This window comes from Marmota flaviventris, chromosome 9 (assembly GCF_047511675.1).
Source record: "Marmota flaviventris isolate mMarFla1 chromosome 9, mMarFla1.hap1, whole genome shotgun sequence".
Taxonomy (NCBI): Eukaryota; Metazoa; Chordata; class Mammalia; order Rodentia; family Sciuridae; genus Marmota; species Marmota flaviventris.
Genome location: NC_092506.1, coordinates 53,757,250 through 53,885,397, shown reverse-complemented (window position 1 = coordinate 53,885,397; position 128,148 = coordinate 53,757,250). Strand labels below are relative to the sequence as shown.

Here is a 128,148-nt window from a genome sequence, read left to right as displayed (position 1 = left end):
CCTGCCAGGTTTCTAACAGCCTTTGTTAGCTCCCCTGGTGGGTGTGGCCTCCGCTTCTGGCTGACCGCCTTGGTCCAGCCTGCATTTAGGAAGTGGGTCACAGCGGCAGGGCTGGGCTGGGCAGCAGCATCCTCCTCCCAGGATTCCAAGGAGGTGGGGAATCCGGGCGCTGCGCACCGGTGAGGACTTGTCTATCCTTGGCGTCTGACCGTTAAGTCCGAGATGGGATAGTGCTGACCCAGTTCCTCAGGGCACTTCATCCTCAGCAGATATTTTAGAAGCACCCTAGAGGTGGCACAGTGTCTCCCATTAAAATATTTTTCAGGGGACTGGAATTGTGGCTCAGCGGTAGAGCAATCGTTTAGCACGTGCGAGGCCCTGGGTTCAATCCTTAGCACCACATAAAAATAAAACAAAGGTATTGTGTCCAACTACTTCTAAAAAATAAATAATTAAAAATATTTTTCAGTTAATGGAGACTGACGAGGTAGTGGAAGGAATGAAGGATTCATCACAACCTTTATAAATCACTTCCCTTTTCTGGGTCTTTGGTTTTTTGCTCATCCTAAGGGAATTGAACTATGAATTTCAAAATCTGCTCCTGTGATACCCCGTGTTTTTTTTTTTCTCTCTAAATAGATTTTAAAAGTGGTCCTTTCATTAGAGAATATCATGCTAAGTGAAATAAGCCAATCCCCCCCAAAAAACAAAGGCTGAATATTTTCTCTGGTAAGTGGATGATGTTCCATGGGATGGGTAGGGAAGAATGAAGCAACTTTGGATTGTGCAGAGGGGAGTGAGAGGAGGGTTGGGGCTATGGGGATGGAAAGGACGGTAGAAAGAGACAGACATTATTACCGTATATATACATATGATTACCCTACTGGTGTGATTCTGCACCATGTATAGCCAGAGGAATGAGAAGTTGTGCTCCATTTATGTACAATGTGTTAAAATACATTCTGTCATGTATAACTAATTAGAACAAATTTTTTTTAAAAGTGGTCCTTTCTAGTTTGTGAAAATGTTTCTTTTTTTTTTTGTAGTCCACGGGCCTTTAATTCTTTTTTTTTTTTTTTTTTACATTTATTATGTCATGAATTCATAGGGAATAGGTTCCAGCAGTCCAGGCTCCTTTCCATTTGTTCTCACAAAATGTGCTTCTCTGGGTGGGGAAGGCTGGCGCTTCAGCTGAACCCAGGTACCTTTCTCTTTGGCTTCCTTCTTTTTCTGATGATTTTCCTTCACACGTTTCAGGAAGCTGTCTCGGCTCTTAGAGTGCTTAATATGCTCAATACGCACATTAATCCTCTTGGCAAGAATCTTGCCCTTAACTTGCTTATTCACAACAATGCCAACAGCATGCTGGGTAACATTGTAGACTCTCCCAGTTTTGCCATGATAACGTTTGTGGGGCATTCCTTTTTGAACAGTACCCATTCCCTTGATGTCTACAGTATCACCCTTCTTGTAGATTCACATGTATGTGGCCAAAGGAACAACTCCATGTTTTCTAAAAGGCCTGGAGAACATATATCAGGTTCCTCTACTCTTTCCCTTTGTGTTCGTCATTTTGGCGAATTACTGAAAGATGGCGGTTCCGGCCGAAAAGAAAAGTGTGAAATGTTTCAACAGGTAAAATTTTCTGAATATTTTTCCTCCCATGTGATTCTTATTGCTTCTAGGCCAGACTCCAACACAAGCTTTCTGTTACTGCACCACATGTATTTAGCCATTTTGGGTCCCAAATGGCAAATGACACCAAACCCCAATCACAGCCAGATCAGCTGGGCTAGTTGCTTTCTTACCAGTTTCCTGTGAAGATACTGTCACACTGGTGAACTCTCAAGTCTTTGCAGTGGGTGTTTTGCTGGCCAGAGAAAATCTGGAGACAGCCTGGGTTAGAGGTAATGGTGAGGCACTGTGGATCTGATTGCTAAAAGCTGATTCAGCTGCAAATTTGGCATCAGTTTAGGGTTGTCTAGGACTGGTATCTAAATAATGGAGTGCTCACTCTTTGCTGAAACCTCATAAGACTTCTTCCTTAAAAATTGTTTTCAAGGCCTTGATAGGGGTACAGAGGCTTACAGGAAATATACCTTACTGCCTCCATCTGAGGGGCTTCATCTGTTGTGTGTGTCTGTTTGAGATGGGGGTTTCTTGTGTTGCCCAGGCTTCTCTCCACCATGCCCATCTGGCTTCCATCTTTTTAGTGGAGAAACATCAAATACTCTCAATCTGGACAGCTGCCCTGACCAAGACAGCATTTAGAGTTGCACTGAGCATTTGAAATGTGGCAAGTCTGAATTGAGCTATACTAAAAATGTCAAACATACACTGGTTTCAAAGATATAGCATGCAAAAAATGTAAAATATCTAAATTTAAAATATTGACTAAAGTTGCTGGGCACAACTGTAATCCCAGTGGCTCTGGAGGCTGAGGCAGAAGGATTGCAAGTTCAAAGCCAGCCTCAGCAATGGTGAGGCACTAAGCAACTCAGACCCTGTCTCTAAATAAAATACAAAATAGGGCTGGGGATGTGGCTCAATGGTCGAGTGCCCCCGAGTTCAATCTCCAGTACCAAAGGAAAAAAAAGTAAAGTTTAAATGTTTTGGATATAGTGGATTAAATAAAATATACTATTAATTTCACTTTTTTACTTCTTAAATGTGGCTACTAAAAATTTTAATTTTTTTAGGCAGCACTGTTCTAGAATATATAGTGTGGCTGCCATTAGTGGAGTATGACTATAAGATTGCTGCCTGATTACAGGCTGACTGAAGATTCAGGCTGATGTAAGTAGAAGAGTATCAGGGAGGGAAAGGTAGAGCTGAGGGTCTGAGAGAAGTACATGTTTGGCAAAAAATGAATGTAATTTCAAGTGACTCATCAGAAGTGGAAGGGTTGGTTCCTCTTTCTGCCCTGTTTATAATTCAATAACTCTTTCCTTTAGGTCAGGGGTCTTCTAGGGCAGAAAGCTTTCCTTGACAAATGTACTCTCTTCTGTGTTGATATAAATATCTTTCCTGATTTACCCCATTATGATAAAATTATGCTTTCCTATCTCCCTTTATAACCCTCACCTCGTCCAAAATATTGTGAACTCTTGGAGCAAACAGCAATAAATGTGTGAACCAGGGAAAGGAGAAAAGGGAATGAAATAAGCTCTTCTAGTTGGCTTCAAAGAAAAATACCAGGCACCTACTCGAATCCTTGCTTGATTTGTTTCTGACTGTAAGAGGCTGAGGTGTGGCATCTGGATCATGGGCACCGTAGTAGGCAGTGGAGAAGAAAGATTTCTGACCTATGGTCTTCCTAGACCCTGAATCACTTTGGAGTTGTTCTTTCTAAAAGTGAGGCTGGCCTAACCACTCTTCTCCCTGCTCTTTTCTTTGCTTTCCTGTAACTAGATTCCCTACTGTATTCCTCTTGAGTGATGCAGTCTAGGTGTACCCTTCCACCTAGTCTGGGTCCTCTTCTCCGTGAGGCCTGAAAAATCCCCTGGTGGGGGATGGTTAGATACGGAAGAGGAACCTTTTCTAAATTTAAGTGAGGGAGTCAGAAGGTTAGGAAGAAGTGACAATATATGTATCTGGGACAAATGTATCTAGGACCAAGGCTATGCCAGTTATCTGCAGGTCCCTATCTATTCCCCTTCAGTGATTAATTGGAGCTCTCTGCATGACCCCTTCTTTCTTATTCCTCCACCCCATCGTCTCTGATTTATTCAGCACTTGACCAGGCCACAGCAGTCCAGGAGAACAAATAGAATCTTACACAGCATCAATGATGATGATTTCCTTTGTGCTTCCAGTAGATACAGAAGGTTGTGCACACACGCACAAAAGTCCTTCCAGCTATTTCTTAGCATACCCTGGGAATGTCCTAGATGAGCCTTCTTATGTCAGGATGTTTTCTCCTTCTCAGCCCCCTTTACTGAGGTTTTCTGCCTTTGGTTGTCTGTAAAGCCATTTTAGTATGCAACACTATGTGATCACTTGCTCATGCCCACTATAATAACAATGAATGGGACCATAATATTATCTCTGTTTCTAGAACTCTTGGTGCTACCACTGCCAACAAGTTAGTTGGGCCCTTGAAATAACAAAGCAACACAGTTTGTATGGTCAGTACCAGAGTAGCAAGATATTTTTTTTTAATTCACGTAATCACCATATTAATATTTATTTATTTTCATGTAGTGTTGAGAATCAAACTCAGTGCCTCACACATGCTAGGCAGGCACTCAGGCCACAAGATATTTTTTAGTTTAAGAGGGGAACTAAATCAGTATTGGTTTTCCAGTGTCTTACAATACTTATGAGAACTGTCCCTCATTCTTTATTATTAATATTTTCAAATAAATACTACATTAATCATATTCATTTTTATCCACATATAACATTTAAAAGAATCAAATAGGATCACTGGTCTTACAAGAAAAAACACCAGGTCCTGTCAGCCTTCTACACTCTTAATTTCTACACCCTAGAGATAATATATTTTTAATCTTTTGGTCATCTGTCAGGGATTTATTTTCATATTTCTAAATAGATGCTTATACTGGTTATTTTTATATAACTATTTCATTTTTTTCTTTTTTTAAAGAGAATTTTTTAATATTTATTTTTTAGTTTTCGGAGGATACAACATCTTTATTTAATTTTTTTTATGTGGTGCTGAGGATCAAATCTAGCACCCCGCGCATGCCAGGCGAGCACGCTACCGCTTGAGCCATATCCCCAGCCCACTAGTTATTAATTTTTCAATTTAGGCCATCATTTTATTTCTTGCTATAGGCAATGAGTTTATACTCTAACCTTTTTAAAAAAAATTTTTTTTTGTAGTTGTAGATGGACAGAATGCCTTTATTTTGTTTATTTTTATGTGGTGCTGAGAATCGAACCCAGTACCTCATACATGCTAGGCAAGTGCTCTACCACTGAGCTACAGCCCCAGCCCCTTTATAACCTTCTTCTTTTTTCTCTTTTTAAAATATTTACTTTTTAGTTGTAGTTGGACACAATACCTTTATTTATTTATTTTTATGTGGTGCTGAGGATTGAACCCAGGCCTTTACATTCAAGGCTTCATATTGAACCCAGGGCTTCACTCTCTTCACAGTCGAGCACTAGGCGAGTGCTCTATTGCTGAGCCACGATCCCAGCCCCCTCTATAACCTTCTTATAAACACATATTGTTTCTGCATCCTCTACACCCTCAATGTATCTATATTACCCTACTTAGGCAAATAACCATTATTTTATTACAAAAATGTACACATTATTTATAGTTAATCGATTATGAGCAAAGGTATATGATTATATTTCCTTTCTTTGACGTTAGCCATTGCCTACTACTACATTCAAACTTTCTTAGGTACCTGACATTCAAGTATCTATAATCAATCTATCCCAAAGTCTCTGAAAACATTCAAACACATCAAATAGTCTGTTCATTTATTTATTTTGAGGTGCTGGACATTGAACTCAAGGCCTTGAGCATGCTAGGCAAGTGCTCAACTTTTGAACTACACATTCAACCCTTATCCATTCATTTCTTAAATTGGAGTCAACCTTCCTGGAGTCTGTAATCCTCCATTCCAGACTGGTTATTCTCTACACCTACTGCACAGCTTTTGTTCTAGGAAACTTTTACTCTGTCTTCCCCATTTCCACCTCTTTTGGGTTTTTTTCTGAAAAAATTTTACCTTCCAACTCTTCTTTTTAATTTTTAAATTTCTATTATATTTTAAATATACTAAAGTACTTTGTCTAATTTCCTTTTAATTTTTAAACATTTTATTACAAATCAACAAATTTTCTGTATTTATGGGGTACAAAATGATGTCACAATCTGTGTATACAATGTAGAATTATTTACCAAGATTACCATATCCAACATCTCAGATGCACAAAAAATACATTTTTTTGTGTGGTGAGAAAATTTGAAATTGGCAGTTTCAGAATATACAATATTATTAGCTGTAGTTGCCATGTTGTATACTATATCTCAAAAAGCTTATTCCTTCTGTTAACTGATACTGTACCCTTGACCAACATCTCCCTATTTCCTTTAACCTCCAGCCTCTGGTAGCCACCTTTCTATTCTCATTCTATGAATTTGATTGTTTTATATTCTATACGTAAGTGGGTCATATAGTATTTGTCTTTCTGTGCCTGGCTTATTTCACTTAGCATAATATCTTCCAGGGCAGCACTTTCTTGTCCACTTCTCTGCAACTTTTGGGATGGGTAGGGGGTGTTTAGCAGGGATTGAACTCAGGGGCATTGAGCCACATCCCCAGCCTTATTTTGTATTTTATTTAGAGGCAGGATCTCACTGAGTTGCTTAGTGCCTCGCCGTTGCTGAGGCTGGCTTTGAACTCACGATCCTCCTGACTCACCCTTTGAAGACACTAGGATTACAGGCATTCTGTGCCATGCCTATCTGTCCCTGTGACTTTAAATAGCATTCTGTTCCACTTGGGGATGTAATATCTTATTTCTCTGAGAATATTTTTAATATTTTCTTTTGCTTCTTTAATTGTTTATGTGAGTTTTTCAGTCTTTGTTTCTGTCTTTTGAGTTGGGAGCTTTTCTTAAATGTCGAGATCACTGGCTGTCTATTCTTATGTAAGAATAAGGCATTAGAAAGCTGATGCAAAGCTCTGTGTACACAATAAGGGCTTGCAGTTAGAAGGAGGTACTGCAGTATTTTTCATTTTCCTCCCTGTATTGGGGATTGAATCAGGGATGTTCTACCACTGAGCTACATCCCCAGTCCTTTTCATTTTTTGAGAGAATCTCAATAAATTGCCCAGATTGGCCTTAAACTTGCCATCCTCTTGCCTCAGCCTCCTGCATAAGCCATGGCAGTATTTTTCAAAAACACATTGGTAGTTTTTGAAATCAATCTAATCAGTTACAACCAAATGACAGAATAGAATAGAAATTTGAAAAGTTCCACTTAGGGTGATCAAGAGATCCAACTTACTCTTGGAAAGGGAGGTAAGTAACTGGAGAAAAACTACTTAAACCTCTGACTTGGTCTGGTAGCCAGTGTTAACTCAAATATTTGATAAGCAGTTTTGTGCTAAACACTATTTTTGATACTGGGTGAACATGAGTGAACAAAACAGACAAAGGCTGTCTGTGTGGGAGCAGACAATAAGTTATACAGATCTAGTATTATACTATGGTAACAGTAACAAAAGTAAAAGCTAATATATGCATACAGATGCTGGGAAGAGAATAGATGTGGTGAAGTGGTGAGTGTTCTGATTACTTCATGAGTGAAGTAGAAAGCAAAGTCTTCATCTCAAAGTGAGAATGGGGAAGAAGGTATTGGAATTTGAGAAGAAAAAGAAGGTATGAAATAATTTAGACATAGCACAGCAAATCATAACCTATAGCCAAATTTTGTTTTCATACAGTTTGCAAACTAAGGATAATTTTTATACTTTGAAGTGGCTAAGAAAAATCTAAAGATGACATTATATTGTAATATGTAACAATTATATAAAATTCAAATTTTATTCATTTGAATATGCCTATGGTTGCTTTCATGTCATAGTGATAGCACTGAGTAGTTGCAAAGGACTGACCCATAGAGCCAAATATATTTATCTGGACTTTTACAGAAAAAGTTGGCTAGCTCCTGATTTAGGAGAATGGACTAAGGAAATATGATTGTCTACTCTTCACCTCATGACTTACCTGCTGATATTGAACTATTCCTTATGGGTCATTCACAGCTGGATCCTCCATTTGGTCAGGCCTTAGAATAGGTCCCTTTCATAGACCCTTGTGCTCAAATTTGCCATAATGAAACCTCTTTATTATGGTATATTTTCTATTTCCCAGTTATTCCTTATACAACAGAGAAATTAGTATAAGCTTAGATATGGGGGACCGTTTCTATAGGACTTTAACATGGTAATTGGTTCCTCACAAGGTCAACCCTAGCATCAATCAGTTCTCATACCTTTATGTATCTCCAGAGTAAGTAAGATAAGAATCAGTATAGCACTTCTCAGTATAAAATCCGCAGCCCCAGGTAAAGATCATCCAGTGTAATAAGGAGTCCAGCATTTCATAACAGAGTCCCCAGATCAGATCAAAGTAGAGTTAGATTCCTATTATTCATGCTTATAGTACAGAAGGTTATATGTACCCACTCCCTCTACCCTCCAAGTCTCTCCCCTGTCAAATACAAGTATCTCTACTAAATCAAACTTCCTCTTATTCAAGGCAACTGGCAGGTTTTGAGTATGTCAACACTGGAGCATCTGGTTTCATAGTTAAATCATGTTACTAATTGACTATTTAACCACTCTATTTATAAAGATTAAAGATATTAACACTTAAGAGTTAAGTTTCCATAATATATAAAATGCATTTATTTGGAATACCATTTGACATTGACTTTGACAATATATTAAGATTCATTCAGTCATTTTCCTTCCCTAACCTCTCCTGTTTGAATTAATATTTTTTTCTAGAAGTATTCTCTCCTTCACTGCTGATTGATCCACCATAAAAGATTACTCTCATATATAAAGTTTTGCATGACCACTTTATATGGATTATCTCATATAACACTATGAGTAAGTACTATTATTATGTATATTTTATAGACTACAAAACCAAGCTCAGTGAGATTCACCAATTTGCCTAAAGACATATAGCCAGTAAGAGGGAGCTGAAGGACTAGTAGCAATGGAGGAACCCACAAAGACTTGTGTTCAGAAGGCCCTAAGAGAGAAACACTGATGTAATCAGGCTGTGCCTGGGCTCCCTCACCTTCCTGGTTAGGGCTCTAACACAGAGACTGTCAGACAAGCACAAAGAGGGAAGATTTCACTTTATTGTTTCAACAGTCTCACAAATAAACCCAACACAGCCAGAAACACTGAGCAGATAAAGTGCCAATGCAGAGAGGCCTGGCATCAGGAGGGAGGAATCCAGTTCATCTCCGTGTGCCCAGCCTAGAAAGATTTCTATTATACGAGAGTGAGGGCAGCCAACATACCAGGTAATCCACTCTGAGCTAAGGAGTAAAAAATCATACCAGGTGGGATCTGTGCAGGACAAAGCAATAGAAAAGTCAGAAAATATTCATTCCTTAAAAGAGTCAAGCATAGAAATATCAAATGACAAAAATATTCTTAAACATCCTATATTTGTGGTGGTCATCTAATAAGGAATGAGATGGTACTTCTTGCTCCTGCCTATCCTCAGAACTATGATGTAGGTAGACATTCCTCTCCCACTCCCTCAGAGGCACCTGAATTTTCTAAGACTCTGGGAAGAACTGACCTCACCTTCTTATCTTGATAGCCCCCTCCAAAGTAGACAGTGCTCCCTTATGAACCTCACGGGGATAAAAGCTATCAGAGTAATCCACTTGGAGCATTTAAAGAAAGTTAATGAATTTTAAGACTTACCCTAATTGCCTTTAGGCATTTTTAGGTGTCTCCATCAAGAAAATTGCTTACTGATTTTCAGAGACCAGAGGATCATTAAACCCATGTAATTATCCCCCTAATGCTATATGGTCCTAAACTAAAACCAGAATCACTTGCATCTTTGCAGAATCTGAGAATTCCTGGCTTACTTGGTCTAAAGGGAATTCAATAATGATAAACCAGAAAGAGCCTGAAATATGCCTCACATGTGGCCACAAGTCAAGGCTTGGAGTTAAACTTTAATGTAGGAAAACAAGGAATTAAATATTTCAGCTCTATCCTAGGATAAGACACAGGACAAAGCATCACATGATAGGTAGGAGAGGAGTGTGGGAAGGAGCAAATATCTCCTAGGTAAGGGAATGGGTGTAGCTGAAGGACAGACTGAAGTTGGCAATCCTTGGTTCACATACTGAACTTCAGATGTAGCCTAGTCTGCTCCACTATGGCTATGCAGAGATGTCCATCCAGCTTCCTTTGTAGAGGCTGATAGGAAAGAGGCCTAGGGAATGACCCAGTGACAATGACCAATGACTGCCTAATTGTTCAAATGGGGGTCACCAAGTTCCTAATCTTTAGGGAGCTTCTGTGAGGGCAAAAATATTCAGGTTCCAAAAAATTGTTTGATAGTGGCAGGAACTAAACACTAGACAAAATAGTTGGTGGTAGTTGGCAAGGTTCAAAGTGGGATCCATTAAACACCACGTGAACTACTGCTGTGAACCAAGGGTAGACTTGGGAATATCTTAAAGTGATACTTACAGCTGGCTATTTTTCCTACTTGTCCAAACACCACTTATATGACTGAACTGAAGGGGGGATTCCATTGTAGGTATGTTTATGCCTAAGCTGACACCCTAACAAAAAAGTTCTAACCCCTACCCTCATGATATCCCCAACTCTTTGATAGGGGTCAGGGAATACTGAGCAGTTATAAAAGGGTTGTTCTTAACACCACCCAGTGCTCTGCTTCTTTGTTTGTAAGAAGACAGAGCTGGGGACTTCCCCAAGCTTCGATTCCCTGCCTGTCAGTTTTACTCCTTACCACCATCCTAGAAAGGTTTCCCCCAGTAGGCCTCCCTACCAATTGATTCTACTTAGTCTGCTCCCTTCTATTCTGGCCCTGCTCAGAATTTTTTTAATTTCCTTTCCTTACCCCTATTTCCAACTACTTTGTCAAGCTAGGCAAAAATATTGACTGGATCTTGGGGACACTCAATGTCTTAGTGATGCCCCTATTATTCACTGAAGCCTTCAATTATATCTCAGAGAGGGATTAATATTCCTCCATCTGTGGTTTCTTCCCCTTCCTCCTGTTCAAGAAGTTTTCAGTGAAAGACTATTTCATTTTGTACCTTCAGTCTTTAGGCACTGAGATAAGGGCCTACATGTAACAATTTAGGGGAGGGAACTAAAAGTGGGCTTGGCACCTAGCAATGAAGGTGACCCAGTTCCTCCTGGAATACATCTCCAAGCACAAATCTCCCTACCCTGCCTTTTTGGTTTTTTACACATACCTCTTTGCTTTCCGTTAAGGCTTGAAAACAAATGAGTCAGCACAGGAGCTTTAGCTTAGAAATCAGGTTTGAATTTTAGGTCCCTTCTGTCACTGACTTTAAATATAAGTTTAGATAATTCACTGGCCTCTCTGAACCTTTAAATAAAGGTTTGGACGAGATTACTTATCTGGGCTCTTTACGATCAATTCATACTTGATAAATCAATTAATTAGAAGGGATTCTAATTCCAATACATAGGTTTCCTATATCTCTGAAAGGAGATAAAAGTCAGGTTCCTGTTTGTTACACATTTAGCTATAGGAAAAGCAAGTGTATCTATGAAGAAATACAACCTGGCAGCCCCTACACTTAACTAATTAATTTCTTGGAAGAAGCAGAGAAATAGGCCACAAGGGAGACCTGGCAGTGTCAAAAAGGGTCTATAAATTAAGTGATCAAAGAAGTAGAAAACAATGGCTGTAACCAGACAAGATTTCTAAGCACAGACAGTAGTCTATAAAGGTGTGAGTGGGAAGGAGTCCCTGGAGCATCTATTGGAGGGAAGGACTTGGTCCACAGCAAGTTGCTACAGCATTTGGTTCAAACCCAGTTTTCTCAATCTGTCAACCTGGTGTGTGTGCACGCGTGCAGATATGCTATAGACTGTAGTTATGCTTCTGAAGTGCTGAAATGAGAAAGAAACATCAGAAAAATGACACCAAATTAAAAAAAGACCAAAGGCAAAACAAACTTTGGTTTAAAAGTTCCCCATTTCCCCCACTTTGTATGATTTTATCACTGCTCATTCTGAAGTATGGGCTACAGAGTTTTGTGGGATGGTGAAACTATGGGGGTGGGAAGGGGTGGGCTTGGGGTATGATTGAAAGCTAAAGGCAGGATGTAACCCACATACTGTCTGAGAATCCCCTTATCTCATGACAAATGGGTTTGACTTTTCCTGGCCAATCTGAACACTTACTTGTCTTCATTCAAAGAAACTGTCTCCACAAAAGGAATTTCTTCCCTGTCTGTCTTCCCCATGATCAGCCGGTGCTTATCCAAATTTATGATACACTGAAAACAAAGGAAAATCACTGGTCACTTTATTATTTTGATATTGGGGATTGAACCCAGGGTTGCTTTACCACTAAGCTACATCCCCAGCCCTTTTCAATAACTCCACAATAGGGTCCCCATACAAAAGGATCCCTGCCTTAAAGAGGAAACATCAGAGGAAAAGTGAAGTCAATCCTACCTTCAGGGATCGGAGAGTTTGGAGACCAAGAGACAAGTTTTTCTCATTGTCCTCTAATGAAAAGAAAATGAAACAAAAAATAATAAGATTCAGCCATTTCCTTGATGGCTTAGAAGCCAGTTTGATCATCATTAGGTTCATTTCATCCTTCATTCCTTCTGGCCAGCCAGCTAATGAACATCTGTTAAGCACCTATTATTAAGTAATTTTCTCAGATCACTATAGTTAAAAAGCAAGGGATTTCAGGAGCTGTATATATGTGTGTCTTATGCACATGGTTGTCTGTGAGCAAGGTATATTCCCCAAAGATAATTTGTATTTTTCTGTTATTAATTGGATTATGATTTTCATTAAAAAAAAGGATGCAGTCAAGATTCAAATGCAAGTCTTTTTCACTCTAAAAGACAGAGACCCCTGTAGTCAAAACCAAGAATAGTTTAGAAGAGAATGCATGAGAGGAATATTGTAGGAGGTAGATGAGAAATTATTAAGGGATTTATGGGAAAGGAGTGAGAGGATTTTGTTTTGTGCCACTAACTAATTAATGGAAAGCTCCTGGGATAGTTTCACCTGCACACAAAAATGTTTGTTTCCTTGCTCCATGATTTTTAAGTCTGAGTTCCACAATTGTTTTTCTGATTGATTTTTAGCATGTCTTAAATTAGCTTGGGTCCATCTAATACTTTAGAGGACAAAATTGGAACAAGGTCTATAGCACAGAAAAATGAGAAACTGGGATTTTGAGAAAGTCAGTATTTACAGGCATGAGTTCTCATGAGGGTTTACATTAGGGCCCATAGGTTCAGTTCCCCATTTTACTCACCAACCACAGCTGCTGGGCAGTCCAGGCGCAGGGAGCCCATTGTGATCACTAGGTGCTCTATCTGGCCCACCACTTTGAGATGTCGGGGTAGAGAAAACTTTTCTCCTTCATGTTTGTGAGATCTGACATGCTCCTTGAGTCTGCACCAGAAAGAAAGATATCAGAATCCTCTTGGCAGAGGTTTCTGGTAGAATCCAGCAATGCCTACCTTCTGATCCACAATTGGAATTCTCTAGGGATTTCTGGAGATTAATTTACTAAAATAAGAACTATCCAGCCTACACGTGTTTCAGCATTTTGTCCTAAACATGCGATGGGAATATTAAAAAACCCCTAAATTTTGTTTACTATTTTCAAAAAACTTATATCACTATCTGCATTGGTGAAATAGGAAAGTTGACATATTCAGAGAGTATCCTATTCTGCATCCTAACTTCCCCACCTATGTGTGAGCAGTTTAGTTAATGTGTCCTTTTACTCGTCTGTGGGTAACAAATATCAAAGAAGGTGGGTTAATCCTAATTTTAGAAGGTTTGTCTCAGGCTATAAGGTTAGTGGGGGCAAGTATGTATTTAGTAAATGCATTGAATAATGGTATCAGCAAGGAATATTATAGAGAAAATTCTCATTAATTTGACTTTTCTATTAAAAAAAAGCTATTCTCTGAAATTACCTGGCAAGAAGAAGGAAAAGAATAGCACCAATGTTTCACATAGTTATATAAGCCTATTGGAATAGCTAGCACCCGAGCTATTATGGGTTGGTAGATAAATACTTAATTATGGACTTTCTGTGCCAATACTTCTGCTTTCCTCCACATCCTGTCTTTTGGTGTTACAGCCCATCCAAAAGAAAAATAACTGCAGTTTTACAGATGGTTATTAATTTCTCGAGAATCATGGCAGTCTGCTGCCTAATTATACACAGAACATTATTAGTTGTTCTGGAACCATCATGTGGCACCATATCTCATCTCTTTACCTAATAAGAGCTCAGGATTCATCCCACAAGAGCACTTGAGTCCCAGACTCCTCCATCACCAACACTACATAGCAATATACAAAATACATAGAGTCAACTTCAAAGAGTCATAGTGGTGGCGAGGGATAAAAGACGGAGTAGACACAGGATGAAGCCCTATATAAAGCCTACTTAAGAATATGGATGTCTTGAATGTAACTCAAACTGGACCACGATGTCTATATCAGTGACTGTATCATTGCAGAGATTTGGGCTAGGGAATAATTTATTGTACTTAGGACTAGAGATATGGAAAGTGATTATTGGGTTGATCTTACTGATTCTGGGCTAGACTTCAAGGCCCATCTGGTACTTTGAAGGAAAGAGTAGAAAGAAGAAAAGAAAAGTAGAGCTTGAGTAAAAAGTAGGCAAGATACAGAATGGTTTTCTCTGACTAAAAGAGGGAGAGCCCAGTTCTATCTGTTAGGAGAACTGAAGACATTCGATATACTAGGTGTCCTCCTCCCACTCATTCCCCAGCAGGGGAAACAGTAGGACCTGATTTTACATGTTCTTCGTGGGGAGGAGAGGCACTAAGAAACTCCCAGTGAAATCACTCCTATGGGGGCTGGGGATGTGGCTCAAGCGGTAGCGCGCTCGCCTGGCATGCTTGCGGCCCAGGTTCGATCCTCAGCACCACATACAAACAAAAATGTTATGTCCGCCGAAAACTAAAAGATAAATATTAAAAAATTCTCTCTCTCTCTCTTTCTTTTAAAAAAGAAAAAGAAATCACTCCTATGACAGCCAGGGCCCAGTAGCCTATTCTTAGTTCCGACTAATGCTTCTTCCAGCAGTGTGTTCTCCAGGTCCTGAGTAAGTTAAGACCAACAATATCCCTGCTTTTACTCACCAGGAGTAACAATAGGACAGTTACTTCTGACTTACTGTCTGGTGGACCAGAGCAGGGCATATGGTAAATCAGAAGTCTCATGTTCTCATTCCAGAGTCTATAGGTCTTTGCTCAGAACTTAATAGGTGAGAGCTAACAGAAAGCCTAAGACTTCCTGGCTCACTGACTTCTCCCAGATGCCTGAGAACCTACCCTTGTTTCCTCTGTAAGCACTCTGGTTCCAGCTGAGATCTGACTTTTGTATGTTTCTCTTTGTACTTCTGTGGATGTCTAACCTCAAAATAGATTCAAGCAAAAAGTGCATTCACATCTGATTTCCACCTAGAACAAGTGGCTACTTACCCCAATCTGTCTACACAGGCTGAGGAGATGATATTGTATTGACAGCCTGTGTCAACCAAGGCTTTCACATCCTTTCCAGCACACTGTGGGAAGGAAACATACTGTTCAATAAAAGCCAGAGAAGCAATAAGAAAAGGAGAGGCAGAGAAGCAGCAGATGTCAAATGAAAGGCAGGGTTGGATAGCATCCTCCCAATTATTGGTTGGTAGGATCCCATCTTTACCCACTGCTAAATTTGCCTCTGATTGGCTCTTTTTCCTGCTGAATCCAAGGGTGACAAAACATCTCAAAGGACTTTGGGTATTTAATTCTATATACCAAATATATTTTTTTAAAAAAATCACATACCCCTTTATAAATATGATGAAAGTTTTGGTCCTTCCCATAAAGATGAACATGCAAACAAAATATTGCATATACTTCCAGTGTTTCCCAGAATGCCCCCTTTAAAAGTCATTTATGAATTCCACGATGAGACCCACAGTCTAGAAGGTTTGGAGGAAAGCACCTTTTATTGGGATCATAAAGGGCCCCAAATCCTGCCCTCAAGCCCTAGAAAAGCTATTCTCTGAACATTACCTGACAAGAAACCAAAATCATATCATCATCCTCAGACTTCTTTAGCCCCTCAGACTTAGCTTGATTTAATTTGTTGGTCTTGGAGGCCCAAGGTACACGACTGCTTCGGAACTTAGACAGGTTGGTTTCCATGAGTCGCCTCTGCAGAATGTTATGAGGTTGCTTGAGGGATAGAAAACAGAGACTTCTTAGAGACAGGTCACTTCCCCCTTCTCCTACTACTCCCAAAGTACCACAAAAATAATTAAGGAACCTCACATGATTGAACTCTACCCTTGCAACCTTATTCTTCCTTCAAGTGAGGATTTCTCATTGTCAGCAAGTGCTATAAGCCAATTTTCAACAGGTTACCCTGAATAAATGAAAAGGCAAAGTAGGACACTGGAAAATATGGATAGGGCCAATGACTACTCTATGGCTCAACAGAGTGGAAAAACCCTGGTGATGTGGACTCCTGCCTTTTTTTCCCTTGTAAGGGCATTTCAAGGGGAAAGTGACCTTATTCTGGAATACGTAATCTGTAAATCAGTGCCTTACAGAAAGAGGAGCTCACTCCCACAGGCTGAAGAAATGTACCTTGCTATTTACTTTTATGTCACATTTTACTCCTTTAGTATTATATATACACCTAGTCTGCAAATGCTTTGATGACATGGCTCTTGTGTGATTCCATGGGATGGATGGGATGGAAAAGGGATCCACATTTGCTGAGCAAGCTTTTCAACAGACATACTTTGGAGTCTCACAGAACCCATAAGAATCATCCTCACTGATAACCTCAAATCACTGGCTTTTCTTGCCTCATTTTGTTATCCAACCCCTTTCTTCAATGGGTCAAAAAGTTGGGGCATAAGAGGGGCAGACACTAACCAAGAAGCAGGAATTTATTTAGATCTTATGTGTGTGCCAGGATATCCAATATTAGAAAGCAGAATGAGGAATGTTTAAGTCTGATCTTTGATAGAGCTTGGGAGAGTTTTTCCAGAAGATGTATTCAGGCCCTTTTGTTCCTACTCCAAGTGGCCCCCTAAGAACATCTCTTGAAGTCGCTTGACCTGAGAAATTTCTATACGCAGGCATCTTATGCTCAGTTTATAATACACTTAAAAATCCCTTAAAGGGGGGCTGGGGCTGGGGCTCAGCGGTAGAGTGTTGCCCTGGCATATTCGAGGTGCTAGGTTCGACCCTCAGCACCACATAAAAATAAATAATAAAGGTATTATGTCCAAATACAACTAAAAAAAATTTTTTTTAAATCCCTCAAAGGATATCTAACATATAACACATTCTTTCTTCAATTCCAGGGGGAAGTGAATAAATCACCCTTAGAAGCCCAGAGCCTAAAATATTCCTAGGGCAGGGGTAGCACTGGAGGTCTTCATTATCTTCCACCTTACAGATTTCTAAGGAAGAATGGAGTCAGATCCATGACTCACTATAACCCTGGTGAGGTGAAGAAATGAATTCCTAAAATATACTGGTTCTTGGCAAAGCAGATTCTAAATTAGTGTCCCTGGGAAAAGAGGCGGGAAAGGCACTTATAAAGAAAATGAGAGCTTCCTAGCTTCATAAGGGGCTAGAGGAAGTGCTAACTCTGTCGAATTTTGTGATGCAATATGCTTTGCTCCTCAAAAGAAAAATAAATTCTTCATCCTATTCTCTCTTACTAATAACCTGCATTCCCTGCTCAATCCTTCTAAAGAAGGGTGTTTGTTTCTTTCAAGTTCATGCCTAGGAGGACCAATTTTGATAAAATGAATTTGGAGAATTGAAAATTGGAAGGGGTTTCACAAGCCATCTAATCAAATCCCTTTTACCTAAAGCTTGGGACTCTCCCACTTTTTTAAAATTATTTTTTATTTGTTTTAATTAGTTATACATGACAGTGGAATGCATTTGTGTACTTTGCTATATCATACATAGATGGGATATAATTTCTCATTTTTCTGAGTGTACATGTTGTGGAATCATATTGGTCATGCAGTCACGTGTATACATAAAGTAATAATGTCTGTTTCATTCTACTATCTTTCCTATCCCCACATCCCCTTCCCTGCTCTCCCTTTACTTCCCTCTACCTAATCTAAGGGAACACTATTCTTCTTTAGTGCCCACCCCCCAGCCTTATTGTGAGTTAGCATCCTCATATTAGAGAAAACATTTGGCATTTAGTTTTTTGGGATTGGCTGATTTCACTTAGCATGATATTCTCCAACTCCATCCATTTACTGGTAAATGCCATAATTTCACTCTTCTTTAAAGCTGAGTAATATTCCATTGAGTATATATACTACATTTTCTTTATCCATTCATCTATTGAAGGACACCTAGATTGGTTCCATAGTTTAGCTACTGTGAATTGAGCTCATTTTTATTATTATTTGGTGCTGAGGATCGAACCCAGTGCCTCACATGTGCTAGGCAAGCACTCTACCACCAAACTACGACCCCAGTCAATCTTACACTGGTCTTGCTGAATACTTCACTTGCTTACTCTTAATCTTGCAGTGGGGCCTAATCTAAGGACAGATGAGGCAAATAAGGCAAGTTCTGAAATTATCCTCCTTGAAGTCATTCTCTTCTGTATTGTCTTCTGTATTTTCCTTTCTTTCTCCTAGATCCTTCCTCCATAGGCTAAAGAACATCTCAAATTTTCTAGACACTAAGGAAAAAACTCACCCAAAACCCCAGATACTGCCTCTTGAACGCATCCTCATCTGTAATCACACTCTTGTCTATAATTTTTTAAGCCTAAACCATTAAGTCTATTTCGTGATATACTATATTTTCTTCACTGAGATTACTTCTGATCTCACAATACCAGTAATGATCTAGAATCCAGTAGACAATTTTCAGCCTTAATTTTACTTTACTTCTCCAGTGCATTTTGCCCCTCTATCTTTTCCTTTGTTTTTTTAGTTAGTGACCAAAAAAGTTCAAACTCCTACTCAGTGTAATATATTCATATATCTGTTGGCTGCAGTGGCACATGCCTGTAATCCCAGAGACTCAGGAGGCTGAGGCAGGAGAACTGCAAGTTCAAGGGTAGCCTTGGCAACTTAGTAAGACCCTCAGAAACTTGGTGAGAACCTGTCTCAAAGAATAGAAAGGACTGGGGATATAGTTCAGTGGCAGAGCACCTTTGAGTTCAATCCCCAGTACCTAATAGTAATAATAATGATAAAATACTAAATAATAATAAAGTATTAAATATAAGAATAAAGGCGAGGCAGGCATGGTGAAACCTGCCTGTAATTCCAGTGACTCGGGAGACACTGGGCAATTTAGCAAGATCCTGTTTCAAAGATAAATAAATAAATAAATATAAGATCTGGGGATGTAGCTCAGTGGCAGTATGCCCCTGGGTTCAATCCTTAGTACCAAAACAAACCAAAAAAAAAAAAAAAAAAAAAGATTAAAGGTGAAAGCCTCTTTAACTTCTCAGCCCTTTCATAGTTCCACTTCCTACAAATAACGATCATTACATATAGAAGTATATACTTCTAAAAAATACCTTTGCAAACATGCATAAAATAGGATCATACTATAACATAGATGCCAATGACTGACTGCACTGTTACTTAAGAAAAAATAAACTATTATGTTTGAGTTATTATATTTATTGGTATCTAGTTGTGAAAATGGTTTTCTCACTCAAACTAAAACCCTGCAAAAGTTTAGAAGTTAGAGGAGTTGGAACTTCTATAGTCATAGGGTATGATTAGGGTTGGAAATAGGTTAGTTTAAAGCCTATGTAATACTCCTATTTGACTCAGACAGCTGGGAATAATGCCAAAAGTGTACTCTTTCTGTAAATCAAAAGACTGAGACTAATTGTTTGTTTGGACAGGTTTTCAGATTTCTAGAACAGCTGAAAGTTAGTGTGGGTTCTAAGCCAGAACTGAAGAACATAAGTTTAAAGATTGAAAGGGGGAGCTGAGATTGTGGCTCAGTGGTAGCACGCTTGCCTAGCATGTGTGACACACTGGGTTCGATTCTCAGCACAATATATAAATAAATAAAATAAAGGTCCATCAAAAACTAAAAGTATTTAAAAAAGATTGAAAGGGCTCATGTGGAGCCTAGCATAATAAAGAAAAAAGATCTACATCAAGATTTCACATCACTGTGGAATATCATAGGTGACAAAGATTCCAAAAGCTTCCAAAGAGAAAAAGATGAGCCACATCCAAAGGATTAGGAACCAGAATGGTACAGGACTACTCAGCAGTAACAATGGATGCTAAAGGACAATGGAATAATGCCTTCAAGAATCTGAGAGTACATAATTTCTACAACTAGCCAAACAATCAAGACTTAGAGAACTATTTCCCCTACATCCTAAAGAAGCTACTGAAAGATATCTTCCACCAAAGTGGGGGAAACAAAGAGAAACATATGGAACATATCCCCCCCCCGCCCCCCCAAAAAAGGATCCAATAGAGAAAAAAATGACAAAGGAAAATCTGAGAATTATATTGAAGGAAAAGTCTAAGGAATAGGTTTTCTATCAGGCTTTAAGAACAGTGAGTCTGGAAAAAGTAGGCCCAAATCTTCATCATGTCAACTTAGGTCCTGACTTTCTAAATAAGACTCCTAAAGCACAAGAAGTAAAATTAAGAATCAATAAATGGAATGGATTCAAACTAAAAAGCTTCTTCTCAGCAAAGGAAACAATAACACAAAGAGAAAGACTACAGAATGGGAAAAAATCTTTACCACCGGAACCTCAGATACAGCATTAATCTCCAGAATACATAAAGAACTCAAAAAAACCTACCATTAAAAAAAAACAACAAATAACCCAATCAATAAATGGGCTAAGGAAATGAACAGACACTTCATCATCTCTAGCAATTAGAGAAATGCAAATCAAAACTAAGATTTCATCTTACTCCAGTCAGAATGGCATTTATCAAGAATACAAGCAATAAGTGTTGGCAAGAATGTGGGGGAAAAGGTACACTCATACATTGCTGGTGGGATTGCAACCACTGTGGAAAGCAGTATGGAGATTCCTCAGAAAACTTGGAATGGAACCACCATTTGATCCAATTATCCCACTTCTCAGTTTATACCCAAAGGACTTAAAATCAGTATACTACAGTGACACAGCCACATCAATGTTTATAGCAGCTCAATTCACAATAGCTAAGCTATGGAACCAAACTATATGCCCTTCAACAGATGAATGGATAAAGAAAATGTGGTACATATATACAATAGCATATTATTCAGTCTTAAAGAATAATGAAATTATGGCATTTGCAGGTAAATGGATGGAACTAGAGAATATCATGCTAAATGAAATAAGCCAATCCCAATAAACCAAAGGTTGAATGTTTTCTCTGATAAGCAAATGCTGGTCCATAGTGGGGGAGCATGTAGGGAAGAATGAAGGAACTTTGCATTGTGCCGAGGGGAGTGAGGAAAGGGGTAGGGCTGTGGAGATGGGAAGGAGGGTAGAATGAGACAGACATCACCCTATATACATGTATGATTACTGGTGTGACTCAGCACTATGTACAGCCAGAGGAATGAGAAGTTGTGCTCCATTTGTATACAATGTGTCAAAATATATTCTACTGTCATGTGTAATTAATTACAACAAATTAAAAAAATTTTTTAAATAGGGGGAAAAAAAAGAACAACTAGCCCAAAATGAAATGGGAAAATTGCAGCTTCAGGAAGGATGTCTCCAAGAAAAAAAAAAATTGGACTTGCTAGATCATCTATAGTTTTAAGGTTCTTGGAAAGATTTTAATTTACATTGAAAATTAAGTAAAGAAAAACACAAAGAAAGTAATTTTTAGAAAAACAAATTTTTGTGTAAGAAAAAATCATGGTATATTTGACTCAGCTGTGAATGTGAATATAGTTATAATAATGTAAGCAGTAAATGCTGATTTGATCCAAAAAATTTTTTATCAGAAGATTAGTATAATAGGAGAGAGAGGATATGATGGGAAAATATAAGAAAATAAAATCTTTATCTATTTTAATGCAATTAGTAGATAACAGTGAAAGCAATAAATCAAAAAGTAACAGTATCACCATTTAGAAATATGGTGATCCTTTACAGAAGCAGCAGTTCTAAATTTTGAAGATTTAATTTGCATACACATATTTTATAAATAATAAAATATAAAAATATCCCATATAATAGGAAATAATTCAGTCACAAGAAAAGCCAGTTTACAGTGGCTTAAATACAGGTCTATTTTTCTCACAAAACAAGAAATTTGAAGGTTAACTCATTAACTCTTCAGATTAACAGATTTTGAGCTGTTAACCAGATGTTTTACCATCTTTGGCATTCCCCATGGTCGTAATATAGGGACTTCAGGTTTATATCCATATTTAAGAAATGGGGAAGGAGAAAGGGACCGTGCTAATGCCATCCATTCCTTTTACCAGAATAAAAGCTCTCCCAGAAGTTCCCTCAGTAGTTCTTTGCCTATATCTTCTTGGTCAGAACTCACATGGCCACTCCTAGCTGCAAGAGACCTTGGGAGAGAATTTAGTTTTTCTGTTCTCTATAAAGGAGTCAGGCAGATAGAAACAGGCCAAGAATTGGTGATAATCTAGATAAGTAACAGTGTCTGACAGTCATGAAAAAACAGGTGTGTGTGCATGCATGTGCTCCCCCCACCCACTACTGTAATTTAGACAGGTAAAATACCAAATTATCCTATAGCCAGCTTAGCAACTATTTTCCACATCTGTCCTACTTTCTCATTCTAAAACACACCCCCTATAGATATTTGGGTATGTTTTAGAATAAACAATATATAAACAAATCTTGAGTTAACTATTTAACTACTATGAACCTTAAGCTTTCTTTCACATTCTGTCATCAGGTAAATGCTGTAATAAACTCAACATGCCATTTTTCTTGAAACTCTCTTCCACTGGCTTCTAAAACCACAAGTCTGTTTATTCTGTATCTGTCTTTTTCACTGATTCCTTCACTTCTGCTCATTATTTATTTATTTATTTTGGCAGCAGGGTGGGTGGTGGGACCAGGGATTGAACTCAGGGGCACTTGGCCACTGAGCCACATCCCCAGCCCTATTTTGTATTTTGTTCAGAGACAAGGTCTCACTGAGTTGCTTAGCACCTCATTTTTTGTTGAGGCTGGCTTTGAACTTGCAATCGTCCTGCTTTGGCCTCCTGAGCCACTGGGATTACAGGCCTATGCCCGCTGTGCCCAGCTCTGCTCATTTTTAAAATGTCAGTGTTCCGCATTGCCCATTGGTCCTCTCTCAGTCTGTATATCCTCTCAGGGCAATTTTATCTGCTTTCATTGCATAAATTACTGGCTTTACAATGATGACTCTAACTTACATCCAGCTCTCCTTTCTGAGTTTAGATCCATAGATCCAACTGTCTTTTTTTAACTCCTCTACTATTTACACTCCATAGGCACTTCAAACTTAACTTTTCTCACCAATCTTTCCCATAATACTTGCACTTCCTATATTATCCCCTACCTCAGAGAGTGAAATTCTGCCTCCTTAACATCTCACATATTCCTCTTCATTTCCACTGTTATTGTAAAATCTAAGTATCTATAATCCTAAAACATTACTTTCCTGATCCCTCTCCTCCACAATGGTTCTCTTGCCAGTTGTAGTGAACAAAGATCTTCAACTTAGCATTCAAAATCTTTTATTATCTACCATTCATCCTCCTTCCCAGTCTCATTTGCTAAATTATTCCTCCACAAAGACTTTCTACTTTTAGCAAATTACATTACCACTTATCCCATATTACCTTAAGTAAATAACTAAGCTACCTGAGCACTACTTTTTTCTATGCCTTGCTTTCTTCATCAGTAATAAAAGAGGTTTGAGATTCAAGTCTTGATCAGTTTCAAAACTCTGGATTACTTCCTTTCTGCCAACCTTAGTAAATGGCATCAATGTCCATTGATTTTATTTTTGAACCAGGATTCTCACTGTATTTAGGTGGGGGGAGGGGCGTTGTACCAGGGATTGAACTCAGGAGCACTCAACAACCGAGTCACATCCCCAGCCCTATTTTGTATTTTATTTAGAGACAGGGTCTCACTGAGTTGCTTAGGCATCACTGTATTGCCAAGGCTGGTCATGAACTTATGTACTCAAGTGATCCTCCCACCTCAGTGCCTCACAAGTAGATGGGACTACAGGTATTGACTACTGGTCCCAGATCACTCATCCTTTGTTGTTGTTGTTGTTCTTTTTATTTATACATGATAGTAGAGTATATTTTGACCTTTTTATACAAACATGGGGTACATTTTATTCTAATTAAGATCCCAGTCTTGAGGATGTACATGATATTGCAATTCACTGTGGTGTATTCATATATGTACATGGGAAAGTTATATCAGATTCATTCCACTGTCTTTCCTATTCCTATCCCTCCATCCCTTCCCTTCATTCCCATTTGTTAATCCACTGAACTTCTATTCTTCCCCTCCCCACACCTTGTTGTGGGTTAGCATCCACATACCAGAGAGAACATTTGACCTATGCTTTTTTAGGATTGGCTTATTTCACTTAGCATGTTAGTCTCCAGACCCATTCATTTACCGGCAAACGTCAGAAAGTCATTCTCCTTTTTGGCTGAGTAATATTCCATTGTGCATATAAACCACATATTCTTTATCCATTCATCTGTTGACTATTTTCTTTTCCTAACCTCCCTTCCAAGTACTGTTGCTTCTTCCTTCGAAACATGTCTGAAATAAATCTACTTCTCCCCATTTTCACTATCTCCGATCTAACCAAGACATAATCAATTTTTATCCATACTGCAACAGCCTCCTAATTTGTCTTCTACCTATTCTTTTATCCAATCCAGTCTCTGCATAGTAGTGAGAGTAAGTTTTTAAAAATATACTCTCTTACTCAAAACTCTTCAATAGCTTCCAACATTCTTCAAACAAAATTCAAACTTTTCATTATGGACTACAGGGCTGGCTCCTGCTCTTCTCTCCAACTTCCATGTACCTGTCACTCATCCCTTTATGTATTTGACGCAATACATGCTCACTTTTTTGTTCAAAACCCTTTCCCATTCCAAAACCTTTATATCTGCTAGCCCCTCTTTTTGGAATATTCTTCCCCAACTCTTCAAATAATTAGCTTGCTCTTAATTTTCAGATCTCAGCTTAAATGTCAATTCCTGAGACATAACTTCCTTGACCATTCTATTTAAAGTAGGCAACCCACTTCTTTAATAACTAACATATTTCAGTTTTTCTTTCATAGCAATCAGAAACTCAGAATTATTTTGTTTATTTGTTTACTATTTCATTTCCCTCACTAGAGTCTCTTTTTAAATATTCTTAGTTGCAGATGGACACAATATCTTTATTTTATTTTTTTATATGGTGCTGAGAATCAAACCTAGTGCCTCACACATGCTAGGCAAGCACTCTACCACTGAACCACAACACCTACCCACTCACTAGAATCTTAATTACACAAGGGTAGAGACTCGATCATAGATATATCCCCTGCTCTTGACACAATATTGCATGAACAGACCTCTACCCATTATTTCTTCAAAAAACCTTTTCTTGATTAATACTATCTAGTTCTTTCTTTCAGAATCCCTTCAATAGTTATATAATAGTTTGTATTGCTTGTATTCCCACTCTTTGACTATTGCTTTATAAATATGTTAAGTGTTTTCATCTATGAAATATTGTCTTTCCAAACGCTATCTTGATGCCCTTCAAGATACACAGTACTAATTAGCTAGATAGGTGCTACAGGTACCTTGGTGGACTTTTGGAGATAATTCTCAAGTCTCCAACCTGATTTGGATCCTACTATACGCTAAACCACAACAAGACAGCTACTAACTCTAAGCAGTCCCTGGTTCTATATATTTTGAAATGTGACTATTATAGGCATCTAAACTTTAACCATGCAAGTTCTAATGTGATGTCTCCATCACCATCCAGAGTGTCTGAAGGAAACTGGCACTGTGGGCAGAACTCTATTCTGGGTGAAATGGCTGAAGTTCCTCAACCTAATACAGCACTGCTTAAACATCTCTTCCAACCAGGCAGTAGAGTAGAAAGAAAAGTGAGGTGAGAGGAAAAAGACTTGTAATGTGGGGTGCCATAGAATTATGATTTGAGTAAAACTTCTAAAGCCATTTTCTCAACCCCTTTACCCATGCCATACTAAACCTAGACAAAAAGAAATTAATGCATTTCTGTAGTGCTCAGAACAGAACAGACTGGAAAATAGAATAAATGACAGAAGTCTGCTTTTTTGTAGCATTTATTCCCAGAGGAGAAACCCAAGGTCTCTAGATAGCATTAAAACCACAACTAGAGCCAGGTGTGGTCGTGCATGCCTATAATTCCAGCTACTCAGGACACTGAGGCAGGAGGATTGCAAGTTCTAGGCCAGCCTTGGCAATTTAGTGAGACCCTGTCTCAAAATAAAAAAAACAAAAGGGCTGGAGATGTAGCTCAGAGGTAGAGTGTCCTTGGGTTCAATCCCAAGTACCACAAAAACAAAAAACAAGTCCTACAACTAGAGTCAGCAAATATGTTCCACAGGCCAAATCTGGCCTGCTGCCTGTTTTTATAAATAAAGTTTTATTGGTATACTCATTTACTGTCCATGTCTCCTTTTGCAAACAAGAACAGAGTTAAACAGTTGAGACAGAGTTTGGCCTGTATAGTTGAGAATGTCTGTTATTTGGTCCTTAACAGAAAAAATTTTTCCAACCTCTGATTTTGAGTAGTGTCTAAAAGTATATGATTTAAAGTTCAAGTTACTGTGTACCTCATAATACTTTTGTGAGGATTAAGAGAAATTATCCATATAAAGCATTTAATACCATGTCAGATATAAACATTCAAATGTTACTTGTGTGCATATATGTGTATTTTAAATTCTCATGCATAGCCTAAAGTTGAAGCTGGATATCACTTTTTTCTACCCTAAAAGGGCCTGAAAATCCTATGCTATTTTAGTCCTCATACGTATTCTATAGACAACATAGACTCTGATTCAAACCCAATACACATATATCTATCTGAAAAGGGAACTAATATCTCTGACTTATTTTTTTTTGCTTACTAGCTGAATATATAATACGTGATCTATCCTGTCCCATGTGAACACAGACAGATTATTCTTGTATTTACAGTTCCTAAAGACATATGGGAGGGGCTAGAGCCCAGTAGTAGAGCACTTGCCTTGTACATGTGAGGCACTGGATTTGATCCTCAGCATCACATAAAAACAAATAAAATAAAAGTATTGTGTCCATGTACAACTAAAAAATTTTTTAAAAGAATCTTTGGGCTGGGGATGTGGCTCAGTAGTAGAGTGTTTGCCTGGCATGCACAAGGCCTTGGGTTTGATCCCCAGCATCACACACACACACATACACACACAAAAAAAATCCTCAAAAATAAATAAATAAATGTGTGTGCGCGTGTGTGCGTGTGTGTAGATATAAATATGAATCTGCCTAATGCAGGTTGTCACATTGCCCCGGGGCCTTCTGTGTTCTGTTTTCTCTGCCATTGCCTCATGACCCAACAGACACGTTATTTCTTTTCTTTTTTTTTTTTTTTTGCATTACAATTCTTATTACACATATACAGCACAACTTTTCATATCTCTGGTTGTATATAAAGTATGTTGACACCAATTCGTGTCTTCATACGTGTACTTTGGATAATGATGTCCATTACATTCCACTATCCTTGCTAATCCCTTGCCCCCTCCCTTTCCTTCCCACCCCTCCGCCCCATCTAGAATTCATCTATTCCTCCCATGCTCCCCCTCCCTACCCCACTATGAGTCAGCCTCCTTATATCAGAGAAAACATTTGGCATTTGGTTTTGGGGGATTGGCTAACTTCACTTAGCATTATCTTCTCCAACGCCATCTAGTTACCTACAAATACCATGATTTTATTCTCTTTTATTGCTGAGTAAAATTCCATTGTGTATATATGCCACATTTTTTATCCATTCATCTACTGGAGGACATCTATGTTGGCTCCACAGTTTAGCTATTGTGAATTGTGCTGCTATAAACATTGATGTGGCTGCAGACATGTTATTTCAAAGAAAACAACATTTTCCAGATTTTTTATCTGCTTGTGGACTGGTCTGAGATGGAGGTTTCTCAGCTATACATACAGACTATATTTTTCCAGAAAGGATTCACAAATGGGTGAGAAACTGAAGCAGATAACCTATAAAATTCCTCTTACTCTGAGGTTCTACAGAGCATGCTCTGGAGGCAGCCTTCTCTCAGCTGCTCAGGGAATGGTGAAGCTGTAATTAGATGTTGGTCTCTGTTCCTGTCCTCACACAGGCCAGAGTGATGACTTTTTCCCCTACTTCTCTTGCATTTATTGACTGTAACATCATGACAACTAGCAAAGTCTGCCGGGTTGTGCTATTTACCTTTTTGCATGATGTCTATTCAAAATCTACATTTGAATAACTGTTAAAGAGCCCAAACTTATTCAAAAATCAAAATCCTGGTTTTTATTCATTATCTCACACCTGCTCCCGCTGTTTTCATACCCGTTTCAGTAAATGATAACTCTGTTATTCCAAATGCTAAGTCAAAAACTTTGAGTTCATCCTTGACTACTCTTTCTTTCAGACTTTTCATTCAATCCATTAATCTGCCTTCAAAATATATCCAGAATATGACTTTGTCCCCTTCACAGCTACCACATGCTCTGAGGCACCACCATCTCTCACCTGAATTACTATATAATAGCCTCCTGATCATTCACCCTGCTTCTATACCTTCTATAGTCTAATCCACATATAGCTTTAGTAATCTTTTTATAAAATAAATCATGTCATGTCAGCCCTCTGCTCAAAATCTTCCACTGGTCTCCCATCTCAGATAAAAGCCCCCAAAGCCTCCATACTAGCTGACAAGGTCACTGGTAATCTCGCCTCCTACTGCATGTCTGATTTTATCTCCTATAGCCCTCCCCTTTGCTCATTTTGTTCTAGCCATACTGGCCATCTTACAATTCTTCAATCATATCAAGTACCCTGGTGCCCAGGCCTTTGCACTTGCTATTCCTTCTCCCTATATCACTCTTTCCAAAGATATCTTTCATTTCCTTCTGCATATCTTCAAACGTAATCTTATCAGAGAGGCCTTTCCAGACTGTCCTGTAAGAAATAGCAAGGTTTTAAATCCACGCTGGCCATTACCTTCTCTATTCCCCTAATCTAGGTTTATTTTCTCCACAATACAGATTATTACCTGATATGTTAAATATTTACTTGGTTTTATTTTCCATCTCCTCTCCCCAGAAGAATACAAGTTCCATAATGTCAGGAACTCTGTTTTGGTTTACCATCATATCTCCAATGCCTAGATTACCACCTAACATGCAGTAGGTACTCAATAAATATCTTTGTGATAAATGAACCATGTGTCGTATCCTAACTTACAGACTTCTTATAGATAGAAACCTTTCTATTTTCATCTTTGTGGTCCTATCACCTAGACTATGCTGAACACAGTCCAAATTTTTGTTATGACCAGGATTTGATGACAGTTCTGGAAATCATCAGTTTGAAACATCCTGGTGTTATACTGGTATTTCATGCTTCTCTCCTAAGGTTCCAAAGTTCTCTAGCTCTAGACTTATGGCATTATGGATGGCTAAACTATAGGGCATTACCCTAGTCTACTCTGATTGAGAGATTCTAATCAGGTATTTCATGGTCAGTTTGTCTCAATGTTTGCCCTGGCCTTCATTCATCTTTGCCCTGGCCTTCATTCCTAACTGTAATGAATATAACTATAACATTTGGCTATTTTCAGAATAGGTAGGAAATAATAGGTAGGAAAGAAAAATTCTCTACTACCAGACAAGGATATGGCTTAAAGCATATAGATCAATAATAATATATTGGAAAAGGAGCATAATATCCATGACATGACTTTTTAAAAAAATATTTTTTAGTTGTAGATGAACACAATATCTTTATTTATTTATTTTTATGTGGTGCTGAGGATCGAACCCAGTACCTCACATGTGCAAGGCAAGCACTCTACCACTGGGTTACAGCCCCAGCCCCCATTAAGTGACATTTTTAAAAACTAAAAAGCCTTTGGCACAATGAGAAGAACTTTTATAAACCTGGTACCTAAAACAAGAGAAATTAAAATAGGCAAGACTGCAAGAATGGAAACATTCTTTTTTCCAGCTTCATCAAGGTTAAAAAAATCAAATATAATATTACTTTTATCTCTGGTTTTAGTTCTTAATCTAATACAAAATACACAACAAAATGAAAGGATAAACAAGAGAGCCAGACATATGAAATAAAATTAATTTCCATAGCAGAATTTGTAGCAGCCATTTCCAAACACAAAATAATAAGACAAAGGCACTTTCCTGGGCCTTAAAGAACATGACCACTTTGTTTGCCTATAGGTCATTTCTGCCAAAGAGGGCTGACGTATCACTGAATATTGTAGAAATTACATGGTATGAGGTAGATAATTCAAAAAAGTCAATAGCATAATTCAAAGACAGGTTACTAATATGGGGAAAAACAAAAACCACAATCTTCACATTGCATAAACCCCAAGTTGGTGAAAGCTAATTTTTCTTCTTCCTCTTCACCCTCCCTTTTTATCCCCTTTTTATTGAGATTTTTTTTAAGAATTATCAACTAATTTTAACACTTTCCAAATTTTACTTCTACTAAGAGAATATGAAGTCTGCACTGGTCTATCCTGCCAGATTTATTTATAAAGTAAAATGATAAGACATATTTCTAAGATTGTACCGAGACTGCAACATCAGTCCCAAAAGAGCTTAAAACATGCTGTCTCACCCTAGTCTTACAGCTGTCTAAATCTTAACTCAGTTTGCTTTGGTTTCTGTGACCTGTTCTCACTCTTCTGTGCAATAACTTGCACATTAAAGGTGAGAGAAGGAAATTAACTCCATGATAATGGGTACATAAAGTGTGAACCGTGGCTCAGAGCTTCACAGACAACTGCTGTGTGTCACACCTATGGCAATATCCTGCTTCTTGAGGATGCTTCCTCTTGCATCTACTGCAATGTTCTATGCCATCAGCTCCTGGTGGCTCGATGTGACAGATTGGAGTCAGAAAAGCAGATGGAATTCTTCTAACATAGCATGAAGTAGTATAACAAATCTTAGGAAGAAGGAGACTGTGGTAGTTCTTGGGGCGGGGGGAGTCCTTGACAATCCAAGACAATCAAATGTTAAAATCTAAAATCCAATATGAAAAAGTCCACATTTTAATTCCCCTCCTAATATTTCCCTCTTTACTGATTTCTGAAGCTTCCAGGACCTAGGACTGTTTTGGTCTGAAGAAGTGAAGACATGAGTATGGGCTGCTAAATGAATCTAGACTGCTTTAAAGAGAGAGAAGGGAAAAGGGAGTCATGTCTTTTGCAGGAATACATGTCACTCTTCACTCTGCATTAGCATGATCAGATCAACTATTTTGTGGCTTAGGCAGAAAAAAAATGTTTTAAAAACAGATGACTGGAGTAGGTATCCTCAGCACATAAGTCACTAATGGCAGGGAGGGAAAATTGGTTGGCATGGGTGTGTCATTGGAACTGTTTAAAAAGAAAATGTAGATGCTGAATCTCTGCCTTCTGTTACCATCCTGGAGCCAGAAATGGCAATTTCAGTGAACCATGTAGCCAACAACCACATCAAAATTAAATAGTTCAAAAATTCAAAATATAAAAATACTAGAAAGATTATGTAGAACACTTATTTCAGTTATAAAAGTGACATAATTAATGTTTCATAAATTACTCCCAGATTAATAAAGTTATTGTGAATTTAGTACAAGTCCAGATAAAACTACAAAGTTAAACATAAATTTGGCCCCTCATTACTACAGTGACTGAGGGAGGAGAATCAGATACAGTCCTTTTTTTTTTTGGTAACCTTTAGTCGTCCATCCCCATTCTATAGATAAAGGACAGCATGGTTTTTAACCCAGGTTCCAGGCCTGCACTCACTTTTACTTAATGTCAAGTCTTCCATAAACGAACGACTGCCCCAGCCCCAGCTCCAGCTATTACACACAATAGCTGGACAGTGAGTTGGAGCAGCCTGGCTTCCTCCTTCCACCTACACCTTGAGGGGGTGGGGTGGAGGAGAGGTGCGAATGGTCAAGAGATGTCTGGGGTTCAGGGAACCTTCCCCTTTTCTTTCTCCCCAGTCAGGATGGAAAGTCAGAGGTAGATAAGACCAAAACCAAACGAAGAAGTAGATTCTGCATAGGGAGGCATGGAGTGAACCAAAAGTCATCTGGATATGGTGACTGTCAAGAAACCTCTCTTTCCACTCTTCCTTCACTCATCCATTAGGAGTCACCTCTGTCTGGGTCATAGGACCTGACACCAGCCTCTGAGGCAGCGGAAGCCCACGCTTCGAGAGGCTGGAATCCTAAGAACCAAATTCAGTATTAAATATGTGAGAGGAAAGGAGACCTGAAGGCAAAAGTGTAGGTCGGCAGGGTCTCTTCCTTCTAACCGAAAGGAGAGCGCCGAGAGAGAGAGAGAGAGAGAGAGAGAGAGAGAGAGAGAGAGAGAGAGAGAGAGAGAGAGAGAGAGGGGGCAACCCCAGAGCGAGCGCAGGTTAGGAAAGGTACTACGGAATCCCGAGAGAAACCCAAGTCTCAAGGGAATGCTGGAATCCCCCTCACCGAGCATCGGCCTAGCACCTAACAGCTGCGGGGGCCCTGCGGGTGACTCAGTGAAAGCAGCAGCGGTCATGCCCCCAGCCGCGCGGAGGTGACCTGGCTGCAAGGGCCGGGACGTGAGCGGCGGCGGGGATCCCAAGGCGGGCGCGGCAGTGGGGACTCACCGTGTCCTTGGACGAGCCCAGCTTCTTGAGGCCATCCAGGGGCAGTAGGTCAGCGGAGTCCTTGTGGATGAACTGCACGGCCTGTTTCATCCGGCGCTGCTGCCGAAGCGACGCCGCCTCCCGCATTTCGGTTTCCTTGCGGCCGCCCTCCGTGAGGAGCCCTGAGTAAAACATTGCTGAGGCGCCCGCGGCCGTGGGGCCCCGCGGCTCGCGGCTCCCGGCACCCAGCGCCCTCAGCCTCGAGCTGCTCCAGCACTGCAAGTACAGCGCGCCGCCTTTTATAGCCGAGCATGACGTCATGGGAAGCAGCCAATGCGCGGGGGGCGGGCGGGGCTGGCACATCACCCCGCCCGGAGCTCGGCTCCTTGAGGTCCTGGGTTCTCCGCCCACCTCGGTTCTACCAGTCACCCGGAATACTAAGCAAGGAGCGAACCGGCCGGCTGGCCAAGGATCCACTGCAGTCGCTAACCCCGACCGCCCCCCTTCCCATGTGGGTGCCTTGCATCCCCTGGAGTGTAATGGGCTGTGGGGCCCAATGCTCCAGCAGCCTCTTTCACCCAGCCGCCGCCCTGGTGCCAGCTCACCTGTCCACGCTGTGGCCGTCCCGGGGATCACCGACAGTTGGGCCATGTCCCAGGTCCTGGCGCCCGCGCCACAGCTCGGCTTCTCAGATTCGCACCTCTGTGCCTTGCCCTGAGCCCGCACCCACTGCACGGAAGAGGGGTGGCTCACTCTGAAGTTGAGAGAGCTCAGAATTTCTCCAACTACTAGTCGATCTCCACCTCCGGGGACACGTGACCAGAGAGCCTGTGCGGGAGGGCTGGAGTCGGCCTTTCCAGGACCCTCCTCCTCCTGGCACCTTCTACCTGGATCCAGGCATCCACGGGCGCGAGTCAGGGAAGCTGGTCCTGTTGCAAGCCTTAAGATTTGCTGAGGTTTTGGGAGTGGACAAGGTCCCGCCTCCGGGCATAACGTATTGGAACGCCACACCTGCTCTTGACACCGACAGAAAGCACCTGTTTTTCTCAGCAAACTCTAGGGCTTACAGTCGAAGCGGCGATGTCTTCCACCCATCTCTCCTGCATCGTTGTGGAAATGGGTTGTACAAACCCCTCTTTCTTCTGAATCATTCATACTTTCAAGGTATTCTGTGGGGACCTTCAGGCATTCAAGGTTCTGGACTTGATGTTGTAACTTGGTACAAACCATGTTTCCATCCTGCACGACACAACTACTCTCTCCACCCCATCTCACAAGAGCAGGCTGAATCAGAAAGATCTGCACTTTAAAGAGAAACAACAATTCAAGTAACAATAACGACACTTATTGAGCCAGGTACACAAATAAGCAAAATGCAGCATTTCATTGAGTCCTGGTAACATCTTATAAAATAGTATAGTATTTCCCTTTATGGAGAAACATCTGAGAGCTCCTAACTGGCCTGTGAATATTTCCTAGTTCCTTTCTTAAAAATTGTTCACTATGCTCCCAGAGTGATGTCTCAAATTTTAGGTGCCATCATTTCACCTCCCTGCGAAAAGCACCTCAAAATACATTCTACTGCTCAGGAGATAAAGACCCATATTCTTGTGTGGTCTGCCCACTTGTCCTTGGACTTTTCACTTCTACTTGATGAATTTATTCCAATTTTTAGAGGAGTCATTTCCTCTCTTGCCAAACTGCCTGCCTTTGAATTTCCCTCTGCTTGGAATACCTCTTCCTACCTCCTTTAGTAAATAAATGCCTGTACTTCCAGACTTCAGCTTTTTTATCATTTCTTTAAGAGAGCTGACTCTGACCTTCAAGAGGGTAAATTCTCCTTATTATGAGGTATGTATTTCTACTGGATATTTCATTCTGTGTGATTAGGAGAACTCGTTTTAATTAATATTTGTCTCCTCCATTGATTAGAAACCCCATGAAGGTGGCTGAGTCTGTATTTTGCTTAACATTGAATCCCTAATTCATAAAAGCCTCTCAATAAATATTAGGATAAGTATGGCAAAAAGTTAAGGTTGTGCCCAAGGAAAGCAAGTGTCAGAGCTGCCCTTAGAACTGCCCTTAGAACCCGTGCCAGGCTTCCCAGACCTGGAAGGACTGGGTTTGACATAATGAACTTCTTCTTTCCTTCTGATCTACCTTCAACACTTGCCTTAGTTTCTGAAAACACAAGTTGCTTGTGGGGAAACAAATCCAGAAGGCCACTCACCTGCCTTCAGAGAAGTCCCAGAGGTAGATTCCTCCTCTATTCTTCCCCACAAGCAAAGGGCAGGATCTTGAGAAGCTGGGTGGGATTCCTGCTCACCTTCCAGTCCCCTGGTACATATCCAATGATGAACAGTGGCTGCCCTGGCTTCTTCTGTCCCATTGCCTGATCCCTACCTGGTCGTTTCTCTAGGCATAGGATGCCCAGGGAATGGCGAGACAGCTTTGCCTTGTTTATTTAGAACAGGTGCCTCTGGGCTTGGCAAAGCTTCAGGACAGGACCAATAGTGAGGTTTGGGCCCAGACAACTACCTGGTAGAAGCTCTGGGGGAGGAGTTGGAATCCCTGACGCAGCTCAGCTCAGTCCTGCAATCTTTTTTTTTTTTTTCCTGAGGATGTCCCTGCAGAAGAAAGGGGCTCCTTTCATAGCTGGATCCCCCTGGGAATGCCAGGAAGCTGAATCTTTCTTGTTGAACTGGAATTTGGTCATATCAAGTGTTGCTGAAAAATAAATGGGGACTTGCTGGGACTGGGAATCTTTTTGTGAATTCAGAGCTCTTTGCTGTAGTGGGATTTGTGTTCTGCAATTGGATCTGTGGCCACAATAAGAGTTGGTCTCCCACCTCCCTGTCAGAGACTTCATTGGCCAGATTGATACCATCACTGCCTTTAAGCCTGGGTAGATGTGGTGAGGCCAGCACCCCATTGCACTCACATTGTGAGTTTCTGCAAAATACAAACTGGCTGCTCATTTTGAGGAGGATTGCCTCTGAATGGTTTCTCCAAATGACTGAGCAAGTCATTCCCTACTCTTGGGCCTCAGTTTCCATATCTGGAAAAAAGATGCAGTGAGATTGCTTATACAGTTGTGCTTTGTAAACTCTCCAAAGATGCACCAACAGAAAAGATTATTATTAATTTTCCATATAGCCAAATTCTCCTGCAGCATTGACCCATCTTGGGAGACTTTAATATACTTGTTAAAAGCACAGGTTTGGGAGTCAGTATGTTAGATATTAATTCCTGCTCTGCCACTTATTAGCTATGTGACTTCACCACTGTGAGCATTTACTTCCTCATCCATAAAATGATGCCAGTAACATCTCTACCTCTCAAGATTGCTGTGAGGATTAAATATATATATATATATATATATATATATATATTATATATATATATATATATATATATCACCATCAGGCACATAGCACAGGCTTGGCAGGAGGTAGCTACCATCATTGCTTGGGACAACCTCAGGAGAATTTGTGGGTTGCTGTGCTCTCAGAGGTGGGTCTGGCCTATGCTCCCCCGGAGGCTCCCTGTAGAGCTCTAGGCACACAAGTCAAACCTGAATGTCTTTCCCCTCCCTGGGGCTGAGGTCTCCTAAGAGACGGGGGCTGGCTAGCTCTTTCTTTCCCTAGTGTTTCTAGGTTCTGGACTTATCATGTCAGGTAGCTCCATTCTAAAGTTCTCTGCATCTTACTTTGGCTCTTGTAGAGAATCTGTACTTGAAAATCATACTGGAAAAGCCAATGCTATTTCAGTTAGGACTTTTTCGTGTTATTCTTATAAGTGATAGTAATCCAATTGGAAATTTAAGCAAAAATACAAAATTTCTGGTTCCCTTCATTAAAAAATGCAGGGGCTTCAGGCATGACTGGATCTAAGGAAATGACATTTTTACTGCGTTTCAGCTCTATGTTCTTCTGAATTGATGTCCCAGTAGGCAGGCTCTTCTTGTCTAATAGCTGTCAACAGCTTCAGGTTTCCAACCTCTTCCCCTAGCACCCTTCTTTTGGATCAGGTCTTCAACTAACAGGGTGGCAGGCCTTTGAGAATGGGACACAGAATGAGTTCTGAGGCTGAGAGGCTAGAAACAGAGGAGAAGAGCAAAGGATAAAAGGGAGGCTGTCCTCCCCTTACCATCCTCTTTGTCTGCCCACCCATGCATGTTACCCCCTGTCATACCTTCAAAGTTAGAATGTCTGCTCCCCAGAGCCATATTCTCTCACCACCCCCATCCTTCTTGCTAGGAACAGAGCTCTAATCCCACTCTGGTGTCCTCACCACCCTCATAATTTCCTTTGGAAGGAAGATTCTTCAAACAGTTGTCTGCTGCAGGTACCAGATGTGTGCCAGGATCTCTGACTGCATGGTGCCCACGACTTGGCACCTAACCCTGAAGACTGTGTCTGCTTTGGCAGGTTAAAGCAAAGATAAGAGATTTTTTTGTCTTCTTTCTTCAGAGGAGTTCCAAGCAACACTGTGGCCTCAAAAAATAGGGCTGATGGCAGCCCTGCTGGTGTTTTCCAAAGTTGGCGGACTCTTTTGGATCCATTCCTGTCAGCATTGATTTGGTTTCATTTCCTGGGATGAGGACGGATTTTGACCTCAAATTGGATAGCCAAAGAGGAGAGAAAGGTGGGGAAAAGCTCAGTATCTGGAGCAGGAGTGTCTGGTAGAAGTCTGGAAGGGAACTCTAGGCTTGACTTTGAGTCTGGCTGTGCCCCTTGCTTGCTGTGGGACCTTGGCTAAGTAACTAAAGCTCTCAGCCTCAGTTCTTGAAGGCTCTGTGTGTTTAAAAAGATATTATGTAAAACATAAAGGGCCTAGAATAAAGTGAGTCCTCATTAAACCCGAGTCCTGTTCCTATTTTCTTCCCCTCCCCAACACAAATAGGGAACCTGGAAACAAATGGGGCCCTCCTGAGGTGGTGGAGAAAAGAGATCTGTGAGGACAGCAATCCTGTGAGAATCCAACAAAACCTAGGCCTGACCTTCCATTCCACATCTCTAATCAGCCCCAACCAGAGTGGGATAGCCAGCCGGACAGCTTGCACTACAACTACTGTCTACCTTGGGAGCACTGAGGACTCCACCTTCTTCTCCTGATTAAGTATGCTGCTTGGGTATGACAGTGATAGGTCAGTGGCCCTTGCAGGGCAGGCCACAGGGCCTGGGCAAATGCAGTAGAGAGGTGACACACTCTGTGGAACATACGTGGACTCCCAGGCATGCAGACACATTCACTCACACACACACACACACACCATTCACTCTGATCTATTTTCACACATCTCTACACTGCCCAGATAGGAAAGATATTCCTGGCTATTTTAAAACTTTTATTTGGAGACAATTTCAAACCTTCAATTTGCAAACACGAACATGATCAAAGAATTCCTGTATTTTTTACTGAGATTACCTGTTACTAACATTTTACTCCATTTGCTTTATCATTTGCTTCCTCCCCCCCACACACAGCTTTTTTCTGACCTATTCGAAGATAAAATATGATCCCTGCCCTCTAATACTTCATTGTGTATTTCCTAAGATCAAGGATTTTTCTCTTCTATAACCACAGTACAGACATACGCTTCATGTATGTACATTGATATAGTACTTTTATCTAAATTACTATTTATGTTCTGGTTTTGTCAGTTGACCATTATAAAGTTATATATAACGTACTCCTCCAGATCAGGATTCAGGTTAGGGTCAGGTTTTGGCTATTATGTCTTTTTAGTCTCCTTAATTGGAACATTTCCAAAATTTTGTCCTTTTTGACACTGACAATTTTGAAGAATATGATCCCCTCCTTTTAGTGACTGTTTTTTGTAATATAACCCACATACTATATAATTCACTTGAAGTGTACAGCTCATTTTTTTATAGATGGACACAATACCTTTATTATATTTGTTTATTTTTATGTGGTGCTGAGGTTCAAACCCATTGCCTCACACATGCTAGGCAACCACTCTATCTCTGAGCTACAACTCCAGCCCTTCAATAGTTTTTTAATATATTCATAGATCCGCACAACCATCACCACAATCAAATTTTAAAAACATTTACCACCCCAAAGGAAATTCCATACCCATTATCAGTCGCTTCTCATTTTTTCCCAAGTTTTCCAGCCCTAGATAATCTATAATCTATTTTCTGTCACTGTGGATTTGCATATTCTGGACATTTTACTTAATCAAAATCATACAATGTATGGTCTTTTTGACTAGGCATGGAGCCACCATATGACCCAGCTATACCAATTCTCAGTATTCTTTATCCTAAAGAATTGAAGTCACCATACTATTGTGATACTTGCATGCCCATGTTTATAGCAGTATAATTCACAATAGCCAAACTATGGACCAGCCTAGGTGTCCATCAACAGATGAATGGATAAAGAAAATGTGGTATATATACATAGTGGAGTTTTATTCAGCCACAAAGAAGAATGAAATTATGTCATTTTTAAGAAAATAATGGAACTTGATACCATTATGTTAAGTGGAATAAGCCAGACTTAGAAGGTCAAGTGTTGTATGTTTTCTCTCACATATGGAAGCTAGAGAAGAAAAAGGAAAAGAAAGGTAAGGTATCTCAGGAAAACTGAAAGTAGATAGAGGAAATAGAGACAGATAGAAAACAGGGAACAGCAAGTGGGAGGAGAAGAGAGAGGGGGAAATATTGGGGAATTATATTGACGAAATTATATCATATTGTGTGCATGTGAACAATAAATCCCAGCATTATGTACAACTATAATGCACCAATAAAAAATGTGGGGGAAAAAACAAGTACAATAGAGGAAGGGAAAGGGGTGGGGAGGAGGAAAGGAGAGATAGTAGAGGTACTAGGGAATGAAATTGACCAAATTATATTGTTCTATTGTGTGTGTATGAATATGTAACAACAAATCCCACTATTATGTGTAATTATAATGCATCAATAAAAACTTTAAAGAAGTATGGCCTTTTGTGACCAGCTTCTTTTACTTAGAATAACGTTTTCAAAGTTATTTCATATTTTAGCATGTATCTGTACTTCATTATAGCCAAATAATATTCCATTGTATGGATATGTCATATTTTTATTAGCCATTTATCAGTTGTTGGTCATCTGAGCCATTTCTACTTATTAGCCATTCTGACTAATGCTGCTATCAACTTTCATGTATAAGCCTTTTTGTATACATACATTTTTATTTCTCTTGGAATAGAATTGCTGGGCCATATGGTAGCTCTATACTTAACCCTTTGAGGAACTAACAGGCTGCTCTCCAAAGTGGTTGCACCATCCTTCCCCTGCAGTAGCGGAGTATGAAGGTCTCTTCACATTCTCCACATTCTAGCTGACAGCTATTATTGTTGATCATTTTGATGACAGCCCTCCCAGTGCAGTGAGGTGGCATCTCATTGTGATTTGCATTTTTTCCTAATGGCTAATGTTGCTGAGCATCTTTCAGGGTTTTATTGGCCATTTGTTTATCTTCTTTGGAGAAGTATCTAGTCAGATCCTTTGCTCATTTTTAAATTGAATTATCTTTTTTATTGAGTTGTATTGGTTCTTTATATATTCTAGAAATGAGTCCCTTGAGAGATAAATTATTTGCAGTTTCTCCTCACATTGTAGGCTGCCTTTTCCTTTTATTAATGGTGTCTTGTGAAGCACAAATGTGTGTAATCATTGATATACAAGTTATTTGTTTTTAACTCCTCTCCCCTTTTATGTTTTTTAAACAAAAATCCTCCTCTTTTTTAAACAGAGCATTCCTTGTTTTATGTTTATTGATATTTTCTTTTATTTAGATTGAGGTTGTACATCCTTAGCATGAGTATGGTATAGGTAATATTTTACTCTTCTCAGAACATCATATCTGGAGGCACATGATATCCATCTGTCCCTTATTAGAGATGCTAATCTTGATCATGAGATCAGTGTATTGCTTGAATTTGCTACTGTGTAATTATTGGCTTTTCTCCCCTTCAATTCATGAATTTTATAAAGATGCAATTCACATCGCACATTGCACTTGGAGTTCTGTGCTCTCCCAAGCACATGCTGCACAGTGGTCAGACCTACCTTGGCCAGGCCTGTGTCTTCATGTCTCAGAAAAAGGCTTTGTCCCACTGACCACGGTGGGTCATGCAAATTACTTGCATCCCGCTAAAGTGAATGTCTTCATTATAGCCCCAGGCAATGGCCTTCCTGGAGTGAGAAGTTGGACTTGGCCATGCCAGAAACATCAACTTTGGAAGAGGCAGCACTAGCGAATGTGTAACTTTGGACTCTACAAGGAGATGGATCACCATCCTCTGCATGAGTATGGTATAGGTGATGTTTTGCTCTTCTCAGGACATAGTATCTGAAGGCACATGAAGCGAGGGTTGGACATGGAACAGTGTGTGTGCATGTGTGTGTGTGTATGTGTGTGTGTGTGTGAGAGAGAGAGAGAGAGAGAGAGAGAGAGAGAGAGAGAAAGAGGGAGAGAGAGAGAAAGAATGTCAATTCTGTCTTTACAGAAGCTATCTTAGGAGACCAGAAGAGCTCATTTCACATTACAGTTCAGGAGGTTTTCAGAAAGTCTTGTGTGAGATCCCAAGTCAGGCATGTGGCCTTTCATTCCTACTGAAGATCTCACTCTTCTGTCCCTGGGTTGCACAAACTATAAAACCTATAACTAAAGGACATGCTATTTTGGTGGAATGGGAGAAACCAATAGAACATGGATCCCTTTAAGGAATGTTCATGGGTTGAACTTCTCCAGTGTCAAGAAGCGGAAGTTAGTGATGATAATGATAACAGTTAACATTTATTTAGCCCTTACTACATGCCAGACAGTGTTTCAAGAGCTTTTCATTTATCAATTTATTTAATTCTCACAATAGCCATAGCTGGTAAGTGTTCAATATCTTTATTTACCATATGATGAACTGAGGCACAGAGATGTTAAGTAACTTGACAGGGTCATATAACTAATAAGAGGCAGAACTAGGATATGAATCCAGGTATTGCAGAGGAGATAATCGGAGTCTTGGAAAGAATGAGCATGATAGAACCTAAATCTTAGAGAAGGAACATTTCATTGTGATAAGCAGAATGCACTCTCAGAAAAACACACTAAGAATCCTGGGAGGGGTGATATTGGGTGAGTGAACTATCAAGTCACCCCAGTTCCTTGGGGAGCCCTGAGTGAAGGTTACCCAGCCTCTTACAATTATACCCACATTGCTCAACACTTCAGTTGAATTACCTGAGGCAGCTGCTAAAAGCAGCTCCAGCCAAGTCACCTGGAACTAATATCAGGGTCCTGGGCACATGTTCTTGCTTTGCCACCATCACACCATCTTGCCTCCTTGTCCACAGTTTTATATCATGACCAGGTGAACATACATGCAGTTGCGCTGGCACCTGTGATGACTATGAATTTGTGGTCACTACAAGGCCGTGGAGAGTGAGCACAGCACAGCAGTCCTGGCCAGGGTCACCACAAGCTTTTCTCTTTGCGGCCGTGCTCTTCTGCAGTGCATGGTTGTGTCATACACCACTGGGCTCTGTCCTACCCCGTGGCATCGGTTCCAGTTCCTGCCCAGCAACTATTAATGTTTTTCAAACTCAAAACTAATGTAATGAAGCAAAGCCAGCATCAAAGGTCAGGTTTGAGGTAGACTTGTGTATCTCCTGCACTTTATAGGAAAAGACTGAAAACTTCAAACTATGCCTCAGAATTATCCTTCTGTCCTAGGAAAGAATGTAGAAGCAGAGAACAATCCAGGTCAGAGGGGTATAGTAGTAGCTCCTGGAGCTATACATGCTCAAACATTATATATGATTACAATTTAGGGGTAATTTTTTCCATCATTCTTTCAACTTCTTCCCCCCCCCCTTCTTGGCAATATACACACACACACACACACTCTCTCTCTCTCTCTCTCTCTCTCTCTCTCTCTCTCTAGTGCCTAGACCATAAAAATGAGTGAATGAACATGGTGTGTGTGTGTGTGTGTGTGTGTGTGTGTCAATAATTTGAAATGATGTAAACCAATGAATTCCCCCTTGATCATTAGTTTTTAGACCAGGCAGAGGAAACAGAAAGATCTAAACAGATACACCCTAGAATCTGTGTCAAACTATATGTAACCACTCAGAACGATAGCCCTGGTCCTCAAGGCCCTGCTGGGTAACATTTTATCTTGAATTGTGGACATTTGAGCTCCCAGGCAAAGGGATGAGCAACTGAATACAGGTCAACTCCATCTTACAACCACTAGGTGGTGCCTTTTCTAGGATTTTTTTTTTTTTGTTCACCCTTTGGCGCCTTGTTGGGCCTGGTGAGACATGAAATGCCAAGTTCTTGCTGGGTGAGTAAAGAAGATTGCCAGGGTCTGTGCTGCCAGGCTTAGTTTGAGGAGCTGATGTCCTGGAAAGGGCTTAGATTTGTGACACCAGTGATAAGCTCATCCTACCTAAAACAGTCACTCCCCCTTCTCACTGTGTATCCTTTAATCCTACTTCCTTTATAGCACTGTCACTATTTGACTTGAATGAGTGAATGAACATTTATATGTTCACTTGTTTATTGTCAGTCCCCTTGACCCATGCTGGAATCTAAATTCCCCAGGGCAGGGACTTTATTTTGCTCGCTGCTCTATCCCTAGCTCCTACAATGCCTAGCACTTAGTAGGCCCTCAATAGATATGTTACATAAATGAATAAATGAGCAAACATATAACAATGATTAGTAACAAAGGACAATAGTTGCATTACCCTTATGAGATAATCTGAAAACCAGCAATTTTGAGTTAATGTCATCATTTGGAGTGAAGCAAAAAGGTTACTTCATAACCCTTTTATTCAATAAGAGCAACCTGCCTATTAGAGTGGTTTCATATTCTAAATCTATTTTGATCTTACTGTGTTCTCTGGAAAGACAGCCCTGTCATGTAGGTATGTCTTTATGGCTGAATCACTGTCTAAGGGCATAGGAGAAGCCTTGCAGGGCCAAGAATCCCCTGAGGATGGTCTCTTGCAGGCTGATAAAGACTGCCCTGAGAAGAAGGAGGCAGTGTACCACAAATATTAGGTCACCCCTCTGCTGGACTCATGAGCTTCTGGAGTGGGAGGTGGTCACAGAAAGAAAGTTCCATCAAGGCCTCTAATTTCCTGTGGATGGGCCCCCTCCCCGGCTTCTCCCAGGGTCTGGCTTTAAGACAGCTGATGACCTGTCCCGCTGGTGGACCAGGCTGCTCCCTCCACTTAATAAGGAACCACTTTTCTCAGGCCTCAGCTGAACCATTTGCCTCTCGAATGCTGGCTAAAAATGTGTAGACTTGGGTAATGCTCTCAGAACCCATTCTGCTGTGAAGAAGGAATGAGATGCAGACAGCCTTAGTAAAAGGCATTTCCTGTGGGTTCAGAAGATTGCAGCTGGGTCTAGCATGGGATCCCTGGGTTTCCCAGTGTACAGGTCCACCAGCAGCTGCATTCAGCAGCAGGCAACAGCCTTGATACATCTTCCTGCAAAGGTCTGCTGAGGGCAAGTGAGTCTTTGCTTTGTGCTGTGCAGCCACCAACTTTCCCAAGTTACCACATGACATTTTTAAATCACCTGCAAACCTAAATCCAGTGAGTGCCTACAGACGCACTTAACAGCCCAGAGGATGATTCAGAGGAAGCAATTTTCCGAAGTGAAGATAATCATCCGTTAGTGTGAAAAGGCAAACACTCTTTCATTAGCATGGGAAACTCAAGGGAAATGTTGCCAAATCCATAGATGCAGCACTTCAGTAAATGGCTAAAGAACAGTATCCACAGCTGGAAGGAAGGACTTGTATAGATTCTGCCCCCACTTGGAGTATACCCACAGAACTTGCCGACTTGGAGGGAAGGTGGAAGCTCAGCTTTGGCTTCTTTCTGTTTACTTGATAAGCAGCTCCTCAAAGTTCTGGTCCCTGTGCCCACCTGGGGGAGTCCTCCCAGAATTCAGAGCTCCTCTGACTTTTTTCATCTACATACAGTAATCCCCACTTATCCTTGGGGTACAAGATGTTCCCAGATGCCTGAGACTGTGGATATTACCTAACCCTATATATGCTCTATTCATTCCTATACATGCATACTTATGATAAAGTATACTTTGTAAATTAAGCATAGTAACAATAATACCTAATAATAAAGTAGAGCAACTATAACAATATATTGTAATAAAATTTATTCCAAACTTATGAATTACTTTTGGAATTCTCTATTTAATATTTCAGGATTGTAGTTGACTAGGGAAAGGGATTAGGGGGAAACACAACTGTATTTTTAATCTTAATTTAGGGAAAATCTCATATGTTTCCTTTATTCTATGACATTAAATTTTTTATTCCAGACCTGAGCTCTCCTGGGGCCTCTTATAACCTCTTGCTTATTTGAACTCTCCACTTGGACAGTTAATAGGTACCTTGAACTTAGAATGGTCAAAACAGAACTCTCAATCTCTTCCCATTTCCCAAATGTCCTATTACTGCATAAGAAATCACCCCCGACCTAGTAACTTAAAGCAATGATAGTCATTAGTTTTGTTCACAAATCTGTAATTTCTGTGTGTGGTTCCACAAAGACTGCTCAAGAAGCATCAGCTGGGGCAGCTTGGCTTGGGGGCTGAGTCCATTTCCAAGATGACTCATTAAAGCTGCTGGCAAGCTTAGCTGGCTGTTGCCTGGCCTGCAGGGATGGGGACAAAGTTTCTCTCCACAGGCTGCTAAGGCTTCCTTGAAGCATAGTGACTGAGTTCCAAGTGTAAATGTCCCAAGGGATTGAAGTAGAAACTGCTAGTGTCTTAAGTCCTAGGCCTGGAAACTGGAAGTGCTGCTTCTGCCATATTCTATCAGCAAAACAGTCATAGAGCCCAGAATTCTACTTTTTTATTTCCACTATCATCAGTCTAAATCAGACCCTCACCTTTTGCTGGGGTGAGTCTCTGGTGATAGCTTCTTATCTACTCTCTGTCTCTATACTTGCTTCCTAAAATCCATCCATACGGGAGTTAGTGCTACTACCTTTAAAAGCATACAGATCAACTCACTTCTTTGCTTAATCCTCTTTGAAACTTCACAATCTGTTTAGAATTACACCCAAACCACTCCTTCAAGATGCCACAGCCCAGTGTGATCTGGCCCCTGTGCAGTTCTTGAACCTCATCTTGGCCTTCTCACCAGACTGTGACAGACACACAGCCTCATCTGTGCACAGCCTCTGCACTTGGTGCCCCTCTATCAGGCATGCTCTTCCCCTATTTTCCCAAGGCTCATTCCTCCCTGCCAAGTAGTGTTCAGTTGAAGTGCCATTTCCCCATAGAAGCCATTTTCAGACCCCAAACACAGCCGTCTGTTACATTAACCTGTTTCAATTTTCAACATTGCATTAACCACTCAGCAGATTGTTTTTGTGTTGTTTGTTGTCTGTCTCTTCCCTCTAAAATGTAAGCTCCACCAGTGCAGGGACTCTAGTTCTTATCACAGTGCTTCCCTAGGGCCTAGAACAGTACCTGACACAGAGGGGATGTTCGATAAATATTTCTTCAGTTAGTAGAGAGCAACAGCAGCCGCAGCCAGCCTTCCAACAGGGAGTGTCTCTTAGGATGATTGATAGGTCTAGAGAGAAAGCTTCAGGAGGGCCCAGGGGCTCATGCTTGTCCCAGGAGCACAGCTCTGGTGCATGAGGCTGTTCCTGGAGGATGTTCCACAGCAATCAGGTTTATGCATTCTCCTTCCAACCCCCAGAGCATACCCACCCCCAGATTTCTTGTGGAATTGACAATAGAGAATCACACTTGCTTGAGCACAAAGTTACTAACATGCTTGGACAGGATGGCACAGCTCAGCCCATCTTATCTCCTCACCGGTTTCATCACAACTCAGGTTATTTACATTAACTTCTCATCTTATAGTTAGACTCAGAAATATAGGCCAAGCTCCAGTTAAACAAATTGCAAGTGCTTTTTTTTAATAATTTTTTTAATGAAGATGTTCAAATTTTTAAAGAGAAATCTGAGAGTGGGGATTTAGGACCCATCCAAATAAAGAAGCTTCATTAGGGCTAAAGAAAACAATGTTATAATGGTTTTTAAAAAACAACATGGGGGTAAAAAATATGTTCAATAATAATGAAATCATCTTTGTTTTCTTCAAGAAAAACTTGTTACACATTTTTTTAGTACTTTGGTATAGAAAATTGTATGTAGAATTATCACTGAAATAACAAAACACTATGTCTGTGTGTACTCAGTTCTTCGGTTAGGAAATGGCAGCTTATCCGACAAGATTCTTTTTTACCCACTGTAATGAGACTCTGACTTGGGATTTAAATGTTTAAAAACGTGATACTATTAAAAATGCAGAGGCCAGTGTGTAGCTGCTCCCAGTAGTGCTGCTACCATCAGAGAATGAGCGCATCGTGAACAGTACTGCCCAGAACAGAATCCACCCTGCCCTTGGAGAGTGAGGACAGAAGGCACAAGTGACAGGCTGGGCCCCATATCCCACGTGGTCCTCAGGTGCCTGCTGGGAGGAAGCCTTGTGGTGGAAAGAAGACCCTCGGCTATACTGACCAGGGTTGGTGAAATCTCCTTTTGATGATGGTGAATTCTCATCCACCAAGGAGACTGCATCCACCCAAACTCTCTAAGCCCTAATTCGGTGCTCAGCCATGTCTGAGGGCACAAGGAAAGGTGCTAAAACCAGCTGTGTGCATTTGCTGCAGGGTAGGAGAGGGGAGCTGGCAACATGTATACACTATTAAGTCTCCAGAAGGGCTTAGGTTTATTTCTAATTCTTTTGGCTTTCAGTATTTTTTTAAAAAATGATCACAGCTTAGAACTCAAGCTCCTGAGATCAAACTTATCTCACACAGGCTGGAGAAGGCTGTGGAAAACAGAGTCCTTTCAGGTCTCAGGGTGGGTGGATGGCGCCCTCCCTCCCTCCTTGCCTGTTTTGCCTGCTCAGAGCCTGCACAGGGGCTTGGAGGGCTGCCTTAGGGAGCCCCAGGCTGGAGAAAGCTGATGTTTCAGACAGAGCAGCCCTTCTGTGGTGTCCTTTCACTACTACAGACTCCAGAGGAGGAGAGAGACCCAAGGAGGGTGAGTCTCACCTGCACTGACTGAAGTCTAGCTCAGCCAGTCCTTGCAGGACCTGAGACATCTGGTCATACTTCCCATAGCAGTGAGAAGTCAGTGCTACTCAAAGCCATTCCACAATGTTGGGAAAGAAAATTCAAGTTCAGTTTACCAAAATATCTGTATTATCTATAAAAATTTAACTCTAATGAGTCACTGATACTGGAGACGGCAATATCCGACTATGTGGAAGGCAGATAGACGGCTCCATCCCACCAAGCCCACAGCCGAACATTTGTGGCATGTGGGCAGTCATTTGTAAGGCCTCAAAAACCTGGAAACTTTGGAACGTAGCAATCGGATGAAAGATCTTGGAAACATCTCTCGGGACTCCTGGGCTGTATACTTGAAATAGTTCTGGGGATGGGCCAGGACATCAAACAGAGCCTTGATCAATTTCTTATCCTAAAGAGAACAGAATTTTTGTTACTGGGCCAAATTGTTTAAACATCCTGACATTTTGCCAACAAAACTATAATGACCCAGTATTAAGCAGTAGCTTGATTAACTAAAAAACACTTTGTGAAAATTGTTTCTTCCGATCTTTATCTTTTCAGTTTTCATTTTTTACAATTATATCTAATAAGTATGCATTATTTTTTATAAAGAACATTTAATATACAAAAAAACCCTGATTTTTTTTCTCAATTAGATGAAATGTAAAATGGGGAGCTGGGGGATACTTATACAGTTGGTGATATAGCAAGTGTTTGTTGCTAATTATTTATAAGTATACAAAATTTGGTAGACTTTATGAAGGACAAATATGGAGAAAAAGGTTCCCCACTATTTGGAATTAATATGAAAATACTATATACCACTGTCTTGGATTTATAAGCAAGTCTTCCTCAAAACTGCCCCTTTACAAATTTCCAAATTGAAAAATACAACTTCACTTGACAACACTGAAAATAAAAGCCTGTTCTTTAAAAAAAATCATGTCTGTCTTGGGGCTGGGATTGTGGCTCAGCAGTAGAGCGCTCACCTAGCACGGGAGGACCTGGGTTCAATCCTCAGAACTACATAAAAATAAAGGCATTGTGTTGTGTCTATCTATACCAAAAAAATAAATTTAAAAAAATCATGTCTGGGGAAGTTATGAAACTGAGCATTGGTCAAGGGCAGTCTCCGAGTCTGAGAGGTGGCAGGAAAGACTTCAAGACTGTACTTGGGATTTCTGTGAAAAACACCATGTCCACTAGAGACAAGTACTCACCTTAAGTATTTCCTGGTGGTTCTCAGATGCGTAGAGCCTGCCATCTCGAACAATATCTTCAATGAGTTCTTGGTAGTCTTCTGTTGGAATAAAGGACATTTTTTGTATTCTTATGGTTTAGTTATCTCCAAATGTGCTCTTTCATTTTTGATAAGGTTCTGAGAAGCGTCCCTTCTGTGGCTATCTCAGAACACTTTCCACACTGACATTGAAAAGACAATCATCAGAGAACACCCATGCACAGATTTCCATCACTTCCACTGGCCACAGACCTCTGCCCCTGTCTCCCTGTCCTCTCTTCCCTCAGATGAGCCCTCTTTGTGTCCACTTGAGGCCCATCCCTCCACTTGGCACTCCAGTGCCATCTTCCCTCACTAAATCAAGAGCATCTGTGCCAGTAATTCTCTGATTTCTTTCCTACATGATAAAAATTCTCTATTGATCTTTCTGATTAGCATACAAACAGGCAATTATGTCTCAGATCTTTAAAAAATCCCTCCCTCGACTTCATTTCTCCCTCCAGCTTCCACCCCACTTCTCTGCTTCTTTTTGCTGAAAAACCCCTCAAAAGAATGGTCAATACTCACAGTACCCAATTCTCTTCTTCTTCTCCTAAACCCAGTCCAATCATCTTTGGTCCCCCATCACTCCTCCAAAACTGCTGGTTGAGATCAGCAGTGACCTTCAACCTTTGACATATCAGTAGCATGTGACTTGCTGGTCACACCTCCACCTTGATCAAATTCTTCTCTTGGCTTCCAGAATACTTTGCTGTTTGGTTTTCCTCCTACCTCACTGGCTGCTCACTCCTTTCCTTGGCCTTTTATTGTAGGAGGGTTCCAGGGCTCAGTCTTTGGTGCTCTGCTCTTCTCTGTCTGTGTGCACTCCATTGGGAGCTCATCCGGGCTTTTCTTTCCCTCTCTACCTCCCTTCCCTCTGTCCTTGTTTAGCATTAAACAATCAAGCTTCTTATCAAATAAGCAAAATTCATCTTTCCTTTATTTGACTGGGGCTGAGGGTAAAGAATTCGGCTGGCCAGAGAGGAAGAAAGCACTGTTCATTTTTTCACTAATAATTTTTTGTCCTGACATACATTAAATGCAGTGCACATGATAATCCTTCTCTAAATGAAGCCCTCCATCTTTACAGTCTAGTCTCTTTCCCACAGTCATAATTCAAATCAAGCATATGCAAAGCACAATCTTTTTCAAATCCCAGACATTAAAAATGCCTCTTTGTATGCATATCATGTGCTACAAAGCCACACGAATTATGAGAACATCATTGAAATTGTGCGGGAGAAGCTCTTGAAAAGTTCCTTTCAGTCAAGAGATGGTGAGTGGAAATTAACACTATATTATATATAATTACTAATTTGGTACATGTACAACGTCATTGCTACTCTACTAATGTGGTATCATTCTCCTTTTATGTTAGTGAATATTGAATATGAGCAAGTGTACAAGTTTTATTTTATTATTATTTTTTAATTTTAAGTCATGAATCCCCTTGCTGCAATGTCTCTACCTCAGAGGAGTGGCTCCTGTCCTTGATGGGAGTTGACCCCTAGGAATATAGATGGTTGTAATATTCTAGACAGCGGTTTGCCACTGCACCAAATGCTTCTAAACTGCTGTTTAAAAAAAAAAAAAAAAAAAGTCCTCTACTTCTAAGAGCTAGTGTGTCTCCTTCCTTGCTCCAGGCCTTAGGAAAAGCAGAAAAGCATTGCAAGTGGGAACCCAGGCTCTGGAGTCCAAAAGACAAAGGCAAATCCCAGCTCTGTGTCTGTCATACTGTGACCTTAAGCCAGTTACTTAAATCTCTAAACCTGAATGGCCTCATCTGTAAAACCAGGAAACAAATGTGTCATGTATGGAGTGACTATGAGGACTGTACCATTAAAAGGTGCCTCAGGACATATCTAGTGCTCAGGAATGCTCAGTACCTGTTTGCCAGGACTGCAATCCTCTCCCTTCTGTGGCAGTCAGGAGGCTCATCTGCAGCAGCCCCAACCGCACCTTCTGACTGTAATTTCTAGTCTTTTGGGCTTTGAAATCAGATACAAAAATACAAGTTTTAAAATATAAACTCTGAGTAAGGACCTGAGGGGCTTCTGGAGGGACAAAGTGGCAGTTTTCGACACTTTTCTGCTATGACACATGCCTGGTACACTCTCATGGGCCTATCCAGGACTATGCATAACTTGCCCTGGCTCAAGCTACAACTCTTTTTCTTAATTAAAAAAAAAAATCAAGATATTTCCTGTGTCACAAAGATGGAGATGAGAACAGCTACACTAAACTGTGTGAGCCTTGGTGACATGTATTCTGGAGCCCCTGCGTCTGCTCTGCTTCCTTCCTAATTCCCACAGGACAGGTTGTCCATTAGCTGCTTCCAGGTGGATGACTAGGCTCTCTGTCTCATTCAGCAGAGGCATGTGGGAGGCATTTGTGTCTGCCCCAGGAGTCAGACACTAAAAGCCCTTGTCTTGGGTGTTTGACATTACTTTAGGCAACTGCAGGACAGGAATAATGATCCTAGCTGTTGTCACATGTTGGAAATAAATTATGTATAAGTGTTTTTAAGAGAGACAGAGAATGCTATTTTTTCTAAACATCTAGTTTTTGCATTTTACCTAAAAACTTCCAATGGCTCCCTATAAGATTAAGTCTACAATCCTAAACTTGGCCCTCAAGGCCCTTCCCACCTCATCTCCTTTCACTGTTAAGCCCCATGCTCCCCACTCACTGGTCAAATCAGACCCCACACATGCCATCCTCTGGCCTTTCCTTCTTCCTGAATATTCTTCCTCCCCATTTATGCCCCCTATATTTTATTATGACCCAAATCTGTTCAGACTATATTCTGTTCCTTCCAAAAATCCATGCAAAATAACTGCTGCCCCTTCTGTGCTCACAGTGCTGTGTATATGCCCTGTTAAAGCATCTATGACAATATATACAGTTTTGTGTTCATATCACTAACCAGATTGTCTCCAGTACTTGGCCCAATTCCTAGCCTAGCAGAGGCTCATTAAATATCTGTTGGGTAGATGCATGAATATGTTCATGAATGGACAGATGACTCTTCCCTTCTAGACTATGAAGCCCCTCTAGGACAAGTTATAATTCATTTTATGCTCCGTAAATGTTCATCAACCTATTCAGAGAGTTGGGTCCCAGGGCTCAGGAGGACCACTCCTTCATTTAAAATGAAGAAAATGAAACTAGAGACATCATCTGACTTGCCTAGTCACAAAGAAAGTCAGTGGCAGAGCCAGAACCAGAACTCAGGCCTTTTTTCCTCCTTCAGGATTCTGTACAATAAAAGCCATAATCATAAGAAGTATTTATTGAGCAATTATGTGTGCCAGGTACTACACCAAGTCCTTTAGGAACTCTCACATTAAATCTAATGATTATCCTCATCAAACATTAAGAAAATGAGACTCAACTAGGAGTGTAGCTCAGTGGTACAGTGTGGGTTTAACATGCATTGAACTCAATTCAATGCCTAGCAACAAAAAAAGGAGGAGGAAGAGAAAGAGGACAAGGAGAAGGAGGAGGAGGAAAGAAGGAAGGAAGGAAGGCCTGGAGATGGTACATAGAATCACAGATGAGATAATAGCTGGGCTGTCTGACTTCAATGCCCACGATCCACTAAGCTGATCTTCTAAACCATCTTTTCATCCCTGTAGTCAGTGTCCCCAAATGCCCGCTTAAAATGTGGCACTTGTGAGTCAGCGATGTTCTTTCCCCTCACCATGGCTGCCTTTCTGAGCATGTGTGCTTGTCAGCAATCCACCAGCTGGCTCAGAAATTGGTTCTGTTCAAACTAGAGACGCCTCTGTCATGTGCTACTGTCCGAGCTTCACGGTGCTTACCGTCATACGTCACATATGGGACCTGAAACCCTCTGGCACTGTTCCCTTCATTGGACTTAAACTGAATCCACAGCTTCTTTGACCTGGAGGTGAAGGCGATGGGGCGTTCGTAGGTCTGGCAGGTTTCATAGGTTGTCACTGAATTGGACGATGCTGCAGAGTGAAATTGGAGAGGGTGTCATTTAAGATGCCACTGAGTGGGCAGACAATGAATCCTCATCTTTTCAAATACTCAAACCATAAAACAAGGTATGTTGAAGAGCCCTTTAGGTCTAGCTGACTCATCCTAACAGTAAAGCACTGGGAATAGAATAGCCTCCAGGGAAGGCTAGGCTTGAGCTGCCTGTGGCTGGGCACACTGCAGAGGTGGGGAGAGGGCCCTTGAATTTCAGAGCCCAGCTGCCATTATCTAATAACACTCACCCCCATTTGATGCATGCTTCTCAAGACCCAGAAGTGTGCTAATACCCATTTTAGGGACTTTCTCTCATTTAATCCTCTGTAAACCACAAAAAGTGGGTTCAACTGTTAACTCTTTTACAGAGAGGTAAGTACGCACCTAGAGCCACAGAGCCTGTCTGGGATAAGGTTGGGATTCAAATCTTCACTTGACATCAGACATTGTAACCATTAATAAGAATAGGAAATATTTATATAGTAGCTCAATGTGCTATTATTATTCTATTGATTTTTTTTTTGTTTTTGTTTTGGGTTTTATTTTTTTGAGATGAGGTCTCACTATGTTGCCAAGGCTGGTCTTGAACTCCTGGGCTCAAGCAATCCCCCCACATGAGCCTCCTGAGTAGAAGGGAATACTGGTGTGTGATACTGTGCCTGGCTTGCCATTATTTTTCTAAGTGCTTAACAAATTTAGTCCATCTAATAACCCTGTGAGACAGCAGTTATTATTTCCCCACTTTAATCATTACGGAGATGGCAGTGCCCAGATCATAGTACCAATAAGAGGTGGATTTGGAATTAAGCCCACTCAGAGGACTGCTGCTAAGCTGTGTTGATGGTGGCATCCCTTATGGACCTTGGGTCATGAGTCAGGATAGAGGGAGGGGCCCCTTCTGGCTGCATCATGCCTTGGTCCCTCCCCAAGTCAGGAGTTGCTATCCAGCGTGAGGCAGTGTCTGGAGCCAGCACTGCACATGCCTCATTTCCTCTCCATGTCCCAGTGGAGAGGGTCCAAAAATCCCAGTGAATACAGAGGAGAAGAATGACTTGCAGGGTCCCTGCCTCTGGGGTTCAGTAAAAGGCCTTGATGTATGGTTTTTGTCAAATTTATTATTAATAGTATTAATTTGGCACTGGGGATTAAACCCAGGGCCTAGCACATGCTAGGTAAGTGCCCTATGAATGAGCTACATCTCCAGCCCTTAGTCTATGTGTCATTCCTTGGCAACTCTATAAACTTACACCCCATCTCTGTTCTAATACGGGGGTGACAGTCTAGCCTGCTCCTCACATTTAAAGCCCGGGGAGCAGGTCCTCAGGCTTCCCAGCTGGCCTTAGGAAGAGAGGGAAGCAGAGGGTGAGACGCACAGGTTTTCCGCATCACCAGGTAGTCTCCACAGTCGTCCTCTATGGGTAGGAAGATCTCAGGGACCACAATTAAGATGCGGCGCTTGGGAGGTGGGTTGATGGTCCAGGTACACTCGGTGTTGGCTGGGTAATTGCCTGGATAGTTTGGGGATTCAATGTATCCTGTGAAATCTCCTAGCTCCCCACCACATCTTCTGTCTGGAAAAGGAAATGCCATGAGTTATAAGGGCTCAACACAGTCATCTCTCATGGCCCCTGCTAGCCTGGCTTAAGAACTGCCACATCCCTACCATATGGAGGAAGGGGCACAGAGATGGCGTCATCTTGGGAATAAGACTTAGGGCCCCCTTTGGGAGTCATTGTGAACTCTCACAAAGGGGCCACCCCTCGGAGTGGTGCCATTTTCCCATTAGCCTAAAGATGCTAAGGTCAGCTGTTAATGAACAAAAGAACAGATTTAGCTTTAAATATTTGCTTAGAAGTCCAAGTATAGGGGGAACCCATGGAATAGAACTTCTACGTCTGTCCAAGTAGGGAGAACAGAGCTCATTGCTCAATAAAGAACATTTGACTGAGGCCATTGATGAAGATAAAACAGATTTCTTCACTTTTCTTTCTGGTTACAACCACATTTTATTTCTAAGTAGGGAAGACAAAGAGCTAACTAATGTGCACAGGCACACCCTCCCCGCCCCCACCCTTGTCTTTATTCACCAAATCCCCACTGTCTAACACATGTCACCCAAAGCTCTGGGAGTTCAGGACTGAGAGGGATCTAGTCTTTGCCCTCAAAGAGGTTAGTGTTTACTATTGCCAGGTAAATCTGAGCAATATTGAAGGGAGCTGAGCACAGTGGCACACATCTGTAATTCCAGTGACTTGGGAGGCTTAGGCAGGAGGATCACAAGTTCAAAGCCCGACTCAGCCACTTAGTAAGGTTCTCAGTAACGTAGCAAAACCCTGAGTCAAAATAAAAATAAAAAGGGCTATGGATATAGCTCAGTAGTTCAATCTCCAGTACTAAGGGGGTGGGTGGGGGGAGAGAGAGAGAGAGAGAGAGAGAGAGAGAGAGAGAGAGAGAGAGAGAGAGAAGGGATTACTTTCTTCTTCTCTAATTATAATAGAGAGTTGTCATTATTAGGAAAAACACAGCCTTCAGGCTTGAATGGCTACCTGAGGAACTGTGTCACGTGGTCCTAAGGGCCAACAAAGGCCAGGGAGTGGGAAGATAAGGAAATTTCCTAACTCTGTGAACTTTGCCAAAGTCTCATTTACCAATAGGCTAGAAGATCATGAAAGAGAGTGAGCTTCCTGTGGCAGCAGGTATTTAAGAGGAACCTTGATGGCTGCTTATAAAGATGTTAAAAGAACTTCAGCTGGGTGGGGTGGTGCACACTTGTAATCCCAGTGATTTGGGAGGCTGAGATGGGAGAATAGTGAGTTCAAAGCCAATCTCAGCAAAAGTGAGGAGCTAAACAACTCATTGAGACCCTGTCTCTAAATAAAATACAAAATAGGGCTGGGGATGTGGCTCCGGTGGCTGAGTGCCCCTGAGTTCAATCCTCAGTACCCCAAAAATTCAAATGTTTCACTGCTCTTCTCCATCCCAAATTACTCTATTCTGGGGAGTCCTCCTTGCTCCCCTCAATTGCTATCTTAAAGATACAACACTAGGGGGCTGGGGCTGTAGCTCAGTGGTAGAGCGCTCCCCTGGCACATGTGAGGCACTGGGTTTAATCCTCAGCATCACATAAAAATAAAACAAAGGTATGTGTCCACCTACAACTAAAAAAATATATTAAAAAAAAGATACAACATTAGTTGAGCTTAACTTTTGGCCTTTACTAGAAAATTGTATGTAATGATTAAGGTGGGGAGGAGGAAAACCTGATGCAGCAAGTCCTTAAATGTTTGCCCCCTCATTGCTGTAAAATACAAGTTAAGCTCCTTAACTAGGCACACTTGGTGTGCCAACTCTTCTGTGCTCAGGCCCAGGGTCTCTTTCCAGAGGCCTTTTCACTTTCCTGGGTCTGTGCTTCTCCTCAGTGGCTCTTCAGTAAGATGCTCTTTCCTGCTCTGTCCACTATCTCCATCAAAACCTTCCATACCCTCCAGAGACCTTGCCTCATCTCTCCAGACTAGTGGGTTGCTCCTTCCTTTGCAGACACACAGCCTGGCTCCTGGCAGGGCTGGCCCAGCTGATTTATTCAGCAGGATGCCTGGCACACAATACACCCTTGAACAGTGCATGCTGGGCAGGACCCACTGAAACTATGCCCTGGGTTGGGGGGAATCAGGGCAAATCCAGCTGTGAGTGTGCCTGGGGAAGCATCCAGGGTCAGCAGAGGTAAGTAGGGGCTGTGGTGGAGCTTAGTGGCAGAGTGTGTGCTTAGCATGCACAAGGGTCAGGGTTCAATCTCCAGCACCTCACATACAAAAACAAGGAGAGTACCTCCAGGTCAAAGCTATTATCTCCATTTTAACAGCTGAGGAGACTGTAGTCCCGCCTTCCCTCAGTGCTTATCTGCATAGCTGTGAGCTGGGCTAAAAACAGACAAGGTTCTGAATGAACCTGGGAACCCTGGCCACTTTACCCTACCCTCCTCTAAGGCTGGACCCAGACACTTTCCCTCTTGATAAGGACCACAGAAGCCTTAGAGAGAGACCTACTTTTACATTGGGTAATGTTTGTGGAGCCATCAAAGTCCGTTGTAGTGTTTCCTGGACAAGAAATACAGTTATTTTTTCCGAATTCGGGCTGGTATGTCCCTGCTGGGCAGCGAATACATCGGTGAGTGGTAGTGTTGTAGAAATGTCCAGGTGAACACTGAACTGTGAGGAAAGGGTGAAGAAAATGAAAACAAGAAGACTGTATTTTTATTAATGCAACATGAAAGGTTTCAAAGTTTGTGAAATAAGTTTTTATGCCCAAATGAAGAAGTGCTTTCCTATCTGGGGTTAATGAACACTCAAACAGTGGGTTTGGGTAGGACTCGTGACACTGAGAAAACATGAAGGAGCAAGCTGTGCATGTCTTCAGAGAGTGTGTGGCTCTTGCAGTCAGTGGCAGCTGACATCTTCAGGCACAATGGTTGTGGGTATCAAGGATATAGACTGAGGCTGGGCTGAGGCTTGGTCCCCTGGGAAGAGACAGTGGAAGTGGGGTTCTGGAGAAGGGATAGGACCTGTACTGGGGTAGGGGAGCTCTAGGCCAGGGCACTGAGGTGGAAGAGGGCTGGAGGATGGAACCAAGGGAGCCCGTGTTCAAAACCTGCTCATGTCTCTCTGATCCATCCCTGGTCAGCCCTGTCCTAAGAAGCCAAGATGGCTGTGGAGAGACCCGGTCCAGGGAGTTCTAGCACTTCCTGCACAGGGACTGAACCCTTGGTTATTAAGCACCACACAGGGAACCTCTGGGCTGGGTTCAATGGAACCTTCACCAGACTCCCAGAGTACTCAAAAAGGAAATTCAATTCTAGGGGAAAGCAAATACTCACCTCTGGTTTCACAGTCCTGGAAGGAAGTTGCTCCCAGATGTTTGGTGGGGAGCCCTCCTCCACAGGGGAAGCAAGAAGTTCGGCCAGCTTCAGGCTGGAATGTGCCCAGGGCACAGAGCTGGCAAGGTTTAAAGCCATCCGCAGAATATTCTCCAGGTTGGCACAGACCTGGGGGGACCAATGGCCCTAGATAAGGAAGGCTCCTAGGCAGGCCATTCCCACCTCTCTTCTATAAGATCTGACTCTGGTCAGGCCTGTTACCCTATGCTGACCTCAGAGCCTACCTGAGTGAGAGAAGCAGAGTCAGCCCTGCCCTGCCACCCCAAGGAGGTGACTGGTGAGTGCCTGGTGTTTACGCACAGGGCTGCACAACAAGATGAGAACCAAGAGTCAAACAGCAGCTGCTTCTAAAATATAGGAAAGGACTGAGCATGTCTCAGACTTAGGCCTACACACTGCCCAGGGACCCCAAGCAGGAGTCACCAGAGAAAGAGGGAAAGAGAGGGAGATATCTTTACTCTGGAATCAATATGGCAATTGGACCCAGAAATACTACACCCTCATCCAGTGGATCACATCTTAGTGACACAGTGACTCGAAGAATCTCCCGCTTACCAATTATATTTACAAAGTTACATCTCCTTGCATTGAGGTGTGTCCTTTCCTACCTCAATGAGTCAACTAAATCCAAACTATCCAGTCCACATGGACAGAGGGACCCAAGGGCATTTACTTTAAGCAATGATTTCTCTTTTTTTCCCCAAGGTTAGGACAATAAACACAATCATTAACACACATACACACACACACACACACAAAAAAAAAAATCCTAAAGAACATGTTTCTTAGGAATAAGTTTGTCATTGGCAAGATGCTATAAAAATCTGTTGTCTCTTGTATTCTTAATCACTTCTCCTCTGTTGATTTTAATGGTTTTGTTTTTAACCATAAATTGTAGATATAATAGCATTTTAAAAATGTACAACCAGGGCTTGGGATATAGCTCAGTTGGTAGAGTGCTTGCCTTTCATGCACAAGGCCCTGGGTTCAATCTCCAGCACCAAAAAGTAAGCAAGTAAGTAAATAAATAAATAAATAAATGCACAACCAAGGGAAGAGTCTGGATGCTGTCAGACCTCGATTCTGACTCCAAATCCTCCACTTCTTGACTGTGTTAGTGACACAGTGACTTGAAGAATCACTGTGATAGGACCATATCATGAATAATTCATATCATATATTTAGCATAATGCTTAGCAATGGTAAGCATTCAATAAATGTTAGATATTTTTATTAATAATACTTTTCTTATTGCTATAAATGTATCTTTTTTCTTTTGGTACCAGGGATTGAAGTCAGTGCTTAACCACTGAGCCTCATCCCCAGCCTTTCTATATTTAATTTTGAGATAAGGTCTTGCTAAGTTGCTTAGGGCCTCACTAAGTTGCTGAGGCTGGCTTTGAATTTGTGATCCTCCTGCCTCAGCCTCCTGAGCTTCTGGGATTACAGACATGCACCACCATACCTAGCTTATAAATATATCTTAATAAGGTCACATATAAGGATGACCTGATGCCCAGAAGCTGCCTCTTATCACCCTTGCAATTAGTTCTGAAGTTTCACAACAAATCAAAGATATGGGAGGGATCATACACTCAATTAAAAGATCTGATGTTTAACTCAGAAACATCCCTGTAGCGCCGCGAGGAGTGGTGGCACACGTCTAAAATCCCAGCACTTCAGGAAGCTGAGATAGGAGGATCATGAGTCAAATCCAGCCTCTGCAACGATGAGGCACTAAGCAACTCTGTGAGACCCTGTCTCAAATAAAATACAAACTAGGGTTGGGGATGTGGCTCAGTGGTTGAGTGCCCCTGAATTCAATCGGAAGGAAGGAAGGAAGGGAGGGAGGGAGGGAGGGAGGAGAGAGAGAAAAGAAACATCCCTATAGTTGAGTTGAGTCATTTGGATGGGAACTAATGCTGTATCTGGGAGTCACTGGATGGAGAACCACAAGGCATTACAGGGGCCCCTGCACTCTGCTGGGTCTGTCAGTTAGAAACCACCATCCAGATCACATCTTCCACTGGAGCCTACACAGGTCCATATAGCCAGCCTTCCTCCCATTTAACAAAAGGAAGATGTTTAATAATAAAATAAATGGGAAAGTAGATCACAGAAACTAACCAAGCTTGGCTTCAAAGTTAACATTTTGTAAGAGATGATTTAAAACTTTTCAGAAAGGAGCTTCCAGTTTTAGCAAAACAACCAGAAGGATATATTTGTTTTAAATTAAAAAACCCTGAGGGTTGGGGTCATAGCTTAGCCCTTGCCTAGCATGTGTGAGGCAATGGATTAGACTCACAGCACAGCATATAAATACACAAGTAAAATAAAAGTACATCAACAACAACAACAACATTTTTTAAAAAAATCTCTGAATTTGAGATCAAAGCTGGAAAAAAAAGTCTTCTCCACTTGAACACTTTCAAACATTCCTTATGAACTGGAACTACTTGGATCTCAGATACATGTATTTAGGGTGAATAAAGCAAACAATTGCAACATTGATGATTTTCTACCAGTGTATTCTATGCCATCTTCATTCACTTGCTCATGTGAGCATTGGCACAGCATCAGGTTCTGACCCAAGCACTGGAGAACCAAACCAACCCAACATAGTCCTTACTCAGCCTAAGGTCCAGTGTTCGTCATCCAAAATCCTTGAGATGCCACTGTGCCTTAGTTTAGATAATGACATTGGAAACTGGAGGAGTAAGAAGAGACAGACAGCATCCTTACCTCCACATTCAGACACATTCCAAGCTTCTGGGGTCTTTAAGGACCCAAGATTTTCTGGTCTTGGGCATGGTTGACAAGTGATCTGTCCTTCCTCATTTTGGAAGGTTCCATTTGGACATAAAATGCAGCGTTCTTGTGCTCCATCATAATATGTCCCAGCCCTGCAACTGACTAGCCAAAGGGGGAAACAATCTGGTCAGTGAGGGACAGAGGCTGAGGAAGGATAACGTGAGTGCTAGAGATGAAGGTAAATAAACGATGTTCACCACACATTCCCCCAAACACAGTGGGCCCTGCCTCTGGTTCCCATGCATGCCTCTCTACCACGGTCCCTACCACCCACTGGGGGCATTTACAAGGCCATGAGCTCCTTGGGGCAGGAATAACAAGGGTCCTAATTATTTCTGTAGCAGAGACAGTTGATGTTGTTGAAGTGATATAAAAAAAAATTTGGATCTCCTTATTTCACAGGGCTATCAGAAGAGTATAAAGGCAAAAATCACTCATTGAACTTAGGTCTAGAAAAAACAGAGGTGAGAATTACTAATACTGATTGGTGGTATCTGGGAAGCCTTCCTAGAGGAGGTCTCATTTATGTTGGGTCTTGAAGGATAGATAGAATCTCCTCAGGTAGAAAGGTGAGCAAGTCATAAAGATTCATGCATGAGCCAGGCATGGTAGTACACACTAGGACCTATAATCCCATTGACTCCAGGGGCTGAGGCAGGAAGGTTACAAGTTCAAGTTCAGCCTGGGCAACTTAGTGAAACCTTGTTGCAAAATAAAAAATATAAAAGGTTGGAGACGTAGCTTAGTGGTAGAGTATCCCTAGATTTAATATTCCACACAAAAAAATCTTTTTTTTTTAAATTGTGGGAGCAGAGGAAGAAAGGAAGATTAAAGGTAGATTGCAAACATTACTAAATGCTAGGCATTTAGATTTTATTCTGCAGGAAAAGGAGCCACTGAAAAAAGAGAAACATAATCAGAAACTGTGCTCTGAAAAGCTCTCCCTTGGTTGGGTGGGTGGACAGTAATTCCTAGAGTCTTATAGCCTACTTCATATTTGTACTAAAATGAATTCATTCCAAAGAGTAAACTCTTGTAAATCCTTCCTAGAAGAATAACCAACAAGGAAACTCATAAACTATGCTGCTGGGGAGGTAGAGCATGCTTGCCTCACACCACCGCGGCCCAGAGTTCTAGAGGCAGAGCTAACCCACGCTGGGGTTCCTTATTGACCAAAGCATGTCTCCACAACACAACATCAGGATACACATAGGTCTGAGGCTGCCACCACCATGAAACTGGGATACCACCTCTTCTATCAAGGGACAAAAATAAGGACCTGGTAACATGTCACCAAGGTCCCTGTGGCCTGGCTGTGCCAGAGATTTCTCTACTAGGGGTGATAACAGTTGTCCTGTTGCTGAGGTAATAGGGAGTCTTGCATGGGGTTGCCTACCTTTTGTTTCTCCTACTAACAGCCAACTTCCTATGATTTCCTCTCACTAGTCATATAATCTCATATCTCTATATTCTCACATCCTACCTCATAAACATTTCAGCCAACCCTCCAGTCCCCACTTCCACCATCAGAAACTGTAAACCATTATGCAAATCTATTGACTATATGGTTGAAGATAACTGAACTCATCATTTCCAATTATAGTGACAAAACTGTAAATGTAAAAATAGAAGCTAACTGATATATAGCTATATGTTGGGTACATTGAGTGCTGAAATATTGATCTCTTCCTTAAAAGTGAGGTATTGGTAACCTATAGGGACACTGTAAGACAATAGGGCAGAAGCTGTAATACTTCATATTTACACTGCAAGAGAGGAAGTCACACAGAGACCATGAAAAAACAAGGGAGGAAAGTGCCCCAAACCAAGACACTACAACAAGAGAATCCATAGGTAGTGAGTGCAGTAAGTGAAATGTCAGAGGAGAAGTTCAGAATATACATAACTAAAATGATTTGGGTATTAAAGAACAACCTAAGTAACCAGATATAGGCAAAAATCAATCACTCCAACAAAGAGATAAGAGAACAAATTCAGGCAACCATGGATCAAACCAACAAAGAGATAAGAGACCAAATACAGGTTGCAAGAGATTACTTCAAGAAAGAGACAGACATACTGAAAAAAAAAAAAAAAAAAAACTAAACAGAAATCCTTGAGATGAAAGAAACAATAAGCCAATTAAAAAACTCAATAGATAGCATCACCAACAGACTAGACCACTTGGAAAACAGAACCTCAGACAACAAAGACAAAATATACAATCTTGAAAATAAAGTTGACCTCACAGTGAAGATGGTAAGAAACCATGAACAGATTATCCAAGAATTATGGGATAGGTAGGCAACCCCATCAAAAGATTTATTGGGATAGAGGAATGTTCAGAGATTCAAACCAAAGGAATGTACAATCTCTTCAATGAAATAATATCTGAAAATTTCCCAAGCATAAAAAATGAATTGGAAAATCAAATATAAGAGGCCTATGGGATACCAAATGTACAAAATTACAACAGATCTATACCAAGACACATTATAATAAAAATGCCTAGCATAAAGAATAAGGATAGAATTTTAAAGGCTGCAAGAGAGAAAAATCAGATTACCTATAAGGGAAGACCAATTTAGATCTCAGCAGATTTTGCAACCCAGACTCTCAAAGGTAGGAGATCCTGGAACAACATATACCAAGCTCTAAAAGATAATGTATGCCAACCGAGAATCATATCCAACAAAATTAAGCTTCAAATTAAATGATGAAATAAAAACCTTTCATGATAAACAGAAGATAAAAGAATTTACAGCAAGAAAACCTGCACTACAGAACATTCTTGGCAAAATATTCCATGAGGAGGAAATGAAAAACAACAATAAAAATCTGCAAAGGGAAGAACTACAATAAAAGAAAAGCCAACCAAAAGAGAAACCAAGTCAAGCTAAATACAAAAAATAAACAAAAATGACCAGTAATACAAATCATATCTCAATAATAACCCTAAATGTTAATGGCTTAAACTCACCAATCAAAAGACATAGGCTGTGTATGGGGTGAAGGTGGGAGTTCATAACCCACTTGAATCAAAGTGTGGAATATGATATGTCAAGAAATTTGTAATGTTTTGAACAACCAACAATAAAAAATTAAAAAAAAAAAAAGACATAGGCTGATAGATTGGATTTTTTTTAAAAAAAAAGACCCAATAATATGTTGCCTTCAAGAGACTCATCTCATAGGAAAGGACACCCACAGACTGAAGGTGAAAGGTTGGGATAAAATATATCATTCACATGGTCTACATAAGCAAGCAGAGGTTTCCATCCTCATATCAAATAAAGTAGACTTCAAGCCAAAGTTAATGAATAGGGATAAAGATGGACACTTCATACTGCTTAAGGGAACAACATCAACAAGACATAACAGTTACAAACATTTATGCCCAAACAATGGAGCACCTACGTTCATCAAACTCTTGTCAAGTTTATGAGTCAAATAGATCACAACACAATAATTCTGGGTGACTTAACACACCTCCTCACCACTAAATAGATCTTCTCAACAAAAGCTAAACAAAGAAACTACAGAACTCAATAATACAATCAATAATTTAGACTTAACTGACATATATACAGTATATTATCCATCAAGGAGTGAATATACTTTCTTCTCAGCAGCACATGCATCCTTCTCTAAAACAAACCATATGTTATGCCACAAAACAAATCTTAGTAAATACAAAAAAGTAGAGATACTACCCTGCATTCTATTAGACCACAATGGAATTAAATTAGAAATCAATGATAAAATAAAAAATAAAAGCTACTCCAACACCTGGAGATTAAATAATATGCTACTGAATGAACAATGGGTTGCAAAAGACATCAAGGAGGAGATTAAAAAATTCTTAGAGGTAAATGAGTACACCAATATAACATATAAAAATCATATAATCATCTCAATAGATGCTGAGAAAGCATTTAATAAAATACAGCATCCCTTCATGTACAAAATGCTAGAAAAACTTTGGATAACAGAAACATACCTCAACATTGTAAAGGCTATCTATGCTAAGCCCCAGGCCAAAATCATTCTAAATGGAGAAAAATTAAAAGCATTCCCTCTAAAAACTGGAACAAGACAGAGATGCCCTCTGCCACCACTTCTATTTAACATAGTTCTTGAGCCTCTAGTCAGAGTAATCAGACAGACTAAAGAAATTAAAGGGATACAGATAGGAAAAGAAGAACTCAAATTATCACTATTTGCAGACGATATGATTCTATACCTATAAGACCCAAAACATTCCATCAAAAATCTCCTAGCATTCAGGAAATGAATTGAATTGATGAATTCAGCAAAGTAGCTTGATATAAAATCAACACCCATAAATCAAAGGCATTTCTGTACATCAGTGACAAATCTGCTGAAAGGGAAACTAGGAAAACCACCCATTTACAATAGCCTCAAAAAAAAAAAACCTAAAATACTTAGGAATAAACTTAACAAAAGAGGTGAAAGACCTCTACAATGAAAACTACAACACGCTAAAGAAAGAAATTAAGGAATACCTTAGAAGATGGAAAGATCTACCTTGTTCTTGGATAGGAAGAATTAATATTGTCAAAATGACCATACTACTAAAAGCACTATATAGATTCAATGCAATCCCAATCAAAATCCCAAAGGCATTCCTTTAGAAATAGAAAAAGCAATCATGAAATTCATCTGAAAAAATAAGAGACCCAGAACAGTCAAAGCAATCCTTAATAAGAAGAGTGAAGCTGGTGACATTACTATTCTAGACCTTAAACTATACTACAGAGCAACAGTAACTAAACAGCATGGTATTGGTTTCAAAACAGACCTGTAGACCAGTGGTACAGAATAGAGGACACAGAGTCTAACCCATATAACTACAGTTATCTTATATTTGACAAAGGCACCAAAAATCTACATTGGAAAAAAGATAGACTCTTCAACAAATGGTGCTGGGAAAATTGGAAATCCATATGTAACAAAATGAAATTAAACCTCTATCTCTCACCATGCACAAACCTCAAATCAAAGTGGATCAAGGACCTAGGAATTAAACCAGAGACATTGTGCCTATAGAAAAAAAGGTAGGCCCAAGTCTCTATCATGTCAGATTAGGCCCCAACTTTCTTAATAAGACTCCTATAGCACAAGAATTAAAACCAAGAATCCATATCATTTATGAATCCATAAATGATATGGATTCAAACTCAAAAGCTTCTTCTCAGAAAAAGAAACAATCATTGAGGTGAATAGAGAGCCTACAGAATGGGAGCAAATCTTTACCACAAGCACATCAGATAGAGCACTAACCTCTAGGATATATAAAGCATTCAAAAACCTTAATACCCAAAAGAAAAAACAAATAACCCAATCAATAAACGGTCCAGGGAACTAAACAGACACATCTTGGAAGAGGATATACAATCAATCAACAAACATATGAAAAAATGTTCAACATCTCTAGCAATTAGAGAAATGCAAATCAAAAGTACTCTAAGATTTCATCTCATTCCAGTCATAATGGTAGCTATCAAGAATACAAACAACAATAAGTGTTGGCGAGGATGTGGGGGAAAAGACCACACTCATATATTGCTGGTGGGCTGCAAATTGGTGCAGCCAATCCGGAAAGCAGTATGGAGATTCCTTGGAAAACTTGGAATAGAACCACTATTTGACCCAGCTATCCCACTCATCAGTTTATACCCAAAGGACTTAAAAATAGCATACTACAGCCATATCAATGATTACAGAAGTACAATTCACAAAAGCTAAATTTTGGAACCAACTTAGATGCCCTTCAGTAGATGAATGGATAGGGAAACTGTGGTATATATACACCATGGTACATTACTCAGCATTGAAAGAGAATAAAATCATGGCATTTGTAGGTAAATGGATGAAGTTGGAGAATATAATGCTAAGTGAAGCAAGCCAATCCCAAAAAACCAAAGGCTGAATGTTTTCTTTGATATGAGGATGATGACTCATAATGGCGATGGGAGGGAAGCATGGTAGGAATGGAGAACTTTAGATAGCGCAAAGGGGAGGGAGGGGAAAAATGGTGAAAGGGGGTAGGAATGACATAGATTACCCTAAGTACATATATGAAGACAAAATGGTGTGAAAATACTTTGTGCACAATCAGTGACTTGAAAAATTGTGCTCTATATGTAATATGAAATGAATTGCATTTCTGCCATCATGTATAACAAATTAGGGTAAATAAATAATAATAATAAATAAAATCTGTGAAAGAAAATGGAAATTTTAAAAAAACCTATGCTGCTAATTGTATTTCTGATGTTTTTAGTTAAGGCTTTACAGCTTATTGTAGTGCATGGATATTAAGAAAATGTACCAAATCTGGCTCCCTAACATATTAGTCAAACATCATCCTTGTACCTATCAAAAAAGCCTTTCCAGCTGGGTGTGTTTGCATGAGCCTGTAATCCCAGCTCCTTAGAAATCTGAAGCAGGAGAATTATAAGTTTGAGGCCAACCTGGGCAACTTAGTGAGACACATACACACACACACACACACACACACACACACATATACATGTGGCCTTTCTAATAGTTAATACTTGTTAGTACTTGGAATATATCTGACACCATACCAAAAGTTTTATACACATTATCTCATTTATCCCTCAACACAACCTAAAAGTGTTATCATTAGCTCCATTTTACAGAAACACAGACTTAGGGAGGTTAAATAATTTGGTCAAGGTCCCACTCCTAATTTGTGAAGATCAAGAGCTTCAAGTTTAAGGGAGAAAAAGGTTATTTAACCAAAGTGCAGACTAAAACACAATTCAAAACTTTGTCAAAAATCCTCTAAAGTTTTAGGAGAATTTGGAATTTGGAACAAACACTCTCTTTTCAACAAGCTGCCAAGAAATGGTGGCAATGGGGGGAATCACATAATAAAGTTAGTTATTATATCTCTTATATGTCTATAAAAAGGAAAATCTCTTTTCATCCTATCCTACAAAAACGATTTGCACATGCCATATTAGGGTTAAACATGGCAAAGTTGTCTATAATCAGTCATAAAAATGTTTTCATTACTCATTCCATAATCTTAAAAAAAAGGCTTTGGATCTTAGTTAGCAAAAATATACCATATTTCAAATAATTTTTCTACAATTAAATGCAATCCATCAACAAAGTCCACCTACTATTAAATTTCAATGCTTTTTTTGTATTGCTTAGATTTTCTTTTATAATATTTATATATCATTTTTATATGATTTCATGATTTTTTTCAGTACCGTGGATTGAAGCCAGGACCTTGTACATGCAGGGCAAGTACTCTAACCACTGAGTACCTCCCCAATCCTTTTTATTTTTTATGTTGAGACAGGATTTCACCAAGTTGCTGATGCTAGTCTCACACTTGCAATCCTCCTGCTCCAGCTTCCTGAGCAGCTAGGATTACAAGCATGCACCACCATGCACACCACTTTTTTTTTTTTTTTAATTAAAAAAATAACAATGAATCTATCCCTTCTTTTTTTGGCAAAAAAAAATTATAATGAGCAGAGGCATATCCATGTCTATAATTCCTGACTTATTTTCTAAATGCCCTCTGGATAATGGTTTCAGCCAAGTCCCATGAAAAGTCAGGCTGAATTATGTACTAGGAATTCACAACATGCCATACTGTGTCCCACCTGACTATCCTAGCGTCTATAATGGGCCAGTAAAGGAAAGAATAACTTCTTCACAGCTCTCATGAGCCAAAGTGTCACAAAGATTGGCAGAAAATAAATAAAGGCTTTCCAGAACCCCTCTAACCTAGCCATATTCATTTAGGGAAGCCCATATGGACCCCCGTGGTGACCACAACCCCAGCAGCAGTCTGCTCCATCATGGTTCCTGTGGCAGAAAACAGATCCCTTTCACCTGTGGCTAAACCGGGACATGGTTCTCACTGACTGAGTCACTGGATGGGCTCCTGCTGGTCTAGGTGTCTACCTCCTTGGGACTTGGTAGCCCCCTCCCCAAAGACTTTTCAAGGCTTCATTTTGAGAGGTCTCACAATATTCCACATCTGTTGCGATTTCTTAACTGATCAAAGGACAGAGAAATGCCCTCTGGGGTACCCTATGGAAAAGAGGGCACCTTCTTTTTCCTCACAGTGAAAGGCCTGCTTCACGTGAACAACCCCCTGTTGTCAGTCACAATTTCCATTTTCCCTCCAGAGAAAAAGATCCATGGAAATAATTCAAGCCAAGTGCTTCCAGACAGATTTGTTTCTTTCACAAGGTAAAAATGGTTAAATGCTAAAAATTGACTCTGATTGTTGGGAAGGGATGCCTGGAAACAGCTTTTTGCAAATGTGCTAGAGATCTGGCCTCAATCACACGACCCAGTTGCTTCTTCCTTGTCCTCAGCAGCCAGCTTGTGTTGCTGCCCCAGACAAAGGCGTCAATTGCCTCCAGAACACTTCACTATCAGAGCAGAGCTTTTGTGCATCTTCAGTGACCATTAAAACCCCATTCTCAAATCCTACACAGATGTTTTCTCCCCCTCTTTAAAAAAAAAATACGAGAAAGCTTTTCTGATGCAAAAGGCAGAGACCAGCGGGATGAGGATTAATGGCGACAAAGAGACCTAAAGGCCTGCCCTCTTTTCAGTACTGTGGCCTTTGAGTATTTCAGGCTATGGACAAACACTATGGTCTCTCTGTGGCTAAGATGGTGAACCTAATAAAAGAGGTCACTCTCCAGCATCTCACTGTTTTCTTAAGAATCACGCTTTGACTTCTGAAGGAGAGCCACAAGCAGCCCACAAGGATTCCCAGGGTGTCCTGGGGCTGCTGCTTTGTCCCAGCTCAGAGGTGATGGTGCCCCAGGCAGTCCTGTGGCCTCAGGATTCTGACTTGAGCCCCCTTTAAATGAGTGCCCTGGGATAACAGGGACAGCAACTCCTTGGGCTGAGGGACTGATTTCTCATTATTCAGAGTCTTGGCATGTACTCAGGTTTGCCATCTGAAAATCTTCTTACAGATGGGGCAGAGAAACGAGCCCAGCTTGACGCCTTCCTTGCTGGGTTCCCAAGTATGCACCATGCTCTCTTCAGGCCTAGTTAACTGGACCTGAAATTTCACTTCCTTTAGAGTGTCCTCGATTTAAATAATTATCCAAAGATTTACACTTTTCTCTTTTTTCACGTGGTTAAATCTCCTTGGGATTTCATCTGTTGTTCCTATAAAGATTCATTCACGCATTCATTCAATAAATACTCAATGTGCTGGGTAACGCTCCAGGAGCTGGGGATATAGCAGAGAAGATGACAAACCCTGTCTTAACGGGGATCTCATTCTTGTGAAGAAAATAGACAATAAAGAGGCAAATAAATGAACATACAGTAGAATGCCAAGCAGTGGTGTGACGAAGAAAGGAAAAAGGGTAGAGAGAGCGATGGGAAGGGAGTTTCCATGTGCGTCATTCAGAAGGATGGCCATGACGGACCTTTCTGGGCAGAGACCAGAATGGAATGAGGGAAACAGCCTTGCAGTGGGATTACCCAAGAGTGGAGGCCTGTGGCATAGGAACACCATGAAAGGAGCAAGGTAATGGGAGATAGATAGGTCTTAAAAGGCAAGCAAGGGCCAGATCATTCCCTTGAAGTTCTTGAAGGCCACAATAAGGCAATTAGGCCTTACTCAATGTGTGCTGGAGGTTCTGAATGGGGAAGCCATGCGGTGCAATGTGATTTATGTCTTCTTCTTCTTCCTCTTCTTCTTCCTCCTCCTCCTCTTCCTCCTCCTCCTCCTCCTTCTCCTCTTCCTCTTCTCCTTCTTCCTCTTCTCCTTCTTCTCCTCCTTTTCCTTCTCCTTCTCCTTCCATTGAATGCAGGGGCACATTACCACTAAGCTACATTCCCAGCACTTTTCATTTTTTATTTTGAGTCAGTGTCTCACTAAGTTGCTGAGACTGGTCTTGAACTTGAGATCCTCCTGCCTCAGTCTCCTAAGTCACTGGGATTACAGATGTGCACCATCACACCCAGCTTGATTTATGTTTTTCAGTCATCTATGGCTGCTGCATATAGAAAAGACTGAGGGCAAACAAAGGGAAGAATATTCAGAGACTATGATGACAGACTGGAAGAAAGAAGGTGATTTGCCACAGATTAAAAAAAAACAGGACAAAACAGCTAGATTCAGGATAAGCATCTGAAGCTGACAGAAGTTCCAGTGGACTGGGTGAGGAGAGACGTCAGGAAGATGTTGAGGTTTTTGGTTTCAGAAACTGGATAAAAAGAGGTGTCATTTACTGAGGGGAGGAAGAGACAAGTTTGATTTGGGAAGGAAGAAAGAGGAAACACTGAGATAGAGCTGCCTGTTGGCCATCTGAGTATTAAGACTGAGAAGGCACTGGCCAGATGGTGGTCTCTGAGGTGGACACTACACCTCAGGGCTTTACAAGATGATCCACTAGAATGGGCAAAATGGCCTCAAAGCATGTTAATTTTTACTTAATAGATAAGAAGCACTCCACGTACTGGGTAAGTATGTGGTGTGAGACTGACCCCTCGCTCAGCTGGTGTCTCCCTGGGACAGGACACAGGTTAAGATGAAAAGTCTCCAAGAGAGATGAGCAGGGGGCAAAGATACTGACTGATTCACGTCTTTCTATATACTGAGAAGAATTACAATGTAACTGTGCCTGGTTGGATTTATTGATTACATTATCTAGTTTCAACTAAAGTAAACATCATAAAGTAATAAAAAGCAGTTCCAAAGATTTCTATAAGGATCACCTGCACCAAAGGTATATCCACCATGCAAGCATGTGTGGCAACAGGAAAGTGCTAGGGTGACACTTATACTCTCAGCACCTGCTCAAACCATATCATGAGATACAGACAGTAACAATTCAGTAGATAAAACAAGAGTTCACCTAAGGGCTTGGATTGTGGCTCAGTGGTACAGCACTCACCTAGAATATGCAAGGCCCTGGGTTCGATCCTCAGCACCACATTAAATAAATAAATAGATAGATAGATAAATAAACAAATAAATGTATTGTGTCCAACTACAACTAAAAAATTAAAAAATATTTTTAAAAAAGAGTTCACCCAAAGCACTAGCAATGAACAAAAAAAAAAAAAAATAGATTTAGGAATGCTACTATTAGCAACAAATCTTGCCAAATCATAGAGTGTACCTTAAGAAGCTAGCCAGTTATTTTTCAATTGTGTCTAATCTTTGTCTGGTTCTATATTTTATTGTACGTAAATATATTAGCCAATAGTGCAAGTATAATTTATAAATAAGTAAACGTTCATTTAAGAGTGTGTGTTCTAAAATGTTCAATCCTTCTGGGATAGAGAAGTCTATAATTAAAAATAGAAATAAGCCTGGTGAGGACACTTTGGGAGTCACCAGCATTTAATGATATTTAAAGCTGCAGCACTGGATGAGGTCAGCTAGGAGAACATGAAGCTAGAGGAGGGGAACAGGCGCTGAGCCCTGGGACACCTGGTGCTTAGAGAACAGAAATAGGAGAGGAACCAGCATCCAACATGGAAAGGAAGCAGCCAGTAAGGTAAGGAGAACCAGAAGTATGTGGTGTCCACACAGAAAAGAGATTCCAGGCAAAGGGAGGAATCAAGAGGGTCAGACAGCCTGTCTGCAATGGGGGCAGGGAATTAGCAAGCAGATTTAGCAACATGGTGGTCATTAGAAATCTTAGAAAAAGCAGTTTCAGTGTAAAGGTTGTGATGAAAACCAGACTGAGGAAAAAGTGGGAGGTAAAGGAGTGTAGTACAACTCTTTTCAAAGAGTTTTGTTCTGGCTGGTCATGGTGGCGCACACCTGTAATCCCGATGGCTCAGGAAGCTGAGGCAGGAGGATCTCCAGGCTGATCAAAGTCAGTCTCAGAAATTTCAGCAAGACCCTAAGCAACTCAGGGAGACCCTGTCTCTAAATAAAATACAAAAATTAAAAAATAGGGCTGGAGATGTGGCTCAGTGGTTGAGTGCCCCTGGGTTCAGTCCCTGATACACAAAAAAAAAATTTTTTTTTTTTTTTTTTTTTTTTTTTTTGTTCTATAGGAAGACAAAGAAATGAGGTTGGGTCTGGTGACAAGCATAAGGTCAACAGACAGTTTGATTTAGGGACAGGATTTCAGTCTATGTGCTATTGGAAATGACCTAGTAGAGAAGGAGAACTCTGAGACTGGGCAGTGGGGACAAGGCAGCAACGTGCTTCTGAAGTTGAGAGGGATTGGACTCCAGTACCCAAGTGGAAGAGATGGCCTTAGATGGGAGCATGGGCCAACCACTCACTTTAACCGGAGGGACACTGGAGTGCTTGTGCACAGATGCAGGATGGAGGGCTGATCTGGACGTGAAGCGATGAAGTTATTTTCCCATGAAAAAAGCATCTCTACTCTTCCCTGCTTCTGGGTTTGTCCTCTCTCCCTCCCCCCACCTTTCCCTCCCCCCCCCCTTTGGTACCAGTGATTGACCACTGAGTAACATTCCCAGTCCCTTTTATTTTTTTATTTTGAGACAGAGTCTCGCTAAGTTGCTGAGGTTGACTTTGAACTTCCTGCCTCAGCCTCTCGAGCTGCTGGGGTAACAGGTTTGTGCCACTGAGCCCTGCCGGGTTTTCTCTTTTTATCAATGGCATCTCTCCTTTACGTGTCACCAAGGCTCAGACCTACACCTAGTCCTGCCTTCTCTCCTCACTGAACCATCACTGAGCTGGAGCATCCTGCATATGTGGCCCCCGGCCCCTGGAGCCTCATTCCCAGGCACTCATGGCTAGCTCCTCCCCATCTCTCACTTAAACTACTGTGATGACCTTCCACCTAGTTCCTTGCTTTCTGTTCCTCCTGCCTCGGCCCTTTACACCCGCAATTAGATTCTCTTCCCAAGATGTTTCCCGGATGGCTTTACTCCCTGGCTCAAAACCTTGCAGTCTTGACTCCCTGCATTTCTCTCTGTTTCTTTGACTCATGTTCAGTCTTTAGCTTCCTTTTCTGTGTCTGAGCTTTCATCCTTTCTTATGCTCTCTCAAGAGGCTGTTTTCCTCTGCTTCTCCCATAAATCTCTTCTGATTATTTCTTCCCCAGTGATCTCATTCATCTGACCATTCAACCAACCAGGCCTCCTGCATATGAAACAGGGCTGGGTGGGATGAGAGACATATGGGATGCGAGTGGCAGGATCAGAGGCCAAGTCAGAAACCTCTGAACTCACCTACACTCTCCTCTCTGCTGCCCCTGATCCATGTGATCACCAAAGGCAGCTTTCCTCCTGAATGTTCCTTTAACTCAAAGCCTTTTCTCTATACCTTCTTGATCTCAATATCTTTAATGTGGTACCTTCCAAAGTCCCCAAATTGGTCCTTAAGCCTGTAAGTTTTGTCCCCTACAATAGAGCAAGAAGACCTTCCAGGAATACACAAATGACCTGGACATTTCCTGATTAAATAAATGCTCCAAGGGCATCACATCACCTAAACAAAGCGGAGCCTCCTTACCAACACATCCAAGGTCTCCCATGACTTCCGCCTGGCCTAGTTGCCCACCACATCCTACCTGGCACTTGTGGGTAGTAATATCAATGTGTTTATTCTTCTTTGTGCACAGCTTACTCTCCCTCATTTCCTAAGGCTGTGCCTTTGCCTGAAAATGCCTCCCTATTTATACATAACCAGTGCATCCTTCAAAACTGAACTTAGGCTCTCTCTTTTGGGGGAAGGTTTCTTTAATCCTTAGCTGGGGGTGCTAAGTGAAACTTGAGGGATGGTGTCATATTTATCCAGGTCTCCTTAGTCCCACCACAGAGCTGGCCCATGGAGGGTTTCATCTGAGCACATTTATGAGGGATAATCTTAGGGCACAGGGTATACTCAGGAGAGGTGAGTATTCAATTTGAGAGAGTTAGGAATATAGGCTCTTGAGACAGATCTGAGTTAGAATCCTACCTTTGTCACTTATTTGCTGGGTGATGTTGGGTAAAATGCTAACCTTCATGAGGTAATATATGTAAAGTACTTAGCACGGTACTGAGCACATTATAAGTGCTCAACATTTTACTAAATTATGTTTTAAAAATCTTTCTAATTAAAAAAATTCCTACTAAGTCTGTGATAAATATTATTAAATATTTATGGTCTATTATTGGTCTATATTGCTTATATAGATTTTCTTTTCCTTAATTTAAACAAAAAAATTCTATCTCTGTGATTCCAAATGATTTCTCAATTTTGAAAAAACTAAGAATAAAATTCCCAGCTCATTCCTACCTCAGGCCCTTTGCATCTACTAGTCCTTCCCTAATCTAAGGAGCTCCCCATCCCTTTCAGAGCTTTGCATGCCATCTCCTCACACATCCTCATGGACAGCACCCCTTCCATCCCTCCAAACCTCTCAGTTTTATTATCTTCACAGCACATAAACTTCTGGAATTATTTCCTTTCTTTACTTTTTAATTTCCATCTCCCTCTATTGGCATGTGAACTTCATACAAACTGGCCTCTTGCTCGTTACGTTCTCACAGCTTCATCTCAAGCACATCGAGCGAATGGAGTGGAGCCTCAATAAGTCCTAGCTGAATTAACTTTTCTCAATTGCTGCAGAGGAAAGCTACTGCTAGTAAAAACTGAATTGAACTTTCCTATTCTCTCAAGAACCCAGGCACTGAAATACTTCCCAGTTCACCAGTTGCCTGTATTCTCTTAAAAATCTCAGCAAGTTTTAAGAAGTCAAATACAAAAATAGGCCTATTATCAAGTCTATTTCTTAAAAAGTTTTTCCTTTAGCTGACGTCATGAAAGTATAATGCTGGGTCACTGTTAATTTTTCTTTAGGCATGAAGGACTTCATATAGTCCTGTATGGAGCTTAAGAAATTTGTTCCTTGTAGAATATAATTGCTTTTCTTTTCTTTTTCACCATCTTACTAAAATGGATCACAGATGGTCCAAAAGTCACTTGCAGAGTGGGTTGCTTCCAAAGTCCCCAAATACCAAATTAATAAAAAGACTTTACTATGTTCAAATGACAATAAGAAAGTCTTCAATTTTGTCAGAAGTTATTTCCTTTGATGTAACTTGGGACTTTAAAATTTTATTTTTTAAAAGGCTATTGGAAAGTCAAACAAGTCAATGGAAAAATAAACAAAGACTATGGATGTTCTGAGAAAAAGAAATACAAATGACTAGACCTAAGACAGCAGGCTCAGTCTTACTAATAATCAAAGAAAAACAAGTTTAAATGCCTTTATTATTTTTATACACACTCAGACACAATACTGGAGGGAACAGTACATTGGTTTTTTTTTTGGAGGGTAATTTGGCAGTTATCTATTATTATTAATAGATAATTATTATTATCTATTATTGTTTTAAATATGCATATTATTTTTTTAATAGGGGAATTTTTATACCTTTATTTTATTTATTTATTTTCATGTGGTGCTGCATATCAAACCCAGTGCCTCACACATGATAGGCAAGTGCTCTACCACTGAGCTACAACCTCAGCCCCAAATATGCATGTTCTTTGACCTGGCAATTGTACTTCTGCAAGTCTGTCCTTCAGGAATGTCAACATGTGTACAAAAAAGGGTATTCACAGAAGCACTGTTTGTGTAAAAAAAAAAAAAAAAAAAAAGAAATAAGTTTAGTGTCCACCAATAGGAGCAAAGCTAACAAATACTGTTGTTTTAAGACAGATATAAACTAGAAACCATTAAAAGAAATGATGTAGCTTCCATGCTGGCACAGAAAGATGCCTGTGATGTATTCTATAGTTAAAAACAACATGTAGCAGTATTCAAATTGTATTGTTATATTTTTAAATATGTTTATTCACACATAAACCCATTTTCTACACAGCAGCCAAAGTTATATTTCCAAATGTAAGTCAAAACACTGTTACTGCTCTACACAAAGCCTCTGACTGGCTTCCTTCCTCCCTCAGATTCAGAGTTGGAGTCCTCACTCATTTCTGGTCCCCACCCCACCCACCCCCCCCCGCCCCCGCCCCCGCCCCTGCCCCTGCCCCTGCCCCTGCCCCTGCCAAGCTCCAGGCCTCTGCTCCTGCTCTGACATAATTGCTCTGCCTCCCTCCCTCTGCTCTCATCTCCCTTGGCTTCCCTCCAGTTCCTCTGAGTGCTTCACTCGCTGTTCTCTTTGCCCAGAACTCTCCTCTTCTCCATGTCCCCATAGCTTGCTTCATCCTATCCTTTGCATTTCTGCTCAAATGACACTTTGCAATGAGGCCTTCACTGACCACAGTCAGCATTTGGGGAAAATGAGTTCCTTTTCATCCCTCACTTTGCCTGAGTACCTTCTATTGCACTCCCCAGCCAGCCTGCTCTCTGCACCCTTGTCACCATCTGCTGCATGCTGTATGTCTACGTTCATGGGTTGGCTGCCTGTCTCCCCCTCCAGAACTGTAAACTTCATGAGGGCTGAGATTTTTACTTATATTTTTCATTGCTGGATTCTGGCACCTAAAGTGGTACCTGACACACAGGAAGAGCTGAGTAAATATTTATTGGGGGACTGCATAAAATTTCATTTTCATATGTACATAAAAACAAACGAGAAAAAACACATAGCAAATTATAACACTGATCGATGCTGGGAAGTGGGATGGGCAGCTGTGGGGAAAACTTTCATCTTTACTATATGTATTTCTGTACCACTTGGAACATGTAGCACTTTTAAAATTAAAACTAAATTAAGGGGCTTGGGGTGTGGCTCAGTGGTAGAGCGCTTGCTTAGCATGCGTGAGGCACCAGGTTTGATTCTCAGCACCACACATAAATAAGTAAAAAATAAAGGTCCACCAAAAACTATATAAAATAAAATAAAAATAAATAAATAAACTAAATTGAAATATCTTAACAGATAAACAATAATTCCATTTCTCCTTCCAGGTCATTCAAAACACTTTTGGGGAGGCTTTAACATCATTTGAACATGTTGTCCAAGGGTTCGTATGTTGACATTTAATCTCCATTGTGACATACTAAGAGAGTGCAAAGTTAAACCAACTGAAACATTTAAAGGTGAGATCTTTGGGAAGTGACCAGGATTAGATAAGTTGGAGCCCTCTGATGGAACTGGTGGATTTATAAGAAGAAGGAGTAGTGCCAGCTACACAGAAGGCCAAGGCTCAGGACAGAGATCAGAACACACACACACACACACACACACACACACACACACACACACACACAAAATGCCATGTACCTGCTGGGTAAAAATCTTTTCTAATTAACACATTCAACCTTTCTTTGTATCTATTCCTTCCTCTAGCAGACAGAAGAAAAGAAGGAATGCCAGTAATTCCTTATGCAAGAGGGGGAAAGTAGGGCTGATGGAATCTTCAACATTGCTTTCTGACAAGGTGGCAAAGATTTGATCTCATGTAGGCTACAAAATTCATGCAATTTTAGAGGGAGCTTGAGATAAGCCACACTGTCTCTCTTAGGAACAAATGACAACCAAATTTAGCATGACAACCAAATTTAGCGTGGCATCTCAGGGGCACCTTCACACACCACAAGAGAGACAAAACCCTCTACAGTATCCTTCACAGGTTGTCATGATCATGAGGCCTCTGTTAACTCCTGCCCCTATCCTTGGTTTAGTTCCCAGAAGCATACCATACCCATGATAGTATTAGTAATGGTCTCCCTGGGGAGTTGGTCCACCTGCCCTTTATAATAGTTTTCCTACATTCTTAACAGACCATGAAGGCTCCCTGGTGAGCCCACAGGCTTACCCCAACAGGAGAGTTAGTGGGGAGAGGGGTGCAGTTTAGTTCTGAGAGGTCAAGAAGAGGCCCAGCTTGCCCACCCCAAGTTTCTTCACTCACCCTAAAAAGTAGGGAGGCAAAGCCAACCTTCACCACTATTTTGGCATGGAAACTGGAGCTCTTGGGATTTAAAATTAGAATAAATCAACCAGATGGGTTATATTTACTTTCTTTTTCTTCTTTCTTCTTAAAAGAATCAGCTGGAGTAAAAGTCAGAGGTCTCTGGGAACCAGCCCCTTGTGAACAGTTACACTTGATTTTCACCAAGTTTTGGCAAAGGAACAGATTGGAGCTGTGGTGCTGTTGTTGACAGTTTGGCTGGGCTCAGCTTTGGTTATTCACAAACCCTAACTTATTACATCTTACCTAAGCTGCAGTTCTCAGGCCTCATGATTCTACTGACACTTTAAAAAAAAAAAAAAAAAAAAAAAAAATATATATATATATATATATATATGGTTGTAGTTGGGCACAATACCTTTTTAATTTATTTTTATGTGGTGCTGAGGATCGAACCCAGGGCCTTGCACGTGCTAAGCAAGCGCTCTACTGCTGAGCCACAACCCCAGTCCCTATTGACAATTTTAGAAAGAATATCTATTTACTTTGAGGAGGCTGACTATTGAACTCCACCTTATTTGGAACCAGAGCACAGACTTTCGAATTAGACCACCAATGGGATCTTCAGCAAGAGAAGAGCTTCAGGCTGTTCACCTATTAAACCTGGCAGGGTTACTATGAGGATTAAATGAGATAATGGAGACACAGGGCTCAGTGTTGTGCTTGCTAATAGAACTCAATAAATTGCCATTACTACTATAAAGTGAGACTCCATTTTTCCCTATTTAAGACTTTTCAAGTAGAGTCTCCCCTGGAGACTGGCCTGGAACAGCCTCTGACAACAAAAACATTTTAAAACTGATCACTGTGGAACCTTTTGCTAGATTTATCAGAAGAACTGAAAGTTTGTCAAAGTTAATCCTCAAACATATCACAGAACAACAACATACCACAGAACTGACACTCCTAGGAGCCTTGTGCAGAAGCTCAGGACTCTCACAAGGCAGCAGGGTGGCCCTAGCTTTGCCTCTGTACAAGACTATGGACAGGAGTTTGTTCCCTGCTACCAGCAATCAAGCCAGAGAGAAGTGCCTTTAGGAAGTGATGACAGAATGGAGTATGAAAAAGGCTCTGGGGTGCCTCACACCCCAGTCCTGCCCCAGCCAGGGAACAGGGCTCTAAAAAATAAAAATAAAAAGTACAAAGAAGATCCCTTGGGGATTTAAAGGGCAGCATCCTTCCTATAAATCCTGACTCTTTCTTTTTGTCCCTCAGTTCAACAGTGACTTCAGTCCCCACCACAAGCTAGGCATGGTGCCAGGTGCCAGGGAAAGAGGTGAGCAACACTAACTCAGCCCCCAGGGAGCTCCAGGTCTCATAGGCAGGACAGCACTAGCATGACAGGTACCAGATGAGAAAGGGCTTCCAAAGGCGTTCTATGAGCCCAGAGAAGGAAGGATGGCCCAGATTCCCCACTGGTTACCTTTAGTGTTCACAGAGCTCAATGCAGTTCTGTAGACAGGCATGTCCTGGGCTACTCACCGCATTGGTTTTCTGTATGGCCCTGACCCACTCCACAGGACTCTGCCTGCTGTTCGGATGTTCTGGGAGACTTTTTAGTCACATCAAGGTCCATGCCTGAGAGCTGAAGGTGAAACTGCTCCCTGTGGGCAGCCTTCCTGAGCGTGCGGATGGCCTTCCGCAGCCGCTTCTCTGTTCGCTTCACAATACAGCTCAGATCACAAGAAGCTGCAGAAACAAGGACAGCAACATGGGGGGGAAGTCAGGCTGCAGTGTGTGAGGATGTCCAGACCAACTGCAGGGCCCACCAACACCCCGAGTTCCCTGTGGACCAGAAAGGGCGAGACCTGGAGGTGGGCACCTAGCAGGCTGGGCAGCATTCAATTCAAACAGAAATTTATTGACCAAAACGATAGCTTTGGGTCTTTTTGAAGCAGAGAAAATCATCAGGTTCTAAACCAATTTGTGTAGTTTGGGGGTGAAAATAAAACAGGAGATACTTCAGTGTTTGCACTACTTTCCCCCCAGGAATGATGAAAGGTAAAAGGTAAAGAAAGAAGGAGCAAGCTGTGAGAAGCCTGGCACCACGGATGGCTTTCAGACCAACCTGTCACCTCCTTTTGGTAAGTTTCACGCTCAAACTCAACAGTGATAAACATTTCCTTAGGGGTGCTTGATCGGCCAGGGGGTGCTGGGACTTGCTTGCCAGGGCTGCATGTAAGGTTTGCGTAGCGAAAGCTCTCTTTTACTGAGCTGTGCTTCTCTGTATGAAGAAACAAAATTATCGGGAGCCAAGTCCTGGCAAAGCACTCAGTTGAACATTCGCTAAAGCTCAGTAAACATTTCATTAAAACAACTCTCCAGGGACTACGTGATTAATTCCACATGGCGAGACGCTGAAAGCCCCCAGCTTGGAGCATGATGACATTTTCATCTTGAAGAGCCAGTATCGCCTCCTATATAACTTTACAATCTAGCTCTTGAAAATTCTTTTCATGGACAAATGCTGGGTGTGTCCGACTAGCCAGCCACATGTGTGGAAGAGGAGAACCAGGGGTCGTTTCACATCAAAACCCTGCTGATAGTTTGCTGAGATGTGCCCACATTCTCACAGTTGTTTTTTGTGGTTGTTGTTTTTGTTTTTTGGTACTGGGGATGGAACCAGAGATGCTTAACCACTGAGCCACATCCCCAGTCCATTTTACTTTTTGACACAGGGTCTTGCTAAATTGCTTAGGGCCTTGCTAAATTGCCCAGGCTGGCTTCAAACTTGCCTCAGTCTCCTGAGTTGCTGGGATTACAGGTAGGTGCCACCATGCCTGGCTTCACAGTTGGTTTCCTTAAAACTGGACTGTGAGGGCCCCAGCAGAGGGAATTAGTGCAGGAGCAGAAGGGAAACCAACTTCTGCTTTCAGGCAAACTGACCCTGACATAATTCTAACCAGAAGGGAGAGCTGGAAAGCATATCAACAGTGATGTCTCATTTTTATTTTTTTTTCTGTTTTGTTTTCCTTTGTCTTTTTGTGGTACTGGGGATTGAACCCCAGGGCAGGGGAGGAGGGGTGCTCTACTACTGAGCTGCATCCCAGCCCTTTTTGTTTCTTATTGCTGCTCTGGCTGGCCTCGAACTTGCCATCCTCCCTGCCCCAGCCTCCTGAGTTGCTGAGTTCACAGGTATGTGCCACCACACCCAGCTTGATGTCTCATGTTTAAATAACCAGGGGAAAAAAATGGCACAAAGAATCAACAGAACCAAACAATATCATGAAGGCATCTAGGATGACAGTGGAATTTTTGTATGTCACCAGGATTTGCATATCTCTGTTCCTGACTTTGGCAGTCTCCCATCCCAGCGACTTCCAGTGAATCTGGTGATTAATGATTGCTAACCGGAATCAAAGATCAAGCAGGTCCACATATCCACATGATTAATTTGGCTCTATTTTAAAATGTTATTTTATTGAACTGAAGAATTATCTTTGTATTCTTCTTTAACATTACAAGTATATTCAAAACAATAGCTCATCAAGAGCCAAAAGAGATAAATTTATTTCTTCTCTGTATTTTCTCCTAAAAGATGTTTTACCTTTTCATAAAATTAACTTAAAATTGTAAACTAAAAAGATATTCATCTTGAAACTTTTTCCTTTCAATTTTCCCATATCTACTTTTTTAAAGCTTTTTATTTTGAAGTTCAGATTCCTAGAAAAGTTGCTAAGATAGTATTGAGAGTTCCCACATAACCTCTACTCAGTTTACCCTGCTAACATCTTACCCTAACATCATATTTATCAAAACTAAGAAATTAGCATATTGGTGTAATCCATTAAGTAGACTCCAGACCAAATCTTTTTTCAATAATGCTTCCTTCTGGTTTAAAAGTATGAATGCTCACTAAGGAGCATATTAAAAATGTAGAAAAAATTAAAATCAATCACTTGTCATCCTCTACCCAGATATAACCATTACTCACACAGTGATCTTTCTGTTTTCCTTCCACTTCACTTTTTCATACAATTTAGATTGTATTAGATATATAGTTGTTTCTGTCCCCCTTTCCATCTTAGCATTATAACAAGGACATTTTCCTGCCATTAAACATTCTTTTAATACATATAGTTAATAGCTGCCTAATATTCCATAAAATAGAGGTACCAAAATTGATGTTGGTTAGTTACCAGCAGGAAGTCAAAGTAACTAGAGTAAGCTTTATTTTTATTTATTTATTTATTTTTTTGAGGGTAGACTGGGGAAAGAAACCTCTTAATACATAAATCCTTATTATTTTTTTATCTCCAAAAGTATCCTCTGAAATAATACAGAAAATGTGAGCTGAGGAAGAAAGAAGAGAAAGATGTTGCTTGTTTCAGTAAGGCCAATTATACTTAGATGGTATTTGTTCTGTTGAAGCCAATGGAGTCACAGTTTCCAAAAAACAGAGCAGCAGGAATGCTGGATATTACATCTTTGTTCATCAAAGCTATCATTTCTGAGCCAACCCTTTTTTTTCAAATTTCTTTGGCTTGCTCTTCAAGCAAACTCTAAGATCCAGAAAATTTAACCCAATGCAAACACACATTGCTAATTCATCTTAAGCCCTTATTGACTCCTTTGAACTCACAGGTTTTTCCTGAGCTTCATCAACTACTTTATGGAGGAAGCTCAGAAGTACAATCCCAAAAGGGTATAGGGGTGCTAAGCTAGGCTCTGCTCCCTCTGGTGACAAAAGTCCCTGGAGATGCTGAAGTTCAATCCCATCTGAAGTGCCCCTCAGACCTCCGGCTCAGGCATCACAGGCCCCTTTCCCAACACACCAGCCATCTGATTCCATACCTGGTAGTGCTGGTCGCAGACCCTCGGGAAACAGCTCAGCCTTTTTCAAACTACACTTGCCTTCATTTAACTTAAAGGTTACACTTGTCCTGATGGTGGTGACATCTTCAGAAAGAAACAAGTGAGAGAAGTTACCTTCAAAGGCAAAGGAACGGAAACACCAGGTGGATGTTGACTGGGTCCCACTGCACGGCACACCCTGAGCCCCCTCTCTCACCTGAGACCAAGAAAGGTTTGGATCATGGAATGCTCATTACCCTGGACTGGGGACACCTGGAGCTTTCTCGGTGTTACACTAATCTCCTCAGGGGAGAGATGAATGAATCCAATGTTCAAATATAACAAAGAAAGAGCCAAAAACAGCCTCCACGGTGAGATAAAAGATGAGGCTGGGGCAGGGGCTGTAGCTCAGTGGCAGAGTGCTTGCCTAGCACATGTGAGGCACAGGGTTTGATCTTTAGCACTGCATAAAAAAAAATAAACAAATAAAATAAAGGCATGATGTCCATCTACAACTATAGAAAAAAAATTTTAAAAAAAGATGAGGCCAATTTTGTTCCTGATAATGAAGTCCAATTTCTCAGTCTCAAATCTGGATAAGACCATCTAAGGAGAGAGTGAAGGGAAGACTCTCCCATGTATGCCTGCCCTGAGAGGATAGGGCTGAGGCAGCTGCCAATCCAGACATTATTAGATTTCCAGGGCCTGGCAGGGAACACAGGTCCCACTCTAAGGGGCTTTGTGCAGAATTCTGGGGGCAGTCCCAGAATCAGTCTTCACCACACATTAGGCTCTGGAATCCATGACCTACATTTGGATTCTAGATCCTTGACTTGTGATAAGAACTTGAGCAAGTTTTTATTTATTTTTTAATTACTTTTATTTTTTAAATACATGACAGCAGAATGTATCATAATTCTTATTACACATTGAGCAAGTTTTTAATCTCCCTAAGCCTCAGTTTCTTCATCTGTAAAATAGACACATTTAAGTACCTATGTTACCAGGCTGTTGTAAGGATTAAGTGTAATAATGCCAAAAAAAAAAAAGAAGTTGTTTAGCTGGCTGACTGCTACACAGTAAAAACTGAGTAGCTGTTGGCTATTTGCTTTCCCACCCTTGGGTAGCCTAAATCACCAAGGAATCATCACTGAGGAATTTGATGAAACATACCATGATGTCCACTCTGACTGGGTCCCAAACATCCAACAAAAAGGGCAGTGAATGGGACTGGAGTAATGGCTCAGTGGTAGAGGGCTTGCCTAGCATGCGTGAGGCAAAAACTCACAGGTTTTTCCTGAGCTTCATAACTACGTTATGGAAGAAGCTCAGAAGTACAACCCCCAAAAGGTTTTGATTCTCAGCACCATGTATAAATAAATAAAGGTCCTTTGACAACTTAAAAAAAAAAATATATATATATATATATATATATATATATATATATATATATATATATGTATGTATGGCAGTGAATGATAGTGCTTAAGATTCTGAACTCAGATTGCCTAGGTTCAAATCCTGGTTCTTCTATTTCTTACTGGAATTTTATCTCTCTGAGCTTCAGTGCCTTGTCTGGTTAATGAGGATACTAATAAAATTGACTCAGAGGATTGTGGTATAGATTAAATCAGTTAATACATATAATTTAGTGGGCAGCACATTTTAACTACTTGATTACTGCACAGCTTGGGTATCTATCTTTGCCCATAAAAGTAATATGGACATCAAGATGTCATATGGGCCTCATTCAGATATTCTTATGACAGAGTGACAAATGTGCATACATCTGAGCAGATAAGGCCTAATGAAAACTCTGGATCTCATTCTTAGTCTTTTGACAAATTGGAAAGGATTTGCCCTTTTGGGGGCAGAATCATTGCTCCATCTGTTCTGCCCAGGACTATCTCCATTAATGCCAGGTATCCAGGCACATTTCTTGCAGGCCCTCTGAGACATAGAGGGAATTTGGGAGACCTGAGTTTCCTAGTTCCAGAGCTCTGTGGGTCTCTGTCCAATATGTTGACCCACCAGGGTTGAACACAGTGCTGCTGAGTACACGGTGAATGTTCAATAAGTATCTGTTACATGGGTGAGTCAGATTCGAGGCACTAAGTCTGCAGACAAGAACATCTTGCAAATGCTCAAGCCTCGAGATTAAGAAAGAAAAAAACAAATCCAGTGCCCAAGAACAGCACCCTTGCATAAAGGCCACTGAACACAAGCCCCAAGAAAATACGTAGATTTGGTAATTACCCCCAAAAGCAGAGTCATTTGATTTTTGCTGTTTGCTCCTGAGAGGAGAAGAAGAGCCGCAGGTGACAGAATAGGCCTCTTGCAGTCCTGACAGACAGAATGTGAATTGTCAAATGCATAAGCAAGGTTACTATGGGCTATCCTGATGGCAGCTAAAATCACCCCCACCCCACTCTTATTTGTATCACTAGAAAAACACCCAGCATATGGGGCCTGAAAGCATGGGCCTCTGGTGGTCAAAAGTATCTGGTCAAGGACCTGAAAGGCCTTTGAGGGCTTCCAGCACCTACAGGCCAGGAAGACCTGGCCCTGGTATGAGGATCTGCCCCTGGGGACCAAACCCACTCACCTGAAGAGAGGTGAATGCCAGAGTGACATCTTAGGAAGCACCTGTCTCCTCCACCACTCTTCCCACAATGCAGGGACACATGGGGTGACACACTAGTGGACAGGAACCCCTTCACTTCTAAACAGGACAAAACACAGACACTTACAGAAAGAGAAGGACATTTTTAAGTGTGACAAGGACAGCTGAATCCCATGCACCAAAGGCCCCAAGTAAAGAAAATAAAGCTGATGCCCACACAGAACACAGACACAGGCCCCACTTCCCACCAAGGTCAAGGAGTCCCTCCCTGGTGTGCAATTTTTTTCATGCAGAAGAGCAACCAGGGAAACAGAAGTAAGTTCCAACCTACGCAGAAGCACAGAAGGAAACACCAAAGAGCCTGAAAAGTATCTCCTGTTTTTGGACTATTTAAAGACTGGCTGCTGCTGCAAAGGGGAGAAAATCTTATGGAGAAGGTCAGGGTGCTCTGGGTCCAGAGGACATGGAGCACGCAGAGCCTCCCACCTCTGGGCCAGCAGTGAGCCCCACTGGCTATGTCTGCTCTGTGGCCGGTGCCCCTTACCCACACAGTCCTTTTTATTCCAGTGGAGCTTGTACCCGGGATGGCACTGGCATTCATAGCTGCCCACTGTGTTTGCACAGACCTGCTGACAGCCTCCGTTGTTGATGCTGCACTCGTTGGTGTCTGTGGAACAAGATGCTCCCCTGTCACAGCAGCATGTCACTGAAAGGGCTGACACTATCCTTCCCTTGAGGAAGGAGCAGCAGCGACGTCACATGGTTGAAAGTCACCAAACAAAGGAAAGATGCTGACTGCCTTCAAACTTGGCACCCACTGACCACATGCCCCAAATTTCCCATTGGCATGAGCCTCACTAGGGGAGGTCTCAAGTTCCTCTGTTCACTGAACCATTGCCCAGTTAGGAAACCTCAGAAGGGACCACACTCTGCTTTCAGATGTTCAAACTTGGATACCCCACAGGCTTCTAATTTAAAACTCCATCATATTCTGTGTTGAACATCAAGGGAGTCAGAATTCAGACTCCTATTTGACTGTTGCCTCAGTTGAGGTACAGAAAACAGAAGTGGCATATACTGACTCGTGTCAACACGAGACTAAGTCCCATCAGAAGGAGGCCCCAGATTCACTTCCATATTTAGGGTACATTTTGTTAGTGTTTCTTGGCAAACTCAGTAGCTATACAGTTAGGCATGTTAAGGATGTGTTGAGGAGGAAGGAGACAACATGATCCATTCTTCTTAAGCACAGGAAAGAAAGACTAGGCAGCAAGTATTCAGGCCAGTGGTTCCCAAGTCCTGCAGATTCTCAGAATTACCTTGAAATCTGAATCTGTGTTCTCAAAGATTGCTGGGTGAATCTGATGGCCAGGGGAATGGAATGGGAGTCAGTTGGTGCTGAATCTGATTTAGACTATAGCCTGCTTGACTTCAAGGTTATGAGACTACATTGCTAAATGTGAACAGAATGGAGAGAGAAATACAATGGTTCCACTTGCAGTTCAAAGACCTAACTATGGGGCTCGGACTAAGGTTTTGTGCAGCCAGTGCTCTGCACAGCAGGAATTGGTTGGTGCCCTGCCAAGCCTCTCTGAGGACTGCAACTTTACTGTCTGATGTGAAGTTCCAGTGGACAGGGTCTCAGCTCCTGAGAGACCCTCCCACTCTCTGAATACAACCACAAGTCAATAAAGTCAAGGAAGAATCAATCCACAGCTGAAAGAGCTCAGTTTCTCTCTCTGCTCCACTTCACACCAGACATGTTAAAAGGATAAATGTGGACAGGTCCTCTTTCAGCAAATGCTTCCCTTAAGATGATGGACCTGTTGCAATTGTGCAGGGACTGTGATGTACCTTTTACCCCTACTGTAGGAAAATAAACCTTGGAGATGAGCCCTGCTCCCCACCCCCAGGACCAACTTCACCCTATCTCCCAAGCCTAGAGGACAGTCCACTCACCTCCACAGTGGGTGAAGCCATAGAGAGTGTACCCTTTGTTGCAAGCACAAGCAAATGTGCCAGGGTGGTTGATACAGCTGTGGTCACAGGTCCTATCCAAAGAGCACTCATCCACATCTGTAATTGCCAAAGGGAGAGGGCTGATGAAACCAGCTCTGACAAATGAGGGGAGAGGTTTATAATAAACGCCAGTTGCTGAGCAAGAACCCAAACAACACATGGCGGTGGGGGAGATTTCCTATTCATCCTCCTCTCTCATTTGTGTCAAAGAAAGAATTGAGCAGCCCACCATAGGTCTGCTCACTGCCAGGACCCTTATTTCCAAATTCTGTTGCAAACTGCACATACCTTTAGGTTTAATTTGTCTCTTTCACCCATACTTATTTGCAAAGATAAGTAAATGAAAGTCACATGAGATAACATACCTAAAAAAGATTTTTGAAAACTATATTATAAACAATGATACTAGCTGTACATTATTATTGTTATATTACTATTGGTAAAATAGCACCAGTAACTTTATAAGCTATGGTGAAATAAACAAAGGAAACCCTTGTGTTGGAAGTAAATCTGGTTCTCCTCTCTTTCTGATCTTCCCAGAATTAGTCTTCAGATTAACCAAGAAGCCAGTTAATCCTGGGTTTTAAAGCCCTCTGCACTAAAAGAATGTATCAACATTAATAAACTCCGTAGTTTTCTATGGCAGACATGGAAATTAGGTGGTTAAACTCTAAACTGGTTCTCCTTGACCAGTCCCTTGGTTGTGTTCCTCCCCCATAGTCCAGCACCATGTGTCCCCTATCTTCCTGGTTCAGTGAAAATGCATGTGTCCCCTATCTTCCTGGTTCAGTGTAAATGCATCCTTGGCTACGGATGGGGTTATGCACACTAGCCTCAGGAAACTGCATGTGTCTATCTAATCATCTCTTCTTGCATGGTCTGGCCCCCACGTCTTTCCTGTAGACTTCCTCAAGTCTTTAGAGGGTTTTAAAGTTACAACTTATGTCTCCAAATGGATAAACCAGGATGAGTGCAGCACTTGGTGGAAGCTAACTAGACCATTTCTACACCACTTTTTCAACACTGAATGTGCCACAAGAAACTACATTAATAAAAAACAAACATTTGGATGGATCAGGAGGAATGAAAAAGTGAAATAAAAAAGGGCAAATTCTTGCAAAATATCTTCATTCCTAGCTTTTCCCAGAAATCCTGGCAATTTTTCCAGCAAATTTGTTCTGTGCAAATATTTATTCTAGTAAGACTGATAAGTGAAAAACGAGAAAAAGTCAGTTTCTTCCCTAGTAATTGATGCCATTCTATGAAATCTGTTATTAATATCAGCCAGTTGCTGAGAAAGTGGACTCGTTCAGTAGCTGACTTTGGCAGCTCACTCTAGGCTTTCTCTTTGCCAAAAATAATGAGATCACTTTCCTAATTCCTTTTTAATGTGTTTACACAGCTTAAACAGTATTGCTTGCTCTATACATTATAAAACATTATGTGGAACAGCAAATTTGCTTTCCAAGTCAAACTGAAGAAAACCACACAATGATCATCTAGCACTAACTCACTGAATTTAAAGGAGAATATATTTGAACTGCCCGGCAAATTATGTATTAATAAAACCTAATTCACACCATACAGTTTTTTAAAAAGATAATGTTACAACTTGTTATACAAAGTGAAATCAGATCTTTACCACTGAGCTACAGTCCTAGTCTTTTCTATTTTTTGTTTTGAGACGGGCTTGCTACATTATTGAGGCTGTCCTTGAACCTGGCAATCCTCTTGCCTCAGACTCTTGAGAAGCTGGGATTACAAACTTGTGCCACCACACCTGGCCTGACTCTGATTTAATGCTGAGATTTCTAACAAGCCAAATAAGGCAGTCTTTATTCCCAGAAACACAGCAAGAACAAATGACAGCAGATCTTTTCTGAGAGTTTTTCCTGTATATTAATAGGACATAAAAGTGCTTATCTGAAACTATTTTTTTTGAGAGAGAGAGAGAATTTTTTAAATATTTATTTATTTTTTTAGTTTTCGATGGACACATCTTTGTATGTGGTGCTGAGGATCGAACCCAGGCCGCAAGCATACCAGGTGAGCATGCTACCACTTGAGCCACATCCCCAGCCCTGTTTATCTGAAACTATTAATGATAACATGCCCCAAGACAGCTTCCCACCACCCAAAACAATTGTTAATACCAATGACTGCTGCCAAAGGAAGTTTCCTTGCTGTCCACCTTATGTGGGAAGGATGTATTTGAAAAGGGGTCTGTAATACTGCTTAAAAACCAACCAGTGTCTCTACCACACAACCCCCTCCCTCCATCTCTAACCTTCTTCTAAGCATCAAAGGCTGGTTATTCAAAACAAGAACTATAGGAAGAGACCAGCCGGTTCATGGTCTTGGTTATGAACCCATCTTTTGGCTAGGAAGGTGTGTTCTCTAATTCTACAGATTTTTGCTAAAATACCTTTTTTGTCATCAGGTCAATAACATGAAAATAATTCTTAAAAAAGGAAAATTATCCATATCTCAACACCCTGATGCAACCCTGTTTGCACTGCATTTCATTCCATTTCAAGCAGTGAGTGCTGCTGTAGTCACATCAGGTGGATTCTTTGAGGTGTTCTTTTTTTTTTTTTTTTTTTCGTACCAGGGATTGAATCCAAGGGTGCTTAACCACTTAGCCACATCCCCAGTCCTTTTTATTTTTTATTTTGAGACAGGGTCTCACTAGGTTGCTTACAGCCTTGCCAAGTTGCTGAGGCTGACTTTGAACCTGAGATTCTCCTGCCTCAGCCTCCAGAGCTGCTGGGATTACAGGCGTGTGCCACCATGCCCAGCTGAGATGTTCTAATCATTAATAACTTAATTTCCAAAATATACCTGTGAGCTACATTCTTGCTTTTATTCTACCTATCAGATGAAATAAGTGAAGCCCAAGTTAGAAGTTGGATTAGTGACTCTTGTCAGGAAACCAGTTGAGCCAGAGTCTACTGGGGAATGTGGGGTGGGGGGCGGAGAGGTGGGTAACATCTTCTCTGTTCCAACCAGAGGACCATTGCAGAGCACTGCTACATTTTCAGCACATACCTTGGCAAGACTTCTCATCAGTTAATAATTTAAATCCTTTTGTGCAGCTACAATCAAAACTGCCCACAGTATTTTTGCAGAAGTGATCACAACCTCCATTTCGGATCTGGCACTCATCAATATCTGTAACAGACAGGCAACAGCAAACCAGAGAGCAAAATTGCCTTGCTTCCCACAAATCCCCCAAGTGCTGTTGTGTGTGCTCATTATTCTCTGAAATAAAAACAGATCCTGAAAAGCATTTAAAAATGTTTGCTAATGTTTTTAATCTTATATGTTTTCTTGTCTGGCTGAACCAGTTTTGAAAGACAGCGTCATTCAAACTGACTTCCGATGCCCTTAACAAGTATTAAGGAAACAAACAGTGGGAACGAGTAGTGATGCCCCATTGTATTTCCATGCTTGTAGTACTCTCTCAAGATAAGATATAGTTCCCATTAGTAAACATTCTATTCTAGATTAATGATTAAAGTTATAAGGGACTAGAGCATTTGTTTTGGCAAATTACACAATGATCAAATGGCCCCAACGTTTTTAAATGATTCCTGATACTCAATCTTATCTGTTCTCAGTTTTATCTCATATCTATTTTTTATCATGCTAAAGAACTAATCCTTTGTACTCTTGCCTGTGAAATACTAGCAAGTTAATGGAATCTGTCTTCATCAGTATAAGTTAATGGTACAGTTATTCATTAAGTTCTCTGGATAATAATCTTGACTGTTATTTACATAATAATTTTGAGGCTATTATTTATGATAGGTTGATATTATCTCCTGCCAATGAATGTTTCCTTGAACTGACTTTTTCTAATAAGGCCACTGCCTGCATTGGATTATTTGATCCTTGTAGAGGCTGACCTTCTCAACAGTTAGTGTAATTAAGTTGATTTTAATTAAGCTTACTCAATTATAACCGTCCACTAGCCCAGAGAAGAAAAGCTCACATCAATATGAATCATAAGCAAATCTGGAGTCATTTGAAGGTCATGGAGGGAAAGCCCTGGTTCTATTGCACACATCAGCAGTACGGGACCCTCTCCAGAAGAGGGTGTACAGACCCTCCACCCCCATAGGTGAAGACTACCTTTACATGTCTTCCCATCCAACTGGAGAGTGAATCCCACTGGACAACTGCAGTGAACACCTGTTGAAGTATCCTTGCAAGTACGATCACAGCCTCCATTGTTGACAGCACATGTTTCTGACAAGGAGGTAGAAAAGGCAGTTAGCTTCCCAAAGAAGTGCTGATATGGTTGTTAATGTTTGACAAAGCTTGTGAAAGCCAGAAAGCATGGTGGAATGGTTAGTCACACCTTAAGTCTCTGCTACATGCAGTTAAGATAGAGGAAAAGCAGGTGCAGCTTCCACCCATCTAAATGGGGTATATTTCTGGAGGAAGAGTGTCAGGATGACCAGAGGAGTAAAGATGTCTCCTAACCTACAGAACCATTCCCCACTCCAGGTAGACTTAAAGTCACTAACAATTCCTGATGTCTGGGTATGGTGGCACATGCCTGTAATCCCAGCAGCTAGGAGGCTGAGGTAGGATTGCAAGTTCAAGGCCAGCTGGAGCAACTTGGCAAGAAAAAAATTTAAAAAAATAAAAGGAACTGGGGATTTAACTCACTGGTAAAAAACGTCCCTGAGTTCAATACCCAGTAAAAAAAAAAAAAAAAAAAAAAAAAAAAAAGGTTCCTGATGATCCATAACCAGCAAACTGCTAAGAATGATCACCTCTGGCAGGCGAGATGAGAGTGCAGTGCAAAGGGGAATGTTCTTTTCTGAATCCCAAATCTTCTTTTTTCAGTCTTAGTAATGGACACAGCAAGAGAGGGTAAATAAGTACTGCCCACCCCAGCCATGCCATTTTTAAAACTAATGACTTAAATTGCCTGTCAAGTAAATGAAAAATAAGCCATATTAGTTATATTGCAACTATGTAGAGGAGGAACAATAAGCAAAGGGCCTGCTAGTTCTGCATTTCACAACAGTTATTCCAAGTAACAGGAAAGTGAGACTCGACATTCATTCCATTGTTGGCATCTAGACACATAGAACATCATTTTACTTCCATGACTACAGAATTTGAAACCCTGGGGAAACAAGTTGAGTTCTAATTAAAAAGACATCAGTAATATATATGTTTTTCTATATTTCCTCTCAAAAACCTCACTAAAATGGGAGTAAATCAATTTTTTATAGTATAAATCCTTAAGGACAAGAAAGGAAGAAGAGACAACAGATGAAAGATATCAAATATTTTGGAAGTGGCATGTCAATGGAGGAACAGTAACTGGCACAACAGAACGCTAAATTCTAGGAATCTGCAGAAGGGCTACCTATAAGTAGCAAAACTCACTTGAATAACAGAATCAAAGAATGGTCCAAATTGGAGGAATTGGAGGTGTCAAGTTACTCTAGAAGCAGAGGTAAAGATGGAGTTAAAATAGAAGGATAATTGAGAGTCTGTATAAGAGGCAGACAAACCCCCAGAGCTCCTTCTTAATTCTGAACAGTCATGTGACTACCTCTTTCCTAATCTGGCTACAGCAAGAGGAGTTTATGCTTTGGAGAAGCTGGACCAGAGAAGTGCCAGGAATAGCAGAGGAGGAGAGGGAGGAAGGGTCGGGTAAAAGTTTATTCCCTGAGAAGAGAGATCTTTAGCCCACAGCCTCCCATACCAGCTCCTAGAAGGCTGGCAGCTAAGTTTAAATTCTCTAGGCAGGAGATGGAAGGAATCCTGTCTAGCTAAATTGACCTGCCTAAGTAAAAAGATTTATAAGTACTGGTATTCGAGGATCTTTAAATGAAACAGTTAAGTCACTTCTAATCACCTAAACATGAAGTCCACTGGCCAACAGAATATTCAATTGGCTTTTTTAAAATATTTTTTTAGTTGTAGCTGGACACAATACCTTTATTTTATTTATTCATTTATTTTTTATGTGGTGCTGAGGATCGAACCCAGCAGCTCACATGTGCTAGGCAAGCACTCCACCATGAGCCACAGCCCTGGCCCCTCCAATTAGCTTTTTAGATTCACAATTAAATGTGAAAAAATCAGTCAAGAATCACTAGACTGCTGGGCATAGTGGCATATACCTGTAATCCCAGTGACTTGGAAAGTTGAGGCAGGAGAATCTCAACTTCTAGGCCAGCCTGGGCAACTAAACCACACTCTGTTTCAAATTTTTAAAAAATTTTTAAAAATGGTCTGGGGATATAGCTCATTGGTAAAGTACCTCTGGGTTCAACCCCCTAGGTTAAAAAACAAAAACAAACAAACAAAAAAACACCACATATTTTAGGAAAGCCTCTACATGTGAAATACATATACCAAGTCAAACAGGGAAAAAGAAATTTGGAGGAAAAAGAGAAGTTAAAATCTTCTCATTTCCTCAGAGAGATAAGAGAAGCATTCATGAAGTGAAAATAAGTTTCTACAACAAAAGACCAAATAAAATTCCTGAAAAATTAAAATATGAAATCAGAAGTTATATATATCCTGTAGAAAGATTAAAAGAAAAAAGTGAAAAAAATTTCTAGAAAGTAGGAAAAAAATACAAAGAAGTAAAAAGAGAAGAAAAGTAAATAATCAATTTGGGAGTTAAAGCAGTCAACCAGTAGGAGTTCCAGAGACAAAGAACAGAGAAAATAGAGTAAAGAAAATTTCTCAGAACCAAGGAACCTGAATGCCCATCTTGAAGAGGCCTACTAAGTACTCAGCATGTGGGAAAATTCACAGTTGAGGGATATACTGTGAAATTTCATTTGTTGTACTGACAAGGACAAGACTTGGGATCCTCCAAAACAGAGCAGCAGAGAGAATTCCTAGGCTGCTGGGAAAGGACTTGCTGAGAGAGGAGCTGTGGGCAGGAGCTGGGCCTCCTAGAGCAGGGAAGCCTCAGGCTAGGCTGGCCAGAGAAGGGAACCCAGTTAGGAAGCATCCTGCTGTATTTGAACACACTGCAAAGGGTTTTAGAAAGCTGTGCAAGAGATTTGCCAAAGAATTGGAAGGAGGTATTTAGAAAATTAACCAAAGAAAATACAATCATATCTCATGGTGTGACTCGGGGTAAATCCTATGTAGCTATGGGTCATCACAAGAACATAAACACATAATATTGACTTAAATTGTGATAGAACACTATTAAGGGCATGGGTGAGAGGATAGATGTGCAAGTGTGCTGGAGGAGGGGAAGCAGGGAGGGATAAAACCTAATCTTCCACAACGGGAAGTCAAAAGCTACACCTGAAACTGACACATCAAGAAATAGCAAAAAGTGGGCTAGGGTTGTGGCTCAGCAGGAGAGTGCTGGCCTAGCAAGTGCGAGGCCCTGGGTTCGATCCTCAGCACCACATAAAAATAAATAAAATAAAGGTATTGCATCCAACTACAACTGAAAAAAAAAGAAAATAAATAAATAGCAAAAAGTGCACACTTCATTTTTTCAGACCTTGGGTAAGGATGAGCAAAAAGAAAACACTAAGAGAATTGAGAATTATGGCCTCTGGAAAAAGGGCTGAGGAAATGAGAAGGTCTGAGATAAGGAAATTATATATTTCATTATAAGCTAAGTGGTAATTAAGGTTTTATAGAATTAATGTATACTATTTTAATTTTAAGACAAATTTAAATTAATTTTAAAGAGCAGAAAAGTTACCTGCTTGGTAACCGATGACTGTTCATTGTCATACCTATTATAATCCAGAAGCTGTCAAAAGATCAGTTTTGTTTAGATAGAGCCAAACTCCCCAGAATAATGTCAAAAGAACTGTCTGGTCCCCATCCTTATGGTCACCGCCTCGACTTCTCTTTCATCTCCAGCTTGACTGTCAGGCCTACTGGCAAACCATCCCACATCCCACAGCCAAGTGCCACTCTTCTCCATTCATCTCCCCTACCACTAACACTGGCTGAGTCAGAAATGGAAGACTCAGTGGACACAAAAACTGACAAATAACCATGCTAAGCTGGAGGCTGCCCAAAGCGCCTCTCTCATTATAGCAACTCAGAAGGCAGGGAACTGGCATCCCCTGGCCACCCACTAAGTCCCAGGCCCTGGACTCTGGGCCCTTTTGCATATTATTATCTTAACTGAGCTTCCTGATAAGCCTAAGAGGTAGATTCTATTACATCCATTTTAAAGAAAGACCTAGAGTCAGAGTCTCAGGGCAGTTTGCCAAGTGTCACAGCTAGTTGGGGCAATGCTAGGACATTGACTTGATTATTCTGAAGGATTGGCCAGCACTCTTCCCACAGTCCCCTGACCTTGGATGGTGACTAAGCAACAGCAGTGGGAGAAGAACAGACACACCCTGGCTTTGCAGCTCACCCTAGTCCAGCTGGTTGAGGGTACGTGGCCCCCAACCTCAGGCCTGATGCAGTGAGCTGAGAAGGAAAAGGGACAATGGCAGTGGCCAGGGGAGGGTGCCTACCCATGAGCAGCCTCCGTTTCACACGCTTATCCCCATCTGCCACTGATGTGGCATTGTTCTCTGTCACCTCCAGGGCAGTGTCCTCTCGCTCTACAAGAGAAGCAAAAGACCACAGTTCTCAGGCTGAATGAGTCACATTATTTATTCCTTCAGCAACCATTTCTGCTAAAATCCCAGACACAAGAACAATGTAAAATGTGTGACTCTGTTCACTCAATAAAAATGTGCTATAATGAGGCTCTGAGAGAAACACTGTGTGTTAAATGGCCGCAGATCCTTATAAATGTTAAATGTAGAAAAGGTTTTGGAAGTATATTGCACTGACCAAAGAGACACTAGGGAATGCAAGCTTCAGCTCACTCCAGTAACCTTAGTTCAGAACAAAAAAGAACTTGAGCCTGGAAATCTCTAAAATAGAACTAGCAAAGGACAGACATCCCACCAGAAATATGCATCCCTGGCTCCTGCTGACTGTAAAGCTTGCTGCATTATCACAAACAGCTAGCTCTAACTTTGTGTTGTCCTGGCCCTTTGGGATGTGTTTTCCAGGTGAAGGAGGAAGGGCTTTCCAAGGTCTCACAGGGAGAGAGGGGGACCTCCAGCCCAGAACTAGGCCATTCCCACTGCACCATTGAAGCAGCAGTGCCTGTTTGGGGCCAGATGCACCAGAAATACCCTGCATCTAGCACTAAACTCCAATGAGGGTAAGGTGAAGGTTAGCAGTGGGTAGGCTGGGGCAGACTCTCACCCAGTGTGGGGACTACCACTCACCAAGGCAGCTCCTCCCATCTGTGTGCAACTTGTACTGTGGATGGCAGCTACACTCGGGCCCTTCAGCCGTGTCTTCGCAGGAGTGCTGACACCCACCATTTCCATGGTTACAGGTCACTGAGAGCAAAATGCATCAATATATAAAGCACTGAGGTTTCCACAACCAGGGTTGTTTGCTTTGGAGGAACTCTGATTTTTACTCTGCAAGTATTTGAGGGCCTAGTGCATGCCAGGCTCTGTGCATAAAAGAGAGAATTCCCATTCAGGCCTTGTCCATGGCTGCCTAAGCAGATAGTCATAGAACAAATCATAGAAATAAATGCTGAAACATAAGTTTGAACAAAGTCATGTGGGAGGGTGAAGATGGCAGAGTTGGGAGGAATTATACTAAGAGATTCTAGGCTATTGCTCTGCTCTAACTAATGAATTTTGCCTGTATGAGGCTTTGCGAAATGCCATAGCACTTCATATCTGGAGTAAACTGACAATATTTAATTTGTACATATATGTTAGGATTACTCTCAGACTCCATCTGGATTTGTTAAAATGGAAGATACTCAGAGGAGATGATGATTCTTTGCACATAGTTAATGCATCATTAACCAATAATTATGAAGACTGTGTATGAACGCATTGATGACAGGCCAAAAAATAAATTAAAAATGTCAACTACCAGGCTATCTGCTCATCAAACTATTAACAGAGTCACCTCTGGCAAAGGAAATGGGAGAAGGAAATTACTTTAGAGTGTCTGAATTTTTACATCGGCCTTTGCAATTTTTCTAATTTAAGAGAACTAATTACACATTTGAGATGTGAGAAAGCAGCTGTTCTGTGATTATAGCTATGTGAAAATTCTTTATGCACATGAATGACAACCAAACAGGAATATGAAAAAATCAAAATAACTAGTTATATAGTAGGATTCTGGACCTTGCTTTTTTTTTTTTTTTTTAATTCTCCAAATGTTTTTGTTTGATTATTTGAATGTTAAAGAATATTGAATCTTTAAACAGTGACAACTTAAAAGCATTTAAAATTTTTAAAAACAAGTTAATAGGTACTCTACCTCTAGCTACTGGCTCCTGGAAAACTGAAATGCTGAGAGTCTCATTCCATGGGTGCGTCTTGGGGGGTCTGGGCCCTCCTTTGAAGCTTTGGAGGCAGAAGTGGTTTCTGCTCTGCCCCTGAAAGCCCTCAAAGACAGCCTCACTTTAGGAGGCTGTAAGAGCCTGTCAAAGCCTGTTATTTGAGGGTGATGGTGGCACCAGCCATGGTTTGGCAAGCTTTGAGGTAAACCCATCTCCTCATTTCTTAACCACTAAGGTCTCCTCACTGCAAATGACTATCCGTAGCAGTATTCTCTCTGCATAAATAGTGGTTAGGAACACCATTAATTGCCATTCGTTTCCCATTGGGGTTTTGCTACCACAACCATTGTGCAGCAGCTGTGTCCACCATTTACTTATTCGTTATACACCACTTTATACACCACCATTTACTTATTCGTTAAACCAGTGCATATTGAATACATCCTGCAGTAGATACCAGAGAAGACTAAAAAGCAAAAAGGGAGATAAAGTCCTGGATTGGAATGGCTTATAACTGGGGAGACAGATATTTGAAAACACAATTCAAACCAAAATGTCACACACTATGAGAAAGAAACAAAGTGCTATGGGAACCAAAATACAAAACAGCTGCCACTAGGAAGGCTTCTGAGACACTGAAGTATGGAGATTAAGAGCACAGCCTTAGAGTCAGGAGGACCTAAGTTTGAAACTAACTTCCCACTTACTCACAAGGGGATCTTGTTGCTTTATCTTCGCTACAGTTTTCTCAACTAAAATTGGGAGTAATAATACTTAGGTCATAGAGTGATGCTTATAAAAATTAATGGGGAGGCACACACCCGTAATCCCAGCTCCCAGGAGACTGAGGCAGGAGAATTACAAGTTTGAGGGCAGCCTGGTAACCTAGCAAGATCCTGTCTCAAAATAAAAAATAAAAAGGGCTGGGGATATAGTTCAGTGATAGAGAAAGCCAGGGTTATATCCCCAATACTGCCAAAATAATAATAATAATAATTGTTGTTGTTGTTGTTGATGTGGAATACCTTGAGAAAAGACTTTACACATAATAAATGCTCCAAAAACTGTAGGTGTGTTCTTTGTCATTATTAGAAGTTAGGTGGGATGTTGAAGATTGAACCAAAGTTCACCACACTAGGACTGGAGGAGGGCTTGAAAAGGTTGACAGGCATCAAAGAAGATGAGGCACCCCCCAAAAGGCAATGAGTTTAGAGTTTGGGAAAAGGAGGCAGATGAGACTTATAAAGAAAGCAGGGATCAGGTAGCCAGGAGCTATAACTGCCAGATAAGAAAATTTTATTTTATACTGTGGGAAGAAGAAGAGCTGACCCCCTAAATTCACACTCTTTCTTTCTTTTCTTTTTTTTCAGTTGTAGATGGACACAATATCTTTATTTTATTTATTTATTTTTATATGGTGCTAAGGATTGAACTCAGTACCTAACATGTGCTAGGTAAGCACTCTACCACTGAGCTATAACCCCAGCCCAACATTCACACTCTTTACTCCCTAATTTCATTTCCTTCTAAGTAGTTCTTTTTAAAATAGCATTCCCCAGTGACCTGGGATGCTGAAGCAGGAGGACTGCAAGTTCAAGGCAAGCCTCAGCAACTTAACAAGGCCCAGAGCCACTTAGCAAGACCTGTCTCAAAATAAAAAAATAAAAAGGGCTGGGGATGTAGCTCAGTATTAAGTGCTCCTAGGTTAAATCCCCAGTACTAATTAATTAGTTAGTTAGTTAATTAATTAAATAGCATTCCCCTTTCCTACAGAGACTACCCTCATGCAGTGAACCAAGCACTGGATAGAGGACAGCACTTGTGCCAACTGCCTTCCCCGTGCCAGGAGATATTCATGCTGAGCTATGGAAGGTAGCCTCTGGGGTATGATGTCCCTCATACAGCTGAGTTCCAGACCATACTTACAAATGCAGTCTCTCTGGTTCTTGGCCAGCTCAAAACCAGGCCTACACTCGCAGGCAACACTGCCCTTCGGTGCCTCCTTGCAGATGTGACTACAGCCATGATCCTTATTCATGCAGCTCAGGCCCTCTGCAAAACAGTAGCATGCATCAGGTGATCCAGTAGTGGTCAGGATCCTGAGGATTCTGCAGAGGAGCTCCAAGAGACTGGTGGAATGGGAGGTAGGAAGCTAGGCCATAAACCTGCCCTCCTGGGTCTCTATCTGCTCCACATTTTAAAAGAATATTTCAAAATAAGCTAGGTAAATTAACAGAAACACAATGTTTTTTTTTTTTTAATCACCCAAGAGACATGATGTTTCAACTCTCCTAGAGGTGGGAGCCCTCCTCAATAACCTGGAATACTCTTCTGGGTGTGGTATCTGAGCCTGCTTACCCCAGGAACTAGGACCCAAACTTTTATCTCTGCCATAACTTTATTCATTCATTGGTCAAGAACAGAAAGAGAAAAGGAGAATCTCTCTAAGCAAATTTGCAGATGGGGTGGTGAGATGGTAAAAGTCTCAACTTTTTCACATATTCTTGAAGATCTTTTTCAAAAAATGTCAACCCTCCTCTCCACGTCTACCACATCCACAGGTGTAGAGGTGAGGGTGACAACTACGTTTTGGCATCACCACATGGACACCTGCCAGGGACCTCTTTTATGCTGGTTCCTAGGCCCTGCCCTCCGCAGCTTCATATCATATGCCTCTGACAGACAGCATCATACAATGGCACTATGACAAGAGAACACAGAAGGAGAGAGAGAGAGTCTCATACATGTGGTTTCCTTTAGCTACTGTACAATTTTTTAGGTATACTACAAATTTCTATTAGAGCCAATCTTGTACTAATTATGGTAGGAATGGGGACAGGTGACTATGTTCCTGGATGGCTTATTGTGCATCATTTAGATTGCATAGAAACAGTACAGTAAACACCTATGTGGGTTACCAGATCCTGCCTCACCTTGAAACCAATTTATTGAGATCTTGTTATTTGCCATCACTTTGAAGGAACTTTGAGTACTGCATTAAAGACCTGTTCATATGCTGTTTCTTGGCCTCTATGCAGTACAACTCTAAAATATCTCTAAGTAGGGACTTGGTTCTCATTGGCTCTCTATTAACAAGACACTTCCTAATACAAGAAGTAGCACTGTTTAAACACAAGTACAACAGGTTTCATTCAACATCTCTAGGATCTAACACTGTTTCTTATTGTGTCTCTAAAACCTTAGCCAATAGGCTCTAATGAAATCACAAGTCTCCTCCATCCACCAATGTGTCATAAGAATAGCTTTTTCAACATAAACAGGTACCATTCCTATTCCAAAAGACAGCACAGCTTTAAGACATCCCCTACTCTCTTGTGTCTCTCCTAGAACAACCTTGCTTTTTATCTGACATTTCTGAATGGTCTGCACCCTGGTACCCAATCTGTGCATGTTGCTGGGGTTCATTTGCCCCTGCCAAGCAAGGACTGCTAACAAGTAACACAGATTTTCTGGATAGGTGCATAGTTCTCTCTGCTCTGGCTGGTAATTTCTGAAGATGTCATTCACTCCCCAGTATCAAGATGGTTCTGGAGGTGAAAGCTGTCTCCCAAAAGAAGCAGTGTCCTGTCCTCCTGAGAAGGACCAGTAAGCAGTTTGTATTTGGGTCAGTGAAGCACTTGAAATAACCACACCAGGAACACTGGAGGGTAAATGTAACAGTGCCCAAGAAAAGGTGGCAGAACACTTGGAAGAGAATATTTCCTTCATCTTCGCTGCCTTTTTCACTTTGTTTACAGGTCTGTCAAGATGTTTGCAAAGTGATCTTTACTGTCTTTGAGCAGTTCATTTAGAAAAAATATTTCATAAGAATGCCTAGGTGCCAGACACTATCCAGTACATAGAGAAGCTGCCCCCTGATATTCTATCATATCAAGCTAGATTGGCAGTTACCAAGAAGAAATGGAGGCTTAGACCATTTTTCAAGAGGCAACCCCCCCAAGCCTTTCATAGTACCCTGACTCAAAACAAAATCACTGCTGGGGGAGGCAGATGGGTCTGGTACAAATCAGGAGGCCCAAAGAGGGTCCCAGCTCTTCAGGAATATCTGAGACCCTTCATTCACCAGAAGGGAGACAGTTAAGAAACACCAGAAATTCCCTGTTTTGATGCTCCCCAGGCAATGAAGGATATTTCTAGGAATAAATAATAAAATAAGAGCACGTCTTGAGAATGAGGCAAAAAATATCACATAATACAGGACTGAGAAAGCAGCGCCTTCCTCACCCCAATGCTCCCCATTACCTGCACCATCTAAATGTTCTCAGAGCAGACAAAACCAAAGAGGAATGCTCATTTTGAGAGCCTGAGCGCCCATGAATAGGAACAATGGCAGGCAGGGGTGATGTGTGTCTCTCCAGCCTACCCCCATTACATGGGTGAAAACACACAGTCTCTTTATCAGAGCTTAGGGTCTCTAAGGATTAAAAAAAAAAAAGATAAATAGCTTGAGCTTTCCCTCAGAATCAGCTGTTTTGATCCCCTATACTGAAGAGTACTTAGTAAACAATTATTAAAAACAATAGCAGCACTGGAAAATACTAACCTGCTGGTGTTACCTCCTTTGACAGCCTTTAAAATACCAACTGTGGGTTTTTAAGTCTGTTTTAATACAATTTCTAAGAGCCCAGGGAGGAGGTCCTACAGGAATATTGTTTAGAGGTTATTCAGTTTAAAGAACTAAGACCCTAGGCTGGATGGGGTCACAAATTGCTGTGATCAGCTGGCTCCCACTGGTGTGTATTTACCAAGCTATCAGGTTGAAACTCAACAGAAAATCACAGAGAGCACTTCCAGACCACAACCCAAATTCTTGGATTTTGGTTTTAGTTCCAGACAAATATGATCATTTTAAATACTCTTCGGGGGATCTAAGAATGTCTGAATTGGAGGAAATTTAGAAAACAGCTTGCAGGAAGGAACTGCATTTGTATTTACTTTTGTTATGAGGATCCTCTGTCTCTACTCAATCTAGGGGCTTGCAAGGAGAGAAAGGTTGAGCCAGGGTCCAGGAAGTACACGTTAAGAGACCATCTGAATCCCTACAAACTGCCCTGAGTGGTGGGACTTACAGCGGGGTTTCCAGGAATGGGTTCACCACAGGTCCCTTCCTCCTGTCCCAACCACCAGAAGAAGAGCCAGCATGACTTCATGAAACAGCTTTGAACTACCAATGAGGGTGATGCTCTGAGGTTCGGATCACTCTCTGTCCCTGGCAACTTAATTCACCCCCACCTCCAGTTCTACCTACTTTGGACAAGACTTCAGGGCACACCAGAGAACCTGGCAGGAAAATAAAACCCAACTACTACTCTATCAAGGGCCACACCTACCATAGGATAAGTAATTTGCATGGTTATAAAGTCAGGAGGAAGAGAAAAGTCTAGCTAGATAGGGAAATGGGCCCCTGGGTGACTTCCTGGGCAGCAAAGCACAAATAGCAGCTGCAGGTTTTTGCTGAGAAACTTGCAAAAAGGTTATTTTTAAATCAGGACATATGTGACTTGGAGTTTGTAACCTCTCCAAAGAAGGAAAAATGCCTGATCAATATTTTGATTGGACTAAAGGCTTCATGAATGCCTCATAAACACTGAATGCCTTACCCAGGATTGGGCAGGAGGCTGACTTCCTTAAACCTGTAGATCCATACAAACCCCTGGACAACTGGCATCCCTCTCTTGGGACCCCTCCCTCCTTGGAAGCTCTGATTTCTTTCTGTTACTGTAATAAATCCTGTCACCTTGCTCTCATCTTTGTGTCCGTGGATTTCATTCTTCAAATTCACGAGACCAAGAACCCACCTGAAAGCCACACTCCGTGTTACAATTAGAGTCAGCATGTGTGACTCCCCCACCACAAACACTAGAATAGGCAGATTGGAGTGATCACAATCACCAAAGTCACTGGCCCCTGGTGATTTCTCTGAGGACTCTTCTTAGTATTCTCATTAGGCATAAAGTATGAGTTTGCATCTTTGAAAAATGAGTCAAAATCATCTTTCACAAAGAAACCCTTGAAAAGTTACCGAAACTATGATAAACAATAAATCTTCAAATGTGTGATTAAACAGAACTTAAAATGACCTCACTCTTAAGTTATGAGAGTGAATTTGCAGAATATGCCAAAAGAAATTAATAGTTTAATATTTAGGGCACTTCCCTTAAAAAACAGGCAGATGTAACTGCAAGAGAAATGCAGCCACCACAATGTTGTTCTTTTAAAAGAGCAGTGAAGAATTAAAAGGATGACAGTTAGTTAAAAATAACTGATTGGCTACATGTCCTTAATGCTTCTCTCTCCCAACACTCCACCATCAGGAATATAAATAAATAAATAAATAAATTTTTTTTAAAAAAGGTATAAACTCAAATCAAAGAGAATGAATGAAAGTGAGGCCATCAGAAGAGATGGGTTTCCTGTACATTTATGGAGGAATAATAAATAGAGACCCGGATAAAGAAACTGCAGCATAGAGAGCCCCAATGTAGAAAGGGATTCTCCTGCCTCTCAAAATCCTAGAGGCTTGGAGTTAGAAATGCAAACCATTAAACAAAGAAAGAAAGAAATGCAAAACATGCTGGGCATGTCCCATGCCTATAATCCCAGCTACTGGGGAGGCTGAGGCAGGAAGATTCAAGTTCAAGGCCAGCCTGGACAACTTAGTGAAGTAAAATTTAAAAAGAACTGGAAATATAGCTCAGTGGCAGAGTGCTTGCCAAGCATATATGAGGCCCTGGGTTTGATCCCAGTCAAAGAAAAAAAAAAAAAAAGCAAAACACAGGGAATGACCTAAACTAGTTTAGGACTGAAGCAGGGCAATTCATGGCCAGTCTCCATAGAAAGGTACAGTCCCCTCTGAATCCACCCAGAACAAGGGGCAGGCTGGCACTGGTACTGTGGTTTTCAGCACACTTGTGAAAAACTTGGTAGATCATCCATCTTATTCCTCCAGAGACATCTAGTTCTGTTTGAAATACACTCTATTTAAAGATTAGAACTAGAGGAGATGAGGGTTTGTGAAGACCTTGGAGCTTCCCCAGTGTCCATACTGAGTTTTCTGGGTAAGGAAGGCAAAGGGGAAATAACTATCCATGGCTCCCCAGCTGCAGTCTGGACTTGATCCCAGGCCTCCAGACTTTCAATATGCTGCGTTTACCCTCAGAAGTACTGTGTGCGCATGGGGGCAAGGACCCTCCCCTGTGACCATTCTCCAACCCCCAACAGGGCAGAGGTACCTTCTAAACGGTGAATGCACGTGTGCTGATTGTCACTCAGGAAAAAGCCCTCTTTGCAGCGGCACTCGTAGCTCCCCATGACGTTGACACAGGTGTGCTGGCAGCCGCCATTGTTCTCCAGGCACTCGTCCACATCTGGAGGGAGGGAGGGATTTGCCTTTGCTTTTGTGGCTGTTTCAAATACCCCACCCAACCCAGCAGCTCAAGGACTCCTGCTAAGCAGAGATGAGGGCTTTTTTCCTTGTCCCTGCATCACAGAAGCTCTCAGAATCAAAACAACAGGACTACAGATGATTACCCAGCCTCATGTGTCTGGGACTCACTTAGCCAGGACCCTGGCTGATGAATAAATCAGTTCATTTATTCATCTCTGCTTAGATAATCAGTTCATTTACTGAACACCTTCACTTTCCAAAGCATGGTGCTAGATGAGTAAGATAAAATTTCTTCCTCTAGGAGCATGTCCTTCAGGAGAGGAAGAAAGACAAATAGACATCTGAGATAAGGCAAAAGGTGGTACAGAGGAAAGACAGGTCACATCTGATCGTGTGGGATCAGCACAGTTTTTAAGGAGAAACTGATAAAAAGAGGGCCTTAGAATTCCTTGCATTATAAATTAGGAAGAAAAGAGACTGCAGGCAGAAGAACGAATGTAAGTCCTGGCCCAGAGGCTGGGAAGCATGGAATAACTCAGATACAGTGAGTCATTTGATTTGGCTGGAGCACAGGGAATGTGGAAGGAAGTCACAGGAGATACAGCTGGGAAGATAGATTGAGGTCACACTGCAGGATTTTGAATACCAGGCAAAGGAAGGCAGTTGGGAACCACTGGCGGGGGTGGGCACTTTGGGAAAAATAAGGCAGCAATTGAGGGTCAGATGCAGAGAAGGGAAAGAACTGATAGCTGGGAATCCACCTGCACACACACACCAGGCAGCCATGGCCAGTGCTGCCCTAATTGGGACAGACAGCAAACTGGGCCTGACCTTGGTTTGCTAGCAAGGTAGGTGTAGAAGATTGTGGGTGGATAAGGTGCCCACAGGGCTGGAAGACTTGCAGGCTGTGAGTGGGGCATTGTTAGAGGATGGGAAGTTGATGCTGGGGCCTTCTAGAACACAAACATAGGCAAGACCAGTGCTGGAGACTGAAATGGGAATGGTGACATAGTTGCCCCCTTCATCCCTAGACAGGGAGAGGATGTGCCTGACATGGGACATCAGGTCTAGATCCAGCAGATGGGGGAAACCTGGAGGGTAAATGGAAAGAGAATCCAGGGCCGTATGTACAGCCTTGGAAACCACTTACTTGCAGTTGCCAGACAAAGTAGTGGCTGTACACGAGAAAGCCAAGGGCAGGAATATGAAAGCAGAGAAACAGGCAGAAAGGGAACAGCAGCAGTCGAATTCTGGACTGCATCAAGGGCAAGAAGCAGGTAGAGGAGGGACAAGTAGCCTCAGAGGAAAGGCCAGGAATGCAGGGAGAAAGGAGGCCTCCCCAATCTGCTCCTGCATTCATACCCTGGATAGGCTTAGAGGCCTTTTTTCCCACTGTGACCACAGCACCCTGTGCACCCCTCACCGAAACATTTACCCAGGTGCATCTTCAAGACCTTTTACCTATCCATCGCCACTAGACTGCAAACTCCTTGAGGACAAGATTTTTGTTTTAATTAACTCAGCCCTGGAACCCAGCAGGTAGTCGTTAACTGTCCAAAACAGGAGCATCAGAACCAAAGAAGAAAAAACTTCAAGAAGAATCTCAGATGCCACAAAGACTCGAGGAGAAAGCTGATTAGAAAGCAATTTAATCCTAGCTACTAGGGAGGCAGAATCCTGTGTCAAAATAAAAATGAAAAGAGCTGCAGAAAGAGCTCAATGGTAAAGTACCCCTGGGTTCAATCTCCAATACGGGGGGGAAAAAAACAGTTTATTTTCTTCAGTCTAATTCCTCATATGCCTATCACTAGCTCCTGGGCATATCTGTAACCAGAAAATTCACATTTAAATGTCTGTTATCTGGTTTCAAGCCTCAGATCTTACAGGCATCTGTCCTCCCACACTACGAAGCAGATGCCTGACTAAACTGATGGGACTTGAGCCATCCCCTAAAGCCTAACAAACTCACCCTTGTCTATGCCAAAGGGTGAAGGAAGTACATTCCAGAGGATGAGCCGAGCTGAGACACACCTGGCCTTGGTGTTCCACATGGAGGACTCAAGGTGAGCAGGAGAGCTGTTTCCCTCAGCACCACATCCAGGATTAAATGTGCCCACCTCACATTTAACCCACTGTCTTTTCTCCAAAGCAATCAGAACTGTGTCATTGAGTGTCACACCATGATTAGATAAACACAACGATGTGTTTTCACATACACAAATAAATATCATCAGGCCTGTGAGCTTCTCCAGAATATGGAACAGGGGTTCTAAGCCTTGCCCGCATGTTAGCACCCAGATTGCTGTACTCCTCCTCCAGAGACACACACAGAACTGGGTTTGGGTGAGGCCAAGGCAATAGCAATGGTTAAAGGTGATGTTTTAAAGTGAGGCCAGGACTGAGAACTGCTGCTATGAAGCCAAACGGCTACGATGAGCTCCCAGACGCTCTATCAACTCAGAACTCAGGCAGGGTGGGCTGCATTCATTTCTCAGGCTTATGGGCATTCAGGATCTCAGAGCACCCTGGGTTTGGTGCCAGTACTCTATACTCTGGCTAATATATTTGTGGCTAATGTATGGCTAGGGGGCTGATGAGAAGGAAGGGGTCATCACAGGAACCTGCCATTCCTGAAGAGTTTGGGTCCTGACCTTCTTTTCCTGCCACAAACTGCACTGACCCTTTCTGGTCTGAATGGCAGTCACTATGTATACTGGTCCCACTCTTCCAAATGGACTTCATCTTCTCATGCCTTCCTTTTAAAGAATTGTTAGCTCCTGCAGACATGCTCAGTGGATGTTCAGGGTCTCTCTGTAAGGCAGATGTTTGTCACCACATTCACAAAAGAGAGAAGGAGAAATGGAGATACCCTGATGAAATACCCTACTATGTTACTGGCCAAGGCAAAGCAAGAATCCAGGCCTCAGGATTTCTGAGCAGGCCTGTACTTAGAACCATCCCACCTGCCCTGGCCCAGGTCCTGAAGCCTTGGATGGGTCAGCTTTTTGTTCTTAGGAAGCTCACATTTTCCCGAAGGCTGTGGATCAGAGCATAACCGTAATGACTGGGTCTGCCATCAGATATGAATCCTCAGAATGCCACTGTTGGCAATTAAAGGGAAATCTCCCCGCTGAAAATGGAAAACAAAGCAAACAAAAAACCCATACTGTAAGCCTCCCAACAGAAAAAGAACTTCCCTTTTCAGAGTTTTTAATTCATTGCAATTCATTCCTGTCTCAGGACTGTCTCTTTAATGTGTCTTTTTTGACACTGATTGCCTAGAAAGTTTGCAGAGAGGTGGTTGCTTCCCTGGTCTTCAATCAAATCTTACTGACACTTCAGGCTTGCAAGACTGTGCACCCAAAGCCTGGCCTCTCTCATAGGGCACAGATAGCAAAGGACAGAATCTAAGTGAGAATGGAGCTACAGAAGATACTGAAATGGGATAAAGGTCACATCTGGGTTGCATCCCAAATGGAAATACTCTCCACCCGACTCCAGAACTCCACCACTCAAAACACAACTTCTGCCTAAGGCCTTTTTTTCTCTTTCTTTCTTTCTTTTTTTTTTTTTTTTTTTTTATACTGAAGAATGAACCAGAGGCACTTAACCACTGAGCTATATCCTCATCCCTTTTTTATATTTTATTTAGAGATAGGGTCTCTCTGAGTTGCTTAGGGTCTCACTATATTGCCGAGGCTGGCTTTGAACTCATGATCCTCCCGCTTCAGCTTCCCAAGGTGCTGGGATTACAGGCATGGGCCACTATACCCAGCTTTCCTAGGCCCTTTAATGCTGATCTCAAAGCATTTGATCAAGTGACCATTCCCTACAAACCACTAAGGGACATCTAAATAGCTGTTCCCAGAGTCAGAGCCTGGCTCAAGTTACTTCTTGGTTGGCTTTATAGAAATAAGCAGGTCAAACACATGAAGGGTCATCAGTGTCAAAGGACCCTGATGCCATTTGTCTCCCATAATGACCTCCTGTACAATTGGTAATGCCAGCCTTAAAAAGCAAACCACAGAGTTGGGTTGTGGCTCAGTGATAGGGTTTGATCCTCAGCACCACACAAAAATAAATAAATAAATATATAAAATAAAGGTATTGTGTCCAACTACAACTAAAAAAAAAATAAATTAAAAAAAAGCAAACCACAGCTGGGTATGGTGGTGCATGCCTGTAATCCCAAAGGCTCTGGAGCCTGAGGTAGGAGTATCTCGAGTTCAAAGCAGCAAAAGTGAGACACTAAGCAACTCAGGGAGACCCTATCTCTAAATAAAATACAAAATAGGGCTGGGGATATGACTCAGTGTTTGAGTGCCCCTGAGTCAATCCCTGGTACTCCCCACCCCGCAAAAAGCAAAGCACAAACACCTACCTGTCAGGTGTGCTGAGTCCTCAAAGACTTTCCAGCACTCAGCCCCATCCAACTGCTCACTATTTCTAAGTTCCATTTTATTTCTGGTATAAGGAATTGATGTAAACAACACTCTGCAGTCTCTAATTCAAGGACTGAAACTCCAACAGATGTTTCTGTTTTGTGGACTACTAAGAGGATGTTCCTGGAAAGTTTCTGTTTGATTTTTCTTTCTCTTTCAAAAAAAAAAAAAGAAGGGGGTCTATCTGGGACCCAAGCCAACATTAAAGTCTTCAGGGCTAATTTCAGAATAATGACACTTAAAACATTAAAGAAATGGCTATAAGTCAGGATCTTTTCAACACAAAATCAAAGACCTTAAAGGTGACAAATCAATGATAGATAATCAGTAAATAATAATGACAATGTCCACCCATCTCCTTGGACTGGTGGGTCTATGTTATAGATAAATCATGTACCTGATTTTCTCTTAGGGAGTCTGAATTTTTTTTTAGTGGGGGCAGAGTGCAGGGGACAGTACTGGGGATTGAACCCAGGGAAGCTGTAAAACACTGAACACCATTCCCAGACCTTTTTATTTTTTATTTTGAGACAGGGTCTCACTAAATTGCTCAGGCTGTCTCTAACTCACAGACCTCCTGACCAGCCTCCTTAGTAGCTAGCTGGGGTTAGCTATGTGTTCCACATAATGCCTGGCGGGGAGTCTCATTTCCATGGGACAGGAAAACACAAGTCTCTGATCCCATTTTTGTCTTAATAACTAGGTTTTCACCAAAGGAAAGAAAGGGGTGGGGAGATGAGAACTGCCGTTTCTAAAGGTTCTCCTTACCAAGACAATTATGACCATCATGAGCCAACATGAAGCCATCAAAACAAGTGCAGCGATAATTGCCTGGAATATTCAAACAGTCATGGACACAGCCTCCATTGAGTTCATCTTCACATTCATCAATGTCTAAGGAATAAAACAGAAGTAAATCAAACAGGTGCTATGTCTTTGACCTATGACTTGTAGCTAGCCATCCCACATTTCAGAATTCACCCAACAGCAGAAAAATAAAAAATACACCAAATTATTCATGGAAGCATTGTTTGAAATTACGAAATACTGAAAACAACCTAAAAGTCCATATACAGGAGACAGGTTTATTGAATATGGTAAATCTACTTGATGGTAGTATTATACAGCTATAAAAAAGTAAAGATGTTTTCTATGAACTGACTTGAAGTAATTTTTAGAATACACTATTTAGTGGAAAAAAATCAAAATGCAAAAAAGTATATGTAGTATGTTTTCACGTAAGAAATAAGACAATAAAAAAACCACACATACACACACAATTTTAGCACGCTTTTGTAGAACTTGACAAACTTGTCCTAAAATTTTTTTGAAAATGCAAAAGTTTCAGAAGAGTCAAAACAGTTTTGAAAGAAGAGAACACATTTGGGGAAATTTAACTTACTACAAAGCTATACTTAACCAAGACAGTGTGTATAGGCATAAAGAGACATATGGATCAATGGAACAGAACTGAGAATTCAGAAATAAACCTTTGATTTATGGTCACTTGATTTTAGACAAAAGTGTTAAGGCATTCATTGGGAGAAATCATAGTCCTTTCATTAAATGGTGATGAATAATGGAAAATACACATGCAAAAATTATTTTAACCATTACCTCCTACTATACACAAAAAGCAACTTAAAATAGATCGTAGACCTAAATGTAAGAACTATAAAGTTTTTACGAGAAAAGTTTTTGAGAATTTACCCTCATAAAGATTTCTTTCATATAACATCAAACTCATAATGCACAAATTTAATGGACTTCATCAAAATTTACAACTTTTATACTTCAAAAGACTTTAAGAAGGAGACCCTCAGGGTTATACAAAAGTACATACAAGAGGAAGTGAGGGGAAAGGGAAAAATAATACAAGGGGGAGAAATGAATGACAGTAGAGGGGTTAGAGAGAGAAGAGGGGAGGGGAGGGGAGGGGAGGGGGGATAGTAGAGGATAGGAAAGGCAGCAGAACACAACAGACACTAGTATGGCAATATGTAAATCAATGGATGTGTAACTGATGTGATTCTGCAATCTGTATATGGGGTAAAAATGGGAGTTCATAACCCACTTGAATCAAAGTGTGAAATATGATATGTCAAGAACTATGTAATGTTTTGAATAACCAACAATAAAAAATTAAAAAAAAATAAAATAAAATGTGTTCTTTTTGTTAAAAATAAAAAAAGACATTAAGAAAATAAAGATGTGGCATATGCCTATAATCTCAGCATCTTGGGAGGCTGAGGCAGGAGGATCACAAGTTCAAAGCCAGCCTCAGCAATTTAGCAAGGCCCTAAGCAACTCAGCAAGACCATGTCTTAAAAACAAAGACAATCCTGGCCTGATGGTACCCACCTGTAATGCAAGCTGAACCTGAGGCAAGAAAATTTCAAGTTCAAGGCCAGCCTGGGCAACTTAGTGACCCTATCTCAAAATAAAAAATAAATAGGGCTAGGGTTGTGGCTCAGAGGTAGAGCACTCCTCTCGCACGCGCTGGATCCTGGGTTCGATCCTTAGCACCACGTAAAAAATAAATGAGTGAAATAAAGGTATTGTGTCCAACTATAAAATAAATATTTTTAAAAAAATATAAATAAATAAATATTAAAAGTTGGGTTTCTAGCTCAGTGGTAAAGTGCCCCTGGGTTCAATCCCCTGTAAGTAGGGTGAGTGGGCAAGGGTGAATATGAAGATAAACCACAGAGTCCGAGAAAGTAATTGCAAGTCATATGCTTTATAAAGGACTTAAAAATAATGAGACAACTGAATTTTAAAGGGCAAGAGATTTAAAAACACATTTCAGGGGCTGGGGTTGTAGCTCAATGGTAGAGTGCTTGCCTAGCATGTGAGAAGCACTAGGTTTTATTCTCAGAACCACTGACCAAAAAAAAAAAAAAAAAGAAAGAAATGGTAAAAATAGAAAAAAGAAAGATAAAGACATTTGATAAAAAATGGTATGCCAATGGCTAATAAGCACATGAAAAAATGTTCAACACTATTAATGACTAGAGAAATGCCAATTAAGACTACCATTTCATACTCACTTGAATAATAACAATGACAGACAATAACAAATGTTGACAAAGATGTGGAAAAATGGGGATCCTTTGCCATACATTGCTGATGAGAACATAAAATGGCACTTTGGAAAACAGTTTAGTAGTTTCTTTTCCTTTTTTTAAGTGTATGGTTCAATATTATTAAATCATTCATAATGTTGTGCAATCATCACCTCCATTCATCTCCATTACATCTTTTCATCTTGTAAAATTAAAATTTTTTACCCATTAAACAATTAACTCCTAATCTCCAACCCAGCCTCTGGCAATCACCATCTACTTTCAATCTCTTTGATTTGGACTATTCTAAGTATCTCAGATACATAGATTCAAACTATTTGTCTCTTGATAACTGACTTATTTCAGTTAGTATAATGTTCTCAAAGTTTACCCCAATGAAGTATGTGACAAGATTTTATTTTTTTGATACCAATAACTGAACCTAGGGCCTGCTCTACCACAGGGCTACATCCTCAGTTTTTTTATTTTGAGAAAGAATCTCACTAAATTGCTCAGAGGCTCACTAAATTGGTGAGGCTGGCCTTGAACTTGTAAGGACAAGGGATTATAGGCACATTGTGAGGTTGCTGGGATTGCAGCCGTGCACCACTGTGCCCAGTTTATATTTCCTTCTTTTGTAAGGATGAACAATAGTTCTATTGTATGTATGTAGCACATTTTGCTTATCCATTCATCAAATGTCAAGTGAACATTTTGATTGTTTATACCTTTTGGCTATTGTAAATGATGCTATGAACATAGATGTATAAAAATCTCTTCAAAATTCTCCTATCAGCTAAGCATGGTAGCACTAACCTATAATCCCAGCAATTTGGAGGGGTGAGGCAAGAGGATTGCAAGTTTAAGGCCAGTCTCAGCAACTTAGGGAGAACCTGTCTCAAAAACAAAATAAATAGCTGAGTGCGGTGGCACACACCTGTAATCCCAGCAGCTCAGGAGGCTGAGGCAGGAGGATCAAGAGTTCAAAGTCAGCCTTTTTTGCTGAGGCTTCAGCAAAAGAGAGACATTAAGCAACTCAGTGAGACCCTGTCTCTAAATAAAATACAAAACAGTGCTGGGGATGTGGTTCAGTGGTTGAGTGCCCCTGAGTTCAATACCCAGTACCAAAAGAATAAATAAATAAATTAAATTAAAAAGCCAGGTATAGGTGGTACATACCAGTGATCTCAGCAACTTGGAAGGTTGAAGCAGGAAGATCCCAAGTTCAAGGTCACCCTCAATGACTTAGCAAGGCCCTAAGCAACTTAGCAAGACCCTGTCTCAAAATTAAAAATAAAAAGATCTGGGAATGTAGCTCAGTGATAAAGTACCACTGAGTTAAATCCCCCAGTACCAAAAAATTAAAAATAAAATAAAAAGAGCTGATGGTGTCAGGCACAGTGGTGCATGCCTATAATCCCAGTGGCTAGGGAGGCTGAGGCAGGAGGATCACCAGTTCAAAGCCAGCTACAGGAAAGGCAAGGCACTAAGCAACTCAGTGAGACCCTGTCTCTAAATAAAATACAAAATAGGGTTAGGGATGTGGCTCAGTGGTCAAGTACCCCTGAGTTCAACTCCTGGTACCACTCCCCAAAAAGAAAAGAGCTGATGGTATAACTTAGAAATAGAGCACCCCTGAGTTCAATCTTCAGTACTACCAAAAAAAAAAAAAAAAAAGGCAAATGATGATGTTATGGTTGGTAAGTTATACATCAGTAAAGTTGCTAAAAAAAAAAACAAACATAAATTTATCTGTTTACTTGTCCAAAAGAAATAAAGAAAGCATAAACCAGAAACTACAGAGACCGGTGACCTACAAGGAATGAGGAAAGGAGTGGAAAGATGGAGAGAGAGCAACAGGGTAACAGAAATGAGGAGGGAGCCACACTTCTCTGAGGCACATTTTTGTATAGCTTTGATTCTTAGAACCATAATGATGATTTTTATACATAGATGTATACACACATATCAATCAACCAGGAGATGGGGTGAGAGCTAGGGTGATAAAAACGAAACACAAAAAGGAACAAATGAACCTAATGTATTATAAATTAATAACATAAACACACTGAAAGGAATAGGAAAGAAAAGTACCACATTGAAAGGAATAGGAATAGAAAAGAAATGGATGTCTAAAAGCTAAAATAAAAAATAGTTGTATGCTACATTCTAGTTAGTAAATCTGGTTTACTCATAGGGTTATGGCTCAGTAACTCTATAAATACTTTGTGTCTATATTAGGATTAAACAAAGAGGTAAACACATTGCATATAATGAGAGCCAGACTTCTCACTGTTGGAGAAAGAAGTTATAAATAAACAAAGAGCAGCTGGATGCAGTGGCACATGCCTGTAATCCCCACAGCTCAAGGCTGAGGCACGAGGATCGGGAGTTCAAAACCAGCCTCAACAAAAGCGAGGCACTAAGCAACTCAATGAGGCGCTGTCTCTAAATAAAATACAAAATAGGCTGGGCATGTGGCTCAGTGGTTAGGTGCCCTTGAGTTCAATCCCTGGTACCAAAATAATAATAATAATAAAATTATTATTATTATTATTATTATTAAAGAGGAATAATGAATTTTTGATATTGATATGGAATCCAAAGTGTCAGTGTACCATTTTCCAATTAAAGGGGCCAGATTGCATTAGAGAAGTGGATGATTCCAGGGTTAAAAATAAGAAAAAATAAGATTTAACCCAAGCATCTTAAAACACCAGAAAATCAGGAATTTCTCAAAAAACAGATGTCAGAATGACACAGGAAACAATGGGAAGGAACTCCCATTGGCTGAACCTGGAATGATTTGAGCCAAAAATCAATTATTATACATATAATAAAATCAACTCCCATAAGTCTACAGTGTTGTATAAATACATACATAAATAAATAGGAAAGAAAAAGCAGTTTTTTCTTAAGAAGAATCTCAATTAATAGATGTATAAGGAATGAGGAAAGTACAAAAAAAATGTAGGCACACATCACAGTAATAATTGTTGCAGGGAAGATCCAGAGCTGGATCCCAACATCCTTAGATAAACATTTAAGAAGAAACAATATTGACCCTGGGCTCAAAGTATCTTCCCCAAATATGTTTCTATTGTAAAGGGAAATCAGTAGTAACTTTGAAGTGGAGAAACCCAGCAGACACTGTCTTAACCAGGTGACCAAGGTTAAAAAAAAGCTAGAAATGGAATATGATGACATCTGTCTCCCTGATATGATCCACTGAAAAGAACACACAGCATTTCTATGGTGGTCCTGCCAAAAATAAATAATCTCAATCTTATCATTGGAAAACACAAGACATTCTCTTATATCAATTCTTTTTTTCTTTATAACTTTATTTATTTATTTTTATGTGGTGGCTGAGGATCTAACTCAGTGCCTCACATGTGCTAGGCAAGCTCTCTACCACTGAGCTACAACCCCAGCCCCTTATATCAATTCTTATCTTGAGAAAACATAAGACAAACAAAGCCAGCAGTATTCATCAAAAAAAAAAAAAAAAAAGAATGTCAATGTCATGAAACACCAGGAAAGACCGAAGAAGTGTTACAGATTGGGTGAGACAAAAGAGAAGCACTGGCTGAATATAATGTGGGACCTTGAATTCAATTCTGGAACAGAAAAATAATATCAAGGGGAAATTGGTGAAATCTGAATAACATTTACAATTTACTGAATAACATTATGCCCGTGTTAATTTTCTGGTTTTGTAAGCTAGTAAAATTAGAGTAAGATGAGCAAAGGACATAGATGAATTCTTTACTGTTCTGCACTCGAAATAAAAAATATAAAGAGCCAGGGATGTAGCTCAGTGGCTCAATCAGTTATCTAAAGCCACTTCTGAATCACATTATTTAAAAAACTACTTATTTCAGGCCCATACTTCCATTCCTCTAATATTTTGTAGAAAAAACTTTATGGAAGATAATTCCAGTCACTCCAGGCAAACCCAGTTCCCATTTGTGAGAGTAATTATGAGCAGTGAGGCTGGTGAGAATCACAGCACAAATGATCATAGCTACAACACTACAAATGCACAAATGCAGAGACTAAAAAATTAGTAAACAAAGCAACACAGATAAAGGAGTTATATCTTTGAATATCCACATCTTTGAATCCTTACAATCTTTATTTCTCTCCTTTTTCCTTCTTAAAAGAAAATTTCCATTTCTGAACTCTTGGAGCAAGAAATCCAAACTAAACAGGGATATCCTGACTCACAAAATTAATACTACAAGTATTCAAAAGACCAAATCATTTCAGGTTTTAGGTTTTTTAAAAATATTTTATTTTTCAGTTCTACACAATACCTTTGTTTTATTTATTTATTTTTATGTGGTGCTGAGGATCGAACCCAGGGCCTCGCACGCGTGAGTGAGCTCTACCGCTCAGCCACAACCCCAGCCCTCAGATTTTAGTTTAACATGATAGTACAAAGAATATGTATTTGTTGTTAACAGTGATTACCTGTGGGTAAAGGGATGAGAAGTGCTTTAATTTTCTCAACATTTTTGCATTTTGATTTTTTATAACAATAATCATAGATTATTTTAAAGCAAATCGAAATATATAAAAGCAACAATGCCAATTATTAGTTATTTTAAACTAAATAGTAGCCTTTTCTATTGTACTCTGCTAGCAATTCAATTTCACTTGTAATATGTCAAACAAAAGCTCAGAGTAAGGAAACTCTTGCCAGATGTCACTTGAGACATCATTTACTAAAGACATATTTTATCTAAAAGAAACCAATGACACAGTTTTATGCCCCTGGAGAATATACAGTGACTAGAGGATATGTTATATACACATGGTAAAAATGTGAATTTTTTCCCCCAAGCAGAGAAGCAACATGTGAATTCTGATACTGCAATTAGAATATTTAATACAGAGAGGGTGTGATATGGAGGAATTGGCATAGAGATGTTTGTTTCTGGAATTCTTTTGACCTCCCAAGACACAGGGCAGAGCAAGAGAGAGACAGAGACAGAGATGGCTGTCAGAGATAGCTGTGGCTGCCTGCCTCTGGGAAAATACAAAGTTGGCTTCAGAAACACAAGGGTTTTAAGAGGGACCACCAACCCCTGACTGTGAACCTGACTCAGATCTGCGCTCCTCTGGCACAAAAGAGAGTTTCCCAAATGATTTCCCAAGGAGTGTCTTTACCTACCACAAAACCCAAATTTTCCCATTATAATTCCATTTTTCAAATCCCAGCATGTCTCAGGTAAGACCAGGAGGTGGGGGCTGGGAGAGATTAAGTCATTGCTACAACACTACAAATGCACTTGACAGTCACCTCTTTAATCATCTAAATATTCTGTACCTAGATATTTCATTCACAGGTTCGTTTATTTTTGGAAAATACCTTGTGTCAAGGTGTCAATGATTGAGCTCATCTTGCACAGTTATTTAAAAACTAGTGCCAGGCACGATGGTACATGCCTGTAATCCTAGCTATTTAGGAGGCTGAGGAAGGAGGATTGCAAGTTCAAGTCTAGCCTGTGCAACTTATTGTGAGATTCTGTCTCAAAATTTAAAAAAACAAAAAGAACTAGGGATGTAGCTCAGTGGTAGAGCCTCCCTGGTTCCAATCCAGTACCAAAATAAAACAAAACAAAAGAACAAGAACGAGTGTTTACCACATACCAGGCAGTACTGGATATTACACACTGTTCCAACACCAAGAACCTTCATTACTCAGAGGCTACAAGATGAAACAGATTGGTTTGAAACATTAGAGTTTGAACACGAGGTCATTAAAAGGCACTAAAATAGGTATGTATTAAAAGTTTTCCTCCTGTCTAATGAGGTATTTTTCAAAGTGCTTAGCAGAGACTTTAACTACTCACTATGTAGGTTTAGATCCTGCAAGTATTCAGGTCAGTTCCTGCCAGGGTTAAGCCCAAGTTGTAAAGAGTATAAAACCTCTCCAACTGAAGGGATTGGGTCCAGAGGCAGGAGGGAGTTGCAGGAATGAATTCAATGCACCTCATCAATTTTAAACTTCTTCCTGTATAGGAAGACTATAAGTAATATAAATAGTAGGATTTCTGGCCAGGTTCAGTAGTGCAAGCCTGAAATCCCAGCTAGTCAGGAGGTGAAGGCAGGAGGCTAAGGCTGTAGGATCGCAAGTTCAAGGCCAGCTTGGACAATTTAGAAACCCTGCCTCAAAATAAAAAAAAAATTAAAATGACTAGGAATGTTGCTCTATGGTAGATAGACCCTGAGTTCCAACTCCAGTGCTGCTAAATAAATAAATAGTATGATTTCTTACCCAACCAAAGGGGGGCAGAAACAAGCTGAGTGAATATATGAGAGAGGTGGAGCTGGGACAGAACTGGGGTAGAGACATGACCTTTTTTCACCAGCAGACTTGTGTGATCATTGCCACAAATCCCCTGAGCCTCGATGTCCCCATCTGAGTGATAGATTGGACCAGAGCTCCATAAAGAGGCTGCCAGCTCCACTGTATGATGATTTCCATCCCTAAGAACAGCCTTCTCCTGTGAGTGCCCAGTCTCCATCAAGTTCTAAACTTTAAAGTTCATGACACTGAACTAATCCCCAGTGGGCAGAGTCCAGACTTTGCATTCCCAGATCTGGAGCACTAACGGTTAAAATATTCCTTTACCCACATCTTTCTCTTTTTTTACACACATCTTTCAAGGGTGAAATTTCAGCTCAGATGAGGTGTAGCTCTAAAGTTTGGCAGGTCCCAATGCCAAACAGCTCAAAGCCATGGACAGGACGGAGCCTCCAGAGCCAGCAGGAGAGGGCAAGATTCCAGCACTCGATCTCCAGTAAGGGGGTGCATATTGTGCCAGGGAGACAGGATCAGCCCTGCTCTGGGAGGCACAGCTCTCCCATGAGCATGGCTAAGTGGGACCAAAAGATAATAAAACACCTCTTATCATTTCTACAAGCTCAACAAAAGGACATTTCAAAGCCAGTTAAAACTATGATCAGCTCTGGGAAAGACCTGATGTTTACAGTCAAAGCTTTAAGGATCTGCAATATATTTCAGACAGCAGATGGTGTGATTCAAGATGGAGGCAGCACTTTTACCAACATGAGTGTCCACTATGAGAGGTAAGGAGGTGGAAGTTGCCCTACTAGCCCACCTACAATGGTCCCCAAGTCACTTACCTTCACACTGCCTGCCCTGCCCTTGGTAGCCAGGTTTGCAGGAGCACTTGTAAGAGGTGGGTGTGTTCTGACACAGGGCATCTGTATGGCAGTCATCTAGCCCTTGGGCACACTCATCCACATCTGTAAAAGAGCACAGCATGCACCTGATTTGGTGTCCAAGCCATGTGTGATCTGGCTTGGCCCTCTTTAACATCACCTTCCACCAGCCCACCCCTCTTGACTCCTCAGAACGGAAAGTGCTTGAGAGCCCTGGGATGAGCCATACCATGTCCAGGTCCCTATTGCTAGGTCCATCTGGTTTCCTCTAATTGGAATTACTCCACCATCACCAACTGGCCTTCAAGACTTGGTTCAGATTCACCTCCTTCTGGAAGCCTGCCATGACTCTCACCATAGGGGAGTTATATGCTATCCTGTGCTCTCCTTTCACAGCACATATCATGTAGGGTTGTCATTATTTCCTGGCTGCATCTTCACTAGATAATGTCTTGACTGAGTCATGGCCTTGATATCAAGCCAGCACAGTGCCTGGCACATAAGGAAACAACAGTAAAATGTCTTCGGAGGGAAGAACCAAATTGGCAAAACAGCTTTGAAAGGAGAGCAGTTGTCTGTCACCCAGAGGTTTACCCTGAGCTCTGAGCAAAAACTATCCAGAGCTCTCAGATGGAGCAAACCCGGTATAGTACCCAACTGCCCCACCCGCACCCCTGCCCATGCTCTTCACATGGGAACTGGCCTTCGCAAAAGTATTTCCTGGGTTGACCCCTCTCCAGGATGTTAATATAAAACGAGAGTTTTGAAAGTATTACAAGTCCAGTTAGTGCAGAATTTCCAGAGTTCTTACCTCTGGCTGCCCAAAATCTAGGCTGGTTGCTGCTTAAGGACATTTCCAATTTTCAAACCACGATCATTCCGCAGATACAAGTTGACCCCGAGGGCCACTAGGAGAACTTCCCATACAAAAGAAAAAGACAGGGAAAGGCTGCTCTGGCCTTGTGAATGTACCCCAGGCTTGGCCCTCAGTTTCCCCATCTACACAATGGGGACCTGGCCTGGAGGCCCCAATACTCTCCTCCCTGCTCAACTGCTACAATCTGACCAGCAGGCACTTTTGGGGGAGGGCGGGAGCAGAGTCCCTGGGCTATGGGATGTAAACTGTCAATAGCCCAGGGTCCGAGGCTGGGCCAGGGAAATCAGGCCCTGGGCCTCTAGCCCAAGCGATAGTGGCGCCTCGGCCTGGTCAGCGGGTGAGGGCCCTAGGAGAGCAAGGGCCACGCGAACTCCAGCCGCCAAGTCCCTGGTCCCACGCTGCCGGCTCGAAGGACCCCATAGGGCTCCCAGGACACTCTTCCCACCGCCCGCCTGCTCGTCTGAGCCGCCGCGCTGTGCCAGGTGCATCCTAGCGGACGGACACTCACCTTCTGGCTGCCCGGTGGAGCGGCCCCGGCTCGGCGGGACCGTCCCCGTCAGTAGCAGCGACAGCAGCAGCAGCGCCCGGGCCGCCCCGGGACGGCCGCGGCTCGCGACCCCCATGGAAGGCGCGGCGGCTGCGGGCAAAGGCGACGCAACGCAGGCGGCGAGCACGGCGGCTGCAGCTCCGGGAGGTGTGTGCGGGCGCCCTGCCCGCCGCGCTCTGACACCCCCGGCCGGGCCCCGCCCGCTCCCCGAGCCCCGGCCTCATTTTCACAGGGTCCTCCCCGGGCCGGGGCGGGCGGCGCTGGGGGCAGTGCCTCCCCGCCCGCCCTTGCCCCTCCCCGGCCCCGGGCGGAGGGGGCGCGGCCGCGGTGGCCCGAGGGCGGCTGTCAGCCTGCTGGGGCGGGCCTGGCGGTGCCCGCGTCCCGCACAGCCCCCGGCACCAACCGCTGCTACCGCACCCGCTTGGCTCCAGCGCTCCAAGAACCTTGTCGGTGCTCCACGGGTTCGCAGTGTCCTACAACTTGACCCACTACCTCTTGTGAGGACGAATAGTCTTACTAGCCTGAAAAGTTCGGTTACAGGGCACCCCGAAAGTGTCCAGTATGGTTCCCAAACTCCAAAGCCGTCTTGGGGCTACACATACTCTTGACCCTGTGAGTAGCACTCAAGAAAACAGCAATGCAAATGGAGAGAGTGGCAGCTTCTCTGTTGACGCCTGCACATACCCGCAACGTTCTCCATACTGCTCAACCCACACCCTCTGATTTCCCATCCCACAACCCTTTGAAGGCACCGGCACACTTGTCCCACTGTGGGTCACGATGTCACAGAAAGAAACACACTTCTGGACTTAGAATCACTGCAAAAAATGTTCCTTTCACTGCAAACCAGGTAATGTTATTTTCTTGAAGGGAAACGTGTCTAGAGATCAAGAGTGGGCCAGCAACAACAACAACAACAAAAAAAGACTCCAACTTTTCCTGGAATGCAGGTGGCATTGATGACCATCTAAACTCATAAACATCAGGTCTGGCCAGCCTGCCATTAGGTTCTCCAAGCTTAACAGTCCTTACAAGGGAACACAGGCACCAGGTCTTCCTACATCACCCTAGGCACAGATGAGATGGTTGGAGCTGTACACTAAGCATCACTTCAGGAACAAACGCAGTAACAAGCCCTAGATGCAAGAAATGCCATACTTAAGTATATGAGTGTTCTCCATTGAGTTTCTCTGCCCAGCATTTATTCCATTCTCTCCTATGAAAACACACATGTTAATTCCTTTGGTGAACAGAAAACAAATGTCACAGAAAACCCCACTTAGGTCATGCACACAAACAGAAATTTTTTTTGGGGGGTGCACATCTGCTACCCTGAACTCCCACCCTCTGCACCCTCAGCACTTCTATCTGCTGCCCAGAGCCCCTGCTGAGCCTGCCTCTTTGCAGGTGTTACTAGTGCTGCTGCTTGATGGAGAATTTGAGAAAATAAGTTTTCTGTAGTTGTTTTCAGATTGACCTTTTCATTCGCAGCAAAGGCAGGCAGGTTGCATCCCTTTTTCTGTCTTCTGCTCCTCCCTCCCTCCCCTTTTGTGTTTGGTGCTGAGAGAGACATTCAGCTATTTCTAGTCATAGGATGGTTTTTACACATTTGTAAATCTTCACTTAGTGAAACGTTCTCTCCGCCTTTGTCTTTGTGTTCTTAATGGTAGCCATAAATTACCGCCTTCTTTTCTCTCCACTGCATCAGGCTTCATTGCTTTTGAAATGATCAAAGTTATTTCTTTTAAAATCCAACTAGAAACTGCCCATTGTGTGACACAGAGCTCTTTAGCTCCAGTCAAAGCATATAAATACATAAAGCTGCCTATTAAACTCTAGGGAACCTCCTCCAATCCCCTTGGGCCTGGCAAAGAAAAAGGACATGTGCTATTCTTTCCCTCTCTGTTTCCCCAAGTTTAAGTATCAGTTGGAATACAAATTAATAATGATAAACCCCAGTGCTTCTCTGCCTAAGAGGGAAGTTTTTGTCATATTTCCTGGAAAAGTTCAGCATTGGTGTGAATCTCAAAAAATGTTCTGAACCCTATTTTGTTTACCCTGACTTCCATACAAATGTGCTTTCAGTTGGTTGGCTCTCAGACTCCTGGGCAACCTTCTGACACTTGAGATTAAAGTCAATATGGTTTACAACAGGGAATTTCCATAGGGGAAATGTCACTGCTTTCAATGTCAGGAGGGACTTGGTTAGCCCCTGTGGTAGCTGCTGTCTGCCCTCTATTGTCCAGCTGAGGTCCCCACAAAACTTCTCAGAAAGGCCACAACACTTTCCCTGGACTGAGGCTGATTCTCTGTCCCCTTGCAGCAGGCTGAGAGGCCATGAACCAGGCCTGAGGGGGCAGGAGGCCTAGCCAGCCCAGTATCACTGGATACCTTTCAGTACCTATCTCTCCTGACATCTTGAGCAGCCTCTGAGAGGTTGACTACTTCCTCCTTGTGGAAACTCTCCCTCTTCAGGTTTTCATCGCAGCAGGAAAACTCCTGGTTTTCCTCCCACCTCTCAGGAAATGCCTTCATCATCACCTTGGGATCCTCTTTCCAAAAGCTCTAGATGATTCAGTCATTCTCTTGATTCCATAATATAAATCACCAGTCTGCGGTGTCCTCTACTGCCTACTGGATACTACCTTGATTTCCTATAGGTTCCTCTGATTGAACATGTTCCAAACAGAGCTCATCTTCTTCCTCAATCCAGTTCTTTCTTGGTGCCCTCTCTTTCAGGGAAGAGCGCCAACATTCTGCTGCAACCAAGTCAGAGGCCTGGCAGTCATCCTGGACTTCATTCTTTCTCTTCCCACACTTCCAATCATAGTTTCTACCTTCTTACCATCTCTCTAAACCATCCTCTTCCTCCATGCCCATTGCCCAAACTCGGCCTCATCATCCCTCACCAGGTCTATTGCTCCTCCTTTGTGATTCCCTACAGGTGTCCCGCCCTAGAATCTCATCTCTTTTCAGTACATCTAATTCAGGAGCTGAGAGAGTAAGATGTAAATTTATTTTTCTTTCTTTTTTTTTTTAATACTGGGGATTGAACCCAGAGGTGCTTAATCTCTGAGCCACATCCCCAGCCATTTTTATTTTTTATTTAGAGACAGGGTCTCACTAAGTTGCTGAAGCTGGCTTTAAACTTGAAATCCTTCTGCCTCAGCCTCCAGAGTGACTGGAATTATAGGCATGTGCCACTGTGCCTGGCAGATGTAAATTTCATCATATAACTTCCTGACTTCCTCAGGCCAAAGTAAAAACTCCCTTAGTATAGCTACTCGAGAGTGTTGGGCAGTATCTATGGAGAAGAATGTGCCTGCCCACTTCTAGGTCTATGCCCAAAAGAAAAGAGTGCATCCATTCACCAAAAGACAGGCATAGGAAGGTTTATAATAACTGTATTTATGCCATCACAGAACTGGAAATGACCCAGATGCACATCAACGAGAAAATGAACAAATTGTGAGATATTTATTCAATGGAATACTCGAGAAAAAGAAAATGAACAAACTCCGATATATGCAACAACACAGAGGCATGTCACAGACATTACGTGAGTAAAAGAAGCCAAATACAAAAGGGTACATTTGTATAATTCCACTTCTATGAAGTTTAAGAGCAAGCAGAATTAATTAATATTGATAGAGGCCAGAATAGTAGTTCCCTCTGGGGATGGATATTCTGGGAAAAAGCATGAAGAAAATTTCTGGAATGCTGGAAATGTTCTAGATCTTGATCGCTATGATGATTATATGAGTTGATTATACATATGAAAAATTTGTTGGAATGTTGCCTTATGTTTAATGTACTTTATTGTATGTATGTTTTACCTCAATAACTTGAAACAAGAACAGCCTAGCCAAAGACCTTGATGATTTGATTCCATTCTGTTTTTCCAGTCTTCTCTCCTACCACTCCCTCACCTGTACTATGCTCCAGGGACATAAAACCGTGTCCTTGTACTAGTGGCTTGTCATTTTACCCTCACACATCTCTTCCTTCCTTTTTTTTTTTTTTTTTTTGTGTGTGTGTGTGTGTTTGTGTACTGGGGATTGAACGCAGGGGCACTTAACCACTAAGCCACATCCCCTACCCTTTTATGTTTTTTATTTTGAGATAGGGTCTCACTAAGTTGCTTAGGACCTTGCTAAGTTGCTGAGGCTCATTTTGAACTGTGATCCTCCTGCCTCAGCCTCCTAATTCATTGGGATTAAAGCTGTGTGCTACCATGCCCAGCTAAACAATAATTTCTTATTCTGCCACCCATCTCAGATCTTGGAAACTACCATTCTACTTTCTGTTTTTATGAATTTGACTAAGTATCTCATCTGAATGGAATCATACAGTATTTGTGATTGCCTTATTTCACTTAGCATAATGTCCTCAGGGTTCAGCCATGTTATAATATGTATCAGAATTTCCTTCCTTTTTAAAGCTGAATAATATTCCATTGTATGTATATAAAAATACCACATTTTTTTACACATTCATCTGTCAATGGACACTGGGATTGCTTCCACTGTTGGTCTGCAATGACTGTAAATGTACAATTATCTATTCATGTCCCTGCTTTCAATTATTTAGTATATGCCCAGAAGTGAAATTGCTGGATCATATGGCAATTCTATTTATAATTTTTTGAGAAACTGCCATACTATTTACCTTAGCAACTGTACCATTTCACAGTCCCACCAGCAACATTTCCTATTCTTCTACATCCTTACCAACTCATATTATATTCCTTTTTAAATAATAGCCACCCTAATAGATGTGAAGTGTCATCTCATGGTGGATTTTGAATGAGTTTTCTGTTATCTACAGCCTCCCCCAAAAAATTCCTATTCAGTTTCATATAAACTTCCATTAGGTTACTTTGCTGAGTGGCAGGTGACCCACTGAGTAAGGTGGAAGATCATTGGGAAGGTCCAATCCTTTCAGCACCTGAAATAATAAATTATTATCTGATGCATAGATTTGGTGCTCTCTTGACATACAGTCAAGACTCCATTTATTTCTTCAATAGTTCTAAAACTGCACCAACATTTTCTTTTGTTTACCCAAGGTTAAAAATCCTTCCAGGGTTGGTGGTATAGCTCATTGTCGGACCACTTGCTTATCATGAGTGTGGCCCTGGGATTGATCCCCAGAGCTGAAAAAAAAAAAAAAAAAAGAAAGAAAGAAAAAAGAAACTTCCAGCAAATATTTATTTTTAAGTGATATTAACTTTGAGTGAATAATAAATGTCAGACACTATTCTAAGCACTTCATATGCAATCCTCATAAAAACTCTGTGAAGTCAATGCCTACTTTACAGAAAGGGAAACTGAAGTAAAGAGGTGTAATTTGCCAGTAGGTGGTAGAACAAGCCCTAGTGCCAGAAGTCTGGCTTCAGATCCCCTTTTTAACCACTGCTCTATAGAGCTCATATGTGTGCCGGCCATCATGCAAGGCACTCTGGGATGAATTAGAGGCAAACCCTGCCCTCAAGGAGCTTAAAGTCTAGCAGAATGGGTGCGACATAACAGTACTTATTCTTAACACCTCTTCAAATATGATAATTCCTGTTTAAAACCCTGTATGGCTCCTTCCCCTACATTATATGTACCATATCTCACAGGCAACACCAGTTATGTAATTTACAGGGTTCCGTAGAAAATTAAAATGCAAGTCCTCTTAACCAAAAAGCATAAAAAAAAAAAAAGGTGCTGAGTTTTGTTAGTTGATTTGATACTGGGCATGGAATCCAGGGGTGCTTTATTACTGAGCTATATTTCCCACTTTTTTGTGGAGGGTACTAGGGATTGAACTCAGGGGCACTCAACCACTCAGCCACATCCCCAGCCCTATTTTGTATTTTATTTAGAGACAGGGTCTCACTGAGTTGCTTAGTTCCTTGCCATTGCTGAAGCTGGCTTTGAATTCAAGATCTTCCTGTCTCGCCTCCTGAGCCGCCAAGATTACAGGCAAGCGCCAGGGCACCAGCTAGATTCCTTGCCCTTTTTACTTTTTATT

At 41.3% G+C, this 128,148-nt stretch overlaps 2 protein-coding genes and 1 pseudogene across 2 annotated transcripts; all 3 read right to left on the bottom strand.

Moving 5' to 3' along the window:
* Positions 1-1,075: 1,075 nt before the first annotated feature.
* LOC114098157 (large ribosomal subunit protein eL21-like) lies at positions 1,076-1,575 on the bottom strand (annotated as a pseudogene).
* Positions 1,576-8,847: 7,272 nt separating this feature from the next.
* Positions 8,848-32,964, bottom strand: Nrip3 (nuclear receptor interacting protein 3). The gene is made up of 7 exons (XM_027942418.2): positions 32,729-32,964; positions 15,842-16,003; positions 15,263-15,345; positions 13,048-13,187; positions 12,225-12,277; positions 11,949-12,043; positions 8,848-11,654 (listed from the first exon to the last, which is right to left on the bottom strand). The coding sequence occupies exons 1-7, from the start codon at positions 32,900-32,902 to the stop codon at positions 11,639-11,641; spliced, it is 723 nt and encodes a 240-aa protein (XP_027798219.1). The 5' UTR covers positions 32,903-32,964; the 3' UTR covers positions 8,848-11,638.
* Positions 32,965-46,781: 13,817 nt separating this feature from the next.
* On the bottom strand, positions 46,782-121,560 carry Scube2 (signal peptide, CUB domain and EGF like domain containing 2). The gene is made up of 23 exons (XM_071616963.1): positions 121,518-121,560; positions 120,668-120,790; positions 111,213-111,338; positions 105,848-105,982; positions 100,521-100,646; positions 97,504-97,620; positions 96,733-96,822; positions 92,378-92,494; positions 91,292-91,414; positions 88,184-88,300; positions 86,769-86,891; positions 86,207-86,323; positions 85,858-85,944; positions 83,602-83,706; positions 80,876-81,031; positions 80,290-80,496; positions 60,825-60,995; positions 58,023-58,190; positions 57,196-57,357; positions 54,526-54,723; positions 52,978-53,130; positions 49,095-49,174; positions 46,782-48,283 (listed from the first exon to the last, which is right to left on the bottom strand). The coding sequence occupies exons 1-23, from the start codon at positions 121,558-121,560 to the stop codon at positions 48,131-48,133; spliced, it is 2,997 nt and encodes a 998-aa protein (XP_071473064.1). The 3' UTR covers positions 46,782-48,130.
* Between the last annotated feature and the right edge of the window lie 6,588 nt (positions 121,561-128,148).

Excerpts from the sequence above, each read along its gene's own strand:
- Scube2 (XM_071616963.1), bottom strand. The coding sequence starts at position 121,560 with ATGTCCTTAAGCAGCAACCAGCCTAGATTTTGGGCAGCCAGAG. Across the intron at positions 111,339-120,667 it reads GCAGGGCAGGCAGTGTGAAG|ACATTGATGAATGTGAAGAT; the intron begins GTAAGTGACTTG and ends TTTATTCCTTAG. Across the intron at positions 105,983-111,212 it reads TGATGGTCATAATTGTCTTG|ATGTGGACGAGTGCCTGGAG; the intron begins GTAAGGAGAACC and ends CCCTCCCTCCAG.
- Nrip3 (XM_027942418.2), bottom strand. The coding sequence starts at position 32,902 with ATGTTTTACTCAGGGCTCCTCACGGAGGGCGGCCGCAAGGAAACCGAA. Across the intron at positions 15,346-15,841 it reads TGATTTTGGTTTCTTGTCAG|TGTGCTGGAAAGGATGTGAA; the intron begins GTAATGTTCAGA and ends TCCTTCCCACAG. Across the intron at positions 12,044-12,224 it reads AAACTCTCCGATCCCTGAAG|TGTATCATAAATTTGGATAA; the intron begins GTAGGATTGACT and ends CTTTGTTTTCAG.